Source organism: Tachypleus tridentatus, chromosome 7 (assembly GCF_004210375.1).
Source record: "Tachypleus tridentatus isolate NWPU-2018 chromosome 7, ASM421037v1, whole genome shotgun sequence".
Taxonomy (NCBI): Eukaryota; Metazoa; Arthropoda; class Merostomata; order Xiphosura; family Limulidae; genus Tachypleus; species Tachypleus tridentatus.
The window spans coordinates 147838202-147982380 of record NC_134831.1 but is presented as its reverse complement, the minus strand read 5'-3'; positions in this window follow the sequence as shown (position 1 = coordinate 147982380).

Below are 144179 nucleotides of genomic sequence, written 5' to 3'. Positions count from 1 at the left end.
TGAAGCACAAAGCAACATAACAGACTATCCATGCTCTGCCTATCACGCGTATCGAAACACAAATTCTAGTAGTGGAAGTCTGCAGACATACCACTGCCCCACTGATGTAATTAAGAAAACACCATAGTCTTTTTGGTTCGATATTGTGTACTGGTTCAGACATCATGTCTTAATACGTAGTCATTCAAAGTGAATAACCTTATTATTTTAACCTAAAGTGTTTGGTTCTGACATCAACTTCAAACGAACAAGACGTCCGAACTATTATTTTACATTATATCTCTAAGCCTGTTATATTATAGTCGGTACCTAAAATCAATTAATGTTGATATAATTATCATATTTTGGCACGTGATAGATAGAGATGTAAACACTAGTCAGTCTCATAATTTTAGATGAGAACGTTAAGTATGTCAATTTTTCAACTGAGTTTCCACCATACAGGTCGACCTCTAAAGCAGAAGATGTACATATACTTTCTGAAATTAGTATGGATTTATCATACCTTGATAACTAGTAGGATTGCGTGCCAAAGAAGTATCTATACTGATTCGATAGATGGCTGAGGAAGAGCTAATTAACAAAATTGTCAAAATACTCATTTTTACAACAGATCGCATATAGCGTTTGCAGTCTTCATACATTGATTATCTGTTGATCAAAAGATACACTAATCTTCTTTCCTTTCCTTGGAATCAATACTCTATCAATTCAATTAAAAGATCTGAACGAACTCTCAAAATATTTTTACCCTAGAAAAAAGAAGGAGGATATTTTTATATTATTAACAAACCGCTAAGCTAATGCAGCATACTGCTTTATGGAATATACAAAATAAACGGTTGTCGTGGAAACATAAAGTAACAGCTCTGCCCATTAGTCTTATGAACAGCAAGTTACAGTGATTTGCCACTAGATGGCACGTTATCATAGAGCTCCTGCTGAGTCCAGTCAGATTACACTAAATTACTTGAGATATTATATAGGAGTAACTAACTTAAATCATTGTTTATATATTATAAATGAAACATCAATAAAATAATATATAGTACTTTACATCTGTGGCAACATTCTTTAGAAATACTTTTGTGAGTGGATTTTCAAAATTACTGAAAGGTTAAATGAATGTTATTTAAATTTGAAGATTTTTAAAAACCATTGATCACCATACCATGTAAAAATAAGTTTCTTAATGTAACAGCTGACTTTATTCATGTTTTAGTTGATCACTGGCTTAAAATTTTAATTGAAAAAAGTTCATAAGTTTACGTCTTAAAATTTCAGTAACTAATTTCAGTAATCTACTGTCGTGTCTGCAGGACTGGCATGGTCAAGCGCGTAAGGCGTGCGACTCGTAATCCGAGGGTCGCGTGTTCGCGCCCGCGTCGCGCCAAACATGCTCGCCCTCCCAGCCGTGGGGGAGTTATAATGCGACGATCAATCCCACTATTCGTTGGTAAAAGAGTAGCCCAAGAGTTGGCGGTGGTTGGTGATGACTAGTTGCCTTCTCTCTAGTCTTACACTGCTAAATTACGGACGGCTAGCCGAGATAACCCTCGAGTATTTGTGCGAAATTCCAAAAAACAAAACAAACTATCGTGTCTACGTACAAAACTATAATAACCAACTTCCACAATCAATAAGTGTACGTATAAAGGTGTGGTAAAAACTAAGTTTATTAATATACTCTTACCGTCAACATCACACAAGTTACAAAACTGTATTAAAACTGAGACTATTAACCTACCATTACAATCAATATACACGTACAAAGATATGATAACATTTTATAAAAGTACGGTTTCTTCACCGAAGGCTGACAAGACGTTGGAAACTAACAGTCCTAACACTTGTAATGAATAATCTAGACTACATTTTAACATTGTTATTAATTTCTATATTTCAGATTTGTCTTTTGTTTTCCCAACAGACCTTTCGTTAATATCAAAACTCGATATCTTATTGGATGATGACAGACGAAGTCTTGAAATGCTATAATATACTGAAAATACTGTTTCAAGTTTAGACTACGTTAATACGATACAACTTTCTTTTGATAAAGCTGATAAATGCAAGGAAACTTTGAGAATATTTTTTTTATGAATTAGCCGTGCTTATTATAATTTTACAATGTCTGATATTTATCAAGCCAATATTACAAATATTGGAAAAATATTCTTCAGTAATTTTTTACGGCTCATTTTACACAAAATTACAGCTTTCAAAAAGTACACAGTAATGAAACTGGTAGTTAAATATATGTATATATATATATGAATGTGTGAAAACAGAACTTCTATATTGATTAAAATTACAATAGCACTATTACACAGGGTGGCTATAAAAACAATGAAACGTCATACATAAAATGTTTATATCTTACAAACTACGTACCAGCGACATATAAAATATATGCAACTGTGTAAGATAACGTGAGGAAAGATGAGTGCAGCTTCTATTAGGTGTAGGCTTAATATGTAGATTGAAAATAGTTTGGCTTTTGTGTTGAATTTCAAGCAAGGCTATACGAGGGGTATCTGCACTAGCCGTTACTAATTTAGCAGTGAAAGACTAGAGGGAAGGCATATAGTCATTATCATCAACCGCCAACTCTTAGGCTACTATTTTACCAACGAATAGTGGGATTGACAGTAACATTATAACGTCTTCACAACCGAAAGGGTGAATATGCTTGGTGGGTCCGGAGTTCGAGCCCGCGACCGTAAGAATGCGTTCCCTAACCACCTGGCCTGATGCAGGATGAAAGCGAGTGTATGTATTAGTAGTTCCTGATACACTCTATACTATGTTCAAACTTTCCCAATTATATTCATGATTCTCAAAGAATGCTTTACTTCTTTTTTAACAAGTGACTTTAAAACAGTAGTTTTAAACACGCGATTTTCTTTATAATCACCGGTACTTAGCTTTATTAAATAGTACATTTGTTACAACAACACAAAACGGACTTGTTTTATCTCAGAGGATTAACGCTTTATTATATATCACTGGTTTTCGAAAAAGCTTATTTTTAATCAATTTTTATATATACCAGTATACGTACATAGTTGAAACAAGAGCACTTTTAATCACGAGTATACCCCGTGTTGCCATTTTAAGATTAATATTTCACGAGTAGCTTTGGTGAGCCAGAGCCAGCTACTCGGTCTCGGTTAAATATTTTAATAATCAGAATACTAGTTCTATCGATTTAGCATTATTCACCATCTGGGTAACGCTGTCAGTAATACCTCTAATGTTCACACCATCAAGCGCTTTATTCGTGTCAGAGAAACACCTTCTGGTGGACAGTTACCACATCAGCAGAAGTGATTACACATTCATTCAAGCTTAAATAAATAGGTTGAAAAAGATGTATTATGCCAGTATGATTAATACAGTTCATTAAAGAATAACACTTAGCGTATAACGTTTTTTGTATTCTTGAAAAATTAAATACAAAAAGGCCGTAGTAAGACATATCAAATCACGATATATATACATATATAAAAATATTCTCTAATATTTTGGAATTCTTCTAGAAATATTGTTAGGAAGACGTAAGGTGTAATAGGAGAGCTCAGAAAGATCATATAAAACAATTATGCCTGTTTTCTGTACATTTATAAGCGGTTTACATAGTAAAAAACACTAAATCTTATGATGAACTTAGCGGCATGTTATCCTAAAGAATAGCAACCAATTAAGACTTTAATTAATTAAGTATTTTAGCTCCTATTAGTTAAACATCGTTTCTATAATTAATTAAGTGAAGTATTTGAACATATCAACGAAAGTAATTTCGGTCATAAAACGTTGTAGGGGCATGTGTTAAAATATTACTTAAACTGAACGCTTTTTTAAAATATCTTTAGTATATATTGTTTTTCAAACTAAAGAGTCCAGCATGGCCAGGTGATTAAGACACTCCACTCCTAATCTGAGGGTTGCAAGTTTGAATCCCCGTCACACCGTCACAAGGTGTTATAATGTGAAGATAAATTACATTATTTAGTGATAAAAGAGTAGCCCAAGAGATGGTAGTGGATAGAGATAAATAGCTGCCTTACTCTTTCATTGCTAAATTAGGGTCGCTTGGCGTAGTTAGCTTCCTTGTAGCTTTTCGAGAAATTCAAAGTAAATTGAAACGAATCTAGCTATATCTTCTTAGGAAATTATTTCAATGCATATAGTAAAACATATAGAAGTTACAGTGGCATTTTTGGAAAGTAAACTTTCAAAGCATATAAGCATTTCTTTCCAGAAAAGAAGACAATCATTTTCCAGTATGTTTATTAATAAATCAATTATAATTATTATTATAACTTTACAATATATATATATTTTCAAATCAGGCTTAACTAGTCTGCCTCAAAGGTTAATGTGATATTTCAATCAACAGGACATTATTTTTGTGTATATATGTGTATTTGTTGAAATATTATGCGTCACATCATTTCAAAATTATTATTAAGAATGGTAGTACTTAATACTAGGAATCATAATAAAACAATTTGTCGGTCATAAAAACTGCCCGCTTAAAACTTTCTTTAAAATGTCTGATTATTAACAACGAATATTTCAGGAATGGCTGAACAAAACTAAAGTTTATCGTTCTTATTCAGCCGCTTAAATAGCCATATAGTTTGAGGAGTGAATTAAAATTTCACTATTTCAACGAATTAGTAACTAAGCAAGTGACTTTTCCAGACAAATGTATAGAAAGAAAGACGAAATTTATCGCTCTTATTCTTTCACGTAACTCTTCCGTCTTGGGTCACATTAATTTCGTTTTTATTTCGAAAAAAGGTTTGTTTATTTGAAATTAAGAACAAGGCATCATTATAGGTTGTGTTCTTCCAACCATGGGTATCGAAAGCCGGATCCTAACGTTGTAAGTTCGCAGAAATACCGCTCTGCCACTGGAGGGCATACAAAAAAAAAAGGATGCTAGTATATACATATAAAACTGACGATATGCTACTTTGGACATATACTTTGATTTGAGGGTTGGTTGCTTGGCAGCTAGTCATCATCACTTATCGCCGAATCTTGGGCTACTCTTTTTAGCAACGAATAGAAGGATTGACCGTCATATTAAAACGCTTCTACAGCTGAAATGTTTTGATGTGACGGAGATTCTAACCCGTGACCCTCAGATTTCTAGCGCATAAAAATAATATAGCTAATAAAAAAGAAACAAACAAGGACAATAAACATTTTATAAAATTTTATAAAGACAAGTAGGGATCCACATACACACACACACATATATATATATGCAATCCAAACTAACTATAGTAATATAAAAAAATTTATGTTACAAAAAGAAGAAATTCAAAACAGCAAAAACTGAGTTACTTAAAATTTAAGAAAAATCTCTAAATTGGCTCAGACTCACACAATTACGTTATATACTGCATACTTTCTATTTGTGTCATATATGTTACCTATGACAATATATATACGTATCAGTTTATATATTGCACTGCTATTTATAAATTCAAAAGTTGGTTAAGAAACATACTTGTTGATTTATTAACTGTACAAATCAATTTATAATCTTCCCTTAGACTTTGTGATATGTAGCTCAAATTTATGAAAAAAAAACAGAGTTTGATAACCAAGTTCCTAAGAGCTGCTTTGAAATGAAAGAATATAATGGATTTAAAGTTATTTGCTTGAAAAGATTTCTTTTATGAAAAACTATTGTTAAATTTTCCGGGGGTAAGTAACAGTCTATTATCATATAGAAAGCATGAGATAAACACATTTTAAGACTTATAAACACAGGTGAGAAAAAATCCTCTCCCTAAAAGAAGGACGTGGCCTTTCGTTGTTCTTCAAATAATTAACATGGTAGTTTTAATAACAAAGTTTACGTACATCACAATCGAAAATACGTTTCACATCAAGTAATAACAGAAAGATTGGTTGTGAACCGTCGTCATATTTAATATCCTATACCAGTGATTCCCAAACCATTTTAGTCTGAGGCTCCCTTGATGTGAATAAAAAATTTGAAGCCCAAGCCTATGACTTTAGCATGGTAATTAAAAACAGTGACGTAGTAAAAACTATAACATTTCTTTTCGACATACTATATCAATGTCACTGTCATCATGGAACACAAAGTTATAACCAAACATTGCCCTAGCATATGACAGATATATCGTATCTATTTGATGCCTGTAGAAGGTACCATTGACATTTTCCTGGGGATCATGTAGAGCATTTTTCTATCATGAAGGATAGCTGCCCAAACATGTACTGAACCACTTTATTTGTATTCCTTGTGGGAAAGACAGTCTTCTCTTATCTGTTTTGTAAACGAACGACTAATACTATCAGTTTTAACAAGCCGGAAAAAGGATTCATTTGGAAAGATGATATATCATAACCAGTGTCCTAACTGACATATTGCCAAAGTAACATGGTGACAGTGGTACATTTGTGTTCATATCGGTTTGCAGTTAATGTAAAGTAACCTTCTTTGGATACAATGAAACTATTGTGTTTGTCATTCCTGTTGTAAGATGTTGTAAAAGTTCTTTCGATCTTGATGAGTTAACCTGATTAACACATGACCAACTCATCTGTCACTAGAGTGTCCTGGAACAAAGAATCTTGTTATCCGATGACGATTCAAGATTTGGGGTGCAGCACACTGGCTGTATTCCCATGTTCTGACAATGTTTGTTTGGTTCATACTATTTCTGGACAGTCGAACAATTTATAACTTATGACACTTGACGATTGCTTGTTTTTGAATTTCGCACAAAGCTACTCGAGACCTATCTGCGCTAGCCGTCCCTAGTTTAGCAGTGTAAGACTAGACGGAAGACAGCTAGTCATCATCACCCATCGCCAACTCTTGGGCTACTCTTTTACCAACGAATAGTGGGATTGACCGTCACATTATAACGCTCCCACGGCTGAAAGGGCGAACATGTTTGGCGCGACGGGGATGCGAACCCGCGACCCTCAGATTACGAGTCGCACGCCTTAACACGCTTGGCCATGTCGGGCCGACACTTGACGAAGTATGACCGTACACCAAGTACAGAGAACTTGCTTGAACAAAGCATTGATTTTTTCCGAAAAAGATTATTCTAAAGCACAATCTTTTCTACAAAACAGATAGGCACGAATTTGTGTTTTGACGAACAAATACTCAACTTATACAGAGCGTTATAAATTGACGGTCAATCCCACTATTCGTTGGTAAAAGAGTAGCCCAGTAGTTCACGGTGAGTGTTGATAACTGGTTGTCTTCCCCTATCTTACACTGCTAAATTAAGGACGACTAACGCAGATAGTCCTCGTGTAGCTTTACGTGAAATTACAAAAACAAACAAACCAAAAAAGTGTAAGCACAAAATATATGTGAATGAAACAGAAAGAAAGCACTACATACTTAAAACTAAGTGTATTTGTATTCGTAACTATACTTAAATCCTAAAACTAAATAATATTAAAAAGTTGAGGTCGACTTGCGAAGTCTCTGTATGAACTTTAGCGCAAAGTCACATAGGCTATACGCTGTTCCACCGTGGGGAATCGAACCGCGGATATTAGTTATCAGTCCGTAAACTTATGGCTGACCCATCACGGAATATCACAGAGTCAAAGACTAACTTTTCCTGTTGTACACTGGATCATCTTGGAATAGAATACTAATTTAAATTGTATGTAAATTGTTTAAAGCCAAGTTTAATAGTACCTATGCGTATCACCATGATGTCTGATATTCAAAGATTTCGCTTTCTGAGCGTTGCGACCTGTGATAAATTCTATTATGTTCTCGTTTACAGCAAGGACTCGAACTCTGGGTTCACATAGATTCAGGTTAAGTGTTACCTTCGACTTTTCTGATGCCTATTTCAATTGACGACAGTCGATTAATAAAACGAATCTTATATCGTGGTTTTTTTGAAAATGCGGGAGTATTTTATCTACCACCTGCACTTTGAGTGATAGTTTCAAAGTGATTAATACTCAATATCATCTTGATCGCTGTTGCTAAGCAACCCCCACAACGGGACACTTCATTAATTATGAGACATTTTACCATTTATAAGGGAGCAGTCGACCTCCCTCGTGCGAGATATTGAAAGCTATTCAGAAACATTTTCTTCATAGTAGTTTACTCCTGAAGAGTTGAAGGTTTCCTTACTGACTGGAAAAGCAATACGTTATTAATTCACGTATGAAATTAGCATATAAAATACTAAACGTAATTTGTTTCTCCATTCTTGAACGTGAAGCTCACCTGTTTGATACATTTTCCTGCATTCTTTGCTCTATCTATGATTCCCGGTCAAGTTACTTCATCTACTGCCTTTTATCGAACAGGAAAATGTAAATATCTCGACCTTATTTACACTGATCTTAGCTTGGTTTTGAATTGAACTTACATGTAAACACATTACTGTATTAATTTCAAATTTGTCAATTAAAATACGAAAGAAATTAACCTACCATAAGGCGCATCCTGTAGTGAGATTTGTGGGTAGCATATTTCAATCACGGAACGTGGCACACACAAACTAATAGTGAAATTGCCGAAAAGTAAAACTTACGTTTTAATAATTTTAAGGATAAGGGTGAGTATTTTTACTGAGGAAAAATATAAATTAAATACACTGTATACTGGTCAACTGAAAAAACTTAATTCGTTTTGCATGTTATTCAAATATTTACTGAAAGTTTGCTATTTTCTTGGGGTGTTTAGAAATTAAAGTATGCTTAATTAGTACAAACGTTTTTGCACGGTTAGATGACAAGATGTTAAAGTGGTATTGATTTTTATTGTGAGACACAGAATAAAAGCTAGCCGTGACTAACCTCAAAACAACTGTCTCTATGTTTCGATATATCATACAACTAATTAAAACATTTTGTAAATGTAAGATGACGAAGTATGACAGTGCCAAAATGAATGTAAACAATAATATAGGGATAATACAGATATAATAGACCATTTCTAAATGAATTTTAATATTAACATTTAATGGTACTACAAAAAAATGAACTTGACTTTAATTGTTCTGCCAAAAATGGTCAGTGTTCATTGATAATTATGGACATAGAAACACGTCTTGGTATTTTTTTGGTCGATATTTTATAATTGAAACAGGATCAATACTCTTTTGGAATATTATTTCAAGCTATAAATTTTAGCCGCAACGTAGCGGCTCATAGAACGGCTGAGTATTTTTTAGCTCATAAATCCGTAATCTCTTGACCAATTTGAGATTTAAATACAGTTTTGAACTTAGGAGATCAAACCCTTTCGATTGATTATTTGACTACGCCATAGGTTAATTTATTTTAATCGTACTTAAAATAATTTTAAGTGCCATGGGTGTTGAGGATTCCCTCTTGTTTTATTTTTAGTATGATTGGTTCTTTCAAAATCCGCAGCATTTCAAAATTTAATAAAAACTTGCAAAGTTAAATTAACTAACAATGCTAGAGTGCCAAAAATTAACTAGTTATAATGATAAAGTATTGCAAAATAAGTTATATTTTTATTTATTTTTAAATATAGTAATACAATAAAAAATCGCCTCCATTTTTAAACTTTAAGGACTAAGATTGTAAGTGCACAAGAAGATTTAAACTAAGTTTTGATAGTAATATTATTAAGTAATAAGTAATAATAGTAATATTATCTAGTAATAAGTAATAATAGTAATATTATTAAGTAATAAGTAATAATAGTAATATTATCTAGTAATAAGTAATAATAGTAATATTATTTAGTAATAAGTAATAATAGTAATATTATCTAGTAATAAGTAATAATAGTAATATTAGTTAGTAAGTTATTACATTCTTTTTGACCAACCACAACAAGTATAGAACTAATGGCATCTCTTCTAACTTGAAAATAGTAATTTGACTATGCATCACTATTAGGCCCCGCTAGTACAGCAGTATGTCCACGGATTTACAACGCTAAAATAAGGGGTTCGATTTCACTCGGTTGGCTCAGCAGATAGCGCGATGTGGCTTTGTTACAAGGATAATACAAACACACGCATCACTATTAAAGTTTCAAACAAAAGAGAAGATTGTATTTACATTATTTCCCTTTGAGATATTTAAATAAGAAACCATTACTGTGTTTTTAAGTAAAGATTGCACTTTGACTTCTTCAAAATCAACTTATATGATGCAGCATAATTAACACGTTTTATTGATTGTGCATTAAATGTCAATTAAAATCAACGAGACCATTACAAAAACTTTCATTGGGCTAGAGATCCACGTAGCCAAGAGAACAGAATGCTGCATTTCTCAAACAACAAATTAAGCCTTTAAGATCGATATTAAAGATTATACGAGCAAAACACTGGCAGCTGCTGCAGAGATACTGATTATTATAATTAGAAATATTGTCTTCTGAATAATGTTGAAGATTTTGATTGCATACTGAGTGAGCGTGGCCCAGTGGTTACTGTGTCCAGACTGTTCATCTGAGAATTCATGGTTACTGACTCCTTATCTCCCAAAATGTTTCGCCATTTTAGGGCCCTAGGTGCTCTGTAAAAGTGACAGTCAAATCCCCGTATTTGATATGACAAGAATAATGCTAAAGCAATCTGCTTTCCCTCTAGTCCATGAGACAGGAACAGCACAAAGTAGCATTACAGTTAGCAAATAACATTTCCACATAGTAAAAATACCACAACAATTGTAAGAGAAGACTGTATTGCTTCACTTACGAAAGTAGAATACCTGGCAAGTAAAAACTTCCATAAATTCTATGGTGAGTTTTTCTTTGTGGTTCAATTGTTTTGTCCTAACACAAAGATACGAAACCCTATAACCAGAGTGCTTTTCAGGGAAGAGAAAAGCCCACCTTTTTCAAGCGCTCGGATTATCTTTGTATTCAATTGAATTGTTGATCCCATGTTTTTCCCAACACCATAGTTGTTTTGTCCTAGTAGGCCTGGCATGGCCAGGTGGGTTAATGCATTCGACTCGTTCGAATCCCCGTCAGATCAAACATGCTCGCCCTTTCAGCCGTAGGGAGCGTTATAAAGTGACGATCAATCCCACTATTCGTTGGTAAGAGAGTAGCTCAAGAGTTGGCAGTGGGTGGTGATGACTAACTACCTTCCCTCTAGTCTTACATTGCCAAATTAGAGACGACTAGCGCAGATAGCCCTCGAGTAGCTTTGCGCGAAATTCAAAAACAAAAACAGACATTGTCCTAGTATTTAAGAAGGCACAGTTTCGTGCCTTAATGTTATGCAGACATACTATATGTTTCCTACCCCTTATTCAATATAATTATCTTCGAAGTGTATTTACATATCGTGCATGTAGTTTTAATGTAGAATGCTAGTCAAGGATGTCACTAAATTACTCTTGATCTAGTTGTCTACTAAACTGGGTCATTGAACTAGGGTGTCACGAGCACCTTCTGCGAGAAAGGTTCCTTTAAAATGGAACGTATATTGATATAGATAGTGACTCTTTCCAGCTCAGGTGGAACGTGAATGATATAACAACCCTTATTTGTAGCGAGTTATGTGATCAGCCCCTGCGACTTATGAAGAAAGGAATTGTTTGTTTTTCACATATAATGCCAAGATAGCTTAGTTTGGAACAAATATTAATTTGACAGATATGCTTGACTCAGTTCACTTTCTACACACTATTGTCTTCAGTAAAGGCTCCAAAACATTGGATCTTTTTAAACTTTGATTCTTGTTTACTTGAGAGAGATATTGTGTCTATTTTTTCTTCTCCTTTCCTTGGACTTAGACAAGGTCTAACAAAGAAAACGATGAGTAGTTTCAAATTTCGATGGTCAAGAGTAACCAAATACAAAAATTACAAAAGTCAATTTTTTTTTTCTTTAAAGACCGAGATAATATCGCTTACTACTACTGATAGAGTCTAATGATATTTGATTCTGGACAGGTGTCCAATGATATCTTTATTTATAACCACGCCTCTGCTCTAACAGTACTGATTATTTAGCCAGCTTGAAAGTCGAAAATATCCTCGCTTTTAACTATCGTCTAACAGATTAACTATACTATTACTATATTTTTGCATTTGTAGTGTCAAGTTAGCATCTGACACGTTAAAGCCAATAATGCAAGTTTACCAATATGTGAATGGAGTATTAATAACGTAACCAGTTGCCTCATATGCGTTTGATATTTTTTCAAAGAAAAAGAAAAATAAGATTGCATCTAGTTTATTCATAATATTCATTGTTCACAGTATATCTATATGAACATTATGCAAAGTGATCATAAAGTAATTAGAAAGAGTGTTATTTATTCAGGTTTAATGACCAAATATTTAAACAATGACATTTAAAAATTGCCACTGAATAATTACGCCAAGTAAAAATGACAAGACACTATTATATTTAATAGAAATAACCAAGTATCAAGGTTTATAGGTAAATATTCTATGAACAGTAAACAGTATTTTGCTTGAATAATCAGTGAACCTGACGATGACCGAAGAAGGTCGAAACGTTGTTCGCTCTTCTAGCAGCAAACGAGCCGTTTTGCTACTTGTTTATAGTTAAGCAAAAAACTACACAATGGGTGATGTGCGCTGTGCCCATTACGGATATCTACAATCAGTTTCAAGCGTTATAAGCCCGCAGACTTTCCGCTGTGCATATGAAGGACATGAAAAGGATAAGCAACCTGTATAAGCCTAATGGACTTAAGGTATTAAACTTGTACGATATATTAAAATAATTATTATTTTCACTAGATTTTGGTCATTTTCATGATATTACTTAGCATTTGACCCAGTGGTTTGAGTATTTATAGGCTAAAATTCGTGTTTCGATCCCCGAGGTGGACCAAGCGTAAATATGGTACTGTTTGAAATATAACAAATAAACACGTAATACGTATTTGTTTCAATGAGCTATACTTTGTTAGAAATACTCTGAAAAGTTCTGAAAAACAAACAAACAAAAGTGATAATTTCAAAGCATTGTTTTTAGTATAAAACAAATAATTAACACGTAGACCCAACATGGCCACGTGGTTTAGGTACTCGACTCCATATTTGAGAGTCATTGGTTCGAATCCCCGTCACATCAAACAAGCTCGCCTTTTCAGCCGTATTGGCGTTGTAACGTGCAAGTCAATCCCACTATTCGTTGGTCAAAGAGTAGCCCCAGAATTGGCCGTGGGTGATAATGACTAACTGCTTTCCCTCTGGTCTTACTGTGCTAAAGTAAAGAAGGCCAGCGCAGATAGTCCTCGTGTTGCTTTGAGCGAAATTCAAACTAACACAAACTGTTTCTTCATACATTTTTATAATTTTAAACGCACATATTTCTACATTGTATACCACATCTTCATAATTTATATCATTGTAAATTAGTAATTAAAATTAGAGATGTGTTTCATGGCTGAGTATAATATCCTTATTTCAACAAATTATTATATTAATTTTGATCCGCTCGAAAACTTATTTCTATGTAATACAATTTCATAAACTAATAACACCGTTTGTTTTAAAGTAATCCGTGCACAACTTATCAATATTCTATCAACATGTAACATGTAATCTCTTTTTTTTTAATGTTGTTTTGACCCAGTTCAACCAAAACTGATACTATATCAGAGACAGTGAAAGTTGTAGTTTGGTAGTCTTCAAAATGCTGGTGAATGTACGTTCTTGTACCACGTGATTCATATCTCTTCGCACACAGAATTATGCATCTAGTAGCGAAACAAAAATGACACTGAGTAGAATCAATTAATTGTGGCACTGTTTCATGTTCTAAAAGGATTTCTTCTCTCTACACGTTTTTCCCAGGAGATCGTCGCTATCTCAAAGTTGGCGAACAGAACAGTTGGAAAGTTATGAATGTGTAATAACTGATTAGAAGATATTACCCACGGACACTGAACGACAATGCCAATACTCTTCACCACTGTTTTATTAACTACACTCAATACTGAAGTCCAGATTTTAAAGTTATCTGACACGATTCTCAGTCAGTTTTTTACATAGTTACCGAGTCGGTTGTGATTTAACATAGTCTTATTGTTTTATTACATAATAATTACTAATAATGCCGATTAAACGTGATCTTAAATGTGTATATCGGAATTAAGAAATGAAAGAATAAATTAATGAAACTAATTGTGTAATAATTTTGTTATTAAGTTTATTCGACTGGCATATCTTATAATCGATTACTGAGTTTGAAAACGTTTATAATTAAATCGACCTTTGGGCCAGCTGTAGCATAGTAGTTAGCACAGACGGACTGTCAATCTGAGAGTTCATGCTCAGATTGTTATGTCAGTGTTATTTTACCTTTTAGGGCTTATTTATATAAACATCATTGGTGAGTCAATATACGATTAAAACAAAGAAAACACGTATTACTACAACAATGCCGTATGAGGTTGATATTACATACACCAACTCGTTTTTATATGGTGTTGTCATACCATGTCCATCCACTATTTTATTATTGTTATTTTTTATTTATTTAGGGCCCGGCATGGCCAAGTGTGTTAGGGCGTTCGACTCGTAATCCGAGGGTCGCGGGTTCGAATCCCGGTCGCACCAAACATGCTCGTCCTTTCAGCCGTGGGGGCGATATAAGGTGACGGTCAAGCCCACTATTCGTTGGTAAAAGAGTAGCCCAAGAGTTGGCGGTGGGTGGTGATGACTAGCTGCCTTCCCTCTAGAGTTACACTGTTAAATTAGGGACGGCTAGCGCAGATAGCCCTCGAATAACTTTGCGCGAAATTCCAAAAACAAAGAAACAATTTTTTTATTTTTGTGATTTTATTCATTATAAACTTAAATTTAAGTGTAAAAATTATTTTGATTTTCTTATAGTGTCAAACTTCATGTTATCATGAAGGTGAAAAACAACCCACAATACTACGAAAATAAATGACTTTTACGTGTACTTTCAACAAAAAATAAAAACATTTGATGCATATGAACAAGTAAATACAGGTCCACGTGTGTATGTACGGGTTAACAAAAGAAATATGACTAAGAAACCCTGCCGATATTGCAACATGTATTTTGTGCCCCACAGCATGACATCTAGCACGTCTGCAATGTCAGCTTCACACCCACTTAATTGTATCTGAAAATGAAGTTATTGATTTTGTGAACAGACAAATGGAATTTCCCCCTCACACACACACACACTGTGTTCAGGCTGACTGACCAGCCGTGCAATTAAGTTGACCAATGTTCGACTTGGGGTAGGATAAACAACTGAATATATAATAGCACTTACGATCTGGGTCTCTTTGTTTGTAGGTATTTGTAATAACGATTCAAACAGACAAAGGAGCTATTCAGAGCTAAATTAGATTCAATCTAAAGTTTGTGAGTTTTTAAACCTAATCTAAATAAATTTACAACAAAAAACAAGACAAACTTGAAAATCGCTTTTACACATGCACATGAACAAATCATTGAGTTAATACCACTGTAGACTCATCATGTTAATGGAAATAAAAATTAATTGAATTAACATTTCATTATACTTAGCAATAAGCTACAATCACTTCTTACAGTGATATCAATAGCCACTAGTTTCTTTATTCTAATGATAATAGTTACAGCTATGGAGAATAGACTGTTTCAAAAGTAAAGGCAACTTATCTACGTATTTTAGCTCATGTGACTGGCAGTAAACATACATAGAATATATTTTAAACTTCTGTCAATGATAATTAGTAACTAATAAACTTTTTCCCTGTTGTCTTTGTTATAAAACTATCGTTGAGACCTCGTGATTTCTAAATATGTTCTAATGCAAATAGAACTTAATTTTGAAATAACATAGAACATGTTAAAATGAAAGAGAGAGTGAGACAAAAAAAAAAAAGGAAGAGAAAGAATCCGTATCAATATTAATGTTATATTGAAGTTTTCGTAATCCAACTCGTTCCGGAAGTGTTACTTTGATCTGTGCTATAAAAGCAAGAATAATGATGGTGATAACGTGTTAGGTCAGACGGAGGTCCTACTACGGTATCTCACAATACTTAGATTCCCTACATCAACAATCATTCGTTTTATTCATAGTTAAGTAAGATAAACTCCCAATTGAAACGTGTGTATTTTCTATACTACTCCTTGATATGCGTATGAACTCGTTACAGGACAGCATGATGCGGAAGCAGAGTGAACGACGTGTAAACATGAATGAGATAATCACTGTGTATGTAAACAATGTCTATATTATAGGATTACTGTAAATTTAAAACTTTCCTACATTATCTTTACAAGGATGCCACTGACTATACACAGTAAAATGTAGAAATATGTACTTGAATAAATATGATATTTCCGATCGTTACACTAGCTGAGAACTACAGTTTTAAACTGCATTAGATGTCATGAGTTTATCTATGTCTGTTGTAAGGGATACTTTTCAGTGCTACTTCATGTGGCTTTAGCCGTGGAAGTTTCAGGTTTAAAGCTTATTTATATAACATATTTTATATTTTTTCATGGTTGCTTTTCTGTTATCTTTAGTAATAAGGTTTTACTAACATCACTTTCATAATTTCTACAACGAACATAATATACGCTGATAAATTAACAGTGCAGTATGTTTTTTTACCATGAACTATATCTTTCTATTGTTCAGTTTTAAATTCAGCATAAGTTTTCAAATTTCTGTACTTTTATTGCACTTTTATCATGGTTCCAGTATGAACTAACGTGCCCACCTTCCATATTTGAAAAACTTGTCACTAGAGTTTTTCGCCCCTGTGTCGGATGTTAATTTGAATATTCACTGTTTTTGCATTGCTTTATCATTGTTAGTTGCCACCAAGCTGATCTTGTGACGTTACCAACCCAACAAATTTTCAGAAGGATAGAGCAGCCTCAGTCTTGGTGTTAGTTTGTGATTGACTAATACATAAAAGTAACGCTATCTTTCAGATTCAAATTCCCAAATTCACTACGTCAAATTCTGGGATCGAAAAAAATATCGTCACAAACTGAAAATGTTTCTGTAGCTTTTGTGTTTTTCTTTAAGTAGGCTTGGTATGGCTAGGTGATTAAGGCACTCGACTCGTAAACCAAGGGTCGCGGTTTCGAATCCCCGTCACATCAAACATGCTTGCCCTTTCAGCCGTGGGGGGGTTATAATTTACGGTCAATCCCACTATTCGTTGGTAAAATAGTAGCCCAGGAGTTGGCGGTGGGTGGTGATGATTAACTGCCTTCCTCTAGTTTTACACTACTAAATTAGAGACGGCGAGCGCAGATAGCCTTTGTATAACTTAACGCGAAATCCAAAAACAAACAGACAAACATATTTAAGCAGAAATCTAAACATTTAAAGTACGGTTAATGTTTAACCTTTTTTGTATTTCAGTTTTGGTTGCACATTTTGTTCTTGTGAAGGAAAGAAAGCACGTTCATAACATTTATAAATACTATCATGTCTTCTAACTTCCTCCAGTCTGGACAAGGTTTCGAGGTTAGCATGTTTAGCTGTGAATTCGAAGATCTTTGATTCGTTTTTATTTGGAACAAATTTGTGGGGTCGCGGATGCGTGATCAGAGTGACAGTCAAAACTCACTATTCTGTAAGAGTAGTCTGATGGTGGATGGTGTTAAGTGTCTTTCCTCTAGTCTATCAGTTTCCAGTTACGGACGGCGAGGGCAGATACTTTATGCGTAGTTTTATTCAAACAAACTTTAGTTTTGTCAGCCACATCCTAAATAATATTCTGCTTTGCGCACTTGCTTATCTTTATGGAAACATTCTCCAGGAGAAACGTCGCAACAGTATAGTTACCAGATGAGAACAAAACTGCAGTTTTGAGCTATATCAATATTAAGCAGCCACGTTGAAACAATAATAAATAATAAGTTGTGAGATTTTAGGAAGACAAATATACGTGGTATAGATTGAGTTTGTGTACATATCTTCATATTCTTTCAATTCAATAGAACGTTTGAGACCGTTTAGTTTTCAGCTAACTATAGTACTGATTGAATGGTCATATCTGGTATATTTACCTATGGAAATGATATATTGCCAATATCCTAATACACACACTTAGATTAATTCATGGCTCATTCCAAGTGACGATTTGTTTACCTTAAGGTTCAGCAAGAGTTTCGTTGTGTTTACTCTTTAGTTTTATTGTTTACATGAATGATAGAACTCAGTAGATGTTTTTCCTTGAAACGCTTGTAATATTAGCCGAGAATAATTGTTAAGTTAACAAAATGTTGTACATCAGTTACTAGATGTTTATGTTTTTATATTAATTTGTGGCAACTGGATTTAACAAATTAGTAATGATAAATAGCATTGTTTCAAGAAGTGGTTATGTTTAGAAATGTTAAATTTAGCACAAACACAGTGTAAAACTCATTGATAAAAAGGAGCAGGCAAATGATGATACCCATAGATACAATAATGACCGAAGCTTTACATTTAAAGTTAGCCCTTTATCTTGTTTTAAAATGAATTTTAACTTGAAAGTCTCTATAGCTGCTCAGTAAGAATATATGAGGGAAAGATTTTTAACTCTTGAAAATTTCAATAGATAATTTTACTAAAATAAAACAGACCATTTTTATGTGTGATTGTATATCTGAGTGATTTAGAAAAGTGATTTCGAGAAAGTTTCTATAAGTTACTGACTATAACCCATTCGTATTTTACCATAAATATAATTCAGCTTACTACTATAGGTTGTTTTAACAGTTTCATCCATTTCATCTCTGAATTACGTGAAGCTAAAATTACATTATTCACATTGACTGTATCCTTCCAATTAACTTCACCAAATCATAGTTCAAAAACAATACATCTGAAAGCTGTAGCAGGTTCAGTAATTTTTCAATGCTAAATGTACCCCAGTGGCACAGCGGTAGGTTTACAGACTTACAGAACTAGAAGCCAGGTTTCGATATCCGTGGTGGGCAGAGCCCAGATAGCTCATTGTGTAGCTTTGTGCTTAACTACTAACAAACAAAACCAATTTTTATTGGTCTTATACAAATATATATAAAATGGTTATTAATGGTCAAAGTAGAAGAACAGCGATCAGTAATACACATTTCGATTGTTTACTAAGTGTTGAAAGCTACGAGTTTTGTTTTCTTTCTTTATTTTCTTTTTAAAAAGAACGAGCAATTTTCAAAGCGAATTGCTCATAGTTAAATCTAAGTGGAGCCGGTCATGGTTGTAATGGTTCAAGAGTAGGGTTCATATACCACTGAACAGACTTCTTACTTTCAGTTATAACTGATCATAAAACAGTCCGTCAATTCATCTATTGACTTAACTGTGGTCGTGTAGGCGTTTTGTGCCCCTGACAGTTTTCTCTTGCTATGCTTAATGTATCTAAATTATGGACAATAGTCAGACATGGCCATTTAGACTATTTGTTTTCAAACAAGGTATACTCAGATTGAAGATACCTTATATGTCTCTCTATCTATTCAAAACAATTAGCGAAACATGACAATTAATATCCTGTTTTCTTGATCAGTAGTTTCATAATTTGGTTTTTATTTATACCTTCATAACTTTGTTAATGGACAGAAATGTTATAAATTGTACTTAACTCAGTAATTTCCCATCTCTGCTCTCAACTCAAAAACGCTTTTACTAAACTTGGCTGAATAACTGTCATAACTATTTAGCTGACAATAATTGTATATAAGCTGTTTCAAAAATATGAACCAAGCAAACAATTAACAATGTTTAAAAATTTTGCTTCTAATAATCTACTTTGGATAGTTACGTTAATCTGTTCAAATACCTGGTTGTATATTTACTTGTTCTCCTTTGAAGACCTGCTCTCGGGGGCAACTTTGTCTTCGTCCTGCACAAAAACCGCTCTATAATTTGTTTCTAGTACTTGTTCAATAGAAATGGGTTATGTGTCCAAGTACGGCATCTTCACAATTAGGAACTTCTGTCGTACTGGAATGGCAAAAAAACAAGTACCAGTTGATTGTATTGTAGAAAACTGTCTACTGAAAAGTGTTTGTAATTACAGTCCTCACTGTTGCGTGTGACTCTTGAGTTAGTTTTCTAGGAGATTGAGGTTCTGTCATCGCTGTTGTCAGTCAGTGGTCATCTTTGTTGGTTACTCAACAACGTATGCGATAATAATGTATATATAAAAAAATAGATGTTTGTTTTTGGAACCTTTTGTTACTGTGATTCGTAGATGATTTAGTTAAACATCTTTTACAGCATTTTAAAGAGTCTTCAGTGTAAGCCTATCATTATATTCCTTTATAATGCTTTCAGATATGAACTATTTTATACATGCACGCACTTTAGTAGACCGGAAAATCCTTACTAGCTTATCTTGTTCATGAAAAGATCAAAACCCATTTCAGTAATTTTTTTCGAAATGGCTTTATAAAAACAACAACAAAAAATGAGCCTATAGTCGCATTTGATCCATTGTAGTTAAAAATAAGAAGAATAAAAAAGTTTGTAAACCGCATGCAAAGAACCCGATTAAACCTCAGCACTTTTAGAGCAAAGAATGCCTTTGTTTCTGATGAAGACAGGTTAACTTGTCCAAAGCATTAAAGTTTTGTCGTTTTCTAACCCTATAATTGCCGATGGGTTCTCTAGTTATTTAATTTTTAAATACATTTTTCTATGCATGAAATTGATTTTCTGCCCATGACTTCTTTGATTACGGGGCTCTTACACTAAATTAAAACAATTTTAAATAAGCAAATCAGCAAGTCACGCTACAACTGCAACAGATATAATGCTACAGTGGAACGGAGTGTATCAGAAATTGTTTAGTATTTCGTTGGTAGTGTAATGACACCAAACATTTATTGCTTGTTTGAAAAGGTATGCAACAGTCCTGCAAAGTATTCATATAACCATATTATCGTTTGTTTTGTCCTTAATTTTGCATAAAGCTACACCAGTGCGGTAATGTGTGTGTGTTTCTTATAGCAAAGCCACATCGGGTTATCTGCCGAGTCTACCGAGGGGTATCGAGCTCCTGATTTTAGCGTTGTATGTCCGTAGACTTACCGCTGTACCAGCGGAGGACAATGCGGTAATAAACTAGAGGTAAGACCTTTAGTCAACACCATCTACCACCAATTCCTGGGTTGTTCTTTCATCAAAGAATAGCAGGATTGCCCGTAACACATAACGCCCCACAGTTGAAGAGCGAGCATTTTCGGTGATGGGGACTCGAACTCTCGACCTTTATAATGCAAGATGATCGCCTAACCACCAGTCCTTGCCAGACCTCACTCAGATAGTAAAGGTTTGTTCAGATCGAAGGCTTTGAATTTCCAAGAAGGCAATGTTCATTGTTCTTAATAGCATTAAAATCTAAGGAATACAGATTAATTTAGATCAACATGTTGTACTCCAACCGAAATAGGGAAAGTGTGATATTTGTAACTGGTGGAAATCCACGAACTTGTAAAACCGTCCATTGCTCCAGGCAGCAGAGCAAATCAAAATCAAAAATTATCTTCGAATATAAATATGGCATGTGTCTAGGCAAGCTGTTTCCACGACAGCCGTCGCATACCTGAAATAGGTATTCTTGACATTCTATAGAAGAACATATTCAGAACCTATGGATTTCTGTGCAATCAGAATAATGAAACCGTCGTTTCTGTACATTAGATAAATTATGGAAACACTTCAGAAAGGAGGGTGTGTGTTTTGCACACATTTTAAATAGTAACTACGCTGCAGGACTGTTGTCAAGATGCACGTTTATCAAAAAGAGCACGAACTGACGTGGCGACATGGATTACAACGTGCTGAGGTTTCAAAATCTGGTTAATGTAAAGCACTCAACTTTTGTAACATACAAGCTAAACAAACAAAAATGTGAAAGTCAACAAAGGTTTTGTAATTAATTTAACGAATTAATATTTGGACCTCCTATGTATTTTTACAAAAGAAAAGCGATTTCGATAATTAATATAATCTTAATGTGATACATATTGCGTGTATAAAAATATTTATACATGTGACCGAAACAATTTATGAATGTATCGCCATCTATGGGATTACATCTTAAACATAAATGAAATTCATAAACGAATGTCACACTTTCAAATTCAAAATTCAGACAATTAGAATATATAACTGTGGTATGTGTAACAACCATTTATTTATAATAGAACACAAATTTAAAGAAAACTATTCCCCACACAATAAGAACAGGGCTTTCACTAGAATTGTTTGAGGGGTTGATAATATCTTACATTGGTGTAATTTTTAAATGTCGTACTGAGAAACTGAAGTTGTTAAAAACTTATTTTTAAATAAAAGGTATTAATTTTAATATGTAAAAAGTATTACAATTTATATTAGTAAAATTTATGAAAAGTTTGAACTCTGTACGTGGAATATTTTGACGAAATAAGTTGTGTGTGAATATAGCGCTCAATCCGAGCACTTTTCACATGCAATACGTTCCAGAAAAAAAAATACAGAAAGAAAATGTTTAGTTTTCTAATGTTTTTCAATGGGAAATGAATAATACGATTATTAATTAGTAGCATTAACAGCCGCCTGATGTATATAATGCATTTTTACAATATTAGAAAAAGATATCGTTAGTTTTACAAAGATAGTTCGAGATTATCACTTGTTGTTGTATTGAATGGATCATATAGATATTTCGACCACTACTGTGTTTGGTGTGTCTCAGGCGTCTTGAAGCACTCTAGATTGAGTGAAAAGCATCTTCAGAAACAGACATGGCGAACGTAATGTGGTTTGAAAGTTATTGTTATACATTTTTCTAATTCATGAAATCCTTGAGGGACAAGATAAAAAATTCAGTGCTAAAAATGTAATTACCTTACTTAATGATCATGTCTAGTGACAAGTATAACAGATCGCTATAGTTACCAAAGTCCCTTGATGTGCCCTCTAAAACGATTTCTTAGTGGTCTATATAAAATAAATAGAGGTTAAATGTTTACCAGTTAGCTTTTTTATTATCATGCATTCTTTAAACTTTCTGGCTGTAACTCAGAATACGTATTAAAAAGATCGCGTTAAGGAAAATGCATTACACAAAACAGTTCAACTGTTTAAAAATAGTAGTTAACACACTCATAATATTAATAAGATTGAACTATTAAACTGTTTTGTTTGTTTGTTTTTGAATTCCGCGCATAGCTACACGAGGGCTATCTGCGCTAGTCGTCCTTAATTTAGCAGTGTAAGACTAGAGGTAAGGCAGCTAGTCATCACCACCCACCGCCAACTCTTGGGCTACTCTTTTACCAACGAATAGTGGGATTGACCGTATCATTATAACGCCCCCACGGCTGAAAGGGCGAGCATGTTTGATGTGACGGGGATTCGAACCCAAGTCCCTCACATTACGAGTCTAACGCCTTAACCCACCTGACCATGCCGGGCCACACTTAGAACTAAAGCATTATATCTTTACACACCGAATACTTACATTGACCAGACAGAACACAGATGAATTAGCCTACTCTGTCGATCTTTTGATGTGAAACGCAAAATCTTGAAAAAAGCAACATAACTTACTAACGGATAACTATTATTTTCACAACTTATTCAAATATGATTGTGGTAATTCGTACACTTGGAGACGAGGTTGAATGAAGCTCGAAATGAGATAATGGTAGCACTCCAATGGGACGATACTGTGTCTACGGAATTATATTGTTAGAAATCTGGTTTCGATACCCGTGATGGTCAGAGCACACTTATCCCTTTGTGTAGCTTTGTGTTTACTAACAAAACAAAGAATAGTCTTAATTTCCTATACATTGTAACAAACTCGTATTAGTGTACCATATATAAAATTATCTGTTTTAAAATTAGAACAATAGTATGGAAATATAAAAGTATTTTTTATTCCTTTTGTCGTCACGGGTTCTGAACAAGATTTGTCACAGAAATATAGTAAATCAGTTTCTTTGTTTTCCAAGTACTTGTTTTTATTGAAATTAAAAATCGTGATATTAGTAGTTATTTGCCTTGTATTCAAATGGAAGCGAAGAATTAAACTTATTATATTTAAACATCTGAGATGTTAATAAGCCATTTGATGGTATTAGAATTTTTTTCGAAAAAACAGTTTATTCTTTTAAGAAAACAGAATGCGAAAAATAGGTCTTTGTTAATAAAGTGTGCGAATGCGGGAATTTTCAATATCTTATGATTTGATTGACCTTTGAATAAAGACAACGTTTTAGAATTAATTATAGTATTGTGTGATGAAACTTGTTGTTTAGTAGTTCTATTTACTTCGTTATCAATATGCCCGGCATGGCCCGACGAGTGTGTTAAGGTGTTCGACTCGTAATCCGAGGGTCGCGGGTTCGAATCCCGGTCGCACCAAACATGCTTGCTCTTTCAACCGTGAGGTAGTTATAATGTGACGGTCAAGCCCACTATTCGTTGGTAAAAGAGTAGCCCAGGAGTTAGCAGTAGGTGGTGATGACTAGCTGCCTTCCCTCTAGTCTTACACTGCTAAATTAGGGACGGCTAGCGCAGATAGTCCTCGAGTAACTTTGAGCGAAATTCAAAACAAACATACAAAATCGTTATCAATAATTTAGCAATTATTTACAATTATTACAGAAATAGAAAATGGATAAAAGCAACGTGCCCTTAACGTGTATGTATACGTTTATATTAACTGATGTTATTTTCTCATGCAGTTTTTATGTCCTGGTTTCAAATGTCTTGATGATGTTTATTACTAAACATATTAGTCCGGTTTGTCTACAGAAAGTAATTTTAGCTCTGTATCAAAGTAAATTGCTCACAAAGATAAGAAAAAAAATAACTATAGTAAATTAAACATACTTGGGCCCGGCATGACCTGATGGCTCGACTCATAATCTCATGGTCATGGGTTCGAATCCTCGTCGCACCAAACATGCTCACCATTTCAGCCGTAAGGGCGTTATAATGTGACTGACAATCCCACTATTCGTTGGCAAGAGTAGTCCAAGAGTTGCCCAGGGTTGGTGATGACTAGTTTCCTTCCCTCTAGTATTACACTGCTAAATTAGGGATGGCTCGCGCATATATCCCTCGTGTAGATTTGCGCATATTAAACAAACAAACAATCCTTTTGATTTGCAAGTTAATAGTAAATATTATTGAGAGGTTTAAATTTAGTTGAAAATAAAACGTGAATATTTGTGGTAATGGAATCCGCCGAATTTCAAAGTCTACTGATTATGGAGAGAAGTTAAAAACAAATAAAAAAAAAAAATCACTGGACCGCTGAGGGTAATTTTAAATATCACATTAAACCAATTACTATGAAAGTAGATAGTAATATGAAAGACTATATTCAAAAACTCCCAAAAATAGATACAAAAGATTCTTGATTACGTGGACCTGTTGGTTAGGGCGCTCGACTCGGAACATGTGGGTCTTGTTTTTGAACCCCCTTCACTAAACATACTCTCCCGTTTAGCCGTGAAAGAGTTATTATGGTAAAAGAATAACCCGAGTTGGCAGTGTGTGACACACTGCCTTTTCTCTGGTCAATCACTGCTGAATTAGAGACGGCTAGCCTTCTCTAGCTTAGCCTTCGTGTAGCTTTGCTCCAAATTCAAAAGTATCTTGATTGCAAATGGCACGTAATATCATTGTTTTATAGGAAATAAATTACTACGTTGAACATATGAAATACTTCCTTTATGTAGCTATTTTTGCTGTTTGGTTTAATTTTTTAGCATAAGTTCGATATGCAGATCAAGTGTAAAACAGAAAAACCATAAACAGAAAGCGACGATGTATTCAGTCAGTTCACCGGTGAACTCAATAGGAGCGTCTGAACAACTATATAATCACTGCCGTGAGTTAAATAAAATACAGTACCTGTAAAAACGTGTATTTTTTTATTATATAAGCGAAACAACATACCTTGCATACTCCAAACTGAACCATTAAACTGAAAGGGATGCTAGGTTTCTTTCTTTAAGACTTACCAGCAGTTTAACACGCGCTTCACGTGCCGGTAACCTAGCTGACAGTAATTTGTTGTTAATAGGAATTTCAAATTGGCGCCGTCTGTCGTTTAAGCTAAGCAGTAGTCTACAATCAGCAGCTATAGAATTAATCCAATTAGAGAAAACTCTGAAGGGTGGTTATTTGGAATCTTTTAACGATGCCAGTTTCCCATGGGATATTTGCACTTCACTCAACTAACGTATTGTTGGGTCAACGGGGCCGTATTTTACTGAACCACTTATTTCTAAAGCTTAATGTAATAGGTGCTATTGTAAATACAATGCTCAGACTAGACTTTTTGAGTATATAATAACAGCATACCTAGTTGTCTGAAAATTGTTCATAAGATCAAAGGTTCGTTTATTTTACGATCAATCAATAGCAAAAGTTACTTTTGTGTTCTGAGATAGAAGAAAATGTCAATAAATAAACCCAGTTATTCCTTTCTGTACTAGAAAGTGTTTCACCCTATTAGTCCTCTTTACCAGTTCTATAAATATGAGTTTTCTGGTAATACAGCTTGAGAAGTAGGAATTTGAGATCGTGGAAACAATTTTTCTGTGGGATTGAAATTAATGCAAATAAACTGAACAAATTACAGGGACTGCCACTGAGAATGTTTGCTGCTTTAAATGGTTGAAAATACTGCCAATAACATAACTGACGAAACAGTGGACCCTAGTATTTGTAAGTAAAAACTTAAAAACATTTCTTTAAATTATCTTTATTCGTTATCTGGTCGAATCTTATGTTGATTTAAGTAACTGTCTTGCTTTATTCAGATTTCGATGTCAATGTGGTGGGAATGAACTCTGTTGTCAGCCAATAAACGGTTTAACTGGCTAATTCCAATTACTAAATCAACAGAAGACACGATCCTTGACAAAACAAATTAATATATAACGGAACATTTTAAACTGAATTCAGTACCCTACCTTATATAATTCAAAATTAGTTTGACCTATATACATAAAGTATCGTAATTACAAACCGAGGCAGAACGCACATGTGGAACGCTTTGTTGTGCTAACCGTGGAGTATGTCTGTTTGAAAAGTTGCACACGCAGGTACAGCTGAACATTCACTTATAGAACAACAAGAGAACAGGCATGAATAATATTGATGCCAAATGTTATTTCGCGAGCAGGAGATTCTACTGTAATTCCTTTGAGTAAAATGCTCAACTATTACTTTTCGCGGTGGGCTGTATAAGCATTTCAGAGCTTCAACTCTGAATAAAACCAATTAAGCAACACAATTAACTTTATTAAAGCCCACAAAATAATTGACATTTATATATTTTATCGTGACTGGGGACGGGTAATTTTGATTGTTTATGTATATAAATTAAACATTCAGCATATTCTTTAAAATACTGAATTAATTTTAGATTTCATTATTGTTTTAGCGTAAAGATACGCCTTGGACTATATGTCCTTAGTCTATCACTTTGTGAGTCTGTAAAAGTATTGTGCCGCTGACCCACATTTGGGCAATAAATCATAGAAGTATTTGAAAAACCAAGTGCATGATCAAATTAATAATAACAGCTGAATAATAAAACGTTCTGTTATTCAATAACACTATTTGGTCCTCACAAGCACACTTCAGTAAGAAAACGAAAAGGAAAAATTTACTTAAGCTCAAAAAAAAAAAAAAGGTGATTTCTCATAAACACAGAAAACTAAGAAACTTGGCATTCTTCATACTGCATTGTTTTATTCAAGTGCTGCACAACTGAATATACATTGAATTTAGCTCATAATTTATTGTATTAAATTTTGTTCAGTGTAATTAAGAAATGATTTTTAGGTGCAGTAGTAACCAGATATACAAATAAAATGGCGTAATGTATGTATTACCAAATTGCTTTATTTTGCTGTTTCTGTGAAACATCACCTACTGTTTGAAATAAAACAAAGTTTTTGCTTTTTTTACTGAATTGTTTTTGGACTGAATTAACAATTTTTTGTGGGCTGTATCAATCCAAGACACTTACTCTGTAATCATTATGTTTTAACTGGACCTTCAATTAAAAGGAAACAACTCCCACAGGAAACTAACATGAAGATCAGGATATTATTAATATCAAAAACATTTTAACATCACATATACTTTCCAGTAGGTTTAATGCGGTCGTTAAATGTGTTTCTTTAAGGATAAAAACTTGTGAGAAAGAGTGGGACACAGCGTTCTGAGCTGAGTTATGAAAATTGATCTAGTAAAGTGGAGGATGTAAGTTTTTTTTGACTAATGATGCTCCTTCTTGTTCCCACTGATGTGACATGCTTTAAATAATAAACATATATTCAAAACTAAAGAAAGTAATAGAGCTCAATGCCTTAAACTTATTATTTTTTTCCTATATGACTATTTTTAAGCTTATTTTGTTAAGTTTTCTGTAAAATTCACGTTGCTCCAAAAACAAAAGTAAGAGTTTATGATAAAACAAAATGGACATTTGTTTTCATTACGTGCAAGAATGAAAACATACATTTAAGATATAGTTACCAAATTCTTGGACCAGATGGCGCTCGACTCGTCGTCTGAGAGTCGCGCGTTCGAATCCTCATCACACCAAACATGCTCGGCCTTTCACCAGTGAGGTGTTATAATGTAGCATTTAATTCTACTATTCGCTAGTAAAAGAGTAGCCCAAGAACTGGCAGTGGGTGTGACGACGAGCTGCCTTCCTTCTAGTCTTAAACTGCTAAATTTGGGACGGCTAGCGTACAGATAGCTTTCATGTAACTTTGCGTGAAATTCCAGACAAACAAAATACATAGAATATTTCTGGAAGTATTTTAACAGAAATGTGTTTATTTGTTTATTTAAATTTATTATTGGAATTTCTTGATTCCTTATGTTTCACATTTACACTAAAACGTCACCGTTAGCTCTAAATCATCACAACAGCCTGTGTTGTTTTGATATATGTTCCGAAGCAGGTTGAGAGGGTGATAAATGGGTTCAATAGCCCATCTCCTCAATAAGAGAGAAAAAAAAAAAGAATCAGAAACTGAACGTTTTTTAAACAACAATTTTGGAACTGTGTCACTATGATAAGATCAGTTTCAGTCCTTTCATATGTATCTTTTGATCTGTAATTTTTTCTTTAACATGCTCTTTGATAAATAATTATTCAGCAATTTAACAAAATAATTAACTGTCGTTATTTTATATTTATTATAAACATTCACTGTCGTTATTTTCATTATAGATTGAGTTAAATATTTTGTCAAGAGCAAGTTGTAGGAGGAAATTATTGATTAATATAATAAAACAAAAAGAGTTTGTCGACCACGTTATGAGGAAAGAGGAAATTGGAAGACTAATTGTAACTGGAGAGACTGCATTAAGAAGAAACCGTGGAAGACAGAGGTTGACTTATGTTAAGAAGCTATTCCAACTGATAAATGTATTGGTATTAGAAATTATTTGTTCCATAAGGAAAAGAGATATATTGAAGACAATGACCACAGACGTCCTGATTGGATGTGGTACCCAGAGAGAGAGCAAAAGGGAAAGCTATTGGCTACTTATTACTTGTGTTTGTGTGTTGCATAAACTGTGGTTACTAAATAGCATCGAGCCATGTCACAGCTATTTAATAAGTTATGTTCTGAGTCCCTCTCCCTCAACAAACTTTTGCTTTTAATGTTTTCAAAATTATCTGCTGTTTGTATGACAGAATACAAACTTATTGCCATTTGGTAAAAAGAAACATATGACTTCTATAAGTGTTTGTTAAACTTTCCAGCACCTGTGTTAATGCAGTCAATGATGTTTTTCACTTACAAGTTTGTGTTAGGTTGAAATTAAGCACAAAGTAATACAATGAGATGTCAGTACTCTACCCACCATGGGTATCGAAACTTGGATTCTAACGTTGTAAATCTGCAGACATACCGTTGTTGTTTGGGGGCTATATGTTTGTGATAAACATATTTAATATGCTGCTCAAGGGCTTCAAAACAATATCAAAACAAAATTTTTATGTTAGGAAAATTATTACTAGCATTAAGTGGTTAAACTGTTACTGAACAACTTCAAAGCGACGATCATAGCAAATACATTAAGTTGTCACAAAAAAAAAATTCCAGAGGAATTTCAATAACCTCAGTGAATTATAGGAGAGATAACGACGTTTCAGAGGGTAGAAATATGAGATAAGTATTTAAATGAACTTCTGATAGTGTGAGGCGTTAGAGTGGAAGTTATATTAAAATCATGGGCATGACTGGAACATCTGACATAAATTTGTCTGCTAGAAATGCGTCAGGTAAGGAGCAGATGTTACTGAATGGAACTACGTCTAGCTAGAAAGTAACTTACATGTTGTTCTAATTTTCACTTGTTCATTGTAACTCTTCGTAGCTTTAATTGTCTTCAAAACCCGCATTTACTGTCTGTTATTAGTCTTCCCGAAATGAAGTTTATTCAGTTAAGTACTTATTACATTGTAATCACACTTCTAGTAATGAAACGACTTTATTATATTATTTTATATATTTTTATGTATATGCACATACATATTATGGGAGTGCAATTATTTAACTATTTGATACGTTAATCCGTAATTTCTCTGGAAGGAAATTTTCTTGCCACATATCATGGAAATTTATCGTCTTTGTACATTCGTATAATCCTCTACGTTAAGTATGAAAAGGTAGATCAAGATATTTGAATGTGACTTTTGTTCTCACCTATTTATGTAACTTTTATATCTATTTAAACTCTCAATATAAAGAAAAATGTGCTCCAAATAACATCAAAAGACACAACTAAAGTATAATCTTCGGAAAGTGTGATAAAACTGGTCTGTAAAAAACGCTGAGAAGAACGTTCTTATGGACTAAATAACAGTGAAAATATTTCTTTTGTTTTTCAGAAATTTGGTTGTAATGAAAACTAACTAACATCACACAATAAAACACTGTCACACTTTGGTAATATTTAAATCATTAAAAGATAAACGAGTTAATAAAAAACGTACCATTTTAAACCAGCTATAATCGCTGATCTTTCTCTCTATATAAAACTCACAAATATCTGTGGTCTGTTATTTATCCACTCCTAGGTTGCTGAACTAATCTTAAACAAACTTTGCAGAATGATAATTTAGGATAAGGGGTATGTTAATGGTAGTTAACAACTACCTCCAAACCGTTATTGAGCATTTATTATCTATAACATAAATTAACGTTAACTATATTCATAGATGACGTTACGTCCTTATTACAAAAATATAAAACTTTATTAAATTGCCTTCTATAAAACAACATACACACATTGTGATTGGAAGGGCACATAAGTTCTTATATATCTCAGAGAAAGTGCGAGCATTCTCTATGGAGGAATACAATGATGAACAAAAAGATCCTTACTATTGCATCACTACATAAACTCAACTAGAGCTTTTACTCTAACAGACTCTATGAGGCTGATATGAAGAGCCGTTTCTAGAAATATACTCAAGACACTTTGACACGTGACCTTTCAACTTCAGCCCGTAACACACTTGTTTTGCTGATGACCGCCAATTAACTAATCATATGACACAGTGTGGAGGGACATTAAGAGCTGGATGTTGAAAATTGACATAAGAAAGCACTCCTACTGCTACTATCATTTCCTGCAAAGTCATCGCGACTAATGCACAATGTATATCATGTTTTAAGTATATGCATATTGATATATTAAAGCTTATACAGAACCTTTGGTGAGGTAGTAACAAATGTTGTAATATGTTATATTATAAATAAATTGGGTGAAAGTTAGGAGTTTTGTGTTATTCATCAGAGCATCTTCCCCAACATTTTGTTTACTAAAGTTATTAAAAGTTAAGAAGGCACCATGTTACCAATGAAGTCATCAGTTCTTAGTGCACCAGATTTTTCAAAGCACGATCGCATTGATTACTCCACATACATGTTGTGCTTTTACTAAGTTGTTAAAAGTTTGTGCTAATGTTGAAAAATTTAGACACAATTTTCTATAATACCCAGCTATTCCAAGATACCTCATCAATTCTCTTTTGTTTATTGGTGTCGGAAAATTTACAATATCTTCCACTTCAGTTATTAAATACTTTATTTGTCCTTGACATACTGCATGTCATAGTTATTCTACAGTGGCATGACATCATTTACTTTTTACAAGATTTACAGCCAACCATTCTATTGACAATCTTTTAAAAACGGCATGGCGTTGTTGTACATGCTTTTATCAGTCATCATTTGATATAATGAAATCATCAATGTTAGCATAATGTTGATCAATTGGAATGTTGCTTGGGCATTTTTCATACCAAATGACATTACTTTGTACTGGAAAAGCCCACCTGGGGTTACAAAAGCTAATTTTCTTAGCTCTGTCTGTGAGTGGGTCTTGTATCCTTTAAGTAAGTCAAACTTACTAAAATACTTAGTATGACCTATCCTGTTGATACAATCATTAATCCTAGGAATCGGATAAAAGTCACTCTGTTACAGAATTAACTTTTCTGAAATCGGTACTAAACCTATGAGATTAGTTTGGCTTGGGTACTACAGCACATGGTGAGCTCCATTCACTGTTACTTGGCTCAATGATGTTATTCTTCAATATACACTTAACTTCTCGTGTTCCGGTTTCACAGGACTATCATATTAAGGATGTTGTTTAATAGGAGTATCATGACCAACATCTACAAGTGAGTTAAAAGTTTGACAGCCATTTTTTATGTACTTTTTTCTTCAACATATTGTTTTTGTTTCCGTTGCCACGGGGTTTTGACAATAATTTAAGTTTCTGAAATTTTACTCAATTTCATAAGGATCAGAATACTAAGCTTGTAAGGTATGACTTGGAACACGCAACGTGTTTATCAGACATATTCATTCTGTTTTAGCTTTCTTGAAAATTGTTTTAGCAGTTTCAAGTGATCCCATGAGCTTATACCTAAATTTCGACACATACTAAAGCAGGTTGATGTTGGTGTCTTCATTATGAGCATTTCCAGTGGTTCCCACGCTGAAAGAACAAATACATGCTCAAAACCAAGCGGCTCCTGAATAACTTCTTGGCGGAAACAAAATAAATGGACTTCTTTATTCCAATCTTTATGGAATTCAAAAATATTTCCGAATCATATTTTTCATTTATATGTAAAAACGGCTCGTTTGCGTTGAGAAAATATTTTACGTAGAGGACCGATGACCGAAGAAGGTCGAAACATTGTTATAATGTGACGGTCAATCCCACTATTCGTTGGTAAAAGAGTAGCCCAAGAGTTGGCGGTGAGTGGTGATGACTAGCTGCCTTCCCTCTAGTCTTACACTGCTAAATTAGGGACGGCTAGCACAGATAGCCCTCGAGTAGCTTTGTGCGAAATTCCAAAACAAACAAACAAACAAACTCTACAAGTGGGTTTTTTCGACATCACTGATCACATATTTTTCATTGTTCAGTGTAAGCATTCCAGATCCTCTCGGGATTCTAGATGATAAGCGTTAAATCTGTATAGCTTAACTTCTAATTGATGCTTAACATCCTGAAATAATTCTGATATGAAATTTGACCCTTAATCAGAATGAATTGAGTTTGGCAAATTTGAATAGATGAAAACGTTTGTCAGAGTTTAATAATAGTGATACCTTTAATATTTCTCAAGGGCATTGCTTCAGGAGATCGACTTGATGCACATATTATCGTTAGTAGCCTTTGATTTCCTACATTGGTTTTTGAAGTGGATCTACAGTCCACAAGAACCCTGCTGAATGGGTTGGAGTGAGGCATTGGGTATGTTTTGATTTGCTCTCTAATTGGTACACATGATAAGACCTGTAATATTCTGCCACGTCCTTCTAAACTGTTGGCCAATAGAAAATTTTGAAAATTCTCTCAGATTTTCTGTGCTACCACGTTCCCAACCATGGACATATTATAAGTTAAGTTCATAATTTCTTTCAAATACACATTTGGAACAACCATCTGATGTGTAATGTTCCATTTATCCCCATTTGGCACATCAGATCATATGATCTATATTTTTGCATTAACACTTCTTTATTATAATAATACACGGCTACTTTCTCTGCTTCCTCAAACGACAGTGACCTCTGACGTATTTTACTCACTTCAAGGTCCTTTTTGTGCTCAGCAGTATGCTTAGTCCGGTTCAATGGTTTCACTTCGGAATCCATATCAGATGTAGACAGAGAGACCATTGTCTCATTTGAAATATCCTCATTGTTAGGCATTGGAGAAGTGAACTCATCTTAATTGAGCATACTAAAGAAAGTATCTTCTAGGCCTTCAGTTAAGTCATCTCTCTAATAAACGGCTTTGATTTCATTAATAATCTCTTCAACTACGAATCTTTTTCTTATAGCCCTGGTAACTGCACATGAAGGATAAATATCTTGAAGTTCCTCGTCCTCACAATCACCCTCTTCGTAGGACTCCAAGTGCACAATCGGGTTCATGATGACTTTGTCACCACAAGGTCGTTGCCTATAAATAATTAAATGCTTTCTGCAGGTCCACAAAAAATGCCTGACTTCAAATTCACATCATTGAGGGTAGAACATTCACAATGTCTAACTCTACACTCTAAATAACCTTGCTAGCTCCAGCTGAAGACTTCTCAGACAGTGGCAAAATACCCTACGATAATAAAGACCGAGAGGCTCTGATATCTCTCAATATTTTAATGGATTTTAAGTTGGCATAGTCACATACCAATTACACAAATCTCTTTGAGATAAAGGGCTTGTATTCCTTCATAAAATTTAGGGTCTAATGATTTCACTTTCACCAGACTTAATAGTTCTTATTTTCGGGTGGATACACAGCCGAAACTCCTCTATCAAAATAAGCTATTTTCTTAGATAATAACCATCTGTCAAACAGTTATTCCTTCTCACTAGCAAATTTCACGCGTGTTTGGTCTTCCTATTTCCTGGATTTTCTACCTATAAACTTCTGTCATTAACTCGTAGGGTTTCAAAATTGCCTGTTTAACAATGTCATAACCAATACTTTGTTTCAGTGAAAGTACCGAACGTATTTCCCTGACCTAACCAATCAGTACACTCTGCAGTAGCAGAGTCGGTACATCTTCTGGTAATTTCAGACTAGCGGCGACGTTTTCAAAATGTAATAAGTATTTATCAACTTCTAGGCCCGGCATGGCCAGGTGGGTTAAGGCTTTCGACTCATGGTCTAAGGGTCACGGGTTGGAATCCCGTTCGCACCAAAAATGCTCGCTTTTTCAGCTGTGGGGCATTATAACGTGACGGTCAATCCCACTATTCGTTGGTAAAAGAGTAGCCCAAGATGTAGCGGTAGGTAGTGATAACTAGCTGCCATCCCTCTAGTCTTACACTGCTAAATTAGATAGTCCTCGTGTAGCTTTGCGCGAAATTCAAAACAAAAAAACAAACATTATCAACTTCTTTTCCTGGAATTTTGACTCTAGCCTCACAATTTTGACTGCATTAAAATTGCTAGTACTAGATGATTCTGGTGTGGTGAGATTTGACTTACTAGATAATTCCAATTCCTTTAATTTAAACTACGTTTCTAATTGTTTTTGCTTCAGTGTTCTCTTTGTTCTTTTTATCTTTGCAGTTCTAGCTCAGCTGATATTCTAATTCTAATTTCTTTAATTCAACTGCATCTGTCTCGCCCACATTTACTAACTCTTGTTCATGTTTCCCAAGCACCTCTGCTTCAACTGAACATTTAACCTCAAAATTCCTAATTTCCTGCTTTCTCATTGAAATTTTAACACGTAACTAATAGTGCTTACCTAATAACATTAAGTCAGATTTCCGTAAATTGTCAAAATACTCAAGGGTTTAACTACTTCAAATACAATGTTGACTACTTGCTGGTTTCACTTCAGAACCTGAATTTGAAATCCAATTCACTTTAATTTACAAGTTGTCAAAAAAAAATTACATTAATTTCAGATTCCGGACTTGGTCCCAATTTCTCCTACTGCAGAAATTACCGAACGTGAAACCAACAAACAAGACAGAGCCAGTTTACGTTAATAGTTATTCACACATTTATTAAATCACAATAATAACAATTTTACAGTGACAATATTTACACAATTATTAATCCAACAATATTTATACAGTTATGAAGCAATATTGATACGATCGCAAAAATATGAAAAAAAAATTAACTGACCTGCCCAGAATTACAGTATTATTATTTAGTATTAACACTACTATGTAACACTTAGTCTCTTCAAGTACGGATGCTTTCAATTGGTTCCTTCCCTCTGCTCTGCAGTTTAATATTAAGAACAAATTAGTCTGAGTTATAAGATTTCCGATTTTGCCGACTAGCCTATTGTGTGTTTGAAGTGTCATTCAGTTGAACAAACAGATCTTGGCAGAACAAAACTGGACAGGTGGTAAAGGCGCTGGACAAGTAATCCGAGGGTTGCTGGTTTGAATCCCCGTCGCACCAAACATGCTCGCCTTTTCAGCCGTAAGGACGTTATAATGTGACAGTCAATCACACTATTCGTTGTTAAAAGGGTAACCCAAGAGTTGGCGGTGGGTGGCGATGACAAGCTGCCTTCCCTCTAGTCTTACACTGCTAAATTAGGGACGGCTAGTACAGATAGCCTTTTGCTCAAAATTCAAAAACAAACAAAACTGAACTACATTTTTAGTGATAACAAAGTCATCCATGCCTAGCATTACTTTCGTTACATAAACCGATTAAAGCATTGAAATTCTGCCCTGAGAACGGCTGTGAAATAACGCCTATTTGATATAGTTAGTGTTATAACGACATAACATTTGACAAAACGGACGCGTTCGATATATTACATATCTTTATTGCGATTGAAAACCAGCGAAGTATTTACTTTTAGACAATTATTTGTTAATTTGATCAAGATTAAAGCCATATTGGGAATCAAAACCCGGATTTTAGCGTTGTTAGTTCATAAACTTCCTGCTGTCACACTTAAGTAGAAGTTTACATAAACGCTATGAATATAATTAATTGAAAATAATGTGTCACCAGGCATAAAGAGGAACTGGTAGCTACATGTTAAACATTTGATATTCTTATAACGTTATGTGGCAACGTAAGACAACGTAAGTCAGTCTTCAAGAAAAAATTGTGTATAAAATCATTAAATAAACATACTTTCCAAGGTGGTGCACAAGAACAACTAGGTAATGAACTGATATATATATCTAAGTCATTTCATTTACGTTCATCTTAATAACGAAGTAGTTTCTTAGGGAGCTCATAAAGATAAGTTCGCGTTCGTATTAGTAAGTGTTAACTGTTTCTTAGTTGAGCAGCCCGTGCTAGGAAATATTCAGGCAAAATGGAAATAGGCAGGCACCAGTACAATGGTAATGTTGTAATGTTAGAACTGCCTTCTGTTTAATTTCGTGTATAGCAACACTTATTTTCAATATTTTAAGCGCTGTATATAATTTATTTAGCTCACAATGGTATAGGTTCATCATAGTTTTTTTTACTAATTCTTGCCCCACCTTTCAATGAAAATGTGTTTTATATTCACATATTATTTCCAATATTTGATTTTTTTATTTTTAATTAAGTGTACAGAATACTGAACTTATTCACAGCGACCACAGGTCAAACCAACTTATAATTGAAAATTTATTATTTAAAATGAATATATATATATATGTGTGTGTGTGTGTGTAAAGGAAGATAGAAAATGGGATGTCTTCACATACATACTTATACAAAAATAATTACTTTTTAAGTCACGCTTCCTTCAGTCTCTATTCCCACCTCTAAAGTGCTTCAACCTAAAGGGCTCCTAGTTTACCCAAGTATCCATTCAGACGTTACGTTATACAGGGTTAGGCGCGGACGTCCGAACCTTTGCCCTGCCGCGACACAGCTGACAATCTGAGACACAGCGCCTCGTCATCACGTCTCTGGAGGCTGTCATTAACACAGGACGTGGTCGAGAGCAAATTGGTACTTGGCAACCTTAAACACAGTAATTTCTTCACTAACGTATCATTAGGCGCAGCTCTTGGTGGACCAATTATGTGGAATAATTAATTCGGTCAGACAACTGGAAACGTCTCAATGCATATAATATCTCCACAGGGTGAAGAAAGCACGGCTGACTGGGGTCTTCACCTGAAAGATCCTTCACCGTAAGTTGGTGTGTGTACCTTGAAGTGTACATTAAATACACCTACGTACGGTTACATAAACTTACTACATCAAATTTAGATGTGAAGACATAAATTATGTCAGGAGTAAAATGTATGCTTTTTCTACACTTGTAATAAATCACATTACCTTCTAATCAACGCCACTTAGCGGCTTTCATGAAGACAAAATGTGTTATTTACATCTAAAATATTTCTATTCGTATTTTAGCTCGAAAGAAATGACGTCATATATCTGTCTGTTTCTTTTTCTATTGAAGAGAAATGTTCGCTTTGTAATAAGTTTAGCTAGTTTTAATACACTATACATTTATTTTTGTAAAATGTAACAATTTTTATTTGTTTTAGCGCAGAGCTCACAATGGACTATCTGCTCTCTCTCCAGGGCAAAGAATCGAACCTTGGTTTCTAGCTTTGTAAGTCCGTTAATTCACCACAAATCCCAGAAGAACATTTAATAAAGTATCTAATCTATACTTTTATATATTCCAAACAGACATAGATCTGGTTAAGGATGAAATAAACATCTTAGAACAAAACTGTATAGAATAATTTTGCTATATCAGGAACATTTGTACGGTTTATAACTTGACAGTTCCAATATAGGTTACGTCCCGTTAAGGAGGCGATGGAAGAATAATTTCGATATATAGAAAATATCGACTTAATTCTTTGTATTACGAATGTAAAATATTCTTAATCGTTATACGTATTATAGTTTATCTCGGACGAGTCTCCGATTTATTGTTTTACGTACGTTAAGTATTACGATTTCAAATAAAATAAAATTTTTATCTTAACTTAAAAGTTACTTAAATGTAGAGATGTATCAAATTTATGATATTTTTTAATAAGATTGATACACACTGTTTACCTTCTTGACACTTATATATTTTAATATACAAACAACAATACAATTTATGATAACGATTATTATAAATGGCTTTTACAAACAATAATTTATGTACAAAAGTTCTACAAACATACAACAATACCGAGTCTTCTACCTCATCTGGAATTGAGTCTTTTACAGAGGGTTTACGGAAAGCGAATTAATTCTATGTTGATACACCGGCACAGTTTTCTTGACGGCTAGTTAGCTATCTGCTTAACTGAGCAAATGTAAAATTTTACCTACGACAGTTTCAAATGTCTTTGTAGAAATACTAACGTCCGAAGTTAATTAACTGAAGTTAAACGGTTTGTAATTTTCTAAACCTGTTAAAGTTTCTGGCCAAATATCTGATTATGATAAGCGTTTATCATAATTATAGCTTCAGAGCTTTATAGTATACTGAGTGTAGCGATCTAACAAAACTATCAAACTGTCTCCCTGTGTTGCGTTGGTTACCTCTTATGAGCTTGAGAAATTTTTAAAAAACTTCAGCTAAGGAAACTTTGTTGGTTTTTACGCTTGAGAATATTCTATACATTTAGATAATTGGTGGAGCTTTCACAATACACATTTAACAATATAAGTTATGTGTATTTCTATATATACATGTTTGAATAAGACAAACATCAATTTTAAAATAAATATACATTATTAAATCCGTTACAATAAAAACTTTAAAGTCAGGTAGATAGACGTACCATTTAAATCAGTGAAAAACCTGGCACAAAGATTTACGTTTATTTATAAACTGTATAAGATATATTCATTATCATATAATACGGACAACAATATAGTGTGTAAAAGAACCTATCAGCAACTACTTAGTACGTGAAACAAGAGTTGATGGTGCTCACCAGTACCGAAGTGGAATGTGAAGCAACTGTTGTGTTCTCATTACTTCCTGTGCACCGACTATACAAATATAAAAGGTGAACATATAGTGGTTTCATTCATACATCATCATGATACAAAATGAAATTAATATTTTATCCAGTTAAGTGTGTCACTAAAATGACGTAGATAGAATTGTGTTAACCGTGACGCTAGAAATGTTCAAATAAGTCAACTGAGGGTCGTAAAGCAGCTGTTTTAATGATTCTGCGTTAACAAAGTTTCATACTATAATATTAGCGGCACTGATAGTCTGTTGTTTCTGTCAACAGATGAAAGGATGTGCAATCCACAACATCCTTTTGATCAACATAACCGCGTTACGTGGGCGAAGGCCACTTGCAGTAGATAAGAAATATGATTGGTAAAGTTTGTGGAGAGATGATAACCCATTTTACACTACATGGTCGGAAGCTAAGTTACATGAATTGAAAATAACCTTTACAGAAATAAAAAAAGTGTAATTAATGTTGACATCTTTTTTGTATGAATGATTAAAGAACTTATGAGAATAATGATTTTGAAATGATGGTCTTTTTTTTAAGTATTAGTGATCGCTGTGTTTATGTGGCTAATTTAAAGCGTTTATCCATATAAAACATTAGAACAAATGATAAATAAATAAACAATTATCTCTAAAGATATTAAAATGTGAACAATTAATAATCAGGTTTTTAGGGGAATGAGACAATTTTGTAAGTAATTCAGATTTAAACATCTCTGTATCAAATCGTATTAAGAACTTCCTCAGAAAGCCAGAAAGCACAGATACATCTGGTATCTCATTTTCCTTGGCATGGCATGACTAAGTGGCTAGAGTGCGCGACTCATAAGTAGAGGGTGGTGGGTTCTAATCCCCCTAACAAACTTGATTGTCATTTCATTTGCTATAATGTGACGGTAAATACCATCATTTATTGGTAAAAGAGTAACCCAAGAGCTGGTGGTGGACTATGATGACTTGCCGTCTTCCCTCTAGTGTTACACTGCTAGTGTATTAATAGTATCTCTGATTGTGTTACACTGCTAGTGTATTAATAGTATCTCTGATTTACTTTCAGAAAGTTGTGGTAAATGTTCGTCGAGGTTGTTGTGAACAGGATTGTTGTTGCAGTGAACATTAGAGATTTAACACCGTCAAACATTCTGTGATGTCTTAAGAAAATTAAACTCGTATTTTGTGTATCAGAAATGTGTGTAGATTTACAGAGTGGATATTGTATGTTTTCTATCAGGAAAACTCGAATACTGACTGAGGCAAGATAAGCCAGGCATTAACCAAACGATTTGTTTGTTTATAAAATTTCACGTAAAGGCGATCTGCGCTGACTATTCTTAATTTAGAAGAGATAGATTAGGGAGAGCAAATAGTCATGACCACCCATCTGTAACGCTTGAGCTACTCGTTAAAAGGGAAAGTGGATTTGACTCTCACATTATACCATCTTACCTCCAGCTGAAAGGGAGAACATGTTCGGTGACAGGATTGAAACCAATGACCCACAGATTACGACTCGAGTTCCTTAATTCTAGTACAGGTCCTGTAACAAAAATATTACAAGGTACAGGTTGAAACCTTAGAGAGTTATGATTTTCATATCCTTCCCTTAGGCATAAACATATCCAAATTTACATAGGCTGATCCATAAGATTGTTAATCTAAACGGATTAAATACACTTGTTATCGAAGAACCTAGAGGCTTAGATTTAAAAGGGGTTATACCCACTCCGTCCTTTTCATGATACATTCATAATTTTAATAAGACTTTCTTTGACAACTTTTTCTCAAAAAATTTAAAATCGAAGTAACTTGAAACCCAGTCTTTTAGATTTTTCAGTTAAACATACTTTGTCACACATCCGACTAAATACAGTTGCTGATTCAATACAACCTAATTATTATAACATTTAATTTTCTAGTATATTCATTTATAGGATTCAGTACTTACAGTTAATTTTTTAAATCGGATTCTATTTATTGGGTCCATTGCTGGTACGGTGGTAAGTCTACGGATTTACGACGCTCAAATCCGGTGTTCGATTCCTCTCAGTGGATTCAGCAAATAGCCCAATGTAGCTTTACTATGAGAAAAATACTCACTCACTCCCTTTATAGGTATGTATAATTTTTTTAAATTTTGACTTATAGAATTAGTCTTAATACTTTTAATTTGTTATTATTAATAGTTGGAATCTGGTTACACGTTATCGCAGCTAAATGTAGTTTTGTTTACTTAAGTCTGCTATTAATAAAGTCACTAAAGGAAGATAAGAATAATGAAAATTTTTTCTTAGTAACCATTACAGCCGGATAAATTTTTATATGAAGAAATACCGGGCGAAATGTCACTGTGGCTATTTGAACATGTTACAATTTATCATCCACACCGTAGGACAGTGGATCAACTATTATTGATCCGCTGAGATATTACCTATACATTATTATTATTACATACAGTATGTCGTTAACATATCTAAACTTTGAATAACGTTATCTAAAGAAAGTTCTTACTATATATACCTGATGTACATGTTCATATATACAAAAACATACAGTTTACAAACAACAGCATACGCTAATTTAATTCTTAAAATAGCTTGCACGTTTTTTATGTTTTATTATTAACAAAACCTCGATAGCTCAGTGATAAGTTTTAAGGCTAATAACACTAAACTTAGGACTTCAGTTTTCGTGTCAAAGATAACGCAGGTAAGCCTATTGTGCAGCTTTGTGTTGAAATAAAGTACAAAATCAGAATATACACAGATTTTGTTTAATTAGTGAGCATTTTAAACAATTTTTGGTAAATATTTAGTGATGTGTAGATACATACAAACACTCATATAAGTATGTTTGTTTGTTTTGTACCAGTTAAGTCTGTAAACTATTTATTTTAGACGTGGAATTCCTCCGAACAATTTATTTCATGGTTTTGAATGATATCTACGCCATCTATCAAAGTGTTAATGAAGTATCAATCAGGCATCGCTTCTATAGATTTGAATTGAACTGTTGAATGCGTGTATATTATTATTTGGTTCCATGTTTAATGTCTGATTATCACATACCTAAGTTTTTTTAGCAGTTATGTGATGTACCTTTTCTTAGATAATAATTTTACTACTTTACATAAACGGGAAAGATTTTATTCTGTTAACCAACAACAAAATGAAATGTTTGGAGAAACACAATGTCTAAATGTTCCTTGATTTGTCGAGTTTTAAGACAGAAACAGTCGAAAACATTTTTTTGTGTGTATGTAATAGATCTTACGATTATTTAACAACGTACCTAACTTTTCTTCTCTTGTTTATCTTTCAACATTTGGTTTGATTAGTATGTTGCAGCCTTTTTAAAATTATTATAGACGGATAGCACGTGGATTCACATCTTCAGGTTAACAAATAAGTTCGAAACCTAAGAAGGTCGAAACGTTGTTCTATGCTTATCAGTAAAAGTGTTAATACCCCATACCAGCCGTTCTAAGATACATTTTTATTTCAAATTGGTTTCTCGTAATCAAGAAACGGATTCATATCTATCTATTATAGTTGATTAATATATTGTGGTCTTTTTTTATCATTTTAGATGATCGTTTGTTTTTGAATTTCGCACAAAGCTACTAGAAAGCTATCTGCGCTAGCAGTCCCTAATTTAGCAGTGTGAGACTAGAGGGAAGGCAGCTAGTCATCACTACCCACCGCCAACTCTTGGGCTACTCTTTTACCAACGAATAGTGGGATTGACCGCACATTATAATGCCTCCCAGGCTGAAAGGGCGAGCATGTTTGGTGCGACGAGGATCCGAATCAGCGACCCTCAGATTAAGAATCGAACGCCTTAACCCACCTCGCCATGCCGGACCATTGTAGATGAATAGCACGTGGATTCATATGCTAGTTATACATTGAAGTGAAATGTTTGATTTGTTCTGCTATGGTTTGAAGTAATATTCTTACTTTATTTCATACAGGGATCATCTGCCGATTCGTTATACCTTCCGTCTCGAGCCATACTTCTACCACACAGTTTACGAACCAAGATAAAATAAAGCTCAATAAAGAAGCTATGGATCAATCCTGGATAATACTGTTAAAAATAACACTGAAAAGTAATTATTCATTGACCCCAACCCTTAGTTAACCACCGAATTGCCTTGCAAAAGAAAAAAACAACTAAAAAGCAGACAGATCTATTCAGAAATACATTTAACACAGAAATCACAAGAGCTAGCAACCAAAGTTGGCATTATCAATGATATCAAAGAACATGAAATATCACGAAAAATACATAAGAACATTAAAATCGATAAAACGAAGTAATTAAATCATTCAAGAAATATTATACATCATGAGATTAATAAAAGAAAGAGAGATAATTGGAATAACTTTTGCTCCAAAAATGATGAAAAAACGGACATTGAATAGTTCTGGAAGCATCTTAACCGTTACAAAAACAGTGATGTTAACAGTACAAACTATCACAAAGTCAGATAAAATGGCAAACAAACATTAAAACAATTGTTGTTAATCATTCAAAGTTCAATCGAATATTTTCAAACTGTAGTGTTGGTTCATGGAGTGAGTGGATGGACTTTTATTGTCTGCAGACTGTGGACTGTGACAATATACTCTATAAATCCTTCAACTGCATAACCGGATTTTGAAAGATCCAGGTCACACATCCTATGTCAGTGAGGGAAGAAGACGTTAAATCTATACCTAAACTTATCAACTCATACTTATCTTGAACTGAAACAGGATGACTTGGGTGTAATGAAAGCTTAACCATAACTGATTAGTTCTTTACACATTATTTTCTTGTTCTAATGATAGTGCCTGCTAACCTAGCACTAAAAGATTTTAGTGTATTTCGTAATATTCAGAGCTTATTGTAATTATTAGTCACGTAAACTAAGCTGGTTATTATTCATTTAACAAAAAAATTTTGAGAGTGCATAAGATTTGAAGAAGAATTGGTCAGAATATGAGATAATGTAGCTGGAAGGTATGATACCCATTCATCATAAATTAGCTGCAAATTGTGATACCCATTCATCACAAATGAAAGCAGTTTGTCCTCGCGTTTGTTGTTTTCATGAGCTACTTGTTTTGTTTGTCTTGCTATATTTTGAAGAAAGAATAAGATAGTATATCTATAGATATGTTACAGTGAATTTCATTTTTGGGTTTTTATTTGTTTCTTCCATACGTAATTAGTGATTGGGATACATTTAAAAGTTATTAACACAATGACGTCCACACAGTAAGTGGAAAGCTTTTTTTTTTCTGCTCTGTCACTTAACTTTTTCAGGTTTTATGAAAATGAGATCAGACAAATATTCAGAAATATGAATACAACCAGACTAAAAATATTCAGAAATATGAATACAACCAGACTAATTTCATTTTGGAAACGTTGAAGTTTGTTGTCAAGAGGGAATGAAGTTAATGCCTTGGAATCTTCTCTTTATCATCCAGCTGATGATATTAACAATTCATTTGATAATTATATCCATCATTTAAGTCAACATTTTTTGCAATATTCAAAAATAAACTACTAAGTTTTAAATAATGCTAGTTCATTAAAAGCAGAGATGTGGATGGATTTTTTTTTCATTTCAAAAATAGTTTTGATTTATTGGATGCTATATTATTAACAACGATATATGTAATTTGTAACTTATGAAACTTTTAATTTTATTTTCTCACCTTTTAATAGTTGTGAGAAATTTATTGATATGACCAAAAAAGCTTATTATTTCGATGAAATGATAATAAGGTTTTTAAAAAGTTAGAACAAATGTAAAAAAATCTCAAGATTCTTTGTAATAATTTGTACTTAGTTTATCGTTTAAATTTAGAAAGCTATCGTCGCCACTGGAAGAAGGTTATATACAAGTTACATATCATATTTAGCAATTGTATAATTTGGGTAATGATGGATTGATTGAATCAGTAACTCAGTTTTTGTTGTAATTAATCAATTAGCAAATCGTTTGTTACAAATACTGTGGGTGAATTTGCTTGCTTTAGTAGTGAATGAAATTGGTACCGCTAGCCCTTTGGTTGGAATATTACAGAGTGTTCAAGTTTGGATAATTTGTCCAGCACTCCGTCTTTAGATAAATAAGACATATGTAACTTATAGGAATTTTGACTCTTTTAAGAGATTTTGTGTCCTGTTTGGAAGATAAGAAAATGATGATTGGAGAGAATCATTCGAGAAATTTTCTCTCTAAAGTTCACCTGCTCCAAATAAGATTAACTTTTGAGGATAATGTATACCCTAACCTGGGAAAGCTAGCACAATTCTTTACTCAATGTTACAATTTTTGACAAAATATTTTGTTCATTTGTAGATATAATTGGATCCTAGTCAACTTTACATCTAGATATGTGCATTGGACACATTATTGTGTTAGTTAAAAGTAATATTTAACCACCTTTAAGAAATTGGTGTTTCTGAAAGTTTGCGTTTTAGAATGAGTTTTAATTACAAACTTTTGCTCTTTCTGATTTGTTAGTTCTAGTTGTGCGTAAAATAGAATTCTTGAAATTTATTAGCGTTAATTTTTATGTCAAAGATGAAACTATTTTTCTTGCTTTTACAAACAGTAGGCACCAACATCTGTTTGTAACTCTTACTGGGGAATTTCGGGCTTTGAACGATGACGAAGAATACTTTAGATATGTTCATTTTTTGGCAGGTTTTGATATTAATTATTTATTAACTCAAAGAATTGTATGTCATTTCAAACCTAATAAAGGAACATCTTTCTTTAACGAATTATTTGTTACAAGTGAATATTTTCATACGAATAACACATCATTTTAAAGGCTGATTTATGTAAATGGTATTATAGTTCAAGTAAAAAGTCATGCATATTAATATCCAATGTTTTTGATCTATTAAGTTTCATCAAGTAAGAAACTGTATGTAATAAAAAATCACCTCGCTTTATACATTCCATCGAGTGAAAAGCTGTCTTTATTTTGATGTTACTTTGAAACGCATCTTTCACGAAAAATATCTTTGGAGTGTAGATTTTACTGAATAAGAAACTATATTTAACGGCAGTGTGTCATTCTATATCTTTCATTAAGTAAAAACTGTCCTTAATATGTAATTATTTCGAAGGCATTACCAACCAAATAAAGGAATTTTCACTCACGTACATTTCTCATTTCGGTGTCTTCGTTTTCAATGTCTTTCTCATCACAAAAGAAAAAAAGCACGAACGTTTAGTTAGTTCGGGTGGCCAAACATTTCTTTAAAGGTTTCTGATTAACCCGAATAAAAAAACTTACTCATAAAAAATTACGTTCTTAAATACAAATTTTAAAATTAAAAAGAAAAATAGTACATGTAGTAAAACAAAATCAGCATTAATAGAGTTTTACAATTGTATGCATGCAGTATTAAGAAAACTGATTGTTCGGATAATCTTAAGAGTTCTGTTTTTTAAACTGGATTGTCACCTGACAGTGTAGAATAAATTATTCAACACAACTTTAAAGACAGGTAGTGCTTTTGCTAGAATTTCATTCCTGAGACGGATTGCAGGTGAGAAGTTCAAGTTATTCTATTTTTACCATTATGAACAAAACGTATCACAACTCCTTTGTTATTGTGTTATCTGGCATTGAATACCACAATGACAGTTAAATCTTATATACTAGCCATTTAAATCAGACGCCTAACTTTCTGATAAAATTGTCTTTGACAAATTATGTATGTAAAGAATATACAGTACTGAGATATCTAATGTTTTGTTGAACAAAGCGACATAGGTTGTTTTCAGTCATATGACACATGACCCCTAACTAACACATTTATACACATTATTTAAAAAAAACCCAAAAAACGTTAGTAAAGCTTAGTAATGTAGCTTTCCTGGTAATGTGCTCCAGTGTGTATATTAAAAACAAATTACAACGTTAAATGAAGGGTACGTTTAATGTTTTGTAGTCTACCATGTTGTGGACCCGTGTTAATGTTTGTATGTCACGGGATCGTAACCGTTACCTCTAGCGCTACTATATATAAATATAGGGCGTTTTAAAATTATTTAAACTGCTCAGCTATTGCATTCTTGTCTTTTACAACCAGGATTCGTGTTGTTGTTTTTTTAATGTTACGATAGAGAGACGTTCACTGTTGAGATCCAATGTTTGTATAGTAGTAATCTAGCTTTTCTCACAGACTCCTTCATCAAACTCAAGAAATATTCTTTCGTAAGCAAAGACTTTTCACCTGAAATGAAAGGATAACTACTAATCAGTGTTTGTAATGTATTTTTAAACTACAAAATTAACACTATTCTAAATATTACTTACCATAGTAAAGGCATCAAAGTTGGACCAAATTTAGTTCAATGTATGTACAGTTGTACCATATCTGTTGAACATTAGACACATGCTTATTGTATTTTGTGAATAGAAACGATAATGCAATGTTTTGTGTGACGAGAACAACAGTAGAATAGTTGTTTCTAAAATCTATTTTTATAATTAATTTTTTTCTCATTTACGTAAACTTATTCTTATTTTTACGTTTGCTCATTTGCATATTTTTACATATCATGCCTTAAAATTCAGTGATTAAGTTATATTGGAACAAAACTTTACTTAGAATGAAAGGCAAAATTTTTATTAATTCAAGATAATATCTTAACAAGTCATGGCCCACCATGGCTAAATGGTTAAGGCACTTGACTCGTATTCCGAGGGGGATGTGTTCGAATCCTTCTCACACGAAAGATGGTCGTCCTTTCAGCCGTATAATGTTATAATGGGTTATAGGGTTAATCCCCCTATTCCTTCGTACAAGAGTAGCCCAGGAGTTGGCGGTGGGTGGTGATGACTAGCCGCCTTCCCTCTAGTCTTACACTGCTAAATTAGAAACGGCTAGCGCAGATAACTCTCGTGTAGCTTTGCGTGAAATTCAAAACAAACCAATTATCACGTCCATAGGTAGTTTTACCTGTTCTTGTTTTTTATAATAACCTCATGAGACTAAAGTTTTTTTTTACCTCGCGCACGTTTGAAAAGTTACAATTGTAGTCTAAGTTACTACCTGTGTAAAACGATGAAGAATAAATAATAAAACACTTAAACTGAATGTATGGTTTCTATCCAACTACAATTATGCTTTAGAAAAAACTAGAAATCAATATTTATTTGGCTGTAAGAATAAAAAAAGGATAAAATTTTGATTCAAAAGTGACGTTTGACAAAAATAACAAAATGCGTATTTTATTCTATATGAATCTATTATCAAACCTTGATGTGATTCTTTTGTAATTTGATCGTGCTTTATATAGTTATTTCCCAACAACTTTAAGATATTTCTACAAATTTACGTTTACAATTCATATATTGAAGAAATCTTAATGTGGTCTAAAATTGGTGATGTCGTACCTAATTTTGAACAGACGACCACAGAGAAGGCAACCGGCTGGCAGAAAACCAGCTGCCAACACTTTGGCTTCTATTTATTAACGAAAGATGGGATTGGTGGTCACATTTATAATGTTCCACGTCTGAAGGGCTTGTATCTTTTTCGCGCTTTCTTTATTTTGTACCCAGTTTCTATCTCCAAAAATCTTATGTTTAAACACTGACAACCGACCTTATCTATGATCATAACTTTTAGGTCCCATTGTATAAATAAAATGTGTTGATGATTTGATAAGAAATTAAATCTTACATATATATAATTTTAAATTAATTAAAATAACGTATCTTTCAATTAAAGAGCGGAAAAATAATAGTTTTATAAACTAAAGGTCATGGCTTAATTAACACGTATACAAATAAACTATATCCACTTATTCTAATTATTTTCAAGCGGGTGTTTAATCTTAGACATTTACAGTTCTTTGCTACCATAGTGCTATTAATATAATAAATGATTCTTTTTTTTTGTGTACCGCAGGTAAATACTATTTGCTGTCCTCAACTCCACTTAGCTTAATTCTAATAAATGGCGACAGCTTTCTAAATCTTAGCCACAATCTCTCCAAGTCCGGATACTTTCCTGTTTATTTGTTTACGAACCTATAACAAGTTAAAGATGAATTAAGATATATCCAGAAGCTGCTGGAAAGGTTAGAAAATTCTGTTTTAACATGATTTCAAGTTTTTATTGACATGTTTATCTTCTTAACCTGTGTTATGACGATTGATCCATATTGATTTATTTTTAATTTTTGTATTTTATAAAGTATAAATATTTGATCTATTTTCATTTTATAAGCCACTAACGCCGTAGAATAAAAGAAAAGTGATCCATTTAATGGAACAGTAACACCTCTTGTTATTCAGCTGAATACATTAAAATATAAGCAGTTATTCTAATATTTCACTGTTCATCTTCTAGCCAGTCAGATAAACAGCTTTGTTGAATAACATATTTTTGTATTAAGGGAAGAAAGCTGTTCTCTTGAAGAAATCAAACTGTTTTATTCCACATATAGTTTTTTTTTATCATTAATTAATTAACAGTATTTTCTGAATTTTGTATTTAGGATAACACAAAATGATTTAGAGCATTTACTGCTAGTGGTGAACCTAATGCAGGTAGCCCATCGTGTAGTTTTGCGTTAAACAGCAACTATAAAAATAAAACAACAACAAAACTATTTCCACTGCAACAGGTTTTGTTGAGTAGAGCGTAATCGCGTAGTTATTGTATCTAGACTGGGAATCTGGGAGTTAATGGTTTGCGTTATTTTTTCGCAAAAAACACGCTCGGCATTTTGAGTCAATGGGAGCGATATAAGAACGACGGTAAAACGACAATATTCGGTCCGACTAAAGAGAGATAGCGGTGGGTATATTGACTAGCTTGCCTAGCCTTTATTCTGTTATTTCATAACTAGGAACTATTATGAACATGTAGTTCCTGTGTACCTTTGAACAAAGATTCTAAAAACACAAACAGCTACATACCCAAGCACAGATGTGTTGATTGAACAGGTGGACAAAGTTTTATTGGTGTTTGTTTTATATTAGTAAAAACTTTATATTGCTTTTTTAAAACATTGAGAATGAAGATACAGTACTTGTACAATATGTATTTACAATTATAAATATTAAACTCTGAAGTTAAAAGAATATTATTATTAGCAACCATTCTTCATCTATGATCGCCCGGCTTGGCTAGGTGGTTAAGGCACTCGACTCGTAATCCGTGGGTCGCGGAATCGAATCCCTGTCATACCAAACATGCTCGCCCTTGAGGCCGTGAGAGCATTATAATATGACGGTCAATCCCACCATTCGTTGGTAAAAGAGCAGCCCAAGATTTGGTGGTGGGTGATGATGACTAGCTGCCTTCCCTCTAGTCTTACACTGCTAAATTAGGGACGTGTAGCTTTGCGCGAAATTCAAACAATCATATACGACCTCTAGAAGGTTAGTGGTACGTTTACAAACTAACAACGCTAAAGTCCAGCTGTCTTTGGATTTTAAATGAATAAATTTATATACTTTTAGTGAGATATAAGATAGTTACATTTTAAATGTTTATAGATACGTAGAAATTTTTCACTATGAGAAATAACACCTTCATCTAAGATGAGAATTATATCATTTTCGCATACATGATCTATAAAAACTGTAGTTACAACACGAGATTACTAGCGGTAGATTTTTATTTTAGTTTTTCTTTACTATTATTTATAAAACTACACAATAAGCCAGTGAGACAGCGCTCACTAAGGGTATCGAAACCCATTTTTAGCGTTATAAGACTTCAGTCTTATCGCTGAGCCACTGGGGGATAGCACTAGCGGAGGACAGAGTAGAGGTAACCTGTTGTGTAAGTTAGCGTTTTCAAACACAGCGCCAGCAACACCAGCATTTATTTTAGTTTTAAAGTATTTATTAAAGCTAGTGAAATGAAATGTAATTCTGCTGTTATCCAAGTTACATTTGGAAGTTTACATTTAAAGTGAAGACGAGTAAGAGTTTAAATATCGCAGAACTTGTCAGTTTGATAAAATGTAAAATTTAACAGTTTTTTTTGTTGACGTTGTATCCATAATGTAACAACAATGCAAGAAAAATTTTTTCTTGGAAACCTAAGTGTGAACGTGCTGCCATCTCATGGTAAAAATTGTTTCTATAACTAGTGATGTCGAGAAAACACTTGTAGAGAAATATATATCTAAAAACGGCTCGTTTGGGTTGAGAAAACTTTTTTATGTAGAGTAATGAAAAACGTTTCGACCTCCTTCGGTCATCGTCAGGTTCACAAAGAAAGAAAGAGATAACTGACCGTCAACATCTAAGCCCGCCCTCTGAATTTCGACACTCAGTTACACAACCCCTTTCAAACATGTTGTCAGCTTTCGGCCAGTTATCTCTTTCTTTCTTTGTGAACCTGACGATGACCGAAGAAGGTCGAAACGTTGTTCACTTCTCTACGTAAAACAATTTTCTCAACCTAAACGAGCCGCTTTTATATATGTGTTTCTATAACTATGTCCTACCAAGTTGCCAAACAGCATAATCAAATATTATAAGCCCCCGCCAGTACAGCGGTAAGTCTAAGGATATTTAACGCTGAAATCAGGGGTTTGATTCCCCTTGGTGAGCTCAGCAGATAGCCCGATGTGGCTTTGCTTTGAGAAAAACACACACACCCATACGTTACAGAATTATTGTTTTTAAAACTTTTCAAGTTATAGATATATTAAGTTTGTATATCGAACACTTTTATATATCTGAGTATTTAATCAAACATGTATTAAATATTGTATTTTATTTTTCTCAGTGAGTCAAAATTAAAATATGTGTTTCAGGATTAAAAATTATATAATATGATTAGTTACCTGAAATAATGAAATTCATCGATAGTGTATGTTTTCAATTGAAACATTCGAGGACATGCTCTACATAGCGTGTTTTAAAGCTATTAATTTATGTATGTATACTCAGATGAATGATAAATTGTCCACTACTCTGTCCTATGTGTTGCTCGGCGCTTTATCGCATTTGTATCAGCTTATCACGCAAGTTTCTCGTTGTTTAATGAAAAAAATATTACTTTATTACCTTAGTCAGATCATAACGGCTGCTATTTAGTCACAATATGATCGATATTGAGTTAAGTCAAAAGTGATATTCGTAGTTTTAAACTATAAGCTTCGTGACTAATTATCGCTTAAAACATGTTGGCGTTTTTGCAGAACATTATCTAGATACACATATTGTGTTGTGACGTTTCGTAATATGTTTATCTTATAATTTAATAAGTATTAATATATTTCATGGCTCTGAGTTTTTCAAATACAAACATTTAGTTTATAACTCCGTCAATTCGTGATCGATCCAAAATATAATCACAGTTTTTGAACTCAGGAGGTGAAACCCTTTGGACAGACGTATTTTAATCACTTCCATGGTCTTATAGGTTAAGTTACTCTATTTCCGCCTAATATAATTTCAGTTTGAGGTTAGGCTGGTGGAAATCCTGATAAATGATAAAACTGAATCAGGTATACGCACGTCCCACGTTTGGTATTATCGGCTTACAAAAATATATATAACAAAACAAAAGAGGAAAAAGTTTCATAGATGAATTTATTTTAAGCTCGGCTGAAATAATTCCAAGTGTCGCGGCTATTGAGGATTCTCTCTTGTTTTTAAATACCTCCAAATCAAACTCTGAATTATAAGATATAAAAGACGGGATACTTCGAATTTAATTTTCATATTTAACATTTTAAACAAGTTCGTTTGTCTATGGCAAATGTACTTAGGCTATCTTCCACCGTCCCTAATTTTGAGATGATGACTAGCAGACAGCTCCCTCCTGTGGGGCTACTGTTTACCAACGAATAGTGAGATTAACCGTTACATTATAACGCTTTTACAGTTAAAAGTACAAGCATGTTAAGCGCAGGGACTTGAGATTCAGAGATTGCAAGTCAAATACTAACCACCAAACCATGTGAGACATATTCTACCTAACATGCAGGTTAAGAAGAAGCTAGTAACAATTGTTATTAATATATATTTGCTTTGAAATCATACAGGACATTGTTAACCGTAAAACTAAACAACAGGTATTATATTAGTTGTTTTACTTAGATATTTGATATTTTATATACTATTAATTAAGATCAAGAGCAAAAAATTAGAAAAAAACAATCCATATGTCGTTTATGTTAATAATTGTATTTGAGCTCTAAACTAATGTTTTCATTAATTGAGTAATTGTAAAGAAAACAATAAACATTTTAATGCATTTGTTACCATAGGTCGTTTAAATACACAGATTTCAGAACATTTTGCAATGAAAAAGTATATGTGTGTTTTTTTTTATAACAAAGCCACATCAGGCTATCTGCTGAGCCTACCTAGGGAATCAAATCCCTGATTTTAGCGTATTAAATTCGTAGACTTACCGCTGTACTAGTGGGGGGAGGGGGAGGACGAAACGTATATATATATACGTTTATATATATAACATAAATTAAATTAATTTTCTCTCTCAAATGCTCGTGGAAATTGAACTAGCAAGCCTTTGACATTCTTGAAAAAAAAACAACAAATAAACCCAACTGGCGAAAAGTCACGTCTCTATACGATAAAGCCGCCGTCCCAAAATTGGGTTCAAGTAATTATCGCCATCTACAAAGGGAAGACCGACATTTAATCGCGTTGTAGTCACTTGCAAGGGCCTTTGGGTATTACAATTTTGGTTTTTATTTCTTGATAGATGCATCATTAAACCAACCCACATTATGTGGTATTCCGAGAAGGAGTTGAACACACATACAGTAATAAGTAAGTCACAACTACTGTAATCAGTAGGCTCTATGTGGTTGAGGATTTAATGAACGATAACGAAGTCTCGTTTTGTGGTGTAGAAATTAGCGATGTGATAATATCAAGTTTAAAAATAAAATAAACATAAATGAGGACGTTCATAACTGCACACCGTTTTTTTACAGGTTTTCTTATTGCAAATAGCGCTTAAAAATAATCAATATTTCAATACATGTGCCCCCTCAGTGACTCAGCGGTATGTCTGCGGACTCACAACGCTAAAATCCGGGTTTCGATACCCGTGGTGGACAGAGCACAGAGAGCCCTGTAGCTTTGGACTTAATTCAAAACAACAACCAATGCCTGTTTTATTCTATTCGCTAAGTAGGTAATAAAATTAAGATCAGTTAAATATAACCTACTTCGGAACAAGACAACACTTTGAAGGTCGCTACGCTGATTAACAACTAAACCAGATGTATGGTAACTATCTGAAAAATTTAAAACAAAAATTGAGTTTATAATTGCTACAACCACAAGATGAAAGGATGGGTGGCTGTTTTGTCATTTCATGTAAATTTTAGTCAGTGGCCAACAGTGGGGCCACTCTGACCATCAGTTTGTTACAAAGCTCCAACAAAGATACAGAAGGGCAAAAAATGTTCAGCGTAAAAATAATCAAAGATAGTTTGTTTGTAAATAAGCGCAAAGCTACTCATTGAGCTATCTGTGTTCTGCCATCCATGGGTATCGTATTTCTGTTTCTAGCGTTCTAAGCCAGCAGACATACAGCTACGCCACTGAGGAGCGTCAAAGACAGTAGCGTCATTCTAGGCATATAAAGGCTTTATAAAACAAAATTAAATATTAGAATGCATAATGAATGTAGAATAAATAAATAAATGAGGGAATGATAAGAGACTATAAGACAGGTATTTTGCTCTCAAATATTTTACCACGTATATTTTGTTCTCTTTATGATATCACATTTTACATACTGTGTATACTAAGTTATCGTATGATTCATCAAAAAGAGTAACCAGTACTTGCTGCAGTATCCTGAACACCTTCCATTATGGAAGCTGATATTGTAAGTCTGTATGTGTTTCAGGAGCAGGAACAACAACAATGACGTTTTGTGTAGGTGCACTTCACTGTTGTCGCGAATACACAACACAAACAGTATTAGCCTGGTACAGATGATCACTCTGACTGTTTGAAGTCAGATACCTACTTGAAACATGTTATATTGAGAAAAGCCTTTTACTACTGACCCATTACGAGTTGGGTTTGCCAACTTATTCAGTCCGTTTGCTGTTCTCTTTCTTTCGTCTTTATCGTGTTTCTATGATCTGGTTTGACATGTTATTTTGTCTCTTGTTTCTTACTTTCGTCATCCTCTCGAAGAGATTGTCCAGGGTTGACTGTGGACTACTCCTCATATTTTTGTCTTTCATCACTTATTTCATCTGGCTATATTCTTCCATCGTTGATATGCTTTCTTTCCTGTGGCGGTCCCCCATGCTCTGGTTCGACTCTGCGTTGGGTAAGTGTAATTTTTCTCCAAGGGCTTCTCCTTCTGTTTTTGTTACATAATCGGATCACATCGAACCCGTGACCCTCGGATTAGGAGTCGAGCGCCTTAACCACTTGGCCATGCTGGGCCAGTTAGAGTTCTACTCTTGTTTTAAATTCGAACCTTACCCTTCACTTTTCATCTAAAATTTTACCATGAAGTACCATATTTGAGTTTCACTTTACAGTTTCACCATAGATGTTTTCATTCGATTCTTAAAGAGGGTTATTTTTGATATTATACGATGTCATAATGCCAAATGATTTCAAAGACACAAAGCAATCAGGAGTAACTTTATCAGTTTAAGAATTTTGAGAAATTTGTGATTTCCCTTTTACCGCTAACACAGCTCAATGTTAAAAATAATGAAAACGTTATTTCTTCAAAACTGTGTATTAAATTTAATAAATGTGACATCAGATGATTTTAAACAATTTGATATTTCGTAACCTGTGTAAAGGATTCTTGGGTATTTTTATTCATTTCTCAATTATAAGAACTTTGATGACCTGCTAATTTCTAGATAAAGAAATTAATATAACAAAAGATTTAATGCCAAGATATCTCCTAAATCGTTTAGCTGATCTGAGTTATTCTGAAAACAAACGACTTCAGCTTGTCTGACCTTTCCAGAAGAATAAACAAACCAGTCCCGGAGACGTTTATAGTTATTGAAGTTGCCAATAAGTTTTTAACCTCGATTTTTTTGAGTTTCAGAAATTGGTTTCATAAAAGGTGAAAAAAAAAGTCTTTAAAAGCTTTCATCGAATTTTCTCATTTTGGTATCACATATTCTTTAAGGTTGATTACTTGTAACAATGTTATTGTCAAATTTTGACTACATTGGATGTATGAGCATACTTGTGATCAGCTTTTCTCTACTTTTAGAGTTTGACGTGATGTATTTCAGAAGGTTACATCTTCAAAACTGAATATTTGAATTTTTGTGATTGTAATATGAAACAATTTAAAACGGCTTGATCTGTTCGAAGAAATAACATAATGATAATTACTCATCACTTTTGTGAACTCTATACTTAAATTAAATTAATCAAAATTTAAACGACTAAATATCTGAAACCATTGACCTCATTTTACTTGTTTTGATATCAAACGATTTCATAATTTTTACACTTAAGGTAAAGGAATCTTGAGTATTTTTAGTAAATTTGAAGTAACGAAATTCCATGTCACATGTCTGAGACAAAGGTGTGTTACATGTCTTTTTATAATTTCGGAACTCGAAATCAGAAAGATGTAAATGGCTGTATCCCCAAACTTCTGATTTAATTTTAGTCACTGTTGTATCTGGTTTTCTACAGAATTAAAGCAATTTTGGGAATATATCAGATTTGTAACTTTGAGAATCTTTGTGACTTCGCATTTCCTGAGCTTTAAAAATCGATGTAAACAAGTTTAAACAGAGATATCCCAGAATTCACTGATCGGATTGTAAACATTCTTGTGGCATTACTTGCTTGTTGCTTAAATTTCATGCAAAGGGGTGTCTACAATAGCTTCTCTACTTTAAAGTGATAAACCAGAGGAGAGTCATCTAGTCAACATCACTCGTCATTAACTCTTAAGCTACGTTTATCAATGAATAGTGGAATTAATAGTTACATTATAGTGTCTCAACGAGTAAAAGGATGAGCATGTTCAGTAACAACTTTCGATTCAACAACTCGAAAATTACGAGTTGTGCGTCACAACCACCAGTCTGCAATTTAATGTGACAATTTTTAAAGGGTTAGATCACCGAAACCGCTTATTGAACGTTATTTATTATCATAAGCGATTTGATACAGGTCAGTTTGGTTTAGTTTGGTTTGAATTTCGCGCAAAGCTACACGAGGGCCATCCATTTCTAATTTAGTAGAGATAGATTAGAGGGAAATTAGCTAGTCAACATCACCCCCCACCAACTCTTTGGCTACTCTTTCACTAAAGAATAGTGAGATTTACTGTTACATTATAACGCTTCCACGGCTGAAAGGGTGAGCATGTTTGATAATGGGGATTCTAACAGATTACAAGTTGAGGATTCTAACCACCAAGTCATGCAAAACTGATAAAGGCCAGATTTTTAAAATAATTTATGATTTTAAGCTACTTTTTCATCTTTGGAGTTACGGACATTTTTTTGACTTCCCATTTCACTTAGAGAAATTAATATAGTCAAGTTTGAGTCATTATGATATCACACAATTTAATGCTGTAATAGTTTCACCGAATATTTATTAATTTTGGAATTACGACCATTTTTATGTTATTTCCTTTTCTACCCTTTCAGAAATCAAAGTAACAACAGCTCAAATATCTGTACCTGAAAAACTGCTAGTCAGATTTGAATAATTATGATAATAAATGAAGAGAAACGGTCTGATCTATTAACATACTTGTTAATTTTCTTTCCTAACTGTAACTCTATGTAAGCTATTAGTATCTATATTTAATATAAGTCTGAAATAACTTATTGGATTTGATACAGTCTGACTTCACACAATTTCATAAAGTCGGACATTTACAAAGGAATAAAACGATCTAGGAGACATTTATCAGTTTTGAAATTTTGAGTCTTTTTATGAAGACTTATAAGGGTAAAAAGCTGGTTTCGATACTCGTTGTGGATACACCATAAATAAGTCAATTGTGTAGCTTCATGCTTAAAAACAAACTGTTATATGTAATGAATGGAAGCACATGAATGGTCTACATGAAATAATTCTGTGAAATCGTCTTCACACCAAACATGCTCGCCATTTCAGCTGTGGGGGCGTTATAATGTAAACGTTAATTCCACTATTCGGAACACTAAACAGGAAGTAGAAAATGTAGCTAATTTTCCAATTTCAGGGCATCAAGAAGTACCATTAGATATTATTGCAGAAGTGCTTGACATCAGATAAACCACGTTATAGGATGCATTCATAATGTTAGTACTGCTTCTACTATGGCATAGACTAGTTTATACTGATCAACTATACAGAAATCCTTGCACGCTATCATCCATACGTTCTCATACACCATTAGGTGTGACCAGGACTAAATCCACAGAAGAGTCCATGTTGGAGTTTGGAGCAAGTGTTTTTTTGTATATAAAACTTATTATAGTGTATCCTGTAGGGAGATAAAACCCATTTTACTCTTCAAGAGCATAAGTATATCCATTGGTGTTATTTGAAACATTGAGAAACCACGAGCAACAGTTAAATAATAACTGTGATGTCACTGCTTACTAGGGTTATTTTTTTTATGAAATTACTAATGTACACAATGACTGGACAAGGTCACGAGTTATTTCGCATAAGACTCATCCCATATTTCCAGCTCTGACCTACATACCCTGGTCAGTGAAGATACAACTGATGCAGCTTTTGGTGAGGCCTAAATTTTCAGCCACAACTTCTATCACGATTGACACTATACTCCTCAGACCTTAGTATTGTTGATTTATTTTTGGTCGTTATGAATGAGTGGGCAGATCGCAGTAACTGATCAGACACACCTCAACTAAAGAATGCCATAGCGAAAAGGTTCTGGTAACTTGTGATGGAAATGTTACATTTTTGCATGAAATGTTACATTTTTACATGAAATGATACATGGTGCATTGTTCAATGTCATCACCATGATCCCATTTACTAGTGCAAACGCCATTTACACTTATAAGTGTGAGCAAAATATTTCGCTCTATTATACACGGTTAGAAATATAGGTTTTTCATATGATCGTCTAACTTTATAATATTACTGTATAATAAATGAAAACAACAACTGTTAATGACATTTTAGTGTTTAAAAAATTTTCAACATCTCTGGCTGGAAAATTTCTGTTAATGGTTTTAGATGTAGTGAGAGTACGTTTTGATCAGGTGTATTGTGTTGATTAATTGTAATTCTACACGGATGATAATTACCGTCATGCAATGATGAAATACTCATGTTTTTAATTTATAAATAAAGTTAAGTGATAATTGATAAAATTGAATCCGAACGTTTAGATAGATTTAACTTTAAAACACTCACAATTATATTTATCTCCGTTGGGATTACGATAAAATAAAGAATAGTAAAGTTTATAATTACACAGTAATTAGTTTAAAAGTTTCATAATGCGCTCATGCTAATTTTAGAATATTAAAAACCTAGTCCTTGCATGGCCAGGTGGTTAAGGCACTCGAGTTCGAGGGTCGCGGGATCGAATTCCCGTCACACCAAACATGCTCGCCCTTTCAGCCGTGGGGGCGTTATAATGTGACTATCAATCCAACTATTAATTGGTAAAAGTGTAGCCCAAGAGTTGGGGATGGGTGGTGATGACTAGCTGCCTTCCCTCTAGTCTTACACTGCTAAATTAGGGACGGCTAGCACAGATAGCCCTCGAGTAGCTTTGCACGAAATTCAAACCAAACTATTAAAAATCTAGTCCTTTACCAGATTATTATAAAGTAAACTTTCTTACATAGAAAAACATATTTATTTGCAAATTTGTTTTGGGAGTAATTACGTTTTCAAATTAAACTTTTTTTCATGGAAAACTAAAGATTTTTTTACCATTTTGTTTACAAAATAAATTATGTTTGTACTGTATGATTGTTTAATATGTCAGTTATTTTGTTTGTTTGATTTCGTGCAAAGCTACTCGAGGATATTTGCTCTCCCATTTTAAAATAAAAAATCAGAATGAATGAAGCTGGTAAAGACCGCCCACTGTCAGCCATTAAATATTATGAAAGAATGGACTATGAAAATGTACTTAAAAATAAATAAATATATATATATATATATGCTTAAAAATATATATATAATTACCTGGAACAGTGGTAAATATAGGGATTTACAAGGTTAAAATTTGGTGAACACAGGAGGTAACCCGATGTGGCTTTGCTATAAGAAAATGTCCCCACTCTTTGATATTTTGCAAATGAAATATTTAATTAACAAAATGTGCAAGAAAAATGAATAATTCCATGCTGTTTGAACTAAATATAAGTTCTTAGAAAATTGCACTTTTCTGACGTGTGACATGACTTTATAATTATTCTGTTAAATAAAACTTTACTCACTTATATTAAACCAACACAGCATGATATGCACTATTTCTTGGACAACCATTTAGACGTTTATCGTGCTACTGCTACGCAAGGATATATTTAAGATATCAGCGAGTCAAAATTATCTCGTTTATCTGACTTTTTAAACCTACTTAAGCCGTTCAGCCCATACGTCATACAAGGTGTAGTTTAGGTTGAAAATTTCAAATTCATATTTTTACGCACAACGTATATCAGACTTATATATATAACTATCGTTAACAAAATTTAATAAAACAGACACATTCTAAATTTTATACTACATGTAATGTGCAGAAGTTGACATCATTTGACTATCTCATCTCCAAACATACTGCGGAATATATCAATACTAAGATGTCATAAATTATTAACCACGGCATAATGGCTCATAGAACAACTCTGAGTTTTGCTTCTCAAGTGTTTATTTTTTTGCTCATAGCTATGTCGTCTTTTGACTTATTTGAGATAAACTTACAGTTTTGGAGTCAGAGATCAAACCCTTTCGATTGATATATTTGACCACGCCCAACTTACTCTAATCTTGTCTTAAAGACTTTAAAATAGAGGGTAAGCTGGCACAGATCATGATGAGTTATACAATCGAATCGGGTATACGCGCGCCTTACGGTTGATATCGCTGGCGCACAAAAAATATAGCTAATACAAAATGTTTGTTTTAATTAGGCACAAAACTACACAATGAATTATGGGTGCTCATGTCCATTACTGGGACCGAAACGCAGCTTTTAGCAATGTAAGCCTACAGACATACAGCTGTGATACTGGGAACAATAAAAAAAAAAGAGAAAGCATCATAGATTACTTTACTTTAATGTTGCGTAAAATAATTTCAAGTGCCGCGGTTATTGAAGATTTCATCTTTTTTTTAAAGAATTCTCTGACTGAGCACTATTAAAATATGACCTAATTTATGGATGAGTATATTTTTCCGTGATAATATAACTTGGATTTCACTCGATGTAGACTCCTCAGGCACTAAAGGTATCTTGTTCGATCATACCCCAGTCGACAATTAGCATGTGTTTCTTTGCTTTATAACAAAAATATCGACACTGGGCTATATATGCTGTGCCTACCACGGGTATCGAAACCCAGTTTGTAGCTTTTCGATTTAATGCCGAGCCACTGGAGTCAAAGAGAAATATTGTCTGCAGTTGGTTCTCAAATATTGTAAGCAGATGAAGCATTCGAGTGAAACATTTTATTTTAGGAATGGTCAGTAGAATTGAGTCTGATGGTTGTGCCGGTTACATATACTGGCAAAAAATGTCATTATGGAAGTTGATTCATCTATAATGGACGTTCTATCCTCAAACGTTTAAACGCAAGAAACAATAACAAATGAACCATCACTGAGTTACGCTCAGTTGGGAGCTAAGTTGGATATAAATTCAATGTTAAAACATATGGATAAAACGATGCGATACAAGTGATGCCAAGCTGTTCTATTTAATCGCGTTTGTTAAATATCATGTACTGTTCAAGATAAAGCAGAATTTTGCTGTTTTTTGCTCAAGTTATTCTTTCACACCTTTAGGGTTATTATCAGTAGATGTTCTAAAATTTTCGAGAGATAAAGTAAGGATTCACTGCCCATGATCATTAGCTGCTCACCTGGTAAATGTTCAAACATGCATCCCCTTCTTCACTTAAATCCCCGTTAAGACAGCGGTAAGTCGTCGGATTTACGACGCTAAAATATAGGGATTCAATTCCCCTCAATGGACACAGCAGATAGCCCGATGAAAATTTGCTATAATGACAAAATAAAAATTGAAAGACATTTTTAAAGCAGATTTTACAATTTTGACAATCAAGATTTTCAATGATGGACGAACTGAACTTTCCAATTCACATTTATGCCATTAAAAATGAATACTTGCACAAATTTGTTTTTTATTGCATGTTAGTAAATGCAATGTACAAATTACAATATACACAAACTGCGGAAACTCTTCAAATCAACAACAGTTGAATACACTCTTCGATACATTATAATTTTTGCAAACTTGCCTTTCGCTGGAGGACAGTATCAAATGGATAAAAACACATGATATTGCTATTTAAAAAAATGAATGTAATCTTTTTTACACACTTAGTGTCACGGAGTAGCAGCCAGTGATATACGAGATGTAGGACGTTGTGGACCTGAACACCCACATCTCGCTCTCCTAATTTCTATTTTTATATATATTTGCTACTCTTTTATTTTATTTCTTAATGTGAGACTGAAGAATGGAAGTTAAGACTGATAGACTGGGTATCCCCACCGCTGGGTCCCACATCTGTAGTCACCTTCACAACCTAGGGCACATTTTATATTCCACATTATAGCTTGTACCTTGGGATCTTTTCAATTAGTTTAGCGTTTTTTGTTTATTATTTTTAAATTTATTTTTGTTTCGGCTTGTTTTAGATTATAACAAACCAATATATACATATACACGAGCTGAACATGTACTTGAGGATGTATAAGACGTAGTGGGAAGTTTTAAAAGAATGATCCTTTCTAGTTAAACATTCCGTTCCTCCATACTTTACATAAGGTTTCACTTTATCTGGATTCTGCATGAAAAGTCATAACGATCACTGTTGGCAACTGCAATCTTTTACTGACGGAGATTTGTCTCCTCTCGCATGCCATTGTTAATATTTGTAAAAGACATCTTTGATCAGCTAGACAGAAAAAATAATCTTTGACCATAGTACATATCGCTGACTACCACATATGCATGAAAAAAATTATTATTATATTAAAAACTTGATATCTGGCCCGACTGTTGTTTAAGACATATAATATGGTATTTGTAAGCTAATTTAAAAGTTATAATAATGAGGTTATCGCAGATGTAATGATCTGTTTTAATCTTGAAGATTGTTTATTAGTATTAATTATCTTAACTAGCTGGGGGAAGCAGAAAATCACTATCTCTTCGTGTGTTTTTTTTTTCGCACATAGCCACGTAAGGGGAACTGAATCCCGAATTTTAGTAAGAACTTACATGGACTACTGACCACCCTGAGACACGTATTATAGAGAGAGTTATGAATATTACATGACTAAATAGACACATTTGAGAGTTTGTTTGTTTGTTTGTTTTGGAATTTCGCACAAAGCTACTCGAGGGCTATCTGTGCTAGCCGTCCCTAATTTAGCAGTGTAAGACCAGAGGGAAGGCAGCTAGTCATCACCACCCACCGCCAACTCTTGGGCTACTCTTTTACCAACGAATAGTGGGATTGACCGTCACATTATAACGCCCCACGGCTGGGAGGGCGAGCATGTTTGGCGCGACTCGGGACATTTGAGAGAAAAGAGCAACAACAGTTTTTAATGACGACGTTAAATAACTGTATTTATTAAGTGATTATTAAAATTGAAGAAATTCAAGTGCATTATTTGAGGATGAAAACTAAAGAAGACTAGAATGAATAAGTTCGCTTGGTTTGTGACGGGTGTTTTTTCTGTGTGTAAAATAATGAGTAATAGTAACACATTAATGTGTAAACACAGGTGATAATTTGTAACAAATTGGACATATTACAGCTGCGTTTTATCAAATTTCTCTAGATTTATCGTAATTTGATATTACATTTGGAATAATAAAGGAAAAGAATACGTATTTAATAAAACTGTATTGTGTATGTTTTTTTATAGCAAAACCACATCGGGCTATCTGCTGAGCCCACCGATGCGAATCGAAACCCTGAATTTAGCGTTTTAAATCCGTAGACTTATCGCTATACCAGCAGGGAAAGGGCTAACCCATATAAATGAAGGGTAAAAAAAAAAAGCTTATTACCCGTGGGTGAAACTCAGAAAATAATAATTGTCGAACATGTGTGAATTAAGTTAATATTATAATTGTGAACGACCAAAATAGTAAATTATAGTATTTTAACACAAAACGTACGTTTAGGCTCTTGAAACTAAAAAAACATATCCATTAAAGTTGACGGCTCGGCTGTGGGCAGGTGAGTTAAGGCATTGGACTCGTAATCTGAGGGTCGCGGGTTCGCCTTCCCGTCGCACCAAACATAACATGCTCGCCTTTTCAGCCGTGGGTGCGTTGTAATGTTACGGTCAATCCCATTATTCGTTGGTAAAGAGTAGCCCAAGAGTTGGCGGTGGGTGATGATGACTAGCTGCCTTCCCTCTAGTCTTACACTGCTAAATTATGGATAGCTAGCGCAGATAGTCTTCGTGTGGCTTTGCGCAAAATTCAAAAACAAACAAACAAAGCATTAAAGTTGTATATCAATGAAGGCACAGCTTGAATCTGTGTTGCTCTAAAAGTCTATGTGACAGATGTGTGATCTTAAAGGATAATATAGCAAGGGTATAATATTTAAAGGGTAGTTCACAGATCTTCAATATGAAAATGGACAATTTATAGCTTAATAAGGTCAAATAGACACCAGGTTTGTTTTTGTGTTTTTTTAATTTCGCGCTAAGCTACTCGAGGGTTATATGCGCTAGCCGTCCCTTATTTAGCGGTGTAAGACTAGAGGGAAGGCAGCTAGTCATTACCACCAACCGCCACCTCTTGGGCTACTATTTTACCAACGGATAGTGGGATTGACCGTCACATTATAACGCTTCCACGGCTGAAAGGGCAAGCATGTTTGGTGCGACGGGATTTGAATCCGCAGACTTCAGATGACGAGTCGAACGTCTTAACCCACCTGGCCATGCCGAGCCTTGTATATTTATAACATCACGAGAGATGCAATACGAACAGAAAAGATCCATTAAAGTTAAGGAAGGCTAAAGAACCTTCAGTTATATAATGCTAAAAGAGGTATAGTACAGTAATGTAACACTAAAAAATGTAATGCAATGTAATAAAAATACAGTTTTACAAGATTAAGGTTAATTATCTTAGCTCTGTGAACTGGTTTGGTTTGAATTTCGTGCAAAGCTACACGAAAGCTATTTGCGCTAACCGTTACTAATTTATAGTATAAGACTAGAGAAAAAGCAGTTAGTCAGCATCACCAAACGTCAACTGTTCACTACTCGTTTACAAACTGTTAGTGGGATTGACCGTTAATTTATAAAGACCCCACAGCTGAAAGGGCGAATACTTTTGGTGAGAAAAGGATTGGAACCCGTTGCCCTCAGGATGCAAGGCAAGCGCTCCACTTAGCTATGCGAACTGAAAGGCACACACTGCAGCTGCTCAGTCAAGCAGATTTGAGTTGCGTAGGACTGATTGACATATTATAAGGCTTAATTCGAAAAATAACAGTTTTGTACAACTACAAAAACGTGCTGCAGATGTATCAGTAGAAGCAATGTAACATAATGTATCAAAAACATTATATATTATTGACTAAAATAAGTCGCATTACATTTATTTGACCTACAGATTCGTAGACAAACTTATGTTATGCTATTGATGTTGGATACTTATTTTAAATGTTACCTTTATTTTAAATTCTTGTACTCGGTTTCTAGTGTCACATCTGTGGCATGTCTTTATAGTTTTATATTGCTGTTGTCGTTAAGCTTGTAGTTACTCACATATGTCAAAACGCCTGGTATGGGTATAGAAAGCTCTATGTAGAGGAGCGAACAACATTTCGACCCTCTTCGGTCATCGTTAGGATTACAAAAAAACCCATACCAGCCGTTTTTACATATATATTTTTCTCTACAAGTGGATTTTCTCGTCATCATGGATTATTATTTTGTTACTTGTGGTTAGTCAGTCGCAACCTTTAGAGAAATATTGTCGGTGTTGTGAATTTTTACCATATTCGAGTGTTATATTTTATAAGCTTCTAGGGCAGCGAACTTTCGATTCCATAGATTCGTTCACAAAGATGATAAAAACCGATAAAAAGTGTCGAATTATATGATTTTTTTTAAACTTTAATTTTGAATAACATTGAACTTTTAAATACAACATCAAAATATGTTTTTAAAACAAAAAGAAAATGTACATTAGTGAACTACAAGTTAATATATTAAAAATAAGGAACTTTTGGCAACAGTATTGATAAATGAAGTAGGAAACATGTTTTTTTTTTTTTTGCTGACATAGTTAATATTAAAAACACGGTAAACCGAAATGTGAAATAATTTTATTAAAATACGATCTAATTTATGAAAGTAGTAAAGACAAAATACAAGCCAATACAACAGTCTCTGTGATTTATGATTAAAATTTATTACTTATATATATATATACACACTGTGAAACGAAAAACTAAAATAATATTCTACCTTTGAATATTGATTCTCCTAGAGTTACAGTAATGAGTTTATCCAATGAAGTTATTCATTCCTACATGTCCGTTTTCACTTGGACGAATTCTTAATAAATGAATTACAATTATTAACGTAACAAATATTGTCATTTGTGAAACCTTTTAATTCTTTCAGTATTTACAGTTGTGTTTGTTTGGATTTAAGCACTACGGTACACGATGGTTTATCTGTGTTCTGCCCATCACGGGATGGAAACTGATTTGTTTCCAACAACGTGAGTCTACAGACAAACCGCTGTGTTTTTTGCTTTTATTGCTTTACTTAAATGAACATAATCACACAGTTAAACTATATCCTTAAAATTTGGCTTATTGCAAGTGTAAAAAATGTTCTCGAGTTTTTAAATAGTGTTTTGTAAATCTAGTTCTGTCAAATACTTTAAAATATTAGAACTTTGAAAGTATATGAAAATACTTTGTTTCATAGAACAAAACTGAGTACAGTTTAATTTCTTAGCAATTTCTCCTGTATCATTTTTGTTGTAGTATGCTTGTAGACTGCAAATTAACAAAGCGTAATATAATAAAACGATTTTTTTCAAACCTGAATTTGAGTAGAAGTTTTATTTGTTTGTTTTTAGCTAAAATCTACAAATACATCATCTTTGCTCTGTCTGCTGCGAGTAACTGAAATAGGATTTTAGCGTCGTAAGTCCGTGAACTTATATTTAACGCACCTAGAGACTGTAAGTGCCACAAAAATCAGAACAGAGACAATTTTGTATAACTAATAACATTTTCATAAAAATATTTTCTTTTATTCCGAAACTGATAACTTCAGTTCGCTTTTTAATTGCTTAACTTACAACCATTTATATGCTGAGAACCGTGGTGTCCATTTGAGTATTAGTCTGTCTCCGGTTTGGAAAGCAAAGCTCATGGTGTCCATTTGAGTATTAGTCTGTCTCCGGTTTGGAAAGCAAAGCTCATGGTGTCCATTTGAGTATTAGTCTGTCTCCGGTTTGGAAAGCAAAGCTCATGGTGTCCATTTGAGTATTAGTCTGTCTCCGGTTTGGAAAGCAAAGCTCATGGTGTCCATTTGAGTATTAGTCTGTCTCCGGTTTGGAAAGCAAAGCTCATGGTGTCCATTTGAGTATTAGTCTGTCTCCGGTTTGGAAAGCAAAGCTCATGGTGTCCATTTGAGTATTAGTCTGTCTCCGGTTTGGAAAGCAAAGCTCATGGTGTCCATTTGAGTATTAGTCTGTCTCTGGTTTGGAAAGCAAAGCTCATGGTGTCCATTTGAGTATTAGTCTGTCTCCGGTTTGGAAAGCAAAGCTCATGGTGTCCATTTGAGTATTAGTCTGTCTCTGGTTTGGAAAGCAAAGCTCATGGTGTCCATTTGAGTATTAGTCTGTCTCCGGTTTGGAAAGCAAAGCTCATGGTGTCCATTTGAGTATTAGTCTGTCTCCGGTTTGGAAAGCAAAGCTCAACATTCACTTTGGAAATGATGGTTTATTTGTACGTTTTGAAATTTCTCGCAATGCTACACTAGAGCTAACTGCGCTAGTTTTCTCTAATTTAGTAGAGTGAGACTAGAGAAAAGGCAATCGATCATTATTACCTACAGTTAAATCTTGGGCTACTCTTTTACCAACGGATAGTAAGACTGACCGTTACATTGTAACCGCCCCACGGTTGAAAGGGACGAGCATGTTTGTTTGGTGTGATAGGAATTCGAACCCGCGACCCTCGGATTGCGAGTCGAGTGCCTGAACGATCTGGCCATGCCGGGCCAGTTTGCTTATAGAAAAGACATTTCAGCAATTTAAAAAAAACTCACTGAATCTTTTCATATGAACTGATCCCATCTAGTTTGGGAAAAGACATTCCTTTCTGTGTACTACGTTCTTTTTATGCTTGTATATATATATATACACACACACACCTATAACTACGTATGTGTGTATGGGCACCGTGATTCTGAGGAAAAGTTTGAAAAGAAAAATGATTTTATTTTTCATTTTATTTGCAAAAAAATTCAGTTAAATTATTTAAAAAAAATAAATTATAACATTTTCTGTCTAAGCACCCCATCTGGACAGAAAGTTAGGGATCACGGTCTTACACGGATTTTTATCCCTTGCTGTTTCCAATGCTTCTGCTACTGATGTAAGTCAGTCTCGGTTTACCTCTTCCTCAATTTTTCCTGTTATCCCTAGATTTTCTAGCTTATATTTTCTCATGACTTGACCCAGGAACTAAAGCTGTCTTCATCTAATTGTTTTTATCATATATGGCCTCCCAGTGGCATAGCGATATGTCTATATACTTATATTAATAGAAACTGTCCTTTGGATAGCGTTGCGCTTAATTACAACAACCTACCGTATATGCAGGATTTCCTGGTCTTTTCTGTTACTCCTTATGTTTCACATGATGTATCCACGATTTCCTCAACAGTGTTCTAAAAATTACATTTCCATTGTTTGTAGTCTACCATCCAATTTGATGAAAATGTCCAACACTCATTACTGTATGTAAGTATGGGATATACATAAAACGTACCACTCTTAGCTTGTTTTCCATTGATATTTTTCTATCCTTCGGTAAATGCTAATCTTCTAAAATCTATCATTTGCCTTGCCAATTTGTTTTTTCAAACTCCTATATGAGATTTGTTATTTGATGTTATTAAGTTTCTCATGTAACCAAACTTTTCCATTTTTGTATGACCTCGTTTTTGTGTTTAATTTATTTTCTGCTAATAACCACGTGCTCTGTCTTTCTACAGTTAATTGTTAAAATGTTTTTCTTCCTCTACTTTATTTAATAATTCTTGAATCTTTTCTTTCGAGTATGTTATAAGCGCTGTGCCATCTGTATGACATAGGGATTTCATGTTATGCACGAAATTACGAATATCTGTATGTTGACAATTTCGCTTAGGTTATTTTCCTTGTATAGATTAAACAGTTCAGGTGAAGACAACCAATCTTGACGAATATCTGCTTTATATATCTGTTTATTTCTTCTTTTACTCTTATTCCTGCTGTTTGTTCCCAACAGAACTTTCTATAAATATAACGTCTTTACTGGCTAGGTCTAGTTCTCGAAGTATTTGTATCAGTTCTTCATACTTTATTTTGTTCAATGCTTCTGTATGATAGATAGTTTTTTCAGACCCTCAACAAAATGTACACAAAATTAACTTTCCACAACAAAGTTAGTAGCCTGTAAACATCGCTGACAATGATATCAGTATCTTGCCATCTAGGTTCAACAAGTGACTTCATACAACAAGAATATAAAATTAGTGAAAACAGAGGAAAATACATTTTAGATAAGGAAAACTTAATGTTCTGGTATTTTCACCGTATGTAACAAGTGAAATACAAACAATATAAAGAGCTTCATTTTAATTTGTATTATTATACATATATATATTTTTGTTTCAATTTAATATCACCCCTCCCCAAAACAACAACAACAAAAATCGAAGTGGTGTATAGGTTTGTAGAAGAGAAAAATCACATTGGGTTATCTCTTCTGTTCACAGCAGGGAACTAAATCCTGGATTTTAGCATTGTAAGTCCGTGGACTTACTGCTGTCTTACAGAGTGATAAAATGAGGCTTTTACTTTAGTGTGAATCATGTTTTAACATTTTCTTCTGGACATTACTTTTACTCCTCATTCTTTTCTTCATGACATCAGTGATTCATGTTTTGATTTAATAACAAGACATTGAACTAAAGAAACAAATTTGATATAATCCTATAATTTTTCATTGTGTATAATCTTAGTCGATAGGTTTTTCAAAACCTACATTTTATTACGAAGTAGCGATGATAAATCTTTTTCTGATATCTTCTTCCAGCAACACGTTTAAGAAAACGTGATCTTAAAAACAAATGTATTTGGTCGTTTTGAATTATATATGTGCTCTGTCCACTACGGGTATCTAAACCGGCTTTATAGCGGAGTAAGTCCGTAACTGTACTGCTGTACAGCTTGAGGGGTAAAACAAATATGAAAAAGAAAGCACGTGAAAAAGCAATAGGGAATAAAAAGCTTGAACTAATACATAATCTGACATTTAAAAATTCGTATCATGTGAAGCGAACTTATATTTTCAAAAAATAAAGTAAGAGTGAACAAATTGTTAATAATAACTTATTTTACTATCAGTTAAATTATATTAGAAAAACAGATACAGTATGTGGATTAAACTCTTGGTCAGGAATATTGTAACATTGTAACTATGAGAAAGAACTCGAGTTATAAGACAGCTCCACAAAGTTGGTTTATTACTTTCAGACTAAGAGCATTTTTTAAATTTTGATGAGTTGACAACGATGAATATAGCTTGAAAAATATATATTTGTTGGCCTGTGTTGTGCACGTGCTAAAAGTTGGAAATTAAATTATTTTTATTGTACATAATTTCTTTTTTCGTACTCCTACTTGAAGAAGAGCTCACTAAACTTGTTGAAAGTAGATTGTATGAAATCATACACAGTGTCAGTAATTCATAGCGTTCGAGAAAAACTTGCTTAGAAACATAGAAACAACAATCAATTAGTGGAGACTTCGCTAACTATTATTTGTACCTAACTTAGTTTCTCTGAATAAATATTAGGTAATCTTTAATAGCATGACACATGAAATTCTTTCAGACAGGATTAAGGTGTGAGATACTTTTTTATTAGCTATATTTTAAGCACGCCCCGATTCGTTTTTATTATTTATTTATTTATTATTCTCTACCAGCCTACCCTCAAATTGTAATTATTTTAGGCGGGATTACGCGTCGCAAGGGTTTGACCTCCTGAATAGAAAGTTGTAATTATATCTCAGGTTGATCAAGAGATTAAAGATCTGTGTGGGAAGAGTTCATACTTGTAAAAAAAATACAGAGGCATTTTATGAGCCGCTATGCCGGTGCTTAAAAACATTAGAGTTATGTACAGAGGAAAAAAAAAACGAGATATCGAAACAATGTAAAAGCTACATTCCTGTTTTGATTTTACTCATTTAAAACCTGTATTGAAAACAAAATAATAAATGTAATTAAAATAAAGACAATTCAGCTTAAAATTACACAGGCCAAATGTTTATATTAATAACGAAAAAAAGAATAAGTGACCACTAATTAAAGCGAGTAGATATAATGTGATTAACACATGGTTATACATTATTTTTTACTTTCACTCATAAGCAGTTAGAATCCCTAATTTAATGTGATTTTAACATTCTGTTATATACAATCTTTCTAAGTTGTCAGGTGTCGAATATAAGTTCTCTGTAATGAAATAGATTTCTTGCCTTATTTTACTCATTTTTAGTACTTGTTAAAGGTTTTAAAATATTTCTCTATTTACTCACCAGATGACAGAAGAAATGCTGATATTACATAAACTTTCTAATTCGATTTAAGTTTTGAACTTTCCAAACAAAATGTTATAGAAAAAGGAATGTAAATTTCAAAAGAGTTAAGTTGTTTGAATTTTTTTGTGATTTTAAAGCAGGGTGAGAAAAATCAAGTTGTCATTAACAGCGATTTTTTTGGAAAATGTACTGAGGTTATGGTGTTTTAGACTCATATCTCACTAATTATAAATTAAAATGATCCAAACTATATATTAACCAAAGTAAATGAAATGAGAATTATATAAAGTTTCATCCAGTTGCTCATTTAAATTGTACTTTATTGTACCTCAATATTACACCTAAATAACTGTTTATTGTTTCAAACATGTGATTATTATAAGTTAGTTAGCTTCCTATGTGACATTTTAACCATGTTTCAACTCTCATTAAGTTTTAATGAATATATTAATTCATTAATTAGACCTTTTATTATTACATTTGAATTGTATAAAAACGTGCTGAATATTTATCTATCATATCGATATTTGTTAATTTGTGAATCACGATCTTCAGTTATAAATATAACCAACAAAATCTACATCCTATCTTCCCAAAATGAACAATTTATACCACGAACAACGACCAATAAAAAATAGACGTATTAATATTTAAATTGTTTCAAGTTGGGACGCTCTTCCTCTGGTGATGTTAAGCTTTGCTGGGAAAAAAATTATGTATGTGAGAATTTAAAGACAGAGGTCAAACGTTTTTCAGATGGTTGCTATTTTTACTTATTCTAGTTGTATTTAATTGCAGAAAAGGCAGTCCGATGCCTTATCTCAAGTGCGTAAATCAGTAAATACAATTCTTAGACTATTTATTTTCCTTCTATTCTAATTAAACTTGAACACTAGAGTTGTGTAAAGTTTGAGAGCACAAATTACAGTTGAATAGGACGAAAGGGACACATTGAAATTTTGTAAGTTTAGTAGGAGTACTTTATAATGGGTAAGACTGACAACGCACATCACATTATGTATATTACGAAGGACAGGTAAAAGCTCTTTATAATTAAGAGGAAACATTATATATAACAACAGAGTATTACGATAAACTTACGAAATACTGAGGAGCGACACTACAGTGAAAAAAGGCTAAAGTATATTATTTAAGCATAAAGTGGTATATTGTACTTTCACTTATATAGTTGTTTAAGTTTGGGGAGGGGAGACTCTTGAATATTAACTTTCCAGCATTCATAAAGAAATAACACTATATTATGTTACAAATATTTCATAAATTATGAAATATATTGATGAAATGATTTTAATATATGGAATTTTTCAAGTTATGCATAGCACTGAATAGTTTTATTCGAATCCTGTTTATTGTTTTATTATATTCCTATTTTTATAATTATCACACAATAGGATTTCCAGATCGCACCAAACATGCTCGCCCTTTCAGCCATGTGAGCGTTATAATGTGACGGTCAATTTCACTATTCGTTGGTAAAAGAGTATCCCAAGAATTGGCGGTGGGTGATGACTAGCTGTCTTCCCTCTAGTCTTCCACTGCAAAATTAGAGACGGCTAGCGCAGATAGCCCTCGAGTAGCTTTGCACGAAATTCAAACCAAACTATTAAAAATCTAGTCCTTTACCAGATTATTATAAAGTAAACTTTCTTACATAGAAAAAACATATTTATTTGCAAATTTGTTTTTGGGAGTAATTACGTTTTCAAATTAAACTTTTTTTCATGGAAAACTAAAGATTTTTTTACCATTTTGTTTACAAAAGAAATTATGTTTGTACTGTATGATTGTTTAATATGTCAGTTATTTTGTTTGTTTGATTTCGTGCAAAGCTACTCGAGGATATTTGCTCTCCCCATTTTAAAAATAAAAAATCAGAATGAATGAAGCTGGTAAAGACCGCCCACTGTCAGCCATTAAATATTATGAAAGAATGGACTATGAAAATGTACTTAAAAATAAATAAATATATATATATGCTTAAAAATGTATATATAATTACCTGGAACAGTGGTAAATATAGGGATTTACAAGGTTAAAATTTGGTGAACACAGGAGGTAACCCGATGTGGCTTTGCTATAAGAAATTGTCCCCACTCTTTGATATTTTGCAAATGAAATATTTAATTAACAAAATGTGCAAGAAAAATGAATAATTCCATGCTGTTTGAACTAAATATAAGTTTTTAGAAAACTGCACTTTTCTGACGTGTGACATGACTTTATGATTATTCTGTTAAATAAAACTTTACTCACTTATATTAAACCAACACAGCATGATATGCACTATTTCTTGGACAACCATTTAGACGTTTATCGTGCTACTGCTACGCAAGGATATATTTAAGATATCAGCGAGTCAAAATTATCTCGTTTATCTGACTTTTTAAACTTACTTTAGCCGTTCAGCCCATACGTCATACAAGGTGTAGTTTAGGTTGAAAATTCCAAATTCATATTTTTACGCACAACGTATATCAGACTTATATATATAACTATCGTTAACAAAATTTAATAAAACAGACACATTCTAAATTTTATACTACATGTAATGTGCAGAAGTTGACATCATTTGACTATCTCATCTCCAAACATACTGCGGAATATATCAATACTAAGATGTCATAAATTATTAACCACGGCATAATGGCTCATAGAACAACTCTGAGTTTTGCTTCTCAAGTGTTTATTTTTTGCTCATAGCTATGTCGTCTTTTGACTTATTTGAGATAAACTTACAGTTTTGGAGTCAGAGATCAAACCCTTTCGATTGATATATTTGACCACGCCCAACTTACTCTAATCTTGTCTTAAAGACTTTAAAATAGAGGGTAAGCTGGCACAGATCATGATGAGTTATACAATCGAATCGGGTATACGCGCGCCTTACGGTTGATATCGCTGGCGCACAAAAAATATAGCTAATACAAAATGTTTGTTTTAATTAGGCACAAACTACACAATGAATTATGGGTGCTCATGTCCATTACTGGGACCGAAACGCAGCTTTTAGCAATGTAAGCCTACAGACATACCGCTGTGATACTGGGAACAATAAAAAAAAAGAGAAAGCATCATAGATTACTTTACTTTAACGTTGCGTAAAATAATTTCAAGTGCCGCGGTTATTGAAGATTTCATCTTTTTTTTTTAAGAATTCTCTGACTGAGCACTATTAAAATATGACCTAATTTATGGATGAGTATATTTTTCCGCGATAATATAACTTGGATTTCACTCGATGTAGACTCCTCAGGCACTAAAAGGTATCTTGTTCGATCATACCCCAGTCGACAATTAGCATGTGTTTCTTTGCTTTATAACAAAAATATCGACACTGGGCTATATATGCTGTGCCTACCACGGGTATCGAAACCCAGTTTGTAGCTTTTCGATTTAATGCCGAACCACTGGAGTCAAAGAGAAATATTGTCTGCAGTTGGTTCTCAAATATTGTAAGCAGATGAAGCATTCGAGTGAAACATTTTATTTTAGGAATGGTCAGTAGAATTGAGTCTGATGGTTGTGCCGGTTACATATAATGGCAAAAAATGTCATTATGGAAGTTGATTCATCTATAATGGACGTTCTATCCTCAAACGTTTAAACGCAAGAAACAATAACAAATGAACCATCACTGAGTTACGCTCAGTTGGGAGCTAAGTTGGATATAAATTCAATGTTAAAACATATGGATAAAACGATGCGATACAAGTGATGCCAAGCTGTTCTATTTAATCGCGTTTGTTAAATATCATGTACTGTTCAAGATAAAGCAGAATTTTGCTGCTTTTTGCTCAAGTTATTCTTTCACACCTTTAGGGTTATTATCAGTAGATGTTCTAAAATTTTCGAGAGATAAAGTAAGGATTCACTGCCCATGATCATTAGCTGCTCACCTGGTAAATGTTCAAACATGCATCCCCTTCTTCACTTAAATCCCCGTTAAGACAGCGGTAAGTCGTCGGATTTACGACGCTAAAATATAGGGATTCAATTCCCCTCAATGGACACAGCAGATAGCCCGATGAAAATTTGCTATAATGACAAAATAAAAATTGAAAGACATTTTTAAAGCAGATTTTACAATTTTGACAATCAAGATTTTCAATGATGGACGAACTGAACTTTCCAATTCCAATTTATGCCATTAAAAATGAATACTTGCACAAATTTGTTTTTTATTGCATGTTAGTAAATGCAATGTACAAATTACAATATACACAAACTGCGGAAACTCTTCAAATCAACAACAGTTGAATACACTCTTCGATACATTATAATTTTTGCAAACTTGCCTTTCGCTGGAGGACAGTATCAAATGGATAAAAACACATGATATTGCTATTTAAAAAAATGAATGTAATCTTTTTTACACACTTAGTGTCACGGAGTAGCAGCCAGTGATATACGAGATGTAGGACGTTGTGGACCTGAACACCCACATCTCGCTCTCCTAATTTCTATTTTTATATATATTTGCTACTCTTTTATTTTATTTCTTAATGTGAGACTGAAGAATGGAAGTTAAGACTGATAGACTGGGTATCCCCACCGCTGGGTCCCACATCTGTAGTCACCTTCACAACCTAGGGCACATTTTATATTCCACATTATAGCTTGTACCTTGGGATCTTTTCAATTAGTTTAGCGTTTTTTGTTTATTATTTTTAAATTTATTTTTGTTTCGGCTTGTTTTAGATTATAACAAACCAATATATACATATACACAAGCTGAACATGTACTTGAGGATGTATAAGACGTAGTGGGAAGTTTTAAAAGAATGATCCTTTCTAGTTAAACATTCCGTTCCTCCATACTTTACATAAGGTTTCACTTTATCTGGATTCTGCATGAAAAGTCATAACGATCACTGTTGGCAACTGCAATCTTTTACTGACGGAGATTTGTCTCCTCTCGCATGCCATTGTTAATATTTGTAAAGACATCTTTGATCAGCTAGACAGAAAAATAATCTTTGACCATAGTACATATCGCTGACTACCACATATGCATGAAAAAAATTATTATTATATTAAAAACTTGATATCTGGCCCGACTGTTGTTTAAGACATATAATATGGTATTTGTAAGCTAATTTAAAAGTTATAATAATGAGGTTATCGCAGATGTAATGATCTGTTTTAATCTTGAAGATTGTTTATTAGTATTAATTATCTTAACTAGCTGGGGGAAGCAGAAAATCACTATCTCTTCGTGTGTTTTTTTTTTTCGCACATAGCCACGTAAGGGGAACTGAATCCCGAATTTTAGTAAGAACTTACATGGACTACTGACCACCCTGAGACACGTATTATAGAGAGAGTTATGAATATTACATGACTAAATAGACACATTTGAGAGTTTGTTTGTTTGTTTGTTTTGGAATTTCGCACAAAGCTACTCGAGGGCTATCTGTGCTAGCCGTCCCTAATTTAGCAGTGTAAGACCAGAGGGAAGGCAGCTAGTCATCACCACCCACCGCCAACTCTTGGGCTACTCTTTTACCAACGAATAGTGGGATTGACCGTCACATTATAACGCCCCCACGGCTGGGAGGGCGAGCATGTTTGGCGCGACTCGGGACATTTGAGAGAAAAGAGCAACAACAGTTTTTAATGACGACGTTAAATAACTGTATTTATTTAGTGATTATTAAAATTGAAGAAATTCAAGTGCATTATTTGAGGATGAAAACTAAAGAAGACTAGAATGAATAAGTTCGCTTGGTTTGTGACGGGTGTTTTTTCTGTGTGTAAAATAATGAGTAATAGTAACACATTAATGTGTAAACATAGGTGATAATTTGTAACAAATTGGACATATTACAGCTGCGTTTTATCAAATTTCTCTAGATTTATCGTAATTTGATATTACATTTGAAATAATAAAGGAAAAGAATACGTATTTAATAAAACTGTATTGTGTATGTTTTTTTATAGCAAAACCACATCGGGCTATCTGCTGAGCCCACCGATGCGAATCGAAACCCTGAATTTAGCGTTGTAAATCCGTAGACTTATCGCTATACCAGTAGGGAAAGGGCTAACCCATATAAATGAAGGGTAAAAAAAAAAGGGCTTATTACCCGTGGGTGAAACTCAGAAAATAATAATTGTCGAACATGTGTGAATTAAGTTAATATTATAATTGTGAACGACCAAAATAGTAAATTATAGTATTTTAACACAAAACGTACGTTTAGGCTCTTGAAACTAAAAAAACATATCCATTAAAGTTGACGGCTCGGCTGTGGGCAGGTGAGTTAAGGCATTGGACTCGTAATCTGAGGGTCGCGGGTTCGCCTTCCCGTCGCACCAAACATAACATGCTCGCCTTTTCAGCCGTGGGTGCGTTGTAATGTTACGGTCAATCCCATTATTCGTTGGTAAAAGAGTAGCCCAAGAGTTGGCGGTGGGTGATGATGACTAGCTGCCTTCCCTCTAGTCTTACACTGCTAAATTATGGATAGCTAGCGCAGATAGTCTTCGTGTGGCTTTGCGCAAAATTCAAAAACAAACAAACAAAGCATTAAAGTTGTATATCAATGAAGGCACAGCTTGAATCTGTGTTGCTCTAAAAGTCTATGTGACAGATGTGTGATCTTAAAGGATAATATAGCAAGGGTATAATATTTAAAGGGTAGTTCACAGATCTTCAATATGAAAATGGACAATTTATAGCTTAATAAGGTCAAATAGACACCAGGTTTGTTTTTGTGTTTTTTTAATTTCGCGCTAAGCTACTCGAGGGTTATATGCGCTAGCCGTCCCTTATTTAGCGGTGTAAGACTAGAGGGAAGGCAGCTAGTCATTACCACCAACCGCCACCTCTTGGGCTACTATTTTACCAACGGATAGTGGGATTGACCGTCACATTATAACGCTTCCACGGCTGAAAGGGCAAGCATGTTTGGTGCGACGGGGATTTGAATCCGCAGACTTCAGATGACGAGTCGAACGTCTTAACCCACCTGGCCATGCCGAGCCTTGTATATTTATAACATCACGAGAGATGCAATACGAACAGAAAAGATCCATTAAAGTTAAGGAAGGCTAAAGAACCTTCAGTTATATAATGCTAAAAGAGGTATAGTACAGTAATGTAACACTAAAAAAATGTAATGCAATGTAATAAAAAATACAGTTTTACAAGATTAAGGTTAATTATCTTAGCTCTGTGAACTGGTTTGGTTTGAATTTCGTGCAAAGCTACACGAAAGCTATTTGCGCTAACCGTTACTAATTTATAGTATAAGACTAGAGAAAAAGCAGTTAGTCAGCATCACCAAACGTCAACTGTTCACTACTCGTTTACAAACTGTTAGTGGGATTGACCGTTAATTTATAAAGACCCCACAGCTGAAAGGGCGAATACTTTTGGTGAGAAAAGGATTGGAACCCGTTGCCCTCAGGATGCAAGGCAAGCGCTCCACTTAGCTATGCGAACTGAAAGGCACACACTGCAGCTGCTCAGTCAAGCAGATTTGAGTTGCGTAGGACTGATTGACATATTATAAGGCTTAATTCGAAAAATAACAGTTTTGTACAACTACAAAAACGTGCTGCAGATGTATCAGTAGAAGCAATGTAACATAATGTATCAAAAACATTATATATTATTGACTAAAATAAGTCGCATTACATTTATTTGACCTACAGATTCGTAGACAAACTTATGTTATGCTATTGATGTTGGATACTTATTTTAAATGTTACCTTTATTTTAAATTCTTGTACTCGGTTTCTAGTGTCACATCTGTGGCATGTCTTTATAGTTTTATATTGCTGTTGTCGTTAAGCTTGTAGTTACTCACATATGTCAAAACGCCTGGTATGGGTATAGAAAGCTCTATGTAGAGGAGCGAACAACATTTCGACCCTCTTCGGTCATCGTTAGGATTACAAAAAAACCCATACCAGCCGTTTTTACATATATATTTTTCTCTACAAGTGGATTTTCTCGTCATCATGGATTATTATTTTGTTACTTGTGGTTAGTCAGTCGCAACCTTTAGAGAAATATTGTCGGTGTTGTGAATTTTTACCATATTCGAGTGTTATATTTTATAAGCTTCTAGGGCAGCGAACTTTCGATTCCATAGATTCGTTCACAAAGATGATAAAAACCGATAAAAAGTGTCGAATTATATGATTTTTTTTAAACTTTAATTTTGAATAACATTGAACTTTTAAATACAACATCAAAATATGTTTTTAAAACAAAAAGAAAATGTACATTAGTGAACTACAAGTTAATATATTAAAAATAAGGAACTTTTGGCAACAGTATTGATAAATGAAGTAGGAAACATGTTTTTTTTTTTTTTGCTGACATAGTTAATATTAAAAACACGGTAAACCGAAATGTGAAATAATTTTATTAAAATACGATCTAATTTATGAAAGTAGTAAAGACAAAATACAAGCCAATACAACAGTCTCTGTGATTTATGATTAAAATTTATTACTTATATATATATATATATATATATATATATATATATATATATATATATACACACTGTGAAACGAAAAACTAAAATAATATTCTACCTTTGAATATTGATTCTCCTAGAGTTACAGTAATGAGTTTATCCAATGAAGTTATTCATTCCTACATGTCCGTTTTCACTTGGACGAATTCTTAATAAATGAATTACAATTATTAACGTAACAAATATTGTCATTTGTGAAACCTTTTAATTCTTTCAGTATTTACAGTTGTGTTTGTTTGGATTTAAGCACTACGGTACACGATGGTTTATCTGTGTTCTGCCCATCACGGGATGGAAACTGATTTGTTTCCAACAACGTGAGTCTACAGACAAACCGCTGTGTTTTTTGCTTTTATTGCTTTACTTAAATGAACATAATCACACAGTTAAACTATATCCTTAAAATTTGGCTTATTGCAAGTGTAAAAAATGTTCTCGAGTTTTCAAATAGTGTTTTGTAAATCTAGTTCTGTCAAATACTTTAAAATATTAGAACTTTGAAAGTATATGAAAATACTTTGTTTCATAGAACAAAACTGAGTACAGTTTAATTTCTTAGCAATTTCTCCTGTATCATTTTTGTTGTAGTATGCTTGTAGACTGCAAATTAACAAAGCGTAATATAATAAAACGATTTTTTTCAAACCTGAATTTGAGTAGAAGTTTTATTTGTTTGTTTTTAGCTAAAATCTACAAATACATCATCTTTGCTCTGTCTGCTGCGAGTAACTGAAATAGGATTTTAGCGTCGTAAGTCCGTGAACTTATATTTAACGCACCTAGAGACTGTAAGTGCCACAAAAATCAGAACAGAGACAATTTTGTATAACTAATAACATTTTCATAAAAATATTTTCTTTTATTCCGAAACTGATAACTTCAGTTCGCTTTTTTAATTGCTTAACTTACAACCATTTATATGCTGAGAACCGTGGTGTCCATTTGAGTATTAGTCTGTCTCCGGTTTGGAAAGCAAAGCTCATGGTGTCCATTTGAGTATTAGTCTGTCTCCGGTTTGGAAAGCAAAGCTCATGGTGTCCATTTGAGTATTAGTCTGTCTCCGGTTTGGAAAGCAAAGCTCATGGTGTCCATTTGAGTATTAGTCTGTCTCCGGTTTGGAAAGCAAAGCTCATGGTGTCCATTTGAGTATTAGTCTGTCTCCGGTTTGGAAAGCAAAGCTCATGGTGTCCATTTGAGTATTAGTCTGTCTCCGGTTTGGAAAGCAAAGCTCATGGTGTCCATTTGAGTATTAGTCTGTCTCTGGTTTGGAAAGCAAAGCTCATGGTGTCCATTTGAGTATTAGTCTGTCTCTGGTTTGGAAAGCAAAGCTCATGGTGTCCATTTGAGTATTAGTCTGTCTCCGGTTTGGAAAGCAAAGCTCATGGTGTCCATTTGAGTATTAGTCTGTCTCTGGTTTGGAAAGCAAAGCTCATGGTGTCCATTTGAGTATTAGTCTGTCTCTGGTTTGGAAAGCAAAGCTCATGGTGTCCATTTGAGTATTAGTCTGTCTCCGGTTTGGAAAGCAAAGCTCAACATTCACTTTGGAAATGATGGTTTATTTGTACGTTTTGAAATTTCTCGCAATGCTACACTAGAGCTAACTGCGCTAGTTTTCTCTAATTTAGTAGAGTGAGACTAGAGAAAAGGCAATCGATCATTATTACCTACAGTTAAATTTTGGGCTACTCTTTTACCAACGGATAGTAAGACTGACCGTTACGTTGTAACCGCCCCACGGTTGAAAGGGATGAACATGTTTGTTTGGTGTGATAGGAATTCGAACGCGCGACCCTCGGATTACTAGTCGAGTGCCTGAACGATCTGGCCATGCCGAGCCAGTTTGCTTATAGAAAAGACATTTCAGCAATTTAAAAAAAACTCACTGAATCTTTTCATATGAACTGATCCCATCTAGTTTGGGAAAAGACATTCCTTTCTGTGTACTACGTTCTTTTTATGCTTGTATATATATATATATACACACACACACCTATAACTACGTATGTATGTATGGGCACCGTGATTCTGAGGAAAAGTTTGAAAAGAAAAATGATTTTATTTTTCATTTTATTTGCAAAAAAATTCAGTTAAATTATTTAAAAAAAATAAATTATAACATTTTCTGTCTAAGCACCACATCTGGACAGAAAGTTAGGGATCACGGTCTTACACGGATTTTTATCCCTTGCTGTTTCCAATGCTTCTGCTACTGATGTAAGTCAGTCTCGGTTTACCTCTTCCTCAATGTTTCCTGTTATCCCTAGATTTTCTAGCTTATATTTTCTCATGACTTGACCCAGGAACTAAAGCTGTCTTCATCTAATTGTTTTTATCATATATGGCCTCCCAGTGGCATAGCGATATGTCTATATACTTATATTAATAGAAACTGTCCTTTGGATAGCGTTGCGCTTAATCACAACAACCTACCGTATATGCAGGATTTCCTGGTCTTTTCTGTTACTCTTTATGTTTCACATGATGTATCCACGATTTCCTCAACAGTGTTCTAAAAATTACATTTCCATTGTTTGTAGTCTACCATCCAATTTGATGAAAATGTCCAACACTCATTACTGTATGTAAGTATGGGATATACATAAAACGTACCACTCTTAGCTTGTTTTCCATTGATATTTTTCTATCCTTCGGTAAATGCTAATCTTCTAAAATCTATCATTTGCCTTGCCAATTTGTTTTTTAAACTCCTATATGAGATTTGTTATTTGATGTTACTAAGTTTCTCATGTAACCAAACTTTTCCATTTCTGTATGACCTCGTTTTTGTGTTTAGTTTATTTTCTGCTAATAACTACGTGCTCTGTCTTTCTACAGTTAATTGTTAAAATGTTTTTCTTCCTCTACTTTATTTAATAATTCTTGAATCTTTTCTTTCGAGTATGTTATAAGCGCTGTGCCATCTGTATGACATAGGGATTTCATGTTATGCACGAAATTACGAATATCTGTATGTTGACAATTTCGCTTAGGTTATTTTCCTTGTATAGATTAAACAGTTCAGGTGAAGACAACCAATCTTGACGAATATCTGCTTTATATATCTGTTTATTTCTTCTTTTACTCTTATTCCTGCTGTTTGTTCCCAACAGAACTTTCTATAAATATAACGTCTTTACTGGCTAGGTCTAGTTCTTGAAGTATTTGTGTCAGTTCTTCATACTTTATTTTGTTCAATGCTTCTGTATGATAGATAGTTTTTTCAGACCCTCAACAAAATGTACACAAAATTAACTTTCCACAACAAAGTTAGTAGCCTGTAAACATCGCTGACAATGATATCAGTATCTTGCCATCTAGGTTCAACAAGTGACTTCATACAACAAGAATATAAAATTAGTGAAAACAGAGGAAAATACATTTTAGATAAGGAAAACTTAATGTTCTGGTATTTTCACCGTATGTAACAAGTGAAATACAAACAATATAAAGAGCTTCATTTTAATTTGTATTATTATACATATATATATTTTTGTTTCAATTTAATATCACCCCTCCCCAAAACAACAACAACAAAAATCGAAGTGGTGTATAGGTTTGTAGAAGAGAAAAATCACATTGGGTTATCTCTTCTGTTCACAGCAGGGAACTAAATCCTGGATTTTAGCATTGTAAGTCCGTGGACTTACTGCTGTCTTACAGAGTGATAAAATGAGGCTTTTACTTTAGTGTGAATCATGTTTTAACATTTTCTTCTGGACATTACTTTTACTCTTCATTCTTTTCTTCATGACATCAGTGATTCATGTTTTGATTTAATAACAAGACATTGAACTAAAGAAACAAATTTGATATAATCCTATAATTTTTCATTGTGTATAATCTTAGTCAATAGATTTATCAAAACCTACATTTTATTACGAAATAGCGATGATAAATCTTTTTCTGATATCTTCTTCCAGCAACACGTTTAAGAAAACGTGATCTTAAAAACAAATGTATTTGCTCGTTTTGAATTATATATGTGCTCTGCCCACTACGGGTATATAAACCGGCTTTATAGCGGAGTAAGTCCGTAACTGTACTGCTGTACAGCTTGAGGGGTAAAACAAATATGAAAAAAGAAAGCACGTGAAAAAGCAATAGGGAATAAAAAGCTTGAACTAATACATAATCTGACATTTAAAAATTCGTATCATGTGAACCGAACTTATATTTTCAAAAAAAATAAAGTAAGAGTGAACAAATTGTTAATAATAACTTATTTTACTATCAGTTAAATTATATTAGAAAAACAGATACAGTATGTGGATTAAACTCTTGGTCAGGAATATTGTAACATTGTAACTATGAGAAAGAACTCGAGTTATAAGACAGCTCCACAAAGTTGGTTTATTGCTTTCAGACTAAGAGCCTTTTTTAAATTTTGATGAGTTGACAACGACGAATATAGCTTGAAAAATATATATCTGTTGGCCTGTGTTGTGCACGTGCTAAAAGTTGGAAATTAAATTATTTTTATTGTACATAATTTCTTTTTTCGTACTCCTACTTGAAGAAGAGCTCACTAAACTTGTTGAAAGTAGATTGTATGAAATCATACACAGTGTCAGTAATTCATAGCGTTCGAGAAAAACTTGCTTAGAAACATAGAAACAACAATCAATTAGTGGAGACTTCGCTAACTATTATTTGTAGCTAACTTAGTTTCTCTGAATAAACATTAGGTAATCTTTAATAGCATGACACATGAAATTCTTTCAGACGGGATTAAGGTGTGAGATACTTTTTTATTAGCTATATTTTTGCCTCAGCAATACTGAGCGTGGGGCGTGTTTACACCCGATTCGTTTTTATTATTTATTTATTTATTATTCTCTACCAGCCTACCCTCAAATTGTAATTATTTTAGGCGGGATTACGCGTCGCAAGGGTTTGACTTCCTGAATAGAAAGTTGTAATTAGATCTCAGGTTGATCAAGAGATTAAAGATCTGTGTGAGAAGAGTTCATACTTGTAAAAAAAATACAGAGGCATTTTATGAGCCGCTATGCCGGTGCTTAAAAAACATTAGAGTTATGTACAGAGGAAAAAAAAACGAGATATCGAAACAATGTAAAAGCTACATTCCTGTTTTGATTTTACTCATTTAAAACCTGTATTGAAAACAAAATAATAAATGTAATTTAAATAAAGACAATTCAGCTTAAAATTACACAGGCCAAATGTTTATATTAATAACGAAAAAATGAATAAGTGACCACTAATTAAAGCGAGTAGATTTAATGTGATTAACACATGGTTATACATTATTTTTTACTTTCACTCATAAGCAGTTAGAATCCCTAATTTAATGTGATTTTAACATTTTGTTATATACAATCTTTCTAATTTGTCAGATGTCGAATATAAGTTCTCTGTAATGAAATAGATTTCTTGCCTTATTTTACTCATTTTTAGTACTTGTTAAGGTTTTAAAATATTTCTATATTTACTCACCAGATGACAGAAGAAATGCTGATATTACATAAACTTTCTAATTCGATTTAAGTTTTGAACTTTCCAAACAAAATGTTATAGAAAAGGAATGTAAATTTCAAAAGAGTTAAGTTGTTTGAAATTTTTTTGTGATTTTAAAGCAGGGTGAGAAAAATCAAGTTGTCATTAACAGCGATTTTTTTGGAAAATGTACTGAGGTTATGGTGTTTTAGACTCATATCTCACTAATTATAAATTAAAATGATCCAAACTATATATTAACCAAAGTAAAAGAAATGAGAATTATATAAATTTTCATCCAGTTGCTCATTTAAATTGTACTTTATTGTACTTCAATATTACACCTAAATAACTGTTTATTGTTTCAAACATGTGATTATTATAAGTTAGTTAGCTTCCTATGTGACATTTTAACCATGTTTCAACTCTCATTAAGTTTTAATGAATATATTAATTCATTAATTAGACCTTTTATTATTACATTTGAATTGTATAAAAACGTGCTGAATATTTATCTATCATATCGATATTTGTTAATTTGTGAATCACGATCTTCAGTTATAAATATAACCAACAAAATCTACATCCTATCTTCCCAAAATAAACAATTTATACCACGAACAACGACCAATAAAAAATAGACGTATTAATATTTAAATTGTTTCAAGTTGGGACGCTCTTCCTCTGGTGATGTTAAGCTTTACTGGGAAAAAAATTATGTATGTGAGAATTTAAAGACAGAGGTCAAACGTTTTCCAGATGGTTGCTATTTTTACTTATTCTAGTTGTATTTAATTGCGGAAAAGGCAGTCCGATGCTTTATCTCAAGTGCGTAAATCAGTAAATACAATTCTTAGAATATTTATTTTCCTTCTATTCTAATTAAACTTGAACACTAGAGTTGTGTAAAGTTTGAGAGCACAAATTACAGTTGAATAGGACGAAAGGGACACATTGAAATTTTGTAAGTTTAGTAGGAGTACTTTATAATGGGTAAGACTGACAACGCACATCACATTATGTATATTACGAAGGACAGGTAAAAGCTCTGTATAATTAAGAGGAAACATTATATATAACAACAGAGTATTACGATAAACTTACGAAATACTGAGGAGCGACACTACAGTGAAAAAAGGCTAAAGTATATTATTTAAGCATAAAGTGATATATTGTACTTTCACTTATATAGTTGTTTAAGTTTGGGAAGGGGAGACTCTTGAATATTAACTTTCCAGCATTCATAAAGAAATAACACTATATTATGTTACAAATATTTCATAAATTATGAAATATATTGATGAAATGATTTTAATATATGAAATTTTTCATGGAATTTTTCAAGTTATGCATAGCACTGAATAGTTTTATTCGAATCCTGTTTATTGTTTTATTATATTCCTATTTTTATAATTATCACACAATAGGATTTCCAGATCGCACCAAACATGCTCGCCCTTTCAGCCATGTGAGCGTTATAATGTGACGGTCAATTTCACTATTCGTTGGTAAAAGAGTATCCCAAGAATTGGCGGTGGGTGATGACTAGCTGTCTTCCCTCTAGTCTTCCACTGCAAAATTAGAGACGGCTAGCGCAGATAGCCCTTGAATAGCTTTGCGCGAAATTCAAAACAAACGCAACAGGATTATGGTAATAAAAGACTTTTAGTTAATGAGTAATTTTTTTTTGTATATACATTAAAACTCTTCAATAGTCATTCGATTAATTTGCAGCTATTTCTAAGAAATACACTAAGTAGCCACTTTATTGGGTGCATCTGCTCTTTAACACAAATAGCCAAATAGAGAATCATGTTACTGCAACTAAACGTATAAAGCATGCAGACATGTTCAAGAGGTTCAGTTGTTCTTCGAACAAATATTAGAATGAGTGATCTAAGCAACTTTTACCGTGGAATGATTGTTGGTGCCAGACGTGGTTGTTTCAGCATCTCAAAAACTGCTGACTTTCTGGAATTTTCACGCGCTAAAGTCTCTAGAGTTTCCAGGGAATGGTGCGGAAAAAAACATTCAGTGAGAGACAATTCTGGGGACGAAAACACCTTGTAAATGAGAGAGGTCAGAGGAAAATAGCCAAACTTATTCAAGCTGACGGGAAGGCCATAAATACTCAAATGACCACTCTTTACAACAGTGGTGTGCAGAAGGGTTGTCTGAACGCACAATGCGTCGAACCTTGAAGTAAGTGGGTTACAGCAGCAAAAGACCACGCTGGGTTCCACTCCATTCAGCTAAGAATAGGAAGATGAGGCTACAGTGGGGATAATTAAAACTGGTCTTTGGAGATCGGAAAAACGTCGTCTGATCTGATGAATCTCGATTTCTGCTGCAACATGCAGATGGGAAAATCAGAATTTAGCGTAAACAGCATAAATCAGTGATACATCCTGCCTTGTGTCAACGGTACAGGTTGTTGTTGTTGTTGGTGTAATGGTGTGGGTAATGTTTTTTTGGCACACATTAGGCTCACTAATACCAGTCGAGCATCATTTTAATGCCACAGCGTAATTAAGCATTGTTGCTGACCATGTGTATCCCTTCATGATCACAGTCTACCCGTTTACCAATGGCTATTAAAGCAGGATAATGCGCCATGTCACAAAGCTTATTCCAAGAACATGACAGTTACTTCAGTGAACTCCTGAAGTATCTTTTATCACGGAAACAAAATTTAACAAGATAACTATATTAATTTTTATTTTGTTTAGAAAAAAGTGGAAATTTTAAAAAATGGTAAACTACCTGGGTCAGATACCACTTGCCCAAAAGTTTTAAAAGAGGGTAAGTATAAGTAATGTGAACCACTTGCACCTGGGGCATGTGAAGGTAGAAGTTGACTGGTGTTACTTATTTTTTCAAGGGAAGAGATAAAATTATCCTAGTAATTGCAGACCTGTTACTCTGACATCTGTAATAGAAAAACCTTTATAACTGATATTGAATTACAGAAAAGAATTCAGAGAAGTGCGACTTGGGTGATACTTGGGATGGAAAGGTTGTCATATGAGGATAGGTTAAGTTCTCGGAAATTGTTTACTATCGACAAAAAAAGATTAATTGGAGTTCGATTGAGGGAATTGGTTTATTGATACGTTATCTTGTTTTCATATTTAATGATGAAAATGATAAGATTAAGGGAAAAATATAGATTTTGCAGAGCAAGAGTCATTTAGGGTTAAGATAGCTTTATTTTTCACACAGGTTGGCTAGCCTTTGGAAAAGACTGCCTTCAAACGTGGTATATATAATTTCTTTAAGGGAATGCTTGAAATATTTTTAAGTGATAAGGGCTGGCGTTGAGTATTTTTTTTTTTCAGAGCTACATTTAGTAGATGGGACGGTCTAGGTGAACCAACTGGTCTCTTGTTATTTTTAAATTATGTGTACCTGGAGTTGTTCTACCTTGGCGAACAGTCTGAATATCATAAGAATGCGATTATTGCATAAACATACAGGTGAAAAACTGACAACATAAGTTAATTCCACAAGAGAAATTCATGTAGAATCTTTGATAGTAGAAAATCACGATTATTTGTTTACGCCTTTTTTAAAGCACTTTTGTACTTACAATTAGGCGCTGTACCACTAAGAACTGAAAAAAATGAGTGTTATATGTGTCCAAGCTTAAAACACATGTTTCAGTTAGGTTTTAGAACGTTATTTCATTGTGAACAATAGAACATAAAATATAATAATTTTACAAATGTATAAGGGCAGATGAACTTAAAAGAATTAAGGAAGCTTGGTATTATTTACTACTGGGCAATATAAAAGTGGAAAATTAGAAATGTACAAGACTAAAAAGACAAAAATAAATTTGAAAACCAGAATCTAAACTTTTATAAATTAGAATGGAACAATAATTTGGTGTTAGAGTAAATAGGTAAGACTAGTTGTTCTACATGAAATGGACACATTAAAGATGTAGAAGCCGTGTGTTACGAAACAAAAGTTACAGTAGCATAAGACTAAAATAGCAAACTTATGTTGATATCACAATAAAGTTTTTTTTTATTTTTAATACTTGCGCAACGCTACACGAGGGCTATCTGCGCTAGCTGTCCCTAATTTAGCAGAGTAAGACTAGAGGGAAGGCAGCTAGTCATTACCACCCAACCCCAACTCTTGGGCCACTTTTTTACCAACGAATAGTGGGATCGATCGATACATTATAATGTCTCGACGGCTGAAAGGGCAAGGATGTTTGGTGAGGACGAGGATTCGAACCCACGACAGCTATATAAAATTAAATAACAAATTAACTGTCTGAAAAAATCTGGCCTTGGGTACAGAAAACAAAGACCAGGCTTCTCAGTGTGTACATGATATCTTAGATCACTCTTCCTCTTAACACAAGGACAGGTTATACCTATAGGTCACCACACGACTCTTAAACGGCAAAGACAACAGTCTATTTTAATACATCACGAGAAACTTTAGACTTATCTTTCGTGTAAGAAAGCAGGCTTGGTAACTTACTAAAGTGTCTTAGTTTGGTTCTCAAACAGAAGGAGAAAACTTAATTATTCTATTTTTATTTAAAATAAAAAATTCACTGGTTGAAATATAAAGATATTTTGAAAAGAAATATGCATTAACTAATGGGGTTAGAAACATAGCAAGTCTGCTTGTACTACACACTCGTTAAGAATCGAAACGGAAATGTACTGTTGCATGAATCTAAAGAAGACATATTACAGTTCTATAAAATTAGCGAGCAACGCTACAAGTGTATATTCATACAGAAGGCAGATTACAGGTTAATAATGTTGGGTGGAAATATTACAATATTAACAATGTGTGTGTTTGTATTTTTCTTATAGCAAAGCCACATCGGGCTATCTACTGAGCCCACCGAGGGGGAATCGAACCCCTGATTTTAGCTTGTAAATATGGCTTGTTTTAGCTTGTTGTAAATTATGTTTTTTTATACGACACATAGCTTGCTATTGTTTAAGTAAAATATACAATATTTGTTTAAGACTAATGGAGGTATGTATGAGTTGAATACCTTGGATTAAAACGATTTTAAAACCTCACCACATTGCTACAGTCCTTAACATCACATTTAAATCAGCTTGCAGAAAGCTTTGTCGTAAGACTAGTATCCTGTTCAATATAGAGATAACACAGAAATCTGTATGTGCTTCATCCAACAACTTAACAGGCAGATGTCTTCATATGGATTAGCATGATAAGCTGTTCCATGCCTCAGTTGCTTGAATAATGAAACAATACAATACTAAAATAGTTTACTTAAAATTTCTGTTTGACAGATATTTTATACTAATGTACTTCAACAACTAAGTTTGATACATACAGAGTTATATATTGTAGAACAACAACACATACACGATAATACGAAAGCGCAATCTGATTACATGCAAGTGTATTCGAAGAGAAGGGTAACGCGTTGTGGTAAATTACACAGAATAATGTATTATGGAAAATACAGGGCTGAAATACGTTCATATTTGCATTATTTATTGTAATAATTAGTTATAGTATGTTGTGTATGAAAATAAAAATACAATCTTGACTTAAATAGTGAAGTGTGAAAGGTATATTACACCCATGTGTTTACAGAAAGTGAGAAGGTATCAAGTGTAATTAATTATCAAATGTATAATATATTCCAGAGTTAGTCAGACTCGAATGAGATACTTTAAAGACTTTAGACTTTAAAGGCTAAGATATATGCATATATTAACCATTGTTTGGGATAATATATAACATACTGAAGAGTAGGATGTATCTATGCTGGTAAAATTATACTGTAAGATACAATGATTTATATACATTTCTAAGTTAATTAATAACTCAGGAACAGTGATAATATAGGGTGTATGAATAAAGGAAGGGGTTTAGACAAGTGAAATATCACAAGTTTGTGAAATTTGTTCCTGTAATATGACTCTGGTATGGAAAATGTCCAGAGATTTAAATAAAAAAAGCAGTTTAACTAGACATTAAAATAATATAAAATTTAATTTTTCAAGCTTTTCGGTTCATCTAGCTTATAATGTGCTTAATCTCATTAGTACCCTAAACAAGTAAAACCAAGAACAAAGCAAAAGCAAATTAATAGGTTAATTTCTCTTTGCAGTTACGACAAATAAGTTAGCACTCGATAAGTCAACTTACCTACTTTAGATCAATCACTGAACTAGTCTGTGTGGAAATAAAAAGTATCATGAACTTCTGATGCTGGTGATCGAAGAACAGGTGTAAATGACGATTTACATCGACAAGAAAGAGTAGTTTAGGATTACAGAACGCATATTCCATAACTGTGTTCCATATTCTCTTCAAATTAGTATTTGAATAGTGATTCGAAGTTTAACAAAATTTCTCAAAATAGTTAGCACAAAAATGTAAGAATTCCATGTATAAGGAATTATATTTTGTTCTCAACAAGAAACTTCGAAATCGAGATATCTATATTTTAAGTGTTCAGCGATACATATCTTGAAATAATTTTAATAGTGACCCGGCATGACTAGGTGGTTTAAGGCATTCGACTCGTAATTTGAAGGTCGCGGGCTCGAATCTCCGTCGCAACAAACATGCTCGCTCTTTCAGCCGTGGGGGCGTTATAAAGTGATGGTCAAGCCCACTATTTGTTGGTAAAAAGAGTAGCCCAAGAGTTGGAGGTGGATGGTGATGACTGGCTGCCTTCCCTCTAGTCTTACACTGCTAAATTAGGGACGGCTAGCGCAGATAGCCCTCGAGTAGCTTTGCGCGAAATTCAAAACAAAAAAAAATTTAATAGTGGAGGTTAATACTGTTTACTCATTTGATGCAAACAAAATCCAATTCCGACGAATATAACTTCTCTTCAGCAGTTTGAGATAACGGAAAAATGATAAATAAAATGATTCAACGATTTTAATGAATTCTGAGACGACATATAAACAACGTTTAATTTTTATATTTATCAATGGCAACATTATTTACCTTTTGTTTGTTTTTTGACGAAGTAAGCTGTATCATTATTTGAAATTCGGTTCAAAAATGTTATTTACCGAATGCATAAGGCGGTAGAGGGTGAGATTGGTTTTGGATTTCGCGCAAAGCTACACGCGGGCTACCTATGCTACTCGTGTATGTGTTTTCTTATATCAAAGCGACATCAGGCTATTTGCTGAGTCCACTGAGAGGAAACGAACACCTGATCTTATGTGCTACTCGTCCCTAATTTACCAGTCTAAGATCAGAGGGAAGCAGCTAGTCATCACCACCTATCGCCAACTCTTGGGCTACTCATTTACCAACGAATAGTGGGATTGAATATTATAACGCCTTTACGGCTGAAAGAGCGAGCATGTTTAGTGTGACGGGGATTCGAAACCGCGGTCCTCAGATTACGAGTCGAGCACTCTAACCACCTGGCCATATTGGGCCAAACGGTTAGAAAACGTTCATGTAAAATCAGATTACGTTGGTTTGGTTTTTTAATGGTTAGCGTGCTGGGACTGTGAATCTGAGGGTCGTGATTTTGTGCTGCAAAAGCACGATTTACAACTTTGTGGCATTGGGTGCGCTAAGAGTGATGGTGAAACCCTACTTTACTGTTATACAAAAGTATCCGGTGAAGGTAGTTGACTAACTGCTTTCCCTCTAGTGAGTTTAAAATTAATGATAACTATGCGCTGATAGTCTTTGCGCAACTTTTGTAAAATTGTGAAACAAACAAGTATCATATTAATATGATTGATCACCATGTTCAAGGAATTATAATGGCATTTTGAATTTCAGACTGCGACAGAAATGAATTAATCATGTCTTGAGAAACGTAAAATGGAATTTTTTATTCTCTTTCGGAATGCATTATGTATGATGTATTAGATCATTTTCTAATTTATCATTTGTAAATAGAATGTAGTCACTCCTTAATAAAAGATACACAAACTGTAATAACTTAACTTAGAAATATAGAAAGTGAGAAAAGGTCTTAGGTATAGAATATACACATTTTATAATATCAATGTAAATTTAATATAACATTTGAAATATTAATAACATAAATAAATAAAGAATACCAGATCCTTTAGAATACATACCAGAGGTTTTTAACTGATCCAGTTACACTATAAGAGGTAATATTTGAACTTAAATTATATAAAAAAACTATTTATATACTGTATGATTACACTTTTTGTTTACTTATGAATATGACTAATATCATGTACTAGTGTAATAAAAAATATTATTTATTAAACGTGATCTGAATATGATTTCCAAAAATATTTTGTTTAATTCTTGGTGTTTGCTTTTTATTTTGAATTTCGCGCAAAGCTACATGAGGTTATCTGCGCTAGCCGTCCCTAATTTTGCAGTGTAAGACAAGGGGAAAGGCAACTAGTCATCACCACTCACCGCCAACTCTTGGGCTACTTTTTTACCAACGAATAATGGGATTGACCGCCACAATATAACGCCCCCATGGCTGGAACATGTTTGGTGTGGTGGGGTTTTGAACCCGCGATCCTCGGACTACGAGTCGAGTGTCTTAACTACCTGGCCACGTTAGGCCTTTTTAGGTGTTAAACACAATGAGCTATCTGTGCTCTGCCTACTGCGGTTATCTAAATCTACGTTTCAGCGTTATAAATCCTCTTATTTACCTCTGATCCACCGAGGGAAGGGCTTCAATCTGAAAATCATTTGGGTTTTGTAAAAGTAATGTTCTAAATAAATATTAAATTTAAGAACAAATATATCAAACATTACTAAGATTTTAGAGATTCGTTCACCAGTAAACATATACACTTCGGTTTTCTCAGACAAATTAAAAACAATAACAACTTTTTGAACTTGAGAAAATTTACAATATCAAGAAAAAATTTATGGACTCTGTAGTACATATAACAGGAAAGATATTATCATGAGACTAATCTTAGTATATTTTGTCCTGGATCGCTTATTATAACCTTGAAAAGTTATATTCTGATACATTATCCCAAACTGGGTTTGAAATTACTTGTCTTTCTTCAGACATTTTTTGGTGTTTCATCTAACATTGATTTCTTTTAGAAGGTTGTATAACAACCCTTTTCAACACAAAATATTCAAACACGCAGATAGTAAAAGATGTGTTTAGATCGGAGATTCAGACTTTCCAAGATAAGTTTATCCATTTAACTTAATGACATTTGAGAAAAAAACAAAACGAAATGTGGATAAATTTGTGGCATAAAAATATTTTAAATTGGGAGTTAATCTGTAGGGCTATTGTTAAAATGCACAGTCGTTAGAAAAAATATGACCCCACTTGGTGACATGGGCTATTACAACATGGTGAAATTTCAAAATCGTTTAAATATAACGTACGTAAACTCTGTTGTATTGTTTATTTAGTTTCAAATGTGTTTGAAAAGAATAAATATAGAAATGTTTGTTATTAAGCAGTTATCAAACGCAAATGTTAGTGACATGTCTTTAAAATTACTGCCAAGTCACCAGGGGAATAATTATAAAATCAGGTTTACATTCTATAGAGAAATTACTAACTAAAAATATCACGATCCATCTTGACTTTTTATATATTTTAAATCAAAGTAGGAACAATTTGCTTAACACAGAATGATTTTGATTAATAAGGTTGTAAATGCAGTTAAATGCAACTTAACCTAAGGACAATACGTTTAAATTAAAAGTAAAAAAAAATAGTTTTATAATATTTTCAAATATATATTGTTAATATACATCTTTTACAAAATAAATATTAAATTTGGGTTCATATAATAGGATCTGAGCACATATATAGATTATTATACTAACTACTGGAATCAAATATTGAATGTGTAACTTAGCCTGGACAATTTAAGTTTTAGGGTGATTTTCGTACTTCTCAAATGCTGCTGAATTCTTATGAATAAAATGTTTTATCAAAAAGTGTATTAAAATCATATATATTAAGGCATATTTTTTCAGTTATAACGTTTTCTCTTATTTTGATGAATATAATATCGTTAACGAAATGATTATATTATTTATAACAAAGTTATGGTTACAAATAATCATCCGATTTGATTTGGAAAGGAAACATTCCATGGACAACATCATTTATGAGAATATGGACTTTATTATATAAGAGAAACAAAGATACTGACAAAAGCTAGAATTGAGGATCATGACGGACACAGGAATATATAATGCCATTCTATCTGCAATAGTTTGTATTAGCAGGGAAAATCAAACTATAAAACTGGATAGCGCTAATATTATAGGATATGAGCTGCACATGAGGAAGTAAAAAAAAATAGATTAAACTCCCTGCATTAATTTAACTTAAGATATCTTTAGTCAACATAGCTTAGGCTTAGGTTACATTACAAAATAGTATTTCTTGGCCTACTTGTTAGAAAACAGTCATGTATCATCAAAGGACTTCTTATAGTGCACAACTGTTATGCACTGCACAACAAAGTTTTTGCTTCTTGAACACTATTGGGTAGTTCTTATAGATTTTTGGCTGCTGATCACGAAAATCACATCCAAATTTGTCCATCACATACCGTTTCATCAAAATCTTCAGTTTTACCAGGATATTGCTACAATGGAAAAACGATATCAGGGCAACTGGAATCCGTCAATGCTTGCTGACTACTGTTTGACACTGCAACGTGATGCACCGGACATTGAATACAAATGAAAACCAGGAGCAAAACACTTTTAATTATGTTGAACTTAATAGCGTATTAGAAACATAAACGCAATTAAATACGTTATTGCCGGTAAACAGTTACCTGTCTATTTCTCAGAGTTCCTACGTGATGAAGCAAAACCAAAACTATATTTGTGCATACCCACCAGGTACCTGTCACAATCAGCAAAAACTTTTCAGGAAGCAAAACCTTTCAAAAAATTATTGTGCAGTGATATATCGGTGTCAGCCAATATCTAATGGTGTTTTAATTTTACACTCTACCGATGTTAATCTTATTAAGTATGACCAATTATTAGTTGTTCAATTGTTGTAGTAAATCATCCATGTTGTGGATGTGGTAGAGGTTTGTAAACTAACAATGGGAGGATTATAGTAGATGTAATGTCTGATGTTGCTGTAATGAAACTCTTACAGATGACTCAGTTTATAAGAGTATCTTTAAAAGTAAGTTTTGCGAATCTTATAGAAAGAAACTAAGCGTTATATATGGTATATCATCTGATATTATTGCAGTACATAAGGAATTTCAGAGGTTTGGCTACAAATTTATTGTAGTACAAATACGATAGTTGGCCCACTTAATATATGAAGTATTTCTATCGTCTATTTTAAAGCATATTTGTCTATGTGTGCTCTAGCTGTAATTGAGCTTTTTCCTGTAAACTCTTCTATTAATAATCCCATTCAGTGCTACTAATGCTTCTAGTTTAGCCTTATAGTCACTCCTTGTCGAGGACTGATCTAATGTTTAAAGAGAGCTGAGGTTTATAATTTCAGATTATGTGAAAGGCTTCCCAAAGTGTGTTAATTATGGTGAACAGACAGCATTTCCCAATTTCTTCACGATGTGCATTCAAATTACAGGATCAATAATCAAAACGATTATGTGCTGAACACGACTCATTGTTCAAAGAATATTGTTATTTTAGACGTATCATAAAAAAATAGCACAAATTACACTTCTCTGTGGCAGTAATAACACTGGTGTTTAATAAAATATTTTAAGAGATCTCAGTTACTGTTCAAACTGATGCATTTGAAGGCTTTTCTCAAAACAAACTTACTTTACTTTTTATATTTTCCCATCTGTTAGATGGTAATACTAAGGTAATTAATTGATTTTTCAGGTAAAAAACCAGATTAACATAAAGATTATGAAGAAACATATTAATTATTTATATATATATATTAGGGTGCGTCAGCGGATAAAGGATAAAAATTAAAATGTCCCAATTTTTTTGCTCAGTTGCTCAGTTGTGCCACTGCATGAGAAAAGAACATAGACAAAGTTTCATTTCAATCGCGAAGTATTTAGGGGTCGCGCATCCCTCGCAAAGTTCACTATTTTCCTTAAATTTACCCTACATTACATTGTTAATGGTAATTAAATTATTTAAAGAAATTATTTAATATTTATTGATTATACAGTTAGCAAAAACATAAAAACTTGAAAGAAAAATTTGTTTCATTGAAGTTTTATCTTGCCTGTCCCCTTCGCATTATGTTCGCCGATGTTCTTCTGCTACCTGAATCATATACTGAAATTGATCTTCGTTCTTGGTGCGGCCCTTTGCTGTAAACTGTTGAATTAAAGCTACTCCTCTTTTAGCTGCGTCATTTGTTACAAAAAAGTTTCTTTACTCTGTCCTTTCCTTGTTTGTACTCTACATTTCGACACTCATTACACAACCCCTTTCAAACATGTGGTCAGCTTCCGGTCAGTTACCTCTCTCTTTCTTTGTGAACCTGACGATGACCGAAGAAGGTCAAAAAGTTGTTCACTCCTCTACGTAAAAAAATTTTCTCAATCCAAACGAGCCGTTTTAACATATATATTCCAACGCATTAAATAAACTCCCTTTTCACCTCTTCTAAGCATGCTACGCATCGTATCCAACATAAGATCATTCCTGGACAATAATCTGTAATTTACCTAATACACGATAGTTCTCTTTCAACTTTCTTTTATTAATTTCAAGCGGTGATTGAATTACTCATATTTTCCACCCCACCTCTAAACTTTTTAAGATTAAATATATATTGGTCTTCGTAGTCCTTATTTGTACTATCAAACCTCTTTGAAACACACCTTGGGATTACTATTATTCTCCTGTATCCCATCATTATTAATTTGATGTGGTGAAAGTACTATGAATTATCTTACTGGAGTTCAATAGTCGATTTCTGCTAATTTGTCTAACAAAAGTCTTGCTGTAGCTGTATTCTTGGCTAACAAGCCTGTTTCACTTTATGGATTAATGGCTTACCAGGAAACTTCATTTCATTGTATATTAAGTCTTTTCTTTATTATGCTTATGATTTAGAAATTTCTATTAACCACGTTGACTTCACTGATAATTTTGCTGACGATCTTTCTGTCTTGTAAAGGAACTTTGGGATAATTTATTTTTCTCTTCAGCGAATGTTAACAAATGAAACACTGGTGAAGAGGTTTCTTGGGATGTTTTATTTTGTCGATTTCACAGTTATATTTAACTAGTGAACATAGTTTTGTGGCTGTGTTTATTTGGTTTATTAATATGTTTAGTTTTTGTTTTGTTTCATGTGCTGAGTCCAAGGGAATGTATAGTCCAGTATTGGCGATTTTTCTGTGAATTTCTGTTTTGATTTTAAGGTTGAGAAACGCTATATGGTTAGTTTTTTCCTGTCCACAGATGAACATAATGTTGGGGTGTATAGAAATAACATGGTGAAAAATCTAAGTGTGTGTTCTGTAGATGTGAATCCAGCAATTGTATAATCAACATACCTGAACCAGTATAGTGGTGTGTAAAAGTCCATAAATGTCTGGTTGAACGCAACACGTTTTTGAACACTGCAAATCAAATAAACACAACATAACAATAGAAAACACCTAGATAATATGTAGGGAAACAACTTTAAACAAACGCAAAATCGAAAAAGCTCTACTTACACAACAACTAAAACCAAAATTAAACCCATATAAAGGAACACCTTTATACCTATTAAAATTAATAACCTAACATCCACCTGTAACGCCACCTACAATCCCGTACCCATTTATATTATTTTCCCTAAGACATGTGCCCGGCAACGGTCAGTTGCAAACTCTCTCTTTGTTAAACTGAAGATAACCTTGGAAGGTCTAAGCATTGTTTGTTTGTTTTGTTTTTTTAATTCCGGGCAAAACTATTCGATTGCCATCTGCGCTAGCCGTTCCTAATTTTGCAGTATAAGATTAGAGGGAAGGCAGCAAGTCATCACCACTCACCGCCAACTCTTGGGCTACTATTGTACCAACGAATAGTGAGATTGACCGTAACATTATAACATCCCCACGGCTGAAAGGGCTAGCATGTTTAGTGCAACCGGGATTCGAACCCGCGACCCTCAGATTACGGGTCGAACGCCTTAACCCACCTGGCAATGCCGGGGTGCAAAACATCGTTCACTACTTATCAATAAAAGTGTTAATACCCATACCAGCCATTCTGAAATGCATTTTTACTTCAAGTAGGCTTCTCGTCATCAAGTAGTGAACTACTGTTTCAGTTTTTCACTTTACCTCACTAAAAAAAACAACAACAACAAAAAAACTTATTTTATAATCACCTTTAAACGTACGTTGTTCAAACAGCTTCACTGTTCTATTAAAATAAATTGAGAGATTTGTACTTCTGAGGCTACTGTCGACAACTACTGGTAATGTAAGGGTAACATATTGAATGCTGTTACAAGCTCTCACATTTTTTTAATTGAACTCCATATCATTTCTACTACTTGAAGTGCTGATTTACCTATCATAATTCTACTCTATCATTCTTATATATGGTCTGAGGTAAATTATGAAAAAAAATATCGATCATATAGCCTTCACCTATTTTCGTAACTAAAACCAATTCTACCCAAAATGCTATGTTGCAAATCTGTCTTTTTGAAAACATACCTAACCTTGTACTTTGCAAACTGTGGCTGATGAACCTCCATTATATATTAAACAGGATTTTTCTAGGGATGTATTTGGCTAACTTTCCTGTTTTATTCACGACCAAATTTGCCTCCATGTTTAATTTGGAATCAAGATTTGCTTCCAGTATATGTGCTGTAATATCCTGGCTTCTGTATATATAAATTATTTGGGGTATAAAACTCACTTTCTTAGTCAGCTTCATCTTTTTTGGCTGTTTTATGATATGTTTAGAGCAGTTTATTGACGAATATTTCCTGTGATGAATGCTTCAATTTTTACTTGCTTGTATACCTTTCTACTTTCAAAGAATTCACGTCCTGCTTTGTCTTCCCGATCGGTTTTCTTGGATCTACCAAAACGTTTTGATTTTTTTTTATGCTTGTTTGCAGATGAGCACAAAGCTACATAATAGTCTATCTGTGCTGTGCCTATTACGGGTATCAAAACCTGTTTTTTTTTCATTCTAAGCCACGAACGACTATTTGATAACAAAGTGATTTTTTCAAATGAGCTTTGCACTTCTTCTTCATTTACTCATCTGAGAAGGACACTTTCATTTCTTTGTTCATATTCTTTCTGATTCTCTTGGTTCTCAAGACTTATCATAACGTTATTCAGGTACTTATCCTGTTTTAATTTGGAGAGACTGTCTTTTGATTTTTGAATTTGGGTCGTTTTGGATGTATGGAAATTAATGTATTAATTATGCTGTAAATAAGGTTTATTAGAAAACCTCAAATGATTACTCCCCTGTTCTTAGCCTTGCCAAATTACAATAGAAATTGTTCTCTTCATAACCTACCAATGGAATCTGTGATATGTTTCACACCTCATTTTTTAATTTTCCTCCTAAAGAACATTTTTTTTTCAATTTAAATGGATAGCTCAATACCATTATACTTGGAACTTAAAGACTAAATTACAGTTCTTTTGTAATTGATAATTGTCATTGTTGTTCACGTACATAAGGAGATTTGGTTGAGTTTCAGCAATATTCCATCTTATAAGTCAAATTGCAACATATGCCAAAGAATGTGAATTTTCTTTCACATCGAACACTTTAATAACCACCCAATATCTAAGTCCTTCTTTATCTCGTAGAATTATATTCTCGGATTTAAAGTTATTCAAAATAACTTTAATCATGTTCTGCACTTACAATCCACTACTTTGCCAATTCGTTCCATTTAATGTTTCGCTGTTCTGGCATTAAATGTCTTCATAATGTTTGTGTGTTTATGATCTGGATGATGTTTGTAATGTAAAAAGTTTGGAGACTTAATTAACATTCACTATCAACACTAAATTAAAAAGGTGAAGGATTCTGGAGGGTAGTTTGATGAACGTGTCTATCGTTGAGAAAATAATAAACTAAGAATATTTTATGAAAAGAAAATATCTTAAGGAAATTAAATAATTTTGTTAAAGTACCCTCATTAATCTTCTTTTTTTATTACCGTTCCTCCTATATTAAGTTTTCTTATTAAAACGTTTGTGGTTTCATTGAAAAATATGATTAGGACTAAAGTGTACTAGTTTTAGACAATTAGCATTTTGTTATAGTTACCCCAAAGAGGATCTTCTTCCCAGTTCTATAAAAGCCCTAAAATCACAAGGCAACACTTTTTTGCCTATACTAGGTATAATATTCAATGTTTAAAAATGACGTCCCATGAGATGTTTGAAGCTAAAATGAAATATTTTATTTTGGTGAAGTTGTGTAACTTCTTTTTCAAGATAATCTCTCACTATAGAACATTGTCCAAGGAATCTTCAAGAACATTTGTTAAGATTTCAGTTACAGTTGAAATTAAAATTATAGATTTTCATACCCAAACCGAGCGTGAACAAGTTTTATTCCTTGTATCTCGGGACGGCTAACATAGGTATTAACACTTTTACTGATAAAGCAGAGAACAACGTTTCGACCTTCTGAGGTCATCTTCAGGTTAACAAAGAGAGAGTTTGCAACTCATCACGAAGTTTTATTGCTTCATTTTTCCCAATTTGATTTCTAAATTGTAGAACTAGTCAACGTTTGCTATCGGTTGGCTAGTTCTGTTTGAATTAAAATTGTTATTAAAGCTGCTGAATAGCATATCGACTTGACACTTGGAACCACAGGAAATTCGTGATTTGCTATTTTCTCACGATTTCTCCCTGATAACAAGGTTTTACAATAGAATGTCTAAAGTTTGAATGCTATCGATAGAGAAATGTAACATTGTCTAAACACCAAAACTTCTCACATTTTTTTATTTTGTACAATTTGATAAAATTTCTAGTTCTAACATTCCATTACTGGATAGATGTTCATCGTTTAGATAGACGTTATGGTGGATTTTCGTTTTGTTTCAAATCCAACTGAATGTTACTTACTTCTAGTTAACGTTACAGATATTTTCATTTTGAAGGATTACGTATTGATCTTACAATGAGGTCATTTAAAGTTACTATTTTTTTTTAGTCTTTATGTTACCTAAGGTGACGATATGTTGTTTTGGCTTACTTTAATATGTATTTCAACATAAAGCAATGTGAGGATTTTATTTCTAGCCAATTCATCATGGATTGCTGATCATCTGGATTCCAATAGTTGGGGCCTTGGGGCCTTTCTTGATAAGCATTATTTGATTATTCTGTAAGAAGTTTCTTCCGTTAGTCTTTCAACTAACATAAGTTAACTTTGTCTCTTTGCCTAGGTTCCTATCTCCAGTTGTACTGAAGTGGCAAGCACTCTTGTTGTATTTATGTATGACACTTGAAAACTAACATTCAATTTATCCACGTTTGCCAGAAACACTTAAATTTACCAATAATTGTCTAAGGCGTATTTTAGTGGGACGATACATAGATACTTCTTTTATTATAGTGCAACATAATACTATTTGGGCTGGACTGTGTTTTTGTGGTACAGGATGGTCTGTGTGTTTGCTGTCCGCTTAAAAAGAGATTTCAAATATCAGTTTTTCAGTTTATATACATAAAGTCACTCAAGTAACACTTTAATTATTTCCATTTTGAAAGCATGCAAGGTGTGAATTTACTAATTACCAACTCTTTTTCTTACGGAGGAGATACGATCTGACATCCAGAAATAGAAAGCTATTTTTCATGTTAGCGAATTGAGTGATGCTCAAAGCTAACTCAAATCTCAATAGACATAATCTGAATGCGAGATGCATTTTTTGTGTAAATGTGGTTTCATCAAGTACGATTAACTTTTGACGTTTGGGTAATTTTAGCTTTGGTAACTTTTTCAATATCAGCAAGTATTATTTTATTTTAATTTGAAAGTCTTGTTAGAATAATTTGCATGAGAAGTTGAGAGGACTGATAATTCTCAGCTTTGTTTAAACTTCAACTTCAGATTGGTTTGGTTTGTTTTGAATTTCGCGCAAAGCTACTAGAGGACTATCTGCGCTAGCCATCCCTAATTTAACAGTGTAAGACTACAGGGAAGCAGCTAGCCATCACTATCTATCGCCAACTCTTGGGCTACTCTTTTACCAACGAATAGTGGGATTGACCGTCAAATTATAACGCCCCCACGGCTGAAAGGGCAAGCATGTTTGGTGCGACCGGGATTCGAACCCGCAACCTTCACATTACGAGTCGAACGCCTTAACCCACCTGGCTATGCCGGGCCGAATACTGATGGTGAGTGATATTTACCTTCTGACAGCGTTTTGTATACAACAGACTTTTTCTACCCTGTACATTAATATTAAAAATAATTAAGGAATTGAAATTCTAAAAACTGTTTAAAACCTTTGAAATCCACCAGAACTTAAAAACGTAACCAACGTTTCTTGTTATGTCTTATTGCTAAATAGCTCTGAATTCAACAATGAACATTACTTTTATATTAACGGTACTGCTGTGGGTTCCTAACAGAACTAACATATTTATGAGCCATATTGAAAGTGAATTATTACAAAATAACCTTGAGAAAGTTCATACTTGGAAACGCTACATTTGGTGATATTTTTCATTTAGACAGTTGGTCAAGAATTACTTAAATAATTTTTTCTTAGGCTTAGCGCTTTTCACAAAACAATGAAGTTCACCTTAATCACTACAGTACCAAATTAACTGTGGTGATGTCATTATCTTTCACATAGTGATATACATAAACTATACTGTCAAAGCCACTCACGCAAAACGAAGTATTACTTATAGTCAATAAAACGTGCACTGAAGAAAAACATTATAATAAAATAACACTAATTATCTAAAACAAACCATGCTGCTGATATGTTATCAAGATGTCAAAACTGACGAAAAATATTACAAAATAACGTTAATAATATAAAACAAACCATGTTAATAATATGTTATAAAAAACAATAAAAACCTTCATTCTACTACAACGGAATGATCACTCAAAATACATTTTCAAGTTCAGTTGTTTACTTCTGGAAGATTAAAAACTTTAAAGATGTTTTATCGCATGCAAAAGTGAATTACACGTATGTTGGTATCCATGTAATACATCTCGTTGTCTAATCCGCATTAAAAAATCGAGTCGTTTTTCTCTTTGACAAATATTGTACAAAATACTTTCAAATTATCAAAGAAATTACTTGCATAGCACACAACGCCACTTATGTCGTACAGTGCAAAAATGGAAAAAAGATGCCAAAGGGTGACCAGCGATTCACCCTTTTTTATTAGTCACATGTTGGTCAGTGGTAACCGAGCTCGTAGTGTCGGCTACAAAATATTGCATCTAAACTTAAGTACATTAATAAATGCTGTAACATTGTAATATTGCATTTAAACTTAAGTACATTAATAAATGCTGTAACATTGTAATATTGCATTTAAACTTAAGTACATTAATAAATGCTGTAACATTGTAATATTGCATTTAAACTTAAGTACATTAATAAATGCTATAACATTGTAATATTGCATCTAAACTTAAGTACATTAATAAATGCTGTAACATTATAATATTGCATCTAAACTTAAGTACATTAATAAATACTGTAACATTGTAATATTGCATCTGGACTTAAGTACATTAATAAATACTGTAACATTGTAATATTGCATCTGGACTTAAGTACATTAATAAATACTGTAACATTGTAATATTGCATCTGGACTTAAGTACATTAATAAATGCTGTAACATTGTTGTATTGTATTCAAATTTAAGTACATTAATAAATTATGTAACGTTGATAATTGATATTGTGTTTTGACCTATATTTTCATTGAGAAAAACAAGTATTATGCTCGTTTCTATAAAACGGACAGACAAACCAGAAATTATATTTTCGTATTTTTTCAAGTTTTTTAGGATAAAAGACAAAAAAAATTCATATATTTTATTTCACATGTTGTAAATCCATTATATTTGCAATCCAAACAAACTGTTCAGTTAGTGTAAAATTAACACATACTGTTTTCAACATAAATAATCAGACTATATCAGTCTGTTTAAAATAATTTTCAGAATGAGAGACCGGTTCATTTCTAATTCTAATTTGTAATATTTACTTAGGTTACGTAAACATGTCAGATGTACGAGTTTTTATTATATACCTTTTACTTGTGTAGTAACAGAGATAGCTGTTTCCAGGTGATGTTGATATACTGGTTCAAAAGTTGACAATCATAATCATAAAAATAACCTTTAGTTTTAATTCAAGTTATTATTATTCGACTATTTCAAAACAGTTATATTTCCTCACGTGGATTTTGAAACTGTTACTGTAACTTATGTTATTTCTCATGTACTTTTTATCAATCGTTTAAAATTATCAGTAACAAATCAAAGTTATATGAAACTCAAATCTCATCATATACTAATGTACTATCTTTAGTATATGTAAGTAAAATCTCGAACTTAACTCATCACATATTGAAACATTTCTTAACAAAGCTCCAAATTATACTAGGTCACTACTTATTAAACTTTTTAGTTTATAAATAAATGTCAAACTTAGTCTTTTATGGTTAAAGTACACACCATAAATATTAGTTTTTAACAAATTTCTATTTGATGTAGAAAACTAATGTTTCATCATAACCCAACTTGAAGGTGTTAAAATATGTGCGTAAAATTACATATTTAACAAGCTTACTAAAACATCTTTGAACAAAGCTTCAAGGTATGCTAGCATACTATTTAAGGAAACATCTTAGCTTATGAAATATTGGTTTACATCACAATGTAATTATACCTGCCATACATGCTTATTGTGTCGATTGTTAATTATCATAAGTGAAACATAATGGGCAAGTGATCAAAGTATCTTTTTGTTAAAAATCTATACAAAACATTTCAAAACTAAACTTCCTGTTCCAAAACGTACTGAGCTTAAAACTGATGTGCTATCTTCACTGTATCTAAGTAAAGTATCACACATACATAGGTTTACTGTCTATCATTAGAGAATAAACTTTGCAAGTAAAATACTAAAACAAGCTGTGTGTCCACTATACATTGACTCTGACAATGGTTTGTACCAAAACAAACATACATTCTTACATTTTACATATCATTATAAAAAGCTAAATGTTTATTCACAATATTTGATGGTTCAGTAGGAAGTTATTTTTTACTTCTGGGTTACTATTTTCAGGTTTTGATCTAGAGTTCATATATCTGTCGTTTAAGTACAACACAGAAATTTAAACACATAGTCTGCCTTCTTGGAGATGTAATCATTTAGGCACAAAAGAAATATCAGTATCATTAACTTACAGTTCGGATAATTTTTACCTTAAGGAAAATTCCCCTGACAGTATGACAATCATTGATTTCTTCGAATAACATAATATGGATGGATTACCGAGATTAAATTAGCTTTTATACAGATTTGTGTATAATTAGTGTTATATTTCGGTTGCTTACGATGTTTAGCAAATTTATTGTAGTAACAGGAATAAGACACATCACACGGTTCTCCTTAAGTTATAGTTGTATAAGCGTTTATATTAAATAATAAAAGGTAACTAGTAAAGAAAAGAGAAAATTTTACAACATATATATATATATTTTGTAGTACATACTGTTCCTACAGTGTTATTTATGTTGGTGAAAACAAAAAAGTTAGTGACTGAGAGTTTGACGACATCCTCGAGAACAGTTATTAATTGTACTTAAACATTCGTGTCTCTTCTTACAAAGTTCCTTTGTTCTGTACAAATACGTTTTTATTTTGGCATGTGTGTAAAACTATAAACATAAATATACAGAATCATATGGTAAGAATGGGTTGTTTATGGAGAATATTTTGTAATTTTTCAATCATGTGATCAATTTTGGTGAGTGTCCTATTTGTTTTGTTTACAGAGGTGTATTTTTTTACACTGTCACATGATTTAACATTTACATATTACACAGTTATTCCTTCACTGGTGTGATGCATTGTAGATTCTTACAGAATATGAAAGCTATTCTTCTTCTGAAGAAATCGACTTTGTTCAAACGTATGGATATTTATTTTAGGACCATCACATTATGAGGAAAACAAAGTTGATATTGCACATATCGTTTCTACTGATGAAACGGTTCTCACCTTTATGTTTACAATAAACATTACTATTAATGATTATCTGGCTTTTTAAAATTATATATCTTCCTTAGCGACATTAACTTTATTAACGCTGTTAATTATTATGAAATACGATAAGAGAATATCTGGTTTGTCTGTCATTTTGTAGAATCGATTTTGCATTTTGTTCTGAGTCCGACTGACACAGTCTTACCATTTTTTGATGACGAAAAAACCCACTTGAAATAAAAATGTATCTCAGAATGGCTGGTATGGGTATTAACACTTTTACTGATAAGGCGAGAACAACGTCTTAACATTCTTAGGTCATCTTCAGGTTGACGGTTGCATGACTCATGTCTTAAAGACGAGAGTATAAACGGGTATAGGATATAGGGGGCGATGCAGTTGGATGTTAGGTTATTAATTAGCACACGTATAAAGGTGTTCCTTTATATTGGTTTAATTTTGGTTTTAGTTGCTGTATAAGTAGGGCTTCTTTGATTTTGCGTTTGTTTATATGTGTTTCCTTACTTAATATCTCGGTGTTTTCTATGGTTATGCTGTGTGTTTGTCCGTGTAGTTTTTACACAGTATGAACTTTAATTTTACATTTGGTTTTGAATAAATTTAGTCTTTACTGGAATGTTGTGTTTTGTAACAAGTTTTTTCCAAATGTTGGTTATTTTTTCGCTGATGTAGGAAACATGGTATGCAGCAGTGTAAGGTTTTGTAGTTTATTATCTTGGGATTTTTTGTTGTTTGTTTGTTGTTGGTCTGGATGTGTGCGTATGATTTTTCCACGGTTTTTGGAGGAAATTTGTTGATTTCATCGTTAATTTTATTGGTGAGTATGGTTTTGTGGCTGTGTTTATATGGTTTCTGAATATGTTGAGTTTTTGTTTTTTTCATGTGCTGAGTCCAAGGGAATGTATAATCAAGGTTGCTAATTGGGTGTTGGGTATATATATCAATGGGTTGGAGTCTTGGATATAAAGTCCAAAAGCTATCTTGCAGGCTTCAGTGACTGGAACTTCTGACAGAATTCACTGCCACGAAAAATAACTTTATGTTCAATAATCAAACCTACCTACAAATAAATGGTCTAAGTATGGAAAATCCCGTGTCATCAGTTTTAGCCAACATTTGTTTGATACAGATTGAATTTCAAGCGATCAATTCACCCTTACATCCAACACTATACTGGTAGAGGTATGTTGGTGACACAATTGCTGGATTCACGTCTACAGAACACACGCTTAGTTTTTCAACCAAGTTAACTCAATACATCCCAGCATTAAGTTCACTTGTGAACAGGAAAAACTAAGAAAATAGCATTTCTCAACATCAAGATAACTAGAACCGATGCACAATTCAAAACAGAAATCCACAGAAAAATCGCCCATACTGGACTATACATTCCCTGTCTATAAAACTCAGGTATAAAACTAAAGCCCATATTATGTAAAAAAACTACACTGACAAACATTAACATCATTTATAAAATACAATGCAAGAACTGTCACGACTTCTATATTAGAGAAACAAGTAGAAAAATGAAAACCAGATTCAAAGAACACAAAGAAACACCTTCACACGTTTTTGAACACTGCAAATCAAATAAACACAACATAACCATAGAAAATATCCACATAATAAGTAGGGGAACAAATACAAATAAACACAAAATCAAAGAAGCCCCACTGATACAACATCAAAACCAATAAACCAATAAAGGTTACCTTTTCCTATACTAAATAATAACCTAATATCTAACTGCAACTCCCTCTACAATCCCTTACCCATTTATACTCTCGTCTGTTACAAACTATCTCTTTGTTAACCTTAAATGATCGAGAAAGGTCGAAGCGCTGTTCTCTGCTTGTTACTACCCTACCAGGTGTTCTGAGATACAGTCTTACCACTTGCTGTATGACGGGGGCGCGGTATGCTATAATTGATGTTTTTTCATTGATAACTACATTCTAGAAACGTACAGAGATTGTTTTAACTGAAATACGTCACTAAATATTTACATTTTGGTAAAGTGAACCATCTATTTCAAGTGCATTTTGAATACATAGATAGCGACACCATAGTATTACTAGCTTTTATTTTAATAAAATTTTCTCGTAAATATACTGTAACTGTCATACGTTTAAGTGGAATAGAACTTTCATTTTATTATAAGTGGACTGACTTTACTAAGTAACAAAATAAGCACAACAAAGATTGTACTCTAACCTGTATGAAACCTAATTTAATCTGAACACATTTCAGGATATTATGCTGTCAGATAAAAAAACTGTGAAATCTACACTGATATTTCTTTATGAGCTCAAATGATTACACCTTCAAAAAGTTAAAACAATGTGTCTAATTTTGCGGGTTGTATTTAAACGATAAATATGTAGAATTCCAGATCAAAACTTAGTGTAATGGACTCATCTTATTTGTATTTAAAACATACTGGATTTATAAAATATGAAAGAAAAGGTATGCATTACTTTTTATTATAAGAAACTTGAAAGATATTGAAATAGAATTTCTAGGTTGACTGTCAGTTTTATATAATCGATCGAAGTGTTTGTTGGTTTTATTAAGTTTCCTATGTATTTATGTTTATTAAATGTGTTTTATTTACCTCGTCATACGAGTCAACATTTAAATATTCTTCAATGTATGACATTTTGCAAGTCTTAATTTGCATGTTTGAAGGCCAATTTTAAACTGTAAGTAAAGTGCACGACGGATTTAGTTTTCAAATGTTTGTAGAATTTCTAAAATAAAGAAAACTTTGATTATTAATCTAAAGTGAATATTAATTAGAATTTATTGTTATAAAATGATTATAGTAACTATTTGTTTTGTTATAAACACTAAATTATTATCAAAATTTTGATCATTTGGATTATGGGCAATCTGTGTAGCATTAAAAAATGATCCTATGGGTTTTTCCCCCAAGTAGGCCCGGCATGGCCAGGTAGTTACGGCACTCGATTCGTAATCTGAGGGTCGCAGGTTCGAATCCCCGTCACACCATGTTCGCCCTTTCAACCGTGGGGGCGTTATAATGTGACAGTCAAGCCCATTATTCGTTGGTAAAAGAGTAGTCCAAGAGTTGGCGGTTGGTGATGATGACTAGCTGCCTTCCCTCTAGTATTATACTGCTAAATTAGGGACTTGATTAGCTTTGCGCGAAATTAAAAAAACAAACAAATAAATTTTCCTCCAAGTTTGTCATTGATATTTAACTTTTAAACTTTATACCGCATTGTAATGTAGCGCAAATCACATGGTCAAGCAAGATTAGTGCCTTTATCATTCTTATTGTTAAAAGAGTTACATGTTTAAAAATTTTGGTTTGTTAAGGCTGGGTGACATCATATAGTGCTGTCATAACGATAAACCAATTGTTTGTGTGTGATACTGTCTTAGACATATCTTATATTTTATATACTAACATAGAATGCATTATTTGTGAAACATAGAAAGAAGTTATGGATGGATGATTAGTAAGTTAGTCATTTATTATTTTTATAACAGATAATGATTAAATATGGATGTTAATGACTTGTTAAAATCCTAAGGACAGTAATTAAAATAATGGTTTTGACACGTGAAGAACCTCGTGTAAAATGTTTTGTCACAAACTAGTGAAAGATTTAACTATTATATAATAAACGTTTTATTAATGATTTTGTTGTATAAAGTGTAAGTTTTATTTATTGCATGCCATCCTCTTTAGGTCGACTTAAACCTACTGACATGTGTTGAGTATGTGATTGTTGTTTGTTGTTGTTTTTGAATTAAGCAGAAAGCTACACAATGGGCTATCTGTGCTCTGCCCACTACGGGTATCGAAACCCGGATTTTAGCGTTGTAACTCCATAGGCATACCGCTGACATGTATGTGGTAAAATGTATGTTGTGATCATGTTTCAATAAATAATATTTCATGTCTTTGAAAATATCTGATTGATTAAGTTTTAATTATTTTACCATCCTTTTCTTAGGATAAATTAATTATAAATGTATTAATTAATTGTTGCTAAAAGACCTTTTTGAGAACTTGATTTAATTATAAATGCATTAATTTGTTAGAATTGAAAAATCTTTAAACAATAAGTTTTAATTTTTGTTTCGTTCTTTTTAGAACGATTTAATTATAATAACATTAGTTCTAAGTTTCCTTTTTTATGTCAGCCTAATCAGTTACTTATTTTCAAAACGATTAATTATAGATGTAATCAGTGTTAAGAATCATTTTTTTATTATGACTTAATTAACTGGTATTAAGCGCCCGTTTTAGGACAAATTATTGTTGAGACATGTTTTAAACTCTACGATGTAGTACAATAACGTTAAGTCCTCCGCTAGTACAGCGGTAAGTCATTTTACATTTACATTTTATGGTTGTTATGGTAGTCTAACATTATTAGTATTTATTTACATGTATATGATTTTCTTCACTTATAATATCTTCTTTCGTATTTGTTAATTTCTTTTTTTATGACTTGGAGCAACGTTTCACGAAAAGGCCTGTTGTTAAATCTTATAATTAGAGACCTTGAAAGTTTCCTAGTTTAGTTTTTTGTGTGTGAGGGTTATAATGTCATTAAGTTCCACTATGTTGTCTAAGGCAGTAGCTACCTTCTTATCTATTTATTACCTCTGCGTGTTTTTCGTTCACATCAGGAACTCCCATAATTACTATATTTCGTTTGTAACGTTGTTTTATTTACACTTTCAAGGTAACTAGACATTTGAACAAAGTGTTCGTGAACTTTATTTATTCATTGGATGAAATGAACTAAGTATATATACACACACATAGACACGCACAAAATTATTTGGATATTCAGAAATATATGACACAAAAGTGTGATAGTTTATACTATAAAACACAGTAAACAGTAAACAGGATGTAAATATAGTTTAATGTTACTGTTGAATGTGTAACAAACCGTGCGTTTTTATGTTGAATCTTTCAAACACAAGTTGCAATAATTTTTATAGTTTTATACATCCAAGAAATACGTATTGTTAAAAATATAAGTTCACAAGTGGTAATGGAACATGATCGAAAATACAATACTGCTTAATGTTTCTTTAAAAAAACAACATATTATATCACTGCTACACAATAATGTGGACATTAGCTAAATCTGTCTGTTCTACACACGTGAGCCCCGGCATGACGAGGTGGTTAGGGCGCCTAACTCGCAATCTGAGGGTCGCGAGTTCGAATCCCCGCCACACAAAACATGTTGGCTCTTTCAGCTGTGATTGTCAATCCCACTATTTGTTGGCAAAAGAGTAGTCCAACAGTTGGGAGTGCGTGGTGATGACTATCTGTCTTCCCTCTTAGACTGCTAAATTATGAACGGTTATCACATATAACTCTCGTGTAGCTTTGCCCGAAATTAAAAAAACAAACAAAACAAACCTACACATGTGGTTCAACCGTTTTGTTTTTCTCAAGTTGCCTGAAGTGAAAATAGTCATCCGAGTTGGGAAAAGTCTGTTGTGTTTAGCTTTTTTTTTTTCATTTTGATGTTATTTCTATGAAAGCTCAAATATTTTCAGTGTCTCTATAGACTTACCAAAAACATTCTTAAAGCTTGTATGTACGTAGAATTGTAATTCCAATGACGATGATATCACTAGAAACCTTCCAACGGACAAAGGCTACTTTCTAAGAAGAAGATACCGGAAGTAATCCTCTAAAGACAAGGTATAAGACATCACCTGTTTAAAATATCCAACTCGGAAACAAAATGATGTGATATTTAATTTTCAGTAAAAGGCCAAGCTTGTTTATGTCCAAAACGAGCGGGGGCAGATAAAATGTTTGTTCTGTGCAATCACGGTTTGTTGAAATAACAAAGTAAATGTTAAAGATTTTTCAAAATATCGTGATCTGATAAAGTCTTGACATCATAAACATGAACAAAAATCACGTTAAGAAATCGGAATAAAAGTATTTCATCAAAGGTAGTATGTTCATATCATTTTCCGTTTGTATCTTTTTAAAAGTACAATGTGAAAAAAAAAGCTGCTGATAAACTAAAAAGATCAGTTACATTGTTCGAAAGTAGTAAAACATTATATTCTATGTGCTTGATAAAACTTCCTTTCAAACTAAGTTCATAATATCTTAAATTAGATGTAACAAGGTTACTTGTTGCTGTTTTGAATTAAGCACGAAGCTACAAAATAGGCTATCTGTGCTCTGCCCACCACGAGTATCGAAACCCGGATTTTAGTGTTATAAGGCCGCAGGCATACCGCTGAGCCACTGGGGGGCAACAAGGTTACTAAAGATTATGATAGTTATTTTATTTCGATCATGAAACGTGGGTAGAAATAACCATCAGCGTTTGACGTTTCAATGGATGTTTTTATTTCACATAAACAGAATTTAATCATAATTATTAAGTTAATAACCATGAATAAAATACAAAGAGTTGTCGACTAGCTGCTTTTTTTCTAGTCTATCAGTTAAAAAGTAGAAAGGGTAAGCACAGATAATTACTGAGTAGCTTCACGTGACTGTCCTCTTTCTATTTTACAGGTTGGTTTACTCTCTCTCTCTCTGTATTAACCTTTTCCTCCTTCCTTCAACTTTTGGTTTTAAAACTGTCAAGCTTATTTATATATGGTACACGAGGGCCAGAGTAACCCGCACTTACTCAGACCCCTTTTAGGGCAATGTCCATGCACAATCTACACATACAGTTGGGCAAATAAAACATTTCTCTTATAGTTCCATAGATTATTTGCACTTTCATTAGTTAGGTATTAACTAGAAAACGTTTATATAAAAAACTCTTTAAATGTTTTGTAATTAATCCCTTATCTAATGTGGAGTCTGGTTAATAGGTAGCCTTTTATTTTATTTATTTATTTACTTTATTTTATTTATTTAGAAAATATATATTCACTGGGAAAAGGTGCTTAGGTCTATCACCATAATGTAAACAATACCTGTCAAGTTCGCTCACTAATTCATTTTTTCTCCAATTTTTGTCAATATAGTTTATTGTACTATGTAGGAGTCTATCTGCTATAGTTTCCATGTGTGCGTTTTTATGCATAAATTGGTTCACTTTTCGTATTGTTCATTTGTTTTAAATTTGCGCTCAGCTACACGAGGGCTATCTGTTCTAGCCGTCCCTAGTTTAGCAGTGTAAGACTAGAGAGAACACAGTCATTACCACCCTCTGCCAACTCTTGGGCTACTCTTTTGCCAACGAATAATGGGATTAACCGTCACTTATAACACCCATGTGGTTGAAAAGACAACCATGTTCGATGTGACAGGGATTCGAATTTTCATTTTGTTTACTATGTGTAGACTATGATTTTGAAAGGAAGACCACACCTTGTCTTATTACCACCAGCATTATTAAAAGAACCAATAAAAGAGTTAATTAAATAACGTCCATGGAAGAAAAAGTAACAACATAAAAGATTTGAGCTTAATTGGAGGCTGAATGAAATTCTTTCCAGTGGCACAACGGTGTGTCTGCGGACGTACAACGAGAGAAATAGGGTTTAGATACGTGTGATGGGCCGAGCACAGATAGCCCATTATGTAGCTTTGTGTTGAATTTCAAAACAACAACTTTTTGTCAATAAAGCAAGTAAAACTATCGAACGAGGACGTTAAAGCGGTTTTAGTGACGTAATCACAATTTGTTTTTCCTAAGACGCGTTATTTAAATAAGGTTATTTTTCCGTATAAACTATAGTTTTTGTTTGGCATCTCAATAATTTCATAAGTATGTAATTTCATAAATTATTTTGCGTGCCAATCGCATTTATTATACTAATTGAATAATAAAAATATTATTTAATACTAAATAAATAAATCAGCTGATTTGAAATAATGAATTACACTAAATTAAGAAAAGAGTGCAAAGTTAAAATAAACAAGAAAGATAAACCATGTGAAAAATACTAGAACACTTTTCATCATAAAAGTTTCAACTTAACTCAAGTATGTTGTAGTAAAATGCTAGTTACAGTTAATAAGTTCAAACTGATAACGGGCAAGTGAACAGTTACTTTTAATATCGGAATGCGGTATGTTTTTATTGCATTTAAATACCTCCCAATGAATGTATTTATAACGGATCTTTCATGTTAATCCGGCACGAATTATTTTGCCTCTTGTAGTAACAAGAACTTAAATTAGGATTAATTTTTTTTTTTCAATTTATACAGGAGCCGGACTTCAGCCAATTTTATTCGATAACCGACCCTTAAAGTTAGTGGTTCAATTAAGAATGCTTTGTGTTTGACAAAACGAATCCTAATTTTTCACAAGGATATGGAAACATAGCAAGTTTGAGTTGTGCTAAAAGCTGGAACAATAACCGGAACCGTTGCGAGAACTCTCTACTAAAAGACGGTGCAATAGCTAGACCTCTAACAATAATTCTCTACCGTATAATAATGTGAACATAATTAAGATAAACACGACTAAGAGATTCAAGGTAAGAGAAGAACATAATTCTTACAACTAAACAGTGGGTAACCTCAATTTACCATGTTCAGTGAGGTTACCCCCATGTGGTCTCGGGTTATGGCACAAAATAACGTTCCGTATTAAAAATGGTTAAAATGAAAACAGAAACACAGCTGTGTAACTTTCCTTAAAATATTTATTCAATTATTGAATGAATGATTAATATTTGGGGTAGAAAAATTGAGACAAACATCGACTTTCAAAATATTCGAACTTATACTAAGGTTTCTTCGTGAGATATATTCATTAACATCCAAAACGACCATAGGTTTTTTTATTATATTGAATTTATTTTGAAACCTGGGCTTAATACAGTCAATACTATGTAACAAAATAGCTACTCAAAAGATGTAAAAGATCCCATTATAAGATAAAACACACACACAGGGACACAAGAAACAGAATACCTCGCCCATAATATTACTTTGGATTCTTCTTTGTTAGATATCTTCAACAGAATTCAAATGATCTACATATGCTTTAATATGTTGATTTTATTTCGAGAAACATCTTTCAGACAGTTGAGCTAAGTACGTTAAAAATAGCCTCCCACTGAGAAAACATGTAACATTATAGCGCTAACAATATATTTCGTGCATATAATAACTCGTTGATAATACAGCTTCAGATGTTTCTGTATGAGATATGTTTAATAAAACCAAAGAAATATGATGCTCTTTATCACGTTGATTTTGTTTAGAACTCCCACTTTTAATTAAAAAACGTTACTTTCTTATATTGCTACTAAGTTTAATAATCTAAAAGGTATATTTCGAAACAAAATCAACATGGAAAATTATAGGATGTCACTTTGGACTTCATTGAATGGATATCATACAGAATAATGTATAATAATGTTTTGAACTAGTTATTATGCACATAAAAGATTTGTTTTTACTTTATACAATGTATATCTTTATAATGTAACTGTATGTTTCCCCAGTGGAATGGTCTTTCGCAACCTAAATATCTTAATTCTCTAAAAGCCGGAACACAAAATAAAGTAAACATGATAAAGTATAGGGAGTTGTTTTATTCAACGTGACTTTCATGCGTGAGGAGGGGCGTCCCCCACTGCTCAACTGTAAGAATTACATCCTTCTCGTACCCTGAGGCATTTTGTTGCGCTTTTCTTGTTTAGGGTTCCAGTTGGTGTACAGTATCGAATTCTTGTTATAGATCCAGGAGGTATACGGCCTTTTAATAGAGTTCTATCACCGGTTGCGGTTGATGTTCTGGCTTTCAGTACACCCCTATATTAAACAACTTAAAATTTCGCATGTTAAATAAGGTTTGTTTGTTTACAATTAAACACAACAGTTTATAGTGTTGTAAGTTCGCAGACATACCACTGTGGGAGCTGTTCAAGAAGGAAAGTTAAGTAGAGAAAGGCTTATAACATTAAAAATCGAGTTTCGATATCCGCTGGTTCATAGAGCACAGTTATCTGCTTTCTGTAGATCTATCATATAGCATTGGTTAAACAGGTTTTATACATCTTGCAATACAGTATTATACATGTTATGGTAACACGAACCCTGATTTTAACATGAAATTCTAAAATCTAACCATAATTCATTTTTTTAAACATACAGATAAAAAATAATATTATACCCTTAAGCAATTAAACAAGATCTGAGTCATGTTTGTGGAGAGTTCCTCTCATTAGAATTAATTGCCAACTGTGTACTTATGCTTTTAAACATTTTACGACCTGACTTATATATGTGTTGTGTATTTCTTGTAAGTTTAATGCCAAATGGTTACTGGTTAAAATTTTGACCTTCTTGAAATTTCAGATCTAATGGTTAAAACCTTATACAGGCTCGAATTTATTCTTTATTAATGAGTATCAACATACCAACGTGTTCTTTGTTAACTTTATAAACTTTTAATGTGTTCTTCTATCTTGCATAGCCCCCCCCCCCACAAGTGGCACGGTGGCATGTCTGCGGACTTGCAGCACTAAAATTCTGATAGCCGCTGTGGGCACAGAATAAATAGCCCATTGTGTAATTTTATGCTTAATTACAAACAACAACAAGAACAATCTATGGCATAAAAATTATACTTTCACGTAGCTTTTCTTGTTTCTGTAAAATCAATACCTCAGGCTGAAGAACTGAACGTGTTTGTAGTACTTGCAAATGTAAGCAACATAAAACATTACATTGTACACATTGTAAAAAACAAAACAGCAAGTCCGAGGAAAAGTTTCAGTAGCATATTTTCAAAATTTTTTGCAAAGATACATATTTTAATGGAAAATACCTAAAAGGAACGTCAATAAAAAAATCGATTAATTTTCCTTAAGTTCAGGGAAATCCCTCTAATATTTCATTTTAATGACGTTCTTTAGAACATTTTAATACAATATGGAATATTGTAAACTTTTTGTTTACACTTTTGTTTGTAATGTTAGAGATTTCATTTTTACAGTGTAAATAACATAACGAGTTTTAAACAACAAAACATCATATGGTTAGGACAATGCCATAATTAATTCTGATAAAATAATCTCTACCACTTCATTCTGTGGGTCAAAGATAAATTTACGGAGTTAAAACGCTAAAATTAGAGGTCAATTCTCAGTGTACACCTGATAGTACAGCGGTAAGTCTACGGATTTACAACGCTAAAATGAAGGGTTTGAGTCCCCTCGGTGGGCTCAGCAGATAGCCAGATGTGGTTTTACTATAAGAAAATACACATAAGATTTTTTAGTGATGGGCAAGCCATAAGTAACTTATTGCATGTATTTACATTAAAACAAACAAATATCGTAAACCACGATGGTAATTCATAATAGGGATCATAAGGAATTGCATAATACTCTGGTAGAAGGATCGGGTAAAAGTATCTTAAACAGTAAAGTTTTAGTTTAAAGAACATTTTAAAATCTTCAGTGTCGAGCACTAAGGCAAAATCATACAAAAAATACATAAAACACACGTATGTTAGAGTTACAATGAAAATACAATCAGTTCAAAGGAGCATGTATGGGTATCTTACCCCTATTCTCTTGCCAGCCTACAACAAAAACGACTCGTTTTATTAATCCAGACCTTTAACAAAATATTAAATAAGGTATTGCGAGACCGCATGTATATTAAAAGGTGGATTTATCTCTTCTATGTTTCAGATAAGCTAAAAACATCATAATTCTAGTGTAAACGGCATTATTATTACCCCTTGAAGTTAGCATTCTTACACGAATATGGTGTCCATTATAAATTTTAAATAATATAAAGTTTAGCTTCCTAAAGACACTCAGTGCACAGTGTACAAAATACTGGGAATCTACATGTTAAAATCATCTAATTTCCGTTTATTATTGGCAGAATAATTACTTAAAAAGACATAAAGGTTTATTTAAAGAGATGTTTTAGACATATATGCCTTATGTGAAAATGGTGCTTTCCAGCTAGTAGTTTTATACGCGCTTAATGGTGGTTGTATCTTAGTCAGGCATATGTTTACCCATTTCTACGTATTATATATAAAATTTTAGTTACACAAAAACTATAAATACTCATGATGTGCTCAAACAAATATCTATGACAATCTCTAACATTTTATTTCTTGTACTAATGCGATCAACTAGTCAATGGCTGCAGTAAATCGTCATGAACCCTATTAGCTAGCTACTAGCTTTGTTTGCTCTCATTTCAATGTATAAAGCTAGCGATTGTAACAAGTAATTATTTGCCTGTAGTTGATCATAAATAGATAAACTTCAATACGAATATAAAAGGAAATTTAAAAACCTCCAACTACAGATTGTACAAAAAATGAAAAAAAAAGTAAGACAACAAGACTGGATAAACTGCAGACATTATTTACTCAAAATGGCCTGGCATGGCCAGGTGGTTAGGGTGCTCCATTTGTAATCTGAAATTCAAATCACAGTTTTATATTTATTGTCTCAAACAAAGCTCACATCTTGTCAAAACTAACAACGATTTTTTGTAATGTAATTTAGTAATATATTATATTAAATATAATATGCTACAGTGGACCTTAAGAATTATTATTTACTAAAGAATCGTTAAACTGACAATATTTTGTAATAAATATGAAAAAAGCCTAATATTTTTACGGACAATTGACAACACTAAGATTGTCTCAACATTTCTTAACTACTGCTATATATAGTTTTGATTTGTCTATGTCGATTAGCAAAACGTCTTTCGAAACAAAAGGAGAAGTGTTAATACTCCAAAGTTTGAGCGTTATGTCACGGGTTGTTTGTAAACACAAATGTTATATATATTTTTTTAAAAAAAGGTAAAACTGTTTAAATTCATAGTTGTGTAAAATATCGCATATATCGTATATAGACCGAAGTATTACGCAATGTGGTAAAATATTAAAATAGAAACACGAAATTTTAATTTTTAAAATCTTTTAATGCACTTTTTCCATCCATATTCTTCCTAATTAGTCAATTACCGATTTCGAATCAATCCTTCTGGGCAGTGACGCGTGGTAGACAAAGATAGATCTCAAAGGTTATTTTTAAAAGCCTTTGAATCTCTACTGGACTAAATTGAGAACAGTAAGGGAAAACCTCTGCAGTCAAGCGTGATTTTAATCACATTTGTTGGACATAAAAATAATTATTGCTTCAATGGTTTTGGTGTTTCGCACCAGATTTAAAACAGAAATACAGTAAATCTGTAACAGATAATTATGATGGACTAAAGTGATGTATACATCTATATTATACTATTTTTCCCCTTGTACGTATATGAGTTTTTTCTTTTCCCAAAATGTCTTTATTTTACCATTTTAGTTTTGTAACAAGATACATTTCAGTATAGAAACTATAAAAACCACAAATTAACTAGAAACGTTTTGATATAAAATATAATCAATTTTCCAGTTTTTTATATTTAAATAACAAATTATGAAATTAATTTTGTCATTTCTATTAACTTAAGCTCAATCCTACTTAAATAATATTTAAATAAAACCCGTTGTTTGTTTGTTTTTTAATTTCGCCCAAAGCTACTCAAGGGCTATAAGGAATGAGGGGTGTTGTAAAAAAACATGGCTGTGGTAATTCCTACAGACAAATAGCAACCATTGAACTTATTTATGGTGAAAGACCTTGATAGATAGAATATCTTAACATGTACAGTCAAGTTATCAAGAAGTAGTTTAGCAAATAGTTAGTCATATTGTAAATAGTGAGTTATAATAATAGGATTGGTACAAAGTGGTATAATTACTTGCTTATAGCTGTGAGGAACATACTATTAGCATATCGCAAACCCCAGACGCGTGTAATATTTTCTGAAATGTAGAAGACTCCAACGCTGTTAAAATTTGAATTTATGACCCTTGTCCTCAAGGGCAGACTTAGTTATTCTGGATTTCGGGCAGAATTCAGTAAACGAGGCCCTATATTGATAAGAAAACTTCTAAGTAGATTAGCATCGGAAACCTTTCCAGGTGTGGGGTCTCGGGCAACTAGTTTGTTCAATAGACTGTGCATCTCCTATTTTTTTCACTTTTAAACACAAAAAGTCTGCTGTATCTATATTATCATTACCCTTAATAATGTTAAACACCCTCAATTAAATTCCACTCTGACTCGTAGAGACTTTAGTATCACGTGATAAGACAAGCCAACCATTCCAGTTATCATCCTAGTGGCACTTTTCTGAATCTTCTCCAACAATTCAATATCTTTCCAATGGAAGGGAGTCCAAAACAGTAGACAGCATTCTAAATGTGGCTTTAAAAGTGATCTATATAGTGAAATAATAATATCCATTGTTTTGTATTCAATATTTTTATAAATGCTATCCAAACTACCGTTAATCTTATTGCTAGTTACAATACACTGTTTAGATGACATAAACGATTTTTTCAATCACAACATCAAACTAATTTACTTCAGCTACTCCATTTAATGTTTCAAACTGTAACAATAATTTGAATTTTGAAAACCTACATGCATCACTTTAGATTTTAGATAATTAGACATAATCTGTCATCTATTGACACAGTGTATCAAGTGATATAAATCTCTCTGTAAGTCTGCGGTTTGCCACCTCACAAAATCTTAATGTCATCTGTCAACTTCAAAATTTTGATAGTCATTCAAGAGTCAATATCGTTACTATAAACCATAAACACCAGAGGATCCAGCACAGAGCTCTGAAGCACACCATTTGTAACAGTGATTCGGTAAGAACTAACTGCATTCATCCCTACTCTCTGCTTTCTACTATCCAATCAATTCTCTATCCAGCTTAATAACATCTCCCATACACTTACAAAGTGTATACAAGTCTCCCAGTGGGACAGCAGTAAGTCTGAGTGCTTATCTTATAGCAAAGTTACATTAGGCTATCTGTTGAGTTGAACGAGGGGAATCGAACCCCTGTCTTTAGCATTGTCAATTCTAAGACTTACCGCTGTACCAGCGTTGGACAACAGTGAGTGAGTCTACGGATTTACAAAGCTAAAATCAGCGGTTCGATTCCCCTTAGTGGCCAGAACACAAAGCCCGATTTGGCTTTGCTTTTAAAGTGGCCCGGCATGGCCTAGCGCGTTAAGACGTGCGCTTCGTAATCTGAGGGTCACGGGTTTGCGCCCGAGTCGCGCCAAACATGCTCGCCCTCCCAGCCGTGAGGGCGTTATAATGTGACGGTCAATCCCCCTATTCGTTGGTAAAAGAGTAGCCCAAGAGGTGGTGGTGACTAGCTGCCTTCCCTCTAGTCTTACACTGCTAAATTAGGGACGGCTAGCACAGATAGCCCTCGAGTAGCTTTGTGGGAAATTAAAAACAAACCAAACCTTATCAGATGCTTTCTGGAAATCAAGGCAAACCAAATCCAAACTATTCCCTTCACCAATCTTGCATTAACATCTTCAAAGAATGTCAGAAGATATATTACTAAACAACATATTTCTTTCCTGAACTCATTTGGCTATTTAATATTAAACTGCTTTAAGTGACTCTGCAATGCATCTTTAATTACATTCCCCAAAACCTTTCCAATTACTGATGTAAGACAAACTGGACAATATTTATTACTTCCTTTTAATATTAAAGTAACATTAGTCAACTTCCAATCTTCTAATACTCTTCCACTGCTCAATGATCTATAAAAAATATTGGCTAGTGGTTCACGACTAAAATCTTTAAGTTCCTTTAAAATTCTAGTATAAGAGTCATCCAGTCTAGGGAATTTATCAATTTTGATGTTTCCCAATTTTTCTCTTGCATTCTCAGAACTTAAAATAATATCCTTTAGATCAATAATTTTTCCATACATTAATACTTATATATTACTTCGTAAAAACCGAATGGAACATGTGATTTAATAAGTTTATCATCTCATAATCTTCAGAGATCAGCACCCCACTATCATTTTTTAATATTTTGGCTACCTATTATATACGTAAAGAATTTCTTATTGTTTGACTTGACTATCCGAGCGAACTCTCTTTCACATACAGTTTTTGTTATTTTAACTTTCATTTTATCCAGCTTTCTTGATCTCCTATAATTCTCCAAATCCGTATTATTTCCGGAAAGTTTAAATGTATTGAATTTATTACGTTTATTCCCAATGCGATCTCTCGAATATTTACAAAACCACATTGGCTTATTGTGTTGTCTTTTGTCTGTAGGGAATATGCATGTTCTGTATGTATATTAATTTTTTCTAAATACTTCTTACATTTGTTCAAGATCTCTCTCGATTTTTCAGTCGAATCTACAGAAGTCAGATCATGTCTTATTCCATCTAAACTGGCTTCATTGAATTTTGGAATGAGGGTGCTATTCCTCTTCAATTCTACCCACAGTAAAATTCCACACCACAGAGTGCAATGGTTGCTTGTACTAACCACAACTTTCTCTCATCATATACACATCAGGTACTAATATTTAATTTAATAAAGTTTTCTCTCTTGTAGGTTTCAGTTGATATATAAAAGTATCCTGAACAATTTCCAAAACCTATCCCCCTCACTGTCAGACTCAACATTTTCCTGATCAATCAAAACTTCCCATAATAACAATATACAATACATAAAATACATTGAGTACAGATATTACTAAAATAATCCTTTACTTAAATTTCTCTGAGTAGCTTGGCTTATCCACAATATGCTTAAAACATATATGAAGTATATATATGTTAAACATTTCACCTCCTCACGGTTTTGAATTAAAATTTATAAAAGCATTAAAATACTGATAATTAATTTATGTTTTCCGTTTTTCGTTACAACCCCGGATTAAAAACTTTGAAAAGAAAGTTCACTTAATCGTTAAGATAAATAAAACTACAATATCAAAATGATTAATTACTAAAAGGGGTGAATTTTCTGTATTTATAGTTTGATGTCTATGTAAATTAACTCTTGTCTCAAATTGTTAGTTTCTACAAGATGTAATTCTCGACAGGCAGAAAATTTTAAAACCTAAACTAATTTCTAAACATTAGAATAAATAAGCTTTCACCTTAAGTAACTCTTACCCTTCCGGTCTTACAACTTTTACGTATTATAATTTATCTCGGATGAGCCTTCAATTTATTATGTTACGAATTACGATTTGAAATAAGCTAAAACTGAGTTAAATTTTAACTTATAAGTTAACTAGATGTCGAGATGTATCAAATTCATGATATTTGCCAACAAAATTGATACACAAAGGTTTCTTTCTTAATACAAGTATATTGTGATACACAAAAAATAATACATTGTATAATAATGATTATTAGAAATGATAATTTACGTACAAAATTTTTATAAACTTATAAACAATACTTTTATCTTGTATCAAAAGTCTTTTATCTTGTCTGCAACTAAATATTTTATCGACGGTTCACGTTGAGCTAATTTTTTTAAGTCGATGTTGGTACAGTTCAAGTAACGGGTAGCTAGCTAGTTTTCCACTGATCGCACGTGAGTTTTTTACTTTACTACTGAAAATATCTAACGTTTTTGTAGAAATACTGACATCTGATGGTAATCTGCTAAAGTTGAACGATTAGTAATGTTCGAAATCTATAAACGTTCCTCTTCAAGTATCTGTAGTTCCCAGAGTAATAAACTTTAATCACAGTTATAGCTTCTGAAGTTTATAGTATGACAACTATAGCAAACCAACAATATAAAGTGTCTCTTTTCGTGTCGCTTTAGTCTATTTTTTAAGCTTGAGTGGAGAGTTTTACAAATTTCAGCTAAGGCAAATAATACTGATGATACGCTTTCGTAAATCATATTTTGTTGATTTTTACATTTAACTTAAATTTAGTGAATAGGCGGGAATTTCGCAACGCACAATTAACAATATAAGTTACATGCATTTCTAAATATAGTTTTTATCTGAAACAAACATTAATATTAAAATAAATCTATAATAGTGAATTCGTCACACAACGAAAATTTTTAATTCAAAATATCCGTTTGTAGATTTTAAGTGTCTTTTTATTACATGGTACGATACATTTCTTGTTATTTGCTTTAGAACTTTTAAAATGTACATAAATATAGACGTTGCCGTTAAGCCCAATGTGTTTTAAAATTTTCAAAAACATTCTTTAACTTTCATTTACAACTCGATCAAGTTGTTTTTAAATAAAGCTGATATTAATCGATGTCTTTGGACAATGAGTTAATGGTAGTGTTATAATTTTTTTATTCTTATAATTAATTAAGTATTAATTATGTCTGTGAACTTCTAATGCTAAAAACTGGGTTTCGATTCTCGTGCTAGGCAGAGCACAAATAGTCCATTGTGTGGCTATGTGCTTAATTACAAACAAATAAGCTTTCTATAGTGAACTTTCACCAAATTAACATTTATATTAATACTTTTCTTTGTACAATAACACTTTCTTAAAAACTTCTTATCTCCAGATTATATATTAACATATTTAATCTTAGTGACACAGTAAGAGAGATTTAATTTTATCAGCTAAATACCTGAGCGTATTTTTTATTTACAAAATACATGAGTCATAACACCATATTTTATTGTAATCACTAGAGAAAAAGCATGTAAAAACATCTAAGCATCATATGACGTGTTTTTGTGCATTTATATTTAAATATGATTGTTTCATTTAAACCAAACATATATTGTTTTAAATCAACACACTTGTGCTTTCATTTTTTTTGATATTTGTTAACTCAGTTATGTTTACTCAACCTTCTGGTAAAACAAACGGATGTTGTCTGAACTCGCATAGATTGCTCAGTATTGCTAGTCACATACTACACATTTCTGTTGCAAAGTGAATGAAAAGTTTACGAAACTTTGTATGAAAAGCTACTAAAACCATTTTAGACTAACCAATGTATTTTTCTGTATAATGTCTTACCACGAACCATTTGAATATTTTGATTGATAGCTTGATAGATTGGTTTAGTAGTAACCGTTAATTTATTTTGAATTTTGTGCAAAGCTACACGAAGGCTATTTGCGCTAGCCGTAGTATTTTAATTAAATTTAGCAGTAAAAGACTAAAGAAAAGGCAGCTCAACATCACCACCCACCACAACCCTACGATTACTAGTCAAGCGCCCTCACCATTTGGCTATACAGAGCCGTAGTAGTACCTCATTATCAAGTTAACTGGGTTTAAATTCCACTTTAGTATAATACTAACATTACTTACTTTTGGGTAAGATTTATAACATATCTTTACTTTACTAATTCCTATTTATCCTTGTTCAATCAACTTAAATAAAATATTACAGGCCTTATTCTAGAGATTTGAACAGATACGTGTGTCACATTGTACTAAATACACTTAGGTAATCTTGTGTTTTTGGATATTTGTTAACCTGATCATTTTAGCACCTGGTTAGTATCTTGAATTTGTGAATATAATGGTAGATTAAGGCATATTATAAATAAAAAAATCGTGACGTTTTTATATACGAATTTCACTTAATGTTTAATTCTTATGTTAGTGTAGATATTTGTGAAGCAGTTATGTTTAAAAATATTTCTTATAGTGTTTACGCATAATGCAACATATGGAACCTCACAACACATTGCATATATATTTATAACCGAGTTACCTTTCTTTTATTGATAAAAAACAAAACAAAATAAAAACGTGTTTTTAAGCTTTATCAGGCATGGTTTCCCCTTGCTTTTAATAATTGTTTGATTCACAGATTTCATTAACAAAGATTTTAAATATAATTTCAAGAAATAAAAAGCAACGTTGCCATCATAGAAATAACGTCAGCGCCTGAACCTAATATAAATCTCTTTTGAGACTCTATGAAATGTTCACCTTTCTTCAATAACATATGTCCAAAATAGCTACAGAAACAATTTAAATTAAGTAGACATAATAATATAACACTTTTAATATTAAAAGCACTCTGTTGGAATGACAACACTTATATAAACACTGTGTTTATAGTTTTCCTTTATCGTCATAAGAAAGAGCCTTTCACTCGCCCGCGTAAATAGATCGTGTCAAAACAAGTTTAAATTTACTTAGTACCAATCTAACTTACACCGGTAATACAAAACAAAGCTTGTCGTGAATGTTTTTCTACTTTTTATTTTTGTTCTCATTATTTGTTATTTTACGACATTCCACAGTATGAGAAGAAAGGCAGCCATTTTACCACATGATTTTAAGCGAGAAATCCTTTTAAAGATTTACTGGTTTGTATTTATGTATTGACACTGCTGAATATTAAACCCCCTAAAGGTAAGAAAGTAAAATCTAAACTGTCTCGAGTGCAACAAGATGTAACTTTAGTAAAAAATTGAAGGTATCTTTAAGTTTTCTAAAAAATATTGAAATATGCGTTGTAATTAATTTTAAATAAATAAAAGTTCTTCCTCGTGTAAAATACACATTTTCAAAATCTAAAAAATATCTTAAATTTTATCGTTTTTAAACGTTATCGTTTCGTAACGGTTCATCAATCGTCAAACATGATCGCCATTTCAGTCTTGAAAAGGTTATTATGCGACGGTCAATCCCACTCTTTGTTAGTAAAGAGTAACCTGAGAGTTGGCGGTGGTTTATGTCGTCAAATTACCTTCCTGGTGTCGACAGTTCAAAATTAGATGTGACGGCTGACAACCTGTGCCATAAACAAACAAACAATTAAAACGATTAATTTTATTTTCAGATATTGCTCACTGGAAATATATTATATTTCAATTAGTTTATAATATAAAAAATGAATTATTACTTTTTGTATGTAATACAATATGTAGGAGATTGTGGCTTATATTTTCATATGTAATATTAATATATCTTTTAATTTTCAACTATTACTTCTCACGTCTATAATTTTAAAAATGAAAAATAAGCGTGTGAAAACCATGAAAAACAAAGTAATTTGTGATGAATAAACACGACTCACTCACAGTTCCCCAGTTGCACAGCGGTAAAAGCCGGGTTTCGATACCCAAGTTGGACAGAACACAGATCACATATTGTATGGTTTCGTGCTTAACTTTAAACAAACAAAATTACAACTAGTGGTTTTGGTTTGTTTCGAATTTCGCGCAAAACTATACGAGAGCTATCTGAGATAAGCGTCCCTAATTTAGCAGTGTAAGACTAAAAGGAAGGCAGCTAGTCATCACCACCCACCGCTAACTCTTGGGTTACTCTTTTACCACGAATAGTGGGATTGACAGTCACTTTATAACGCCCCCACGACTAAAAGTACGAACATGTTTGGTATGACGGGGATTCGAAACCGCAACCCTCGGATTACGAGTCGAGTGCCTTAACCACTTGTCCATGCCGAGCCCGCAACTTGTTCAAAAAACGAGTAGGATGATTTATAGATCTTACACTCAGAATATAAAATTACATAAAAAATAAGGTGTGAAAAATGTATTCAGAAATAATTATCAATTTATCAATCTTGCATAGAAACCTACCTGTTTACTTTAACTAATTGCTGCGAAACATAGCTTTAAAAATGTCGACTCGAGGAACATGACATTATTTATATTTAGATTGATGAAAGTATAGAACAAATGTCAATAGGGTAGAAAAGCAAGACTGTTTTTCTTTAGTATTCGCCATGTTTCTCACGACTTTTTTCCATTTTTATATCATAGGCTTAGGTAAATTAATGGTAAAAACTCTCACAGGATATCATCGGGTTTTCTTAGAATTTAGCAAAACAACAAAAAACAGGCGATTTGTTATGCAGTTGTAATAAAATTTGCAACACCTGACGAAACACAATAGATCGTGTCTAAATGAGTTGTAAATTAGAAACTGAGTTTGAAATTGTTACTAAAATAATAAATGGATTAAAAATGACTTTGTAACAATTTTTTCATTAAAAAAGTATGAAAGATAATGCACAGTCAGACGAAAGATGCCATGTCATTTAATTTTTTTTTTATTTTGGTGATGACAACTTTTGATAATATGTGCTTTTAAGTTAAGTTAACGTGAATTTTACTTTTATTAATATTTTTAATTTTCTAATCTTCTCATTATATATATTAGAAAATTTAACAGTTTTAACTTTAGGTTTAATACACAAACCTAACGAAAGAAATTATCTTTCTAAGTCCGTCTTTTATTTCAAGTAACATCATTGACTAGAAACAATTTTCTTGGACTTCTCAGTTGAACGTTCTAATTTTGTTTAAAACTAACTTTAGGACCAGGCATGCCTTAATAATTTACGTTTCGGGTGACGGATCGAAAATTTTCTGGTTCAAGGTGTGCCATAAACCTGTGTCGCTAAATCAGCACCTCAGTTCCAGTTGAGACTGTGTCACTTCCTTTATTTTGTTCAAAGAAACGGACAAAACACTAATAGCAGCGGATGCTGCTGAATGGCTGCCTTTCTTTCGGTAAGTAATTAAAATTAGCGATGATTATAACCGAATTATAAGAGTTTCTGACACGAACTTTCAACTTTTAATTAAACACCAATTTTAATGCTGCTATTTGCTGGTTTTCGCACATAGTTACTGGAGGTGTAACAGATTTACCTTTACACGTTTATTTTAGCGACTATCTTTGTTCATTATAGTTTTCTTTTTTTGCATGTAAAGCATATTCTTGAGTGTGTATTACTCAAGTCCCGCTTCTTCTTGATTCTTGTAGAAAATTCTTGAAAGTTAAAAGCAACAATACTTGTTTGACGAAAGCGCTCGAAAAGTATCGAAATTTTTATAAACTCGTGTTATTCCTATAAAAAGCCGAGAGACGCAAAAGTTTGTTTGTGTTTTGAATTTCGCGCAAAGCTACTCGAGGGCTATCTGCGCTAGTCGTCCCTAATTTAGCAGTGCAAGACAAGAAGGAAGGCAGCTAGTCACCACCACCCACCGCTAACTCTTAGGCTACTCTTTTACCAACGAATAGTGGGATTGACTGTATATTATAACAGCCCACGGCTGAAAGGGCGAGCATGTTTGCTGCGACAGGGATACGAACCCGTGACCATCGGATTACGAGTCGCACGCCTTAACACACTTGGTCATGCCAGGCCAGAGACAAAAGAAAATATTATTGGACAGTTACGTCAGTACACTATATGCTTAGAATGCTATAATTGTGATTAATGGTTACTAATAGGAAAAAACTACAGAATTTGACCAGGAATATTTATTGGTTTCGAACAATACCAGCTGTTCAACTTCAGTGAATTACTTCGGACGTCATTATTTCTAAGAGGACATTAAATATTTTCCTCAGTAAGAAGTAAGCTATAACCACGACGAGGCCAACTGAACTAGCTAGAAGTGCAACAGTGTCAACTCTGAATTAATTTGCCTGTCTTGGACTTGGATCGTCGGTAGAATATTCAGTTCTAGACCGGATATAAGACTCCGTGTTACCTGTAAATTTGTAAAACTGTTGTATATAAACCGTCATTCGTAATAACTATTGGAAACAACAAGTTATCATAGACTGCATCGTTTGTATGTTTGTGTATTAAAATATGTTCGTGTTACAAAAGGAAATTGCATGTGTCTGTCTTGTTGGCAAATAACATACCTTCAATATATAATAACAGTTAATTAACTAGTAAGTTCAAATTCAAATTCCGGTTATTTAAAGTAGTACTACGTTAATATACGTAACGTAATAAATGTGAGATTCGTCTGAAATAAATAATAATGCGTAACAGAGGAAAGGCAGTTACGCAACACCATTAACTGCCAACTCTATAGCTATTTTAACTGAATAGTTGAATTTGACCGTTATTTCTATAATTCGCTCAATGTATTATAAGGGTAGATAAGAGGTAACATCGGTTGAAGTTTAGAGAGGGTGAGAAAGTGGCTGGCCTTTGGTCAGCTGCTGAGGAATTAGGGAAATATAGTACTTTAAGTCATTAGAAATTGACTGGAGTAAGCGAAATAGCGGGTACCTTTCTAAGCTTAGCGATTATAAGTTATTGTGGTTAAACGTTATTATACGATATATTGAAAATAGGTGCAAGGTCAGAAAGAAAGGACTAGTCGGTTCATCATGGGTTTAAGAAAGGATTATAAAAGACGGGAATCAAAAGAAAGGAAGAAAAAAAAAAAGAGAAAATCTTGTGATGTGAGAGAGAACGAATAAATGAAAAGAAGAGAAGGAAGAAAATAATATGTTACCAGCAAGAAGCAAAATATATTTTTACATTTATATATTACTGGTTATCAGTAATAAACAACAATTTATGTTTACATGCATATAAGTCACTTCTTGATAAAATAGGAAAAAAACTAAAGAAAGTTCATGGGCGAAAAACAGAACGCTAAATGCCTGTATAGAATGATTGTAGAACATTGCCTCAAAGTCTGGGAGAGTGATTAGTTTGGCGGTAACACGAACCTCAGATAAGCAACCCGGCATGCTAAATGCTGGTACGCGCTCAACTAATCAATATTAATATCTGATTTTCATTACAGAATGTCAGTAAAGGTCTTAATAAAAAATATGTGCAGTAGGACATTTCATGTTTGGATCCAGTTTTTTTTTAGAGTATGTGATGTCAATAAATATATTAAACTTTGTTCTTAAAGTTTCACAATCAGAAACAAACAAGAAATACATGGATACAACTTTCTTCACGATTAGAAATAAACAAGAGACACGTGTAAATAATTTCTTTCACGGTCTGGAACAAAGAAAAGTGAATACTTAAGAATGTAAAGCAAACAAAGAACATCTATAAGTAATTTATTGTATGAAAACCCATAAAGTTTTAAAAATAAAATGTTTTATTGATAATGAAAAATAATAAATAAGTGGTTATGTCGTGTTGATCAGCATAACAACAACATGCATTGTGTAAACATGGAAAATGTATAAATAAAATGCAATTAATAACGTGATTAGTGTAATATCTTACTTAAGTTAAACACAAAGTAGTTAGAAACTATCGTATGTTTCACAATGTTATTCTTCTTAAAAGTATATATAAATTCAACCATTTACTTTTCGCCTCAGCTATTTTGATCTACTTGGTCAACGCATTTAACGTTTGTTAAATAAAAGCTGCCTATAGAATTTATTTTTTTGAAAAGTAAGCATGATAAACTGTTAGATTACTCTCAGTTCATATGAACATAATACTTTATAAGTAATTCATAACGTGCTTTTCACTTGTATTTTATTTTTATTCATCAATTCAAACATATTTAATTCACTCTACTCTTCTGTGTATTAATAATTCTATTTCGTTTTCCAACAACAATTCGAATACAGTTGGGTTTTCTTTGTTTCGGGCCATTGTCGGATTCAATTTGTTATACTTTATTTTTTATATAAATGAATTTATTGAATTTACGATAATTTTATAGACAAAATTACGATGAACAGTTCTATCATTGTTTTTGTTTTATTGACTTAGATGTTGTTTAGAAGACAACATGTAGTCCCTAAAAGGAAATATTAGATGAATACAAAAAATATAAGCACGATAAAACAATTTAGCTTAGCCAATTGGTAAAGTTCTAAACATTGTAAAGAATAAAGCCATCCATTGGTGTTGCTTTTTTAAAATTAATTCACAGTATAGAAGTTTCAATGTAGTTTTTTTTTTATCTGCGGACTCACAGTGCTAGAAACCTGGTTTCGATACTTGTTGTGAACAGAGCACAAATAGCCCATTGTGTAGCTTTGCTTTCAACAACAAACAAACTTTTTAGAATTTGAAGTTTACCATGAGTACTTGTAAGATTCAGTTCACTTCCACTCTATAAATATATGAAGAAATTGAAATACCTTTCATGGAGGACTTTAATAAATTTGTTACAATAAAGACCAAACCAACTCACTATCAGTTCGCTTGAGATACATAAACACAACCAAACTATATTCTACCAGTCCATTAATAAATGTAATAATATTAAAAGTTTACTATGTATACAATTATAATTTGTTTCTCTATAAAGCGAGGCATTGCGTTGTAATACTTGAGGGAAACACTGAGGTATTTAAAAAGAAGCAAAATGTTTTAGGTAGATTAGCTGTAATTTAATAATATACGTTTCTCCATTACGTGGTTTTTGTTTTCATACGAACCTCTTTAATTAATTATTTTTGTCCATGGAGTACATCAAACTTCAGTTTCAACACTTGGGTAATCTCTGTAGATCTCCTTTGCGAATAGAGAATAATTTTTCTTTGACATTCGCTTTGTAAAACCATAACTCTTAATATTACTTTATTTTTACTTTCGTCTTAGGTATGAAATTTGTAACAAGAAAATAATGGAGATGTGACATACCATTTTATTTAAGGATCTGGGCGTTCTGATATTCTAGACTATTGTTGTTCTGCGTATAGTTGAGACCAGTTGGTTGATTCCAGTATGTGAACATCTCGTCAAGATAAATGATTACGAACTTTTTTCTGCGAACAGTCAAACGAATAGCCGCAAGTTGAAGCGACGTTTTACAACAGAATTATTATATACACTGCTGGCCAAAATCTTAAGGCCAATGAACACAAAGAAAAATATGCATTTTGCGTTGTTAGACTCAACCATTCATTTGAGTAGAGCTTCGAAAGTTGAAAATAAGAAAAGGGAAAATAAAAATAGAAAACTTTTTTAGCATTTAATAGGGAAAATGTGAACACTCTGAAATTAGCCTAAATACTAGTTGGTCAAAAGTTTAAGACCATACCAAAAAAAAAAGTTCTAAACAGGGTAGAAAATGCCCAACAAGAGGTCTCAGTAACGAGTTGGACGGCCATCATTGCGAATAACTTCAAACATTCGCTTTGGCATGGTCGATATAAGCGTTTGCAGAAGGCTGACTAGAATGTTATTTCAAGTGGTAAAGATGACTTCACGAAAATCATGCACTGTTTGGAATTGACGTCCATTTCAATAGACTTCCATTGCAATCCATCCCCAAATATTTTCAATGGGATTCAGTTCGAGCGAACACGCTGGATGGTCCAAAAGAATCACTTTATTCGTCATGAATGCCCTTTGTCCTGTGGGCATTGTGGATTGCAGCATTGTCCTGCTAAAATATCCAGTCATTTTTACACAAGCGAGGGTCATCAGTCAATAAGGATGCTCTCTCCAACATGCCAATGTAGCCAGTTGCTGTTTGACGCCCCTGTATAACCTGAAGCTCCATTGTTCCATGGAAAGAGAAATTACCCCAGGTCATGATGGAACCTCCCCCACTGTGTCGTGTGGAAGATGTCTTCGCTGGGATATCCATATCGTGCCAGTAATGTTGGAAGCCATCTGGACTATCCAGGTTAAATTATTTCTCATCAGAGGGCAAAACCTTTTACCACTTTTCTATGTCCTATGTTTGGTGCTTTTCAGCAAAGTTTAACCGAGCTGTTTCGTGGTGTGGAAGGAGGCGTGGCCGTTGAAGACCTTTACGGTTTTTAAAGCCTTTTTCTCGTCATGCCGTCTTATTGTTCTTGAGCTGCATTCTGCGTCCGTAAGGACCTTAATCTGGTTCGACGATCGGCTGGTGTATTGTCGGACAACCCGTCGAATCCTCCTGCTCAATGTCGACGAAAATGTCTTGGGCCGACCACTTGAAATTCTCGTTCTGTAACCCTTAGGGTCTTTTAAGAAATTTTCAACAGCAGTTTTACTACGCCCAATTTCATCAGCGATGGCACGTTGAGAGAGACCTTGCTTTTGCAGCTCGACAATTTTGCCACGTTAAAACTCTGTCAACATTTTAGCCTTTGCCATGTTTTACGCAATGTAACACAGGAGATGTCACTGGGAGATGTTGACAACGCTAACGTTTGAACACAAATGACTAAATTTCGTTACGTGTTTATCAATCAACGCTTCGTTTCAGTATGGTCTTAAACTTTTGACCAGCTAGTATTTAGGCTAATTTCATAGTGTTCACATTTTCCCTATTACATGCTAAATAATTTTTCTTTTTCTTTTTTCTTTTCTTATTTTCATCTTTCGAATCTCTAATCAAATAAGTGGTTGAGTCTAACAATGCAAAATGCATATTATTTCTTTATGTTCATTGGTCTTAAGATTTTGGCCAGCAGTGTATATAAGGAAAAAATTTGAAATTAATTTTAATAATTTACATTGCAAAATACTGAGAATTATATTAGTTATACACTTAATATTTTCTAATCAACAAAGAATGAGGAGTACCCTTAAAAATGAAACCATATGATACGATTATCATAATTTTTGGTTTGACATAAATGCAAATCATGTTCAATATCAAATTAAATGAAAAGTCACACAGCTTTACTTCTCAAACGAGACTCTGAACTGTAACTGTCAGACGTAGATAAGTCGACACGTTGTTATATATTTGATTTTGTTTGGGGAGTTGAAAGTCTGTCAGTGGGACAGCAGTACATTTAGAAACTTACAACGTTAAAATCAGGGGTTTATTCCCTGCGGTAACACAACAGATAGTTCAATGTTATTTTCTTTAAACATAATGTAAATACCGGAACTGGTATCTTATATACCTTCCTGTACAAGATGAATCGTCGTAGACTTTATCACTTTATATGAATAAGGTAATGAATGTTATATATATAAGAATTATAGAGTGGGGCGTTCTAGAAAAATATTGAAACAAGCAACGATGGATTATAAACCTACAATTACTGTAAAATTTGTTGTAGACATTTGTATCGATTTTAAAGATATAGTTAATTGATTAATAGTATCATAGATTAAAATAGAGCCAAGAGTGTCTTATAAAAATCTACAAATAGAATACGAAAGAATTTTGCAAATATGTATGTTAGTTCTTTTACGTGAATGAATCATTCTAAATATGTCTTGTAAATATCTTCACGTATAGAAAGGAAAAGTTTTGATACGTTTATCGATGTCTATACATCTTATCAAGGACAGTTTTCGCCATCTACAAATGCAGTATGTGAAATAGCAAAAATATATTTATTTATTCAACTTGGAAGTTCAAACTCAGATTTTAGAATTTGTAAGTCCGTAAGTATACCGCTTAAACACATGGGAATGTAAATATATGCATATTTACTTATACTGCTAGTATGGACACGTATTTACACGATTGTTTTAAATGTTGTTACTGGGAGTCGTCAATTTTAACACTTGTATTCAATTCAAGATAGCCAAGGATATTTATTTATAATTATGAAGGATGCAAGAGTAATTTGTACGAATTACTAACAACGACAAATATGTTATATTCAAATGTAACTAGGTCCGGCATGCTCAGGTGGTTAAGGCACTAGACTCATAATCCGAGGGTCTCAAGTTCGAATCCTCGTCACACCAAACAACATCGCAATTTCAGCCGTTGGGACGTTATAATGGGACGGTCAATCCTATTATTCGTTGGTAAAAGAGTAGCCCAAGAGTTGGCGGTGGGTGGTGATGACTAGCTGCATTCCGTCTAGTCTTACACTATAAATTAAAGACAGCTATCGCAGATAGCTCTCGTGTAGCTTTGCGCGAAATTCAAACCAAATGTAACCGGATAATATCTTATATATATATGTGTAGCACATTTAAAGTTGGGGTGTTAAAATGAGTAAATATCGATATATAAATCATTGTTAATGTATAAATCAGGATTAAGTTAAAGCAAGTAAAATAATTTGATTGTTTTAAAAAATTACGAAAAGCTATATAAGGGGCATAGGCGTTTCTAAGTTTGAGCTGAGAAACTCAGAAAACAGTGCCCATAACCAACACTTCGCCTCTTTCTCTAATCAAATAGCGAGAGTTGACAGCCATTCTTATAACCTACCCACCCCATTTAAAGCATGAAGCGTCGTTTTGCGACAACGAACCGTTAACAATGAACTCTCGAATTCACAGTTCGAGCACACTAAACACTTGGACACATCTGACCTTAATTAAAAGAAATAAATTTCATTATACCATAACTTTCACCACTTTAACTTGTCAATTTTATCTATCTATCGATGTTTTTATGTTTCTAAAGATCATTTATAGAAAGAGAAAACTAACACTAAGTTTTCAGTTTTTTGTTCTGATTTAATATGCTAACGAATGAGTATCGCATTCTGTTGAGATCAACATGATTAAAACGGCCACATGACGTCGTGAATATTGAAATATACAAACATAACAGTAGTGAAACTGCAGAGTAAATTACACATTTTAATTTAGTCAACAACTTTTCAGACAACTGCCTATTCTCAGACATTATATTAGATTTGTTTCGGATATTTGTGCAATTTCACACAAGGGCTATCTGCTGTAGCACTTAGTTTCAAACTTATGGACTAGACAAAAGATAGTTAGTGAACAGTACAAATTGCCAATTCTTAAGTTACTCTAATACAATAGTGGAATTTGATAGTTACTCTTATAACACATCGAAATAGCCAAAGTGAGAAAAGCGAATTTTGCCTTAAGGGGTTAAGAACGATGGACTCTCAGGAACATACACAAGCATGCTACCTACTACGTCATGGTCATTCAGTATTATATTTGGAAATCTTGATGTAAACAGTTAATTATTATTTTTATTTGAAAAACATCATTGAAGCTTGCCTTCACTAGAAAACAAGACAAATCAAAGAATTTATCTAGAAACTTAACTTAGTTTGCAGTGTGTTTTTATGCACATATGTATGTATTGTTTGTTGTTTCAGCATTTACATGTCTTATACCAGATTTTCATTCTATACTAGTATGTAATGCGTCAAAACGTAGACTTTATAAACCCACGAGATGAAAGACATACAAAGACAATAGCCTTACTAGTCTGAAGACATATATTAAGATATCCAAAGCAGATTCTTGTGAGCTGATTTTTTTCTTTAAAAAGGAATGATAAATTCTAAGAGTTTATGTACTTCTAGACCCCAAATTATGCTCTAGACGACGTTTCAGTTTTCCAAATAACAGTTTTTACGTGTTTGGTTTATGCTTGTGTTATAAAAATGATCGATTATTACGTGAGAAAACTTGGGAATAAATAAACAGATGTATGATAGGTCACTCATGGGAATTTCGAGAACAAACGAACAAAAACATTTACATTCCATTCTCTCTAATGTTATACGAATCAGAAACATGTTCCACAAAGGACAACTTAGAGATTGTCCAATTTCAATGGTGCCGATTTTTTTTCAGGATTTAACGTCGGTGCTTGAAAAACATGCAATGTGAGCATCTTCTAAAATATATATTCCGACAATAATGAAGTAGTTTTGCTTTTCTTTAATCCTATCTCGACGGATTTTTAAGAGAACTTTAAAACATCACAAATAGCCTAAGATTTTATACAACATTGAAAAACATAAGCTAATAGGAACACAGTATCAAACATGCTCGCCCTTTCAGCTGTGGGAAATTTATAACGTGACTGCCAATCCCACTATTTGTTGGTAAAAAAATGCCCAAGAGTTGGGTAACGCATTCGACTCGGAGTCCGAGGGTCGGGGTTCGAATCCCCGTCACAGGAAAGTATGCTCGCCATTTCAGCCGTAAGGGTGTATAATGTTACTGTCAATTCCACTATTCGTTGGTAAAAGAGTAACCCAAGAGTTGGCGGGGGGTGGTGATGACTAGCTGCATTCCCTGTAGTCTTACACTGCTAAATTAGGGACGGCTAGAACACCTTTTCAAACTGATATTGGTATTGATAATGTTTCTTTTTATTAAGCAGCAAATTGAGAATAAATGAATGCTTTGTTTGTTTGTTTTTATTCAGCAAACATTAGCAGGATGTAAGAAAACCTAGAAGATCGAGTGATTTTGGACTGTTTCTTCTTCTTCTGGAACTAAAAGGCTTACTTAATGAATTTTATTTCGTATGACGGTACAGTGTAACCGGAGGCCGTGTAGGCTAGTTGTTTTTGGGTACGATTTTAACACCAGTTACAAATGAATTTACTTAAATCCAGATATGCAGTGACCACTGGAGTACAAAAGTCACCAACTCGAGAAGGTTTACAGTTAGAATAAAGAGACAATTCACTTGAAGGCATAGATTTAGAACACATGTAATACTTTAGTTCAAATATTCATCTACATATATACTATCAACACTATATAATAACAGTTCCTTATTAAATACAGCAGTTTATTTACCTTGAATACAATTGTTCATTAATTAAACTTTCAGTAATATTTATGAAATTGGAACCTACTCTGAACAAATTATGAATTAAATTATTATACGAAATATATTACGACATAGTTTAACCTGCATAATCTGTTTAATAGTTCCTCTAAGATACCTTTTAGCAAAGCTATTATTTCTTCGATCAACCCTAACAAGTCTACAAGTGAGCTCTCTTCCAACATCGTTTTATTATTTGTACAAATTATACACCATTTCTCAACTACACTGTCAGAGTAGAGAAAGTTTATATTTAAAAAAGTTTGCATGGTGGAAATTCGTCAAGTTCTGTAATACACTTATGGTCAGGAATCCATATTACAGCAATTCTACCTGTCACCGGTTTCTGTGTTAGATAACTAACTTTTGAGCCTAAAACCTGAGGTTAAATACTCATTTTAATGTGTTATTACGATCTTTCAACTAGAATCTCAAGCTTAGTAAGAAAGTAGACTCTCTGCTCAATTAGTTTCATTCTGCTGAATCATTGAACAAAAAGAATTTAAAGGTAATTAGCGTTGACGAAGAGTTGTTAGATGACAGACTCTTTGCATGTTCACAATTAAAGTTCTGCAACCATTTTATGTGGTTTAGTTCCATGAGTTAATGTCGGTAATATAAACATTTTGAAACCTTCCTATCTACCAAGATTGTGTTTGTTTGTCGTCAGGCTAAAGGTTTCAATTCCATGTGTCATAACTTGGATTGCATCTCGGACAACTCGTGTTTTAATGTATCTTTTCGTTTACTGATACAGATAACTATTCTTACAGAGCTTCCAATGGTTATACTCTATGTGTACATCTCTATTCTGTTTGACGTGTATGTGCGTTATATTTGAATGCTTATGAAAAATTTTGCTTCTTCTCACAGAAGCAATTGTAATTTCAATAAAATGTCTCAATACGCTTCAAGTGCTTCCACAATATGAGGCCTATTGATGTATAAATTCTCATAGAGATTATCCTACTTTCTTCATGAAGAAGAATAGCCTACCATTCAAACGGGCTCTACCGTTTTTGGGTTTTTTATAAATCCGCTTGACTTTGTTTTTTATCCTTTGTGTTATTTCAACAAGGTTGAACGGTTAGATGTTAAAAATATAATGTCATCTAAATTAAGCAATAAATTTTACACGTGATGCTGGAGAGGCTGTTGAATTTATGTGTTTCTAACAGTGTGTTAATTGACAATTAATAACTTAATAGTCAATACAGGAGACAAGCAAGTACACGATCAGAAATTTGCCAAATAGGTTTGAATACAAAAATAACAGAGAATTGGTTTAATTTTATATTTTTAAAATAACAATAAATAAATGGATAGCTTAATGACTTTAGTTATTAAACAGCCATTACATATCGAATATGATTTATAATTTGAAACAGGAAAGCTTTAATTTTGATTATCTCAATTGATGTTTTGAAACATAAATGCAAAATTGAGCTTCAATTTTGTAACAAGTAATGTTTGTGCAGGTGTGAACATATCAATAGGTACACTAAAGCTGCAATTCAATGATTTTCATAAGACTTCATAACGTGTTGGCCCGGAATGGCCAGGTGGTTAAGGCACTCGGCTCGTAATCCGAGGGTCACGTGTTCGAATCTCCGTCACACCCAACATGTTCGCCTTTTCAGCCATGGGGGTGTATAACGTAACGGTCAATCCCACTGTTTATTGATAAAAGAGTAGCTCAAGAATTAGCGGTGGGTGTTGATGACTAACTGCCTTATCTCTAGTCTTACACTTCTAAATCAGGGACGGCTAGCGCAGATAGCCCTCGTGTAGCTTTGCGCGAAATTCAAACCAATCGTAAAGTGTTATTAGAATGACCAAATTTAGAAAAGCAAACGAAACTTAGTGACAAATTGTATTTCAGACAATACTTTTTTTATTTTCCAGAATGACTAAAACAAATTGTCGGTAAAGACAATTTTAATATATGAGTAACAAGAGTTCTAGTTTTCTGCGTTAAACATACGAAATAATTATTTTGATGAAATACTTCATTTTTGAACATCGTTTCACTACTCTTAACACATACATATATAAGTGCAATGTTTTAGTTTATGAGGTATGCTTAACGTTGCAATAGCAACATCTTATTTAAAGATAATACTTAATTTCATTTTACGTTAATATTTCTAAAAAAACTGAAATCAGCAAAGTTCAGATGTAGAGAAATATTTGACAAATTATCCTCTGATGTCTAGAGGAGCAGGAATCATATGAGGATGAATGGAGGATTTTTATGGTGAGGTCCAAAAATTTTTATCCCTGAAAATAAACTTCCGTGCAAGAAATTGCTGAGCAGAGAACTGTGTCTCTTTTAGTCTTTGAGTAAATATTTGCTGTCACTGTAAGCGATTTCTTTCAATGTTTTTGGAAATGTTATTTTATGAAATGCTACTGCGCTTTTTTTTATACAAAATATGGCGTGCCTGCTTTTTTATTTAGTTGAATAGTTGTTTCGTGTTTCCTTCGAAAAAGTACTTTTCATGTTTTCTGTTGATATAAACTCCGGAGAAACTCTATTTGTGAAAGTAAATGTTGAAGTAAAATAGTTAGTATATATTTATGTCTACTTGCTCAAAATATCTATTTTTTTTCAATAAAATAAGATATTTATTTATTGCTATGGTGACGTACATTTTGAAGTATAATTATAATTTCATTTCCGTGTTAATTAAAACGATATGTAAATACATGGATATTATTTTTTCAAGTTACGTTGCGGTGTAAGTTATCTTACGAAGAATAAAATATAAATTTTGGTGAGTTTTATTAAATTTTTTTACTGCCAACATTTTTTCTCAGTTCAATAAGCAGACACGTGAGGTCAGTTGAGGACAATCTTCTTTTTCAAGTTACGTAAAAGAAAGTCTCTTCGTTTTATTTTTAATTTATTGTCTTGTATTTGTATGTTG